The 121,740-nt window shown below is 41.3% G+C and overlaps 1 protein-coding gene across 4 annotated transcripts; it reads left to right on the forward strand.

Moving 5' to 3' along the window:
* The first annotated feature begins 5,014 nt into the window (after positions 1 to 5,014).
* LIN28B (lin-28 homolog B) lies at positions 5,015 to 101,465 on the forward strand. Of its 4 annotated transcripts, none has more exons than XM_032184986.1 (5): positions 5,015 to 5,065; positions 14,364 to 14,412; positions 19,156 to 19,343; positions 58,385 to 58,569; positions 98,422 to 101,465. In XM_032184986.1, exons 2-5 carry the CDS (start codon positions 14,379 to 14,381, stop codon positions 98,789 to 98,791), a joined length of 777 nt encoding a protein of 258 aa, XP_032040877.1. In that variant the 5' UTR covers positions 5,015 to 5,065; positions 14,364 to 14,378; the 3' UTR covers positions 98,792 to 101,465. The 4 variants fall into 4 exon arrangements, with proteins under 4 accessions (XP_032040877.1, XP_032040878.1, XP_032040879.1 ...); XM_032184987.1 differs by having other exon boundaries at positions 19,159 to 19,343; XM_032184988.1 differs by lacking the exons at positions 5,015 to 5,065; positions 14,364 to 14,412 and adding an exon at positions 17,840 to 18,132.
* Positions 101,466 to 121,740: the final 20,275 nt, after the last annotated feature.

The raw sequence follows: 121,740 nt of genomic DNA on the forward strand, positions 1-121,740 counted from the left end.
TTCTCCACCACTGTATACGTTGAAAAATGTTCTGTAATTTTTTCTTACCAGCTAACAATTCAATTTTTTGAGCCTGCGGTTCCCCAAGGAAAGTAGTTCAAACTCCTTAAATCAAGCTGCTGTAAGGATCCAAACAGTTTGAGCTGATGAAAACTGCATACAATGTAATGCAATAAAACTCACAGACCAGTCCTGGTCATAACAAAATAAAATTAATTCCTAATACTGAGCTAACATTTTCTTAGGACTGTTATTCTTAAAGGCTATACATATTGATTTTAAAAGCATTAAAATGTTAATGTTTTGCCAAGTATATATCGGTGAATTCCTAAAAACAGTATTTAAATGTGACTGTGGCCCTTTTAAAGTAATTGTTTAAGTCTGAAAATCCTAGGCACCAACTCAGCTTTCCCATAAATCCCTCATCCTACACCAGGAGGGGCTCTTTGCTATTGCTCTTGCTTTTAATGAGCATTAGATGAAAAGCTGAATACTGATCCTCCTGATCAACCCATCATCAGTTGATGCCTTGGCAAGGTTCTGACATCCCCAACTCAGTTGCTGCACCAACTTCCATAATGAGCATAACCTCAGCTTCCATTCCAATTAGCAGAGCTGAGCCAGAGGGCCAGGAAAAGAAATGATCACTCATTGAAAGAAGGCAAAATTGCTACTGGTTTGGAATTAAATGCAGTCTTGTAAGGGTAGTAAATATTAGAGGCTTAGAAAAAGGTCTGAAGTCAACCGTTGAGACTTGGCAGAGTGCTCTTAGTGTGCCAGTAATAAAGGTTTGACTGAAATGCAATTGACTTGGCTGCAACTAAGTAAATGTACAAAAAAGCATTTGTGATAAAACGTATTTCTCTGATTACCATATTGAATGCTCATGGGCTTAGATATCTCCCTAGATTTGGGAACTGAATGTTCGTGGGGATCTTGTATTAAAATTTAAAGCTTCATAAAATGCTGCTTGATTTTCACAAAGCCACAAAATAAAGCAGAACAGCGTATTTTGGCACAGCTTTTCTAAACTAATAAAAACAAAACAAAACAAAACAACAACAACAACAACAATAACACTTTCTTTAGCCCCACTGGCAAAAGCAAATAAAACAAGAAGAAGACAGAAGAAAAATAGGAAATTTTCTGTTACTAACATTTTCATTGGGTCATTAAAAAATTAGAACAATCTCAAAGGGCAAAGAAGGAGAGTAATGGCTAAAAGGAGAAAAAAGAGAGTTCTGTAACTGCATATAGTCATTGCTAGCCATGACACACAGCCCAGTTTGGACCTTCAGTGAGGCCTGAGCAAGTTCTGGGGGAAGAAAACAGGGAACAGAAAACAAGACCCTCATTGGAGTCCTTCTATAGCATATTTTATATCAGTTTTGCAGTAAAAATGCAGGGAACACTTAACTATAGTAATTTGCCTTTGTTTGAGCTTTACATTACACTTGATGTGTTTATAAAAAAATCAGTGAAAATGGGGTTATATGGAGGATATGGTAACCATGATTTCTCACCAAGCTTGAGACCTTTAGGGTGAATACCTGCTAAATGCCTTTCCAAGCTGAGGGAGCAACCCTGTAAGTTTGTGCTGGTGGGATGTGAAGCCACAAGAAAAGGTCCACACAAGCCCATGGGATGAGGACTGAGGTCAAACGCGTCACCAACCAGGCTCCAGAGCAGCAGGGCCAGGCAATGTTCCTTGTTCTGGTGTTCCTGCTGGGAACAAAGGCTGCAGCCTCCACTTAAAAACAGCTTGTGGAGCAGCAGGCCCTCACTGGGGTTTCTCCTGGCTTGCTCTTTCAAGGTTACCAGCAACACTATTGCTAAGGTGGCCCTAACCTGGGCAGCCAAACCCCTGGGAGGGGATGCTCCCAGGACCCTCCCAGGACACCAGAAACGTACTGGTTCCAGTCAAGTTTTTTCCACGTTTCTGTCCTGCCTCTGTTTACTGCTGCTCCTTAACTAATCTATTTCACTACATTTTTCAGTTCCCATTTTCCAGACAAGCACCTAAACCTTCTTTTCTTTCTCCACTGTGTTCCCAGCCCCTTTTTCTCTTCCTTCTCTCAGCATATCCCAATCTCCCACAAACTTCCCATGCTTCCCTCGTGGTTTTGCAGTCAGTCTCACCCACACACACTCCCCCTGTCCCTGCCCTTACAACCTAGCAGAGGAGATGCTGCTGCTTCCCACAGATGCTGGTAACATCTCTTCCAGCCAACAATAACCCAGTCTTCTGTAACTCATACTTCGCATATTGTAGATTACACAATGCTAGCAAATAAACATGCTAATACGAGGTGAAATGCTCTTGGCCAGTAAGTCTCCAATCTCTAGACTTGGCTTTTTACCTCTTGTGCTATCCCGATCTCAGGAGACCCCTTCTCTTTATATATTTTTTCCTCATCCTGGCCTGGCATTTGTCTTTTTTTCCATTTGACTCAGATAGCTTCATGCTTCCAGGATGCTAGCAGTAAGGGTCACTAAAAGGACAAAGCAAAGAGATCCCTGTTTTCAGTTCCAGCACAAGAACCTATTCAGGAGAAGTATCAGCTAAAAGCATCCATGGAAAGCTTTTTCTGAGATCCTGTAGACCTGGCTATGGTGCAAGGAAGGGGGAGCATGAGAACTGTACCCATTCACTTCAAAAGACCATTGAGGGTTGAAAGTGACTTGGGTATTCTGAGTCACAGCCAGATCTCTGCAGATTGTAGCTGTTCAGAAAGCCTCTCCGCATGTGCAAACTGCAGTTAGGCAAAGGGCTGCAGCTCAGCCAGATCTGGACAGAGCACCCACACAAACAACAGAAGGCATTTTCCTGCCTTAACACCCTTAGGGACGGGACCACTAGATTGTTTTGAAGAAAATAACATCTCAGCATGGACAAAAAAAAAAATTTAAATCTTCCTCCTGCAAATTACTAGGAAAAATGTAAACAGCCTGCAACAGAAGGCATGGAAAAAAATCATACCGAAGAGCTAGCTTGTCGAAGATGTAAGTAACTGGAAAACTGCCATACAATGGGAAATTTTTAGGCAATTTTAGTAATGGCTGACAAAAACACACCCATCTATAAGAAATAACAGTTCATAAAAATATTGTAGATAAAACTATAGGCAGTCTCCAGAAGTGCCTACTCAGACCCCGATTAAGCTGGCATAAAGCACGACTAACGAAGGGGCTGGCAGCTTGGAGATGATACTGTCAGGAAAGAAAATATGGTTTGAGCAAAATATGGTTTGAGTAAAAGACTCTGCAGGATAACATGAGTGCATGCGCTCTGCTCTGGGAGGCAACGGGAATGGAACAGGAGCAGCACTCCACAGTCTACAAGCACTGGCTTTGGACCAGTCTCCAGAAACCCAGGAAGGTCCCAAAAAAAACATTACCTGGAACCTTGGAAATTTCCTCCCCACGATCAGCATCTCAGTTCCTCCTTTTCTAATGTTCAGTGGGAGGCACTGTTAAAAAATAGAAAATAGCACCATATATTCAACTTTTTTTGTTTGTTTGTTTGTTTGTTTTTTTCCCTAAAGTGGGCTTTAGTAATCCTCACTAGAAAAACATATATATATTTAATGATTTTATGACACATTTTCATGTATTATTCCAGTGAATATTTTTGATAGCAGCACAGCACAAATAGGCTAAATATTTTGTTTTACTTTGAGTGGGATATATAGCATGAAAATTAGAAGTGCTTTTTCAAGCATTTTTGTTTTGCAAAGTATCTTCAGTGCTTTTTCACCAGTGGTGGCGGGTCATTAACAGATCACCTTAAGAAAAGACCTCGTACTTCATGAAAATGCATAGATCTGTGTAATCTGCATCAGAAGAAACAGTTTTTCCACCAAGTTCTCAGGGGAAACCCAATGAACAAGCACAATGACTAAAAGCTGAGAAATGGAACGTGGCATAAAAGCATGTGTTTGTGCAGTCCTTCAAGCTATTTGCAGTTCAGTTATTTATTGAAAGAGTTCAATTCTGTTTATTTTTCATACATAATTTGTTTTATACAAGCTTGCTATAAAAGCAGACTATGCCATACAACGAGGGCACAAAAGCAAAGCAGGTAGGTAGGTTTCTTTAACCGAGAAAATGATGGAAAAGAGAACAAAAGATGAAACACCAGGCAAGAACTTTTCCTCATCTATTGGAGATAAAGGTAAAAAATGAGAAATTAAGTTGTGACTGTGGTGGTTTCTTTGTTTGGTTGGTTTTGCTTTGTTTGTTTTGTTGTTGTTTTGGTTTGGTTGGTTGGTTGGTTTTCCAGAAGAGATCACACATCTTCAACCTATTGGCAAACTGTGTCTGGACCTGTGTCAGGGTGATATAGCTATGCATTAAGCTAGATTTATTTTTACATATACACACCTACCCATACAGAGAGCGCACAGTACATTTTAGGTAGCGTAGCCAAGCACTAGGAGCACCAGCAAAACATGGCTACTGAAATTTCACCTGGGAGACACGCACAGAGCAGTTTCCTAGACCTACACCCCAATAAACCTCAACGGCGCTGTGCTCCCCAGCCTCCCCTTGAGGCGTCTCCTCCTCTGGAGACACCCAAACCCCACCTGGACGCCCTCCTGCGTGGCCAGCCCCAGCCGCCCGGATGCCGGCACCCCTCAGGCACCCCCCGACCCCAAGCACCGAGGGGCCGGGCTCAGCCCCTCAGCCCCCACCGGGAGGGCCCTGCCCGGCCCGGCCCCGCCCCGCCCCGCCCCGCCCGCGGGCTCCCGCTGCCCTCGAGCGCCCCCGCGCGCAGCCGCCGGGCGCCCGTGAGGGCGGCGGGCGGGCGGGCAGGTGCGCGGCGGCGGCTGCGGCGTGAGGCAGCGCTGGGGCCGCGGCTGCCCGCCGCCCCTCCCGGCCGGCTGGCTGGCTGGCTCGCTGCGGCTGGCTCCTTCTCCTCCATCCTCCTCATCCTCCTCCTTCTCCTCCTCCTCGTCCTCGTCCTCCCCCAGCGGCTCGGGAAGGCGCCCGTCGGTGGGTGCCCTCCCCCGGCCCCTCCGCCCGCCGCCCCGCCGAGCCCGGCCACCACCATGGCGCGCGGGAGGTAAGCGAGACCCCCCCCCCCCCCCCCCAGCCTTCCTCATCCTCCTCCTCCTCAGCGCCCCGGCACCTGCCGGGCTGGGCTCGGGCTCGGCCCGGCGGGACGCTGCGGCAGCCCGACGCCAGGGGGCGGCCCGCCGCTGACACGGGATGGCGGGGGCCGCCCCGGGGAACCGGGAGAAGAGAGGGGGGGGGACACACACACACACACGGGTGCGAAGCGTGGGGGCCGCCGGGCGGCGCCTTCAGCCCTCGGGGGGCAGCGGGGAGGGGAGGGGCGGAGGTGGAGGGTGAGGGTAAGGAGGGGAGGGGGGGGGCAGCGGTAACCGGCGGCGGGGCCGCGGGGCCGGGGCGGGGCCGTGCGCGGGGTTTAAACGCGAGCGGGGCCGCCATTTTGAATGGCTGGCTCCCTGCCGCTCCGCCACCGGCACCGGCACCGAGGGGCGGCCGGGGAGGGAGAGCGGGGCCGCGGGGGGCCGGGCCGGGCCGGGCTGGGCTGGGGGGGAGCGGGGCCGGTAACGGGATCCGCCGGTGCCGAGCGGGAGGTGGGGACGGCACCGCAGGGGCGGACGCGTGGTGCTGAGGGGGAGAGCGCCCCGGCAGCGCCGGCCCTGCCCCGTGGCCGCCGGCACCGCGGGAGCCGGGCGGAGCCGCCCCCGGGCTGCGGGCGTGGGCGAGGCCGGCGGCTGCCTCCTCCTCCTGCTGCTGGTGCCCGGGAAGCACAATGGTGTTTTCGCCTGCTGCTTGCCTAACGGGGTCTGGCCGCGCTTCCGTGTCGAGCACCGGCGGCCCCGGTGAGATGCAGCGAGCAGGGTGTAGGGGTAAGGCACGCAGCGAGTGGCAGCGGCGGTAGGTGACCTGAAGGGAGGGTTACCTGCAGGGTTAGCTCCGGAGCAGCGCATGGAGGTGAGCTGCCCGAGCTGCTGCGGGGTGAGGTGTGGCCGTCCCCGGAACAGATCTGACAGCTCCAGGTTCATTTCAAATCTCTCTCTGTCTTAACACTGGGGAATTATCCACTCTGAGCTGATAAACATATTACCTAAAGAGATTTGATTCGTTTGCTTGTTTTTCTCTTCCCGGTTGTTAATTTGCTCGCACCTGCTAATAGGCTGTGTGGCATTCTCCCAGTGGTGGGGAAAGAAGACACAGTGATACTCTACCAGTTCGGCTAAAGATTTTACAATTTTCCCTTACGTAAACATCCCGCTTTTCTTTTTAAATAGGCCGTACGCAGGGTTGTTTTTTCCCCACCTCGCAGGCTGTCCTGGAATTTCACATCTTGCTTGCAAGTGCTGTTAATAGTTACAGGTATAGAGAAACACCCTGTCACAAGCAAGGCATCAGTTATTAATAAAACAATTACACTTAAATTTGGTTGTAATTAATTTAAATATCTGGATGCAATATTGCATTAAAGAGCAGTAGTGCTTATTAGATTGATACCTGCAGGCATTGCTTTACAAAACTACAACAGTGATTTATGTTTTAAAACATACAAAAAAACATGGGAAGGAAACTCTAGGGGGGACAATGCTGTCAGGCTTGTTTGGAGAACAGCTGATAAGAGAGGCAACTAAGCCACAGTTCTTTAAGGAATTGCACTGTTTTTTCCCCTCGGTATAGAGTAGTAAGAATCAATACTGAATTAAATTATTACCTTAATTATTAATACACCGGGAAGCCAAGTTTCCTTTGCTGTAGTGAAACAAACCCTGGTAGGCAGCGGCAGAAGTAGTGACCAGGGCTGGTGTTACCCTGTGCAGTAGGAACAGGAGGGGTAAAAATTGTGCCTGTGTTGCTGTGCTGGAAACAAACGGCTGCCTTTTGTGTTGGAAACTCCTTCCGTGAAAGGCACGTGCCTTCAGTTTCAGCAGCGCCTCATTTTTTTAATTTTGACGTGGGAATGCATTACCCGGTGTGCGTTAGCGTTTCAGAAGAGGAAGAGCGCTAAACGCACGAAGGAGAAAAGACCCAGAGCGGTTCCCTCCTAGGCCTGAGCGGCTGCTGCCTGTAGCACCGCCAGGCTGCAGCGCTCAGCCTCGGGCTGCCACAGCGCCGAGGAGCGGCAGGACCCGTGCTCCCCCCCCGCCTGCAGACCCCTCCCGGGGGAGGCTGCACCCAGCGGGCCCGGGGGGGCTGCACCCAGCGGCCGGCCCCGTGCCCGCCCCGTCGGGCTGGGCTGGGCTGGGCTGGGCTCGGCCGGCGGCTGTCGCTGGCCGCAGTGCTGAACGGCGCCCTGCCGCCGGGGGCTGGGCTCGGCTCGGCTTTGCCCGGCTCGGCTCGGCTCGCAGGGGCTGGAAGCCGTGCGCTGCTTTGAGCCGCCGGCTGGGCTCGTGGAGAGGCGCCGGGAAAGGGAACAGGAGAGCAGCGGGTGATCGGCGAGCAGCGGGTAACCGCCGGGACAGCGGTGCGAGAGAACACAGGCAGCCTTAGCAGCGATGCGAGCACAGATGCAGGCTTTCTTTCTCGGAAAAGAGGCGTTGCGTTTCGCAAGGCGTGCAATCTGGAGTCATTTTATTTTCCCGAATTCGCTGTAAGGTGCCTCGGCATCTCCGCTCCACGAAAAAAAAAAATATATATATATATATATATAATAATAAGGTTGGTTTGTTTTTTCCACCGCACAGACAAGTGTTCATTTGCTGTCATTGCACGCTGCGTGTAATGCGGTTGCATAATAAAAACCGAATGCACCCCCCGGTTTGGCGTGTAGACGTCAGAAAAAAGAAAAACAACCCGAGATGTTTCGTACGTGAGGATACAAAATTTAAAAACGTGTGGACTTTTTAACATGCTGCTTCTAAAAATAGAATGAATTGATATCCAGGGTCTTCAAATTAAAGGTCAAAGGTGACAAACCGGGACAAAGGTCACGCAGCTCATTTTCAAGCAATCAGTTTCTAGTTTTTTCACGGTTGAACAAAAGCTTAATTATACAGAAAAGCAAGGACTGTAATATTTAACTAGTCGGTTTTAACAGAGAAATAGAGGTAGTTTTACACAATTCCTTCCTTTCTCGAATGTGGCTTAAGCCTGAATATGTGCCACTGTTATTGACAGATGCAGGTTTGTCTAAATTTAAATATTTACATCAATTTCTTAATCTAACATTTAATAATCTACTGTCTGTATTTAGTGAGAAGAAAAGAGTAGCCATTCTGTGTGTTTTCAGTGATCTTAGCAAAGGAGGTATATTCTAGGGATAGATACTATGATTTCAATGAAGTTACATTGCAGGTATTTACATTTTGGCATTGCTGTGCATACCTATTGTTCACAGCAAAGCACTTCTCTTCCCAAAAATCCAGCTTTGAGTCTGCAGCATTCTCCATGTCAGTGTCCAGTAATTGCACAGACTGTTCACTTAACTAGTATGTACATATGTGATTATTGTTTCATTATAAGCAATGTTGTATTTTTTCGCTACTTAAGATTTGGGATTGTTAACTATTTGAAGGTGTTATTTCAGTATTTCCACTAATAGTATCACATATACCTTAAACCCAGTCTCCCTAATATTCTAAGCATATTTAATAAATATTGTGTAGGTAACATTTGATACATACTTGCACCAGGTGCAATATTGCAACACCTGTGATAATGTCCACAAATTATACTGTTAAAATTTGTATCCTCTCTGGTATTTTTGTGTTGCATAGTAAGTTTTTACTTTTCTTTCAGATACTATCTCTTGCACAAGTTCACTGATGCATGCACTAATTTTTAAAGATTTTAAACTTTGATTTTAGAGATCATGACTTTTTAGTTATATATCACTGATATTCCTGTGTTCTTTTTTCTAATTTGAATTAATAAACTATCTACACTAAAATGTATAAAAAATGACCATTGCATTACTTTATTTGCTTGGTTGTTTTAAACAGTGACTTATAAGGTTTGATATATAGGACTACTCTAAGCTCCAGTTAAAATTAGAAAAATACCATATACCCTGCACAATCCGTGATTAATCCAAAAATTAATGTTGGTGTTTCAAATATAGACACCAATCTATTGTTTCACTTGTATATCCTTTGGTTTGATCATTTTATTATTTGTTAAGTGTCAATATTAATATTAGCTCATTATGAAAAAAATATGCCAAAAGAATCCATATGTAAATCTATTGACATTCTCAAATAATAACTAAGTGATCAAAAATAAAATTCTATGTTTTGTAGGTTAATGGCATGTAAAAATAAAACAAAGATTATGTGCAAGGGAAAGGATACGTCAAAGATTAAGGGGAAATTCCATGAAAACAAATATTTGGTAAATGTAAAAAAATCTCTGAGAGGAGACCATACTAAAGTTATTATAAAAACAAATAAAAGCCTGTAGAATATTTTTTCAAATAAAACTTGTAGTAGTGTAATCACATTCGATGGGATGATAAACTCTTAGTTGCCAAGTGTATTTTTATAACCTAAACAAAAGTTGTAAATTATACATTTTTTTTATAGAACACCTTTAATCCTGGTTAAATAAAGGTTTTGCATTGAGAAAAAGCACATAGAATTCTGGATAAAAAATGTGATATTTCTACACTGAATGTGAGCAATACACATTCAATATGGTGTAACTAGGAACAATGGGAAAGGTTTTTCCTTTAACTAAAAAAATAAAAATTTAATTCATCTTGTTACCATAGTGGGTGTACACGTCTTTCTTTATTTGGCCATTAAAGTATATATGTGCAGGGCTTATATAGTATTGTTTTGTTTGCAAACAGATTTTATTACTTATTTATAAACTTAGAAATTATGTTGTTTTTCACATGCATAAATAACTACAAAATAAGTTAATGATCAAACTATGAAAAATATATTGGTCTATCTATGACTTATAACTTGTGGCATCCAAAGGATTTTTCCATAACAAGTAATTGATTTAAATATTAAAAAAAAAAAAAAAAACACTCTGAAAACAAAATAATAAAATCAGAAGGTAGTTTCTCATAATTTCATTTGCTTAGGAACATACAGAACACATGGTAAATCAATTAGAGACAATTTCAAAATACCCACAGTAACTGTAAATAGGGAACAAAATACTGCAAATACAAACAAAGCAGGAAAAAGAGGTGTTAATTCTTTTAAATAGTCATGCTTTTTTTTTTTTTTTAAAGTCATCTTTGACTCTTACAAAACATTGGTTTCAAGTTACTTATTCCACTTTTTAAAAAATCATTCAGTTGCTTAACCTACATACATCTAAATGCAGAGTGTATTAAATTAGATTATACTAAGTCAAATATGCTTAAGATGAGAACCATGTATCTAATTTCAATTCTGAAGTCAAAATAATCTTGTTCACCATGTTGCTTTAATATGGTATTAAAGTTTTAATCTAAATGAATCCTAAATATTTTTAATGCCAAAATACTGCCCATATATAACAATAGTATTACGTTTTAAAGAAAAACTTTGATCCTATTTATATAGTTGGCAGGGTTTCACTGGCTTTGAATCGGATACAGTGTGATTTATTGTTCCTTTTGTATTGGTCAAAAGAATCAGATTCATAACAGTGCTGGCAGCACATTTTACCTTTCTCTGTTCCTGTCCCCACTGTAGTCAAATGACAATCTTACAGGCAGCTAAAAGTTGCATAACTGTATGTTTCATCTTAAAAAGTGTGTGCTGCCTTTTTTAAAAACTAGGCTATGCTTAGCCTCTTCTTATATCTGGGTAAAGCATACCTCAGCTATTACCAAGTGATTTTATTTACTTCAAACCATATTTACCACTTCAGAGCAGTTACAGAACAGGGTCCAGTTAGAACAGAAAGACCAGATTTTCATTTGCTATTGTTTAATGCATTTTCTTGAACCAGCACTTTCGAAATGTTTCAGCATTGATGCTTGAAATTCTCACATGCACTTGCTTTTATATTCGCTTGTTAATACTGTAATGGACGAAGAAGTGTGGAAGAAAACAAATTTTGACTAGACTAAATGAAATCGTGTTTTTTTTTTTTCTTTCTGTGATTATGTAAGGATACTGACGCACAAGTGTCCAACTTCAGAACCTTTTTTCATTCTATTCTAATTATTTTACTTAATGAAACAAAAGCAGGAGAGTTAAAACTATGAAAACATCTCAGGTGCAAATCCATTATTTAGAACTGTACATTAAAAAAAAAACAAAAAACAAAACAAAACACACATGTAAATATTCTTAAAACAAGTTTAAAAGTTAAATGAAGTTTGAAGTTTTTTGTCTGTTTGGTTTTGACTGTTTCAAAAGATAAACAACAAAGTTTATTAATTATAAAATGTTAATAGAATATAAAAATATGAAGATTATTCTATGCTCTTTCTATGCTAGGGTTCTATATTAAAAGGTTTTCAATTTTTGATATATTTTCCAGCATTCATCATTTTAAGTCTTCACTACTGATGAATTCTACTAAGGAGCTCCCTTACCATTGGCATGTTTCCCCCTGTTCCTTTCCTCTTTATAATGTTGTTGCAACATGAAGCACTGATGTTCTTTTTTTCTCAAATTCTGCACTGTGACAGTTCTTAGAGTATCCATTCTTAAAAAAAATACTGGTGGCTTTACTGCATGGAAGAAATTAGTCTCCCAGCTACCACTGCCTGCAGAAGAAGCAGGTTTAACATCTGAAAAATTATTTTGACTTATTTTTTGAGAAAATCGTGTAACTTATTTAAATATGAATAAGTGTTTGTTTTACCTTCATCCAAGCAATTACGTTTCTAAATCTTTTAGGTAGCAAGCTTGCTTAATCTAGTAAGTTTACGATCTGAAAATCAAAACACTGCTTATCGATTTTTTAAAGCAAAATAGGTATAAACTTACTATTATTTTCCAGTGACCAATAAGATGTTGTCAAAAACTTCTTATTGTCAAAAACGATGTAAGTTGTTAGATAAGTAAGTCGAATTGTACAATGTGCTAACTGTAATGTGGTGGAGGTGCACTACTGTTTTTGTCTGTCAGTTTGTCTTTAACTCCTTTCATTGTGTTTCCTATCCTGCAATAATTCCATATGGTGTTCAGCTGCATTATTTGTTGTGCCTGTTGTCACAGAATCCTTCTGCACACTGTGAATGCAGTTTGGATTGCTTTCAAAGTTACCTTTTCTCTAAAAATGTCTTGCTGTCCAGTACATAATTCCTAAATAGTTGTTTGTTATTTGCAGTTGTAAAGTTAATGTAAATGCCAAGATAGTTTCGGAACTAACATACCAAAATACTTTTTTCCATTTTGTGTAGTACAGGGAGGCATAGGAGAGTTGACCATCAGTCGTTTCATAATCCAAACTTGCTTCCATTTATGTGTGACAGACTTCTTATGACTTTCAGTAGGAAAGTACTGAAAATAAAATACATGCCAATCAGTTTCCCATTTAAACTATCTGGTTCCAACATGAGTTCAGGCTTTTCTATGCTAACATCCCTTGTGGCAAGTTTTGTGTGTCGTATTGGGAAGCAAGTTATTACAACTACTTTATAGTAGTTGTAATCTGTAATGTACATGTAATATGTACATGTAACATGTACATAATGTAATGTAAATTGTAATGTACATTAAAAAATGCCCCCTTCTACTTAATAATAGTAATAATAATAAAGAATTACACCCCCTTCTACTCACATGTTTATGAGTGTTTTCAAATATGCAATGCTTAACGTATATTTTGGAAGAGTGATACTGGAAACAAGAATAACTTATTTGTGCTGTTTTCTGCTACAGTTTTTAAGAACTGTGCTTTACCCCTTCGAGTCCCAACACTACTCCCCTAAATATTTATTTTTAATCCCTTCATAAACTGAAGCAGACTACATGTCAAAGCCAAGAACGGATCCTTTACTCTATGCTTGCATATTTCATTATGTTGCATAAATAATGCAAGTAAATCTGAAAGACACAAAAGCCACATAGCCACAGGTTGGCAGAACAAAGAAGCAGGCACAGAGATTGGGCTTCAGTGCTTGAAGGTGTAAAAGCGGGGTTAGGTTCAATACAAAGCAAAAGTCCACACAATTCTTGTGGAAAACTTAGTTATTAGTAAAGAAGAGGAACAGAATTCACTTGTTACAGTTGTTGCACTGAAAGGAAAGATAGTGCCATCCCATTTTCCAACTTCTGGTGTTTGTAAAGGACTCAGGATAGCTGGCTGTAGGGGAAAAGGAAGTTAGGGAAACTTGATTCTCATTTGTCCTTACCATTCATCTTCAGGCTTTGCCAAGTCCTACTGGGATATCCTATTTTTTTAGGAAAAAGGAAAAAAAAAAAAAAGGCAGAATAACAGTCGGGGCATGCTCTTAAAATGGGAAAAAGATAAATCTCAGATTTCTTAAGGAGATTCAGGCTTACATCAAACAGGAGGATAATGTGTGCTTTGGATGGGTTTTAGTTAAAGTGGATTAATCAAAAGGTAGCAGAGGGAGGGTGATGAGGACAGGCTTGTAGCAGGTGAGTTTGTGCATGCTCCTATCTATTCATCTTTCATTTATTAAACAAACTGGATAGCCGAAGTAACAAGCTGACTTCAAAAATAAGGTCTTTTCCTCCATGCTTCTTACCATCTGTGGCACTTGCTTTCTGTATGATATTTTTACAATTTGATATTTGTACATAATTAGACCGTTCTTAGCTAGAACAAAAGTACACTTTCCATGGAGCTTCAGCAAAGCCAAACATCTGTATTTTATGACTAATTGCTTTTGTTCTCCTGGAGACTTAGCGTGTAGCATTATCACAAATTATGCTCTGCGATTCTATAGCTGATGTAATTGAAAGCATTTTTGTATTGATACTCACAGATTCGCAATGAGTTACAGTTTTGACCATGGAAGAATGCCAAAGAATAATTCTTACTACTTTTTAAATCATATACAGCGTATGACTGAGTGCTTAATTTGTACAATTTAAGCGTAGTAAAGACAAGAGTCGCTAGTTCTTAAGTTACCTATTGCGATTAAATATTGATAAAGGAAAAGAACACCTTCCAATATCCTGCAAATCTGTGTCTCTTCCCTCTGCTGTCATCAGCTGCAGAGCTTTTATAGTAGGACAATGCTTTTAAGGATGCTTTAAAAGAAGAGGGGGAGAGGGAGTCGGCTGGGTTTTATGCCATGTCTCGGTTATCTCTTTGTGGTTCTGATGAGCTAGGTAAGTCTGGCACAGTTAATAAGTTTACAGGTCACTTCACAGAGTCAATGCGCTGGCATTTTATGGCCTTTTAATGAGCCGTTAAACTGGAGCAGGGGTAATTAAATATGGTACTCGGGTACAGCGTACACAGCACTGACTCCGGCTCTCTGATTTTAGGTTCCTCGGCAGACGATGAGGTCATTCAGGAAGGTCTCCTCAGGCTCAGGTCAGTCTCTGCTACAGCTCCTTGCGCGGCTGACTTTGTGAAACCGAGGCACTGCAGCGCTGGCGCCCCGCTGCCTCACGGCGCGCCCCGCGCGATGCGTTTTCCTGGAAGGAAAAGCGAAAAATCAGTAATTTCCATTAATTTCCCCCACGGGCTCGGCAGCTCGGGCTGCACCCTGAGCGTCGTGCGGGACACACGAGCCCCGTGAGGGGTGCGCGGGCGGCGCCCCCCGCCCCGTACCTGCCCCGCGCCCTGACCGAGGGCTCACCGCGGCCCCGGCGCATGCGCGGGGCGGGGGCGCGGAGCTGCCCGCGGCGAGGCGCTGCGTCGCCCCGGGAGGCGGCGGGGCCGTGCCCCGCGGGGGCGGCTCGGGGCGGGCGCCTCGCCTCAGGCTACGCCGCCGCGGCCGGTGGGCGGGCGCTGCCCAGGTGAGGGGCAGCACCGGGAGGCGCCCCCGGGGCTGCCCGCAGCCGCGCCGTCGGGCGGCCCGGCGGCTGAGGGGTGGCCGTAGGGGCGGCTGTCCCGGCGGCGCGCTGGGGAGGCGCGGCTGCAGCCGCAGCTCCGCTTTGCAGTGTAAAGCTCGGCGCACGGACACGCGGGAGGGTGCCCGGGGGGTGCCCGGGGCTGGGGGAGGGATCCGGCTTGGGTTGTGTTGCGAGGGACGGAAGACGTCGGGCTCTGGGCTTTAAAAGCGCTGGGAGGGTGACGGATTGGAAAACCGGCACCGCTCGGTTACAGAGTTTGGAGTGAGCTCTTCCTGTGCGTTTGGAAGGACAAAGATCCAGCCCCGTGCCATTGTCTTTACCGAATTAGCGTCCCATTAGCGAAACTTCAGAATAGAAATAGCTCTCGATAGGTGAACTATTACCATTCAGCCCGTTTTGGCTTGACCTGGCTTGTTCTGTAGGATTTTCCCCCTTTATCCTCTTGCTCCCCCCCAACCTACCTCCCCGGAAAAATGTATGGCTGATTCTTAGTGATTGAATTTGGGGATTTTTGGTAAGATGTTTGTGCTCTTTATTTTTCTTTTTTTTTTTTTTCCTTTTTTTTTCTTTTCCTTCTTTTTTTTTTCTTTCTCTCTCTCTCTCTCTCTTTTTTTTTTTTTTTTCGCGGAGAGTTCCCAGCTGGCAACAGCTCTCTACCTTCCACAAAACTTGAAAGGCTGATGTCCCTTGCAGGAAATGAATGAGTCGATAACATCTGACACCAGTGACCAGTCCAGTGACCCCAACCTTAATTCCACTAATACTGGAGGCCTGGAAATCTCAGTAAAGACCCTTCGCAAATCCCCCCCTCCATTTTACAAAATCTCCATTTATTTTACAGTGCGAGTACATGGTAACAAATATTTTTGCAATCAAATAATTTTGCGATCAGTTTTCTTAGTTTTTCATTTATTCATTGAAGAACGTATCGTGATAAATTTTAATTGAAATGAAACTTGCTAACAAAAGACTTTCTTTCTTTTAAATGTAATGAACTCAAACGGCTTGTTTGTGGCTGTTTAACTAAAATTGGAGCCTCCGAGGTGTTTTTCTACCAAAAGTTGGTGGAAGAAATCCGTCTGAAAAAAACCTGAAGACTCTGAAAACGGGGTTGAGCAGGATGTGCTGCCTCTTTTTGAGGGGGTGCCGGCGAGGGCTCGCCCCGTGGCAGCTTGCCGTCCCGCACGCCCCCAGCAAGCGGTGGGCGCACTTTTATCGCCAGGTAGCCTCGGTTTTGCGTTCACGGCTGGGGTTTCACGCGTGTTAGCGTCTCGTGCGTTTATTATCTATTAGAAACGGTCACGGCCGTAAGACCCGAGCCTATACAATTACTGCTGATTGAATATCGTAAAATAATCGCCGAGGCGAAGGGGGGGGGGGGGAGGGAGGGAGGGAGGCTCCGTGCCCGGAGGAATGGTGTATTGCCGGGCGGGTCAGCGTAGGAAGTCGACCTCCTCTGTTGAAATAACCCGTAGGAAATTTACGGTTGAGGACTGCAGAGGAATGCCAGGATTTAGCGCTGCTGCTCCCCTCGCCCGCCCGCTCCTGCGCCCACGCCGCTGCCCACCCGGGCGTGCCTTGCGCCCGGCGCTGCCGGCCGGGGACAAAGGGCGCAAACGGGACCCGGGGGAGCTGAGGAGGAGGATTTCGGGGGATCCGAGGAGGAGGATTTCGGGGGATCCCGGTGCCCTCCCCGGCCGCGCCGCCCCCCGAACACAGCAAGTGCGCTGCGGGTGGGTGGGGAGCGCAGGGGCGGCTGAGCCGCAGCGCCTCGCGGCTCCCTTCACACCTTGACGGCAGCGAGCGGAAAATAAAGCGGAGCGCGCTGAATTGGTGCTGGAGGTGGTTGGTGGTTTTTGTTTTCCACGCTCCCACAAGACGGCAGGGGCTGGCGGGCTGCGGGTGCCGCGGGGGCGCGCCCCGGGCAGCACCAGGCGGCCGCGCCGGGCTGGGCCCCCCCGCTGGTGGCCCGGCCCCGAGGCAGCACCGCCCGGGCAGCCCTGCGCGTCTTCTCTTTGTCTGCTGCCTCCGGCTTGCTTTTTTTTTTTTTTTTTTTTTTCCGCCTTCCTCCTCTCTAGCAAATCCTTTTCTCTGGTAGCGCCCCCTCCTTCCTCCTCCTCCTCCTCCTCCTCCTCCTCCCCCTCTCCTCCGCGCTCCCGGGGAACAATCGCCGCCGCCTGAGGTTCGCCCCAGCCCTAGGCTCGAAGACCGGGCTCTTATTTAGGAAGTCATTAATCACATCCCCTCCCCCGGAAAGAGATGGCGGAGAAACCTGTGAAGTGCAATTCCTCGCCCCGCTCCCCCTCCCCCCTCCCGAAATGTCCCGAAGCGCGCCCCCGGCCCGGGCCCGGGCCCGGGCCCGGCGGAGGTGATAGCGCGCACCCGCGGCGCGCTCCCGCCCGCACGGGTGGGCACGGCACGGCCGGGGCGCGGGCACGTGGGGGCGGCTCGTCCGCGCGCACCTGGCCCCGCGCGTGCCCGCGCGGCGGGGTCCCGCGGCCCTCGCTAGGGGGGTTGGGGGGCTGGGAGGGGGCGGTGGGGAGCGTGAAGAAGCGAGCGGGTAAAAAGGGAAAGGCAAAAAAAAAAAAAAAAAGGAAAAGGAAGAATAAAAAGGGGAAGGAAAAAAAAGGGGGAAAGGAAAATAAAAAGGGAAAGGAAAAATAAAAAGGGAAAGGAAAAAAATGGGAAAGGAAAAATAAAAAGGGAAAGGAAAAAAAAGGGGGGGGGGAAGGAAGAGAAAGGGGAAATAAAAAAAATAAAAGGGAAAGAAAAAGAGGAAAGACAAAAAAAGAAAACAAAAAAAAAGGAAAAGAAAAAAAAAGGGGAAAGAGGACAAAAAAAAAAAAAAAAAGGAAAAAAAAAGGGGGTAAGGGAAAAAAAAGGAAAGGAGGCGCTGGAAATTCGGCGTTCATTCATAAATTACCGCGGCGTGTCAGCCCGCTTGCAATGGCGATTGGCTGCGCCTGCCTCTCGCCAACCCCTCCAGGATCCGATGCGAAATTAGTAGCAAGAAAGCATGTAATTGACAAAGTCACGTGTGCGCAGGGGGCCAGAAACCGAGCGCGAGAGAAAGGGGAAAATCCAAAGAGGGAACGCACATTAGACCATGCGAGCGAAATTTGGGATCGTTCAAAATCAGGATGTTAGGTTAATGCAGAAGACCGCTTCGAGCCAAAGGGAAAGTTTTCATCTCACGAGTTTGGAGCAGAGGGCCCGTGGGGCAACATGGCCGAAGGTTAATTCTCTCTTTTTTTTTTTTTTTTTTTTTCTATTGTTTTACTCTGATTTTCGCTCGCTGCCTCGCTCGCTCTCCCCCCCTCTCCCTCCCTTCTCCCCCCTCCCCGGCTCCCCCCTCTCGCCGTCCCCCCCCCCCCCTTTTTTTTTTTTTTTTTTTTTTTTTTTTAATCGGCCCGCGCAAGGGGGCTTGCTGCAAACCCATTGTTACGGCTCTCCAAAACTGTTCCGTACCGCCCACTCCGATTCAGGGCTGGAGAAGCTTTCAGGGGGCTATTGTTTGAATTGTTCCTGTTTGATTAAGCGCAGCCGCGGTGGTGGGATGAGAAAACGCTGGTACACCTGTCCCAACTTTAATCGAAAGTTTATTCCGAGGAGGGATGGATGCGCGTTGCAAAATAGTGGTTTCCGCGCGGCGTGTGCAATAAGCCAGTTGTGCAATCGCCCCAATTTGGCTTCTCCTCTCCCTTCCACCCCTCCTGAGCCGGCCTCCCCCCCTCGCCCCCCGCTCCTGCGCCCTGCAACGAGAGACTAATTTGGCTGCGAGTTGCTCTTGAGCTATGGGATCGGTCTTAAAGCAGCAATACTCAAGTAAAGTATCGCCTTCTGCGCTGTAATGTGGCTGAAAGATGGAGTTAAATGGAAAAATACACGTATGTAGCGAAACGTGGGCTGCTGCCCTGTGCAGGGCGAGAGGGAGAGCCTCCGCGCACGGGGTTTCCTCTCCGTAACCTCTGGTGATTTTATTATTATTATTTTAATTATTTTTAACGCGTTTTGGGGAGAAGGTTGTTTATTTTTGAATTTAGGAGAAAAAAAAAAAAAAGCTCTTTTCGCAGTTTGTTTTTGATTGCGTTGTGTTCGCTTTTTTTTTTTTTTTCTTCTGTTTCCTCGGAAGTAACTCCTTTACACAGTGGCCAAAGGATGTTACCAGAATTTAACTCTGCTTTGCATCTTGTCCCCCCCTCTCTCTTTTCTCCCCCCCCCCACACCCCATCCCCCCCCGCCTTTCCCTCTTCCTCAGCAGGGGCGAGTAAAGGTGGAGAGGAGCCCGGGAAGTTGCCGGAGCAGGAAGAAGAGGAGGAATCCCAGGTTTTGCACGGAACCGGCCATTGCAAATGGTTCAATGTGAGAATGGGATTCGGGTTCATCTCCATGAGTAACCGAGAGGGAAGCCCCTTGGAGTCTCCAGTTGATGTCTTTGTACACCAAGTAAGACCCATTTTTGTCTTCCATCTCTGCCTGCCGCTTCTGATTGAGCTCAGTGGGGCTCCGGTTTCACGTGGAGAGAAGTAACCTGTTTTTTCCTAGGCATTTAGGTACATCTGTAATTAAAAAGTCGCCTTAGGTAATTGTTTTGTTGGCAGCACACAATTGGAGTAAATAAGATCGTTAGATTGAGCACAGCCTCTGCGGCCGAAGATTTGTGCAAAAGGATGATGTTGTTTCCTTGTCTCTTACTCCTCAATTTAAAAAATTTCCCGTGTGATTTATTTATTTTTAAATGCTACATTTTTCTTTTTAACCACGTTTATAATTTGTCACCCCACCGGTCGGGAGCAGATACGCTTTTCCTTGGAATCTGCTTGAAACTAAAGTCAGAAAGGGATAAATAAAGATCTTTTCCTTTAGGTAACGTTTGAATGCATTTTAAACACTTTTCTTGTAAACCTCGAATTGTTTTTTAAAAGCTCGTTTGAGATTAGTTAGTGCAATTGAGGCATAATTATAGTGTTATTTTGCAGTAATTCAGGCCTGAGAGTGTCCCCGTGGTGATAAACTGAAACACGCGTGTGGTTTGTTTGGTTGATTTTTAAATATTCCTGCCTAGAAAAAAAAAAATGTAACGATTAAGGAGTCAGACCAAAAGCATGGTCTCTGTAAGGCTGTTAGAGAAGAAGCCCGTGGCCATTGTTTTTATTTTTAAGCATACCAGCATGAACGGTGTTGCTGTTGTGAATGTGGAAGCCTGTATCTGAATGCCTTCAGGTGAAGGAGTTTCAGATGCAGGCGGCTTGTAAAATCGTAAGCTGAAGGGAGCTTTTCCCAAGTTCTGCAGCGTGGTTTGTGGGGAAGGCGTGTGTGTAGACCTCCCCTGGTCCTTGTGTTAGTCTCCAGTTGCAACAGCGCTGTTTTGAATTTCACCGCTCTCCTCTGCGATCAGGGAACAGAGGAGCAGCATCTGATAGGTGAAGAGACCATTTTGGGCTTGGCTAGGGCCATGTTAGGGAGGCAAAAAGGCATCTTAACTTTTTACGTAGTTGTCCATTTTCTATGACGTTTGCAACTCAGGAGGGAGGGTTGTTGCATGACTGCACAGGGAGCCCGTTTTTCTGTTCCATTTGGTGGCCTGGCTTCATTTTGTGCTAGCTTTCACCAGGTTTTTTCGAGCAATGTGCTTTTCATGAATTAATATAAAGGTGACTAAAACTTACAGCGCTTCTGTGGCGTGTGGTCTTGCTCCTTGTGGTGGTGGAATGGATTTCTGACCTCGGCGTGTTAAACATCCCCCATGCCTAAGGGCCTGGCCATCAGTATTTGCTGTTTGCATTTGGAATTACAGACAAAGTGTGGAATTAAGTAGTGAATTTATTGAATTCTTACGCTTCTTGCTTTGTACTGGCATAGAGGTGCCACCCGCCTTTGCTACTACTTTTTTTTCCTTTACGAATTGAATTAAGTAAATACTTACTGAAATAGGATTGTTTGTCCTCCCGTTTCCCCCTCACCGTCTTCCCCTCTTTGTACATTTTTAAGTCACGACATTGCTCTTTATAGTTCTGTAAATTTACTTTATGGTTTATTAAAAAAACAAAACAAAACTATTTTTTCATCTAATTTTACATTAATGCATGTTATTCTTGTTGCTTCTCAAATAATAGAGAACAAGCATTTAAAGTACAGCAGCGTTATTAATAAAAAGATACGTTTGGAAACAATGATATTAGAACTGTGGAAATAGAAAGGTGTTGAACTGCATGATGAGGTGATACATTTAAGTAATATTAGACAAGGTATGGGTGTACCTTGGTGGGCCACAATTGAAAGTAGTCATAGAAAAAAAATTTGGAAAGTCTGTGGTAAATTTGGATTTCTGCTGTGTTGTGCCCACTCCGCTAAAGGATGGAACCTTCTACATGAAGGGAATTTTAGAAGTGTTTGTTAACAATTCAGTAATCTGCAATTTGCCAGTATTTTTAGGTGTCTAAGATATGTCGTGGTGTAAAATGCACTGAAAACCAGCACGTTTTGTTGCACAGGAACTGCGCACCTCAGTCATTCTGAGTGTTTCTTAGAGCTATGTTTTACTGAGCGCATTGATTAATATCCCGTAATGGATTACTCCTAGAACAAAGCAAGTATGTTTCTTGCTTTCTTCTTCCTGATGAAACCTGCAATGTACATAAACTTCACGTTGACATTATCTTCTTTCCATCAGTCCAAAGCAGAATTTTTCTGTTTAAAGAAATGGAGAGAAGCAGCATATATTTTGGTTCCAAGTACGTTTTGGATAATTCATACTGGTATACAGAATGCTTTGTGTTAGCTGGCTACCTGACCGATGGTACCAGTAGCAGCCAGAGCATAAAAATGCCTTTAAATCAGTAATGATATTTAACAGTCGGCTCCTACAACGGAGTAGGCTGCTTGATTGGACCCTATTCTTATTAGTCTCATTTGTTTGAAAAATTTAGTCATGTGAAAGGTTCCTTTCAAGGCAAAGACATTAGTTTATTAATCTGTCGAAACAAAATATTGCTGTTTAAAGCTGCTTTGAAAAGAGTTCATCGTTTAAGTGTGCATGCTTTTCTGCGTGCGATCACCCATTCTGCAATGTTTGTATCTACGAAAATCATTTTGTGGAATCAGGCGGTCTAAGTAGAAGAAAGAAGCTTCCACCTTACTCAGTCCAAGTCTGGTAAAAGCTGGTTTGAACCTAGCGACAATATTTTTATTGCCTTATCTTACCTTTCCTTGGTGAGGTTATGCTCAGTTTATGAGAGCTTGCTGTGAGCAAAAACATCTTGAATGTGGAGTCAAAATTCTTGTAATAGTTTAAGCTCATTATATCTAGTTTTTAAAGCTTGCAGTGAATGATTTTTCTTTCTTCCATCTTGGAGTTCCCCTTGGTTGTGTGCAGATTGTGGTCATATTTTTCTAAAGTCAGTGCTTCACTAATTAAACAATTATATTGATATCTATTTTTAGCAGACAATGCTTGTGTTTAAGCCCCCTCCTTCACTCAGTGAAAATTCTGTTCATGTAACAGCTGCAGTATTGAGTTTTTAACTCTCCCTTTTAAGTCCTTCCTACAGCACTAATCATTTTGATTGATCTACTCTGAACTACCTTTAGGTTGTTGTTACCCTTCTGGTAATGAGGTACCTAGAGTTACAAGCATCATTTCAGGCAGAAACATGTCAGTGATTACATATGTGCATCTGCTGTTTGTGTAACGTAAATAAGGTACACCCATACATTTACACTCCTGTCTTTTATTATTTTTTATTTGCTTTACTCTGATGGTTTGTGTCATTGCCATGTACTGGAGTCATTCAGTATCGTATAACAATTACAAGTTTTTGAGACAACCCATGGCAAATCCAGCAGCGTGCCTAGTCCAGTGTTTCTTCCACAAAAAAAAAAAAAAAAAAAAAAAGTAGCAATGTCAGTCCCTTGTAACTCTTAAATACAAGGACTGTGCACCTTACTTAATTTGGCTCAGTATTGTATTTTGGATTTTTTAATAGGTTAGCATGGAATAGGTAATATAGATTAATTCTCTTTTATGATGTGAATGTTACACATAGTTATGTGTAAACAGCTCTTGATTTTTTTCTTAAATTTAACAAGGGGTGAAACAGACTGGAGAGGTGAAGTGAGCAAAATTTCTTGTGATGCACATGGGGAAAAAAAAAGGTTTTCATTGCTAAGAACTAATAAGAGTTTGAGCTTTAATAAAATCAGGATGTTTGCCTTACTGCATGCTCAAAATTGTACACGCAACTTCTCTACGTTTTTTGAATGCTGGTGGTAAAGTGTAAATGCTCTGGATTCTGTCTTTTGCATATATTTTGCATGGATCATGTCAGAAACCTATACTTTTCTTTGTTAAGCATAAAGCACATACGTTAAAGGTGATACTGAAGGGAAGGGTACCGTGTAAATAGATGCGATTAAATACGTTTGTGAATTTCAAGGGTTATAATTTCATGTTCTGTGTTATATGTTTTTTCAGTGTGAGATGGGTTGATCAGATTAGAAAATGTTTGCTTGGACCTTACTGCAGTCCAAAATTCTTACCGCATTCAGGGATTGATCTAGGATTTCTGAACTGGGACCTTAAAACGTGATCCTTCTTTGGGATGCTCTTTTATGAGATGGGGAGAGGAAGGAAGGGAGGAGCAGCGTGCAGGAGTTGGTGTATTTTGTTTTCTCATTAAAATGAACATGGCTGGTTTGAAATTTCTCACTTTCATCTGAACTTTTACTGTTGCTGCAAGTTACTGTTGTTGCAAGATCTGATAACAATAGAAGAGAGCCTTTTCTTTTTGCTTCTTCTTGCAGTGAGTCTTTCCTGCACTGTTCTGAACTGCACTTTAGTTTGTATATTGTAAATTTTGCTCTTACAGGTACTTGCAGCAATAACATAGAACAAAAGAGAGAGGGAAAATTACTGAGACTGTTGGGGTATGATTATAAGCACAAGAATAAAGGGAAAATTAGACTCCTGAAAAGTCTTTTTTTTCTTTTTTCTTTTTAATTTGGCCAAACATCCTTTTTGATGATGAATCAGGTGCCTGGTCTTTTAGATCCTAATGTTGTAGCTATACTACTTTTTCTAGGATAAGGTTGAGCACGGCATAACACATCGAACACTGTTTCTAATGCTGTGACGTGATTCTGTGCTTTCACAAGGATGAATTCATTCATTCAGCACATCTTTTCCATTTTTGCATTGCTATGGTAGAAGCCTGTAAAAGCTACTTAGTTGTTCAGGAGAACTGGAAGTTCTGGGTGAGCAAGTGAGATCAATATTGCTTCGCTCTTTGTTGTTAAATGGCACATACCAATGCCTGTTTGAAGTACACAAGCCTCCATGCAGCGTGTGTTGTTCCAAACTTGCCTCCCTTGACTTCTGCTGGGGACCAGGCAAACCCGGTCCTAATCAAAACAAAAGTGGCTATCAGGGTTTAGACAGGGAAGCTGAGGAAGGAAGTGAATGTGGAATAACCGTGTCTGCAGTGAGCATGTATATAAGAGATCTGGCAGAGATCAGACCTGTGCTGAAGACGTGGGTGTTGAAGTGCTCGGCAGCCCCACCGCACATAGTCTATGGTGCCGGAGGTCGGGGACAGGCTTTGGCACTCAGCAGCTGTGTTGAGGCATACAGAGAAAGCTGATGTTAAATTATGGGGACTGTGGATTTGTGGTGTACTGCAGAACAGCCTTGTTTGGGATTTTAAAAATTTATTTTAACTACTAAGTAGTCTAAGCCCTACATTTCAAGTCCTACCTGTGGACGCATAGACAGATGGCAAAATACTTCGCTAAGAGTTTGAATATTTAAGACAGTTGACTGAAGAAACTTCTGGTATCTAAGTTATGGAATTGCCATCTGTGAAAATGCCTTCCAGATTTCATCTATTTACATCTAAAACCAACATTACAGTGCATTTTTATCTGTAGATATATGTAGTATTTAAGCGAGAAGTCCCATTAAAGCTAAATGGTATTGATTGGATTTTGCTGAACAAGTTTAAATGTTTACCAGCAAAAATCACGAATGCTGTAAAGACAGAAGCCTGCAATGGGACTATTTTGTTTTAAGGGAGGTCTCCTTCTTTGACAGAGCAAACCCTTCCAGACCATGCTGTCCTTTTCTCCAAGACTGAGGAAGTTGTGCACGGGGGTTGGGATACTGGAAGGAAGAGGATATTTTGTCTGGGGCACAAACAGAAGATACCAAAGCAGATACATGAACCTAAGCTAAAAGGAAATGAATCGTCAAATTGGGAAAAATGTTATCATTGCTTGTCCTGGTTTGCAGCTAGATTATTAGGGTTGTAAGTACATCTAAGCCCGTTCTGAATTTTGTTTCAGATGCTGTACAAATACGCTCTCATCTAAATACTGTTTAATCTGTTAGCCTTACGTAACCCATTTCAGTAAAGGCCTGTTGTCTTTTCCCTACTGATGCCAGTAGAAGCAAGATCAGGCCTGTGAAGTTTCATGGAAGTATATAAAAGAGAATTTAAAGGTTTAATTTAAGATCTTAGAAACCATTTATGATGTTTCTTAAATGAACTCAAATAAGGATATACAGTCTTTCATTCATTTATGTCTTTCATTCCCTGTATGTAAGGGTGTTTTTTCCTTTCTTTAAATCAGCTGAAAGTTATCACTGCGGATACAAAGTTTTTATGACTGATAATTAGCTCTTGTTAAGGGATGGTTGTCCCCTGGACTAGAAGCTTTTGCTTGCTGGTTATCCCTGGTAAAAGCAGTGAATCCTTAAATTGCTTTTACGTGCGCAGAGTATCAGTCATCGCCTCTGTGTGGGGGCTGGGAAGTGCTTCTGCTTGCGCATATTTAGTTGGAGTAATTGGTGTCCAGAGTTTTTCTCAGGTTATGCTGGCTGGTCATGACTTAAAACGAGGGTTAACTCCTTGGGAAGTGGCTAGAGTGAATTCCAGATCCCCACCCCAGCGATGGCTCAGCTGCTTGCAGAGCAGCTGTGGAAACTGCTGCAAGTTTTACAGTCTGCTGTATTAAGGAAAACTGGCACTGATTTTGATTTCTCTTAACATGCAAAGCTGTAATGTGCAGCAGGTCAGCAGCTGCTCTGCAGGCAGCTGAGTTGTCTTTGCAGTAGCAGTGTGGTGAACAGGTGGAGGTTGAACCTCCTACAGCCACCCTTCGTAGTGGGGGTCCTGCAGCCACGGTTTTACATTTGGCAGCAGTGCCGCTGCTTAAATAAGCTTCAAGAGCTTTTATAGCACTCTCGCTGTTGGACTAGCATAAGTGTTTGTGAAGCTGCGCGGTGAACCCAGTTGGGGAAATTTTGTTTTTCCACATCTGAGTTCCATCAGTTGTCCCATCTGAGAAACCACACGGTCCCCACAAATAAGTGTGGGCAGTGCTGGCACTGCGGAAGGGTGGCCAGGATGCAGTCATGCAGCTGTGAGGCTAAGGTGAAGATATAGGAGGAAAGAGAGTTTGAAGCTACCATGGTAGAAACGTGAATGAAACAGATGTAGTAACAGTGCAAGTCTTACTGATTTTCAAGAAAAGGGACACTTTTGGGTAATGGAAGGAGTGCGAGCTTCTGAGCTCACCTTGCAAGTGGAATATTTCAGGAATCGTTTTTGAGCCATACTTCAGCTCTTTTTTTTTTTTTCTTCTTACTGTTTACAATCAAGCTATAGCTTTGAAATGTATTTAATTGTGGTTTTAAACAGCGATATAAAACAAAATGGGGATTCTTCAAATTATGCCAAAAAATATGTGTTTCTTCTGAAGAACAAAAATTAGAATATAGGGCACGTAAATAGAAGTCTGGGTGTATCTTTTTAGCAGATAAGTAAGAGCTGTAGTGAAATCAGTTATGAATTCATTGATACTCTGAAAGGATTAGTGTCCTAATTATCCCATGTGTATAACTTTGAAAATTAACTTTATCAATACTTTGAAAAGTTAATTCTCTGAGAGTACGTAGTATATCCTTGCTCTATTATCAATTTGGTATTCAAAAAAATGAGTTTTTTTTTATTCCAGAAGTCTAATCTAGTGCTAGAATTACATTTTGGGAAGAAGGGAGGGAGGTGGGAGAAGGATTTTTGAAAGGTTTGTTTTGGTTTTGTTAGCATCATAGGCTAGTATTTATCAGATACAACTGTATTTGAGTGCATGTGTAATCAATTTTTGGAGTGTATGAATTTGTCTACAAAATCTGAGTGATGTTCCATGGCTACTACAGAATTTATGATGCTGTATTAAGAAACACTAATGTTGTTATAATTACACTCGTAAGTGTGTACTTCTCATGAACATAGCCAAATAGTGGCTTTCCTACCAGACAAAGATAATCTGTTCTCGGAGAGAGGTCTCATCTAGTTACTCATAGTAATTTACAGGTATGCAGTGTTGAGGATTTTTTTTTTTGTTGTAGATTGCTTTTATTTTAGTGCCTCATGAGGCTACTTTTAATATTTGTTTTATAACTTTCTTTGTTTATGGTTCTATAAACTCATGTACCAAAATAATCCTTGGGCTGAAGCTCAGGGTAAAAAGGATAGTCCTTGTGTTCTTTAAGTAGACTAGAATAAGGAACTTAGTTGTTTGCAAAATGCAGGTGTCTTCAAAATATCTTAGTAGTGTGTCTGTGCTATAATTTTTAAAAACGTTTCATTTCATTTTACAACTGCATTTTTCAAGCTAGTAATCGAAGTCTTGTTTGGTTTTATGAGCTATTAGTAATAATACAATTGTGGTGGAAATACAGGGTTTTTAAAAGCCTCTGCTGACCATGTGTGGTGATTTCTGAATATTCTTAAACTTGTTATTTTGGAAGTGTAAGAAATAGGTACATTTTAAAATCTAGAATGCATCTAAAAGACCCAACCTGGCTTCTTTAGACTTCGGACACTCCACTAACTACTTCCAGTATTTGAGGGATATTGCTACTTTGCATGGATTAACTACCTGATTTAAGACAGACAGATTGCACATTTTGAGAATTAGCCATTTGTTGACAGTGAAGTTGGGTTAAGATCAAAGAATTATTACCAAACCGCTTGCTGTCGCCTCTCCCAGATATTTAATATTATAGTCAGGTGAATGGAAATTCAATAATGATTTCAACAGTAGACAAAAACTCATTCTTAATGTAATCAAGCCAGTATATCCCTTGTTCTCTCATGGGTACTACCATGCTGGTGGGCCAAATTCTACTCAGTCTTCTCATGTGAAGTGGTCCCACTGACCTGTGAAATTCATTCAATAAACAGGACAACATAGAGTGGATTTAAGCCTGTTACATGGATATTGTTACGGGAAGTATTTCATTTACGCTCTTTCTTTTTTTCTCTTTATTTTTTTGTGGGTTTGTTGTATATTTAAGTGCACTAAACTTGCTTTCATGCTTCAAAACTTGAGGGCCATCCTTGTATAGCGCCTAAAATGTACAATAAACTAGGGCTTGGTTCAGTTCTGCTTAATTAAATTATACAACTTAATGTGATGTGTATGCATGAACTTGAAAGTTTTGTAATTTTTATATAATTTTCACGATATGCTTCTCTTTGGTACTGTGAATGTATAGTATTTAATGTCTTACATAGCTAAATTGACTTGAGCAGTGGTCTGCAAAGCTTCTTCAATGCAAAGCTCTTGGACTGGTAATACTTTTTTAAATCTTCCTGTTGAAAAGTTGCTCAGTCCCACGTCATTCCATCAGAGGAGGAAAGGGTGATAGCAGAAATATGTGAAATGCTCCCAGTGTGAAAAAAGAGCCCTTGCCATGTGTGCATGCCTTCTGTTGAAGGGGAATGAAGTTCACTCTTGCATGGAAAGCATCTTGTGATCTTGAACAACTATTCAGAAAAACAGAGAAATTTGAGGCCAACCAAAAATCAGAGGCCCAGGACCTCTGATTAGTTGCAGGGGCTGATAGAATGCAGTAGTAGGTATGGGAAAAACTATGATACCCGTGTTCACAAGGAGAAGGATGGGCACTCTTGGTGCAGACTCCTTCACAATCTTCTTCTGTCCCAGGCCCCCTGTCAAACACACAGACCTCCTGCTGAAGTGTGAGGCTGAGTCCCCTGTTGAAAAAGGAGGGAACGAACTGAACTGTTTACAAATTTAGGGGGATAATATGGTCCTCAAATATTTGTAAATGAATTTAGCCAAAAAGTTTCCATTTCACAAGCATGCTTAATAGTTCTCCACTGCAGCAATTAAATTCTCATTTGGCTGTGCCAAGTGTGTTTTGTTTGTCTGTTTCATTGTTTTTTGTGTTAATTAATGAAAGTATGTAATTTTAATAAATGTTTTATATGCATCAAAATCACGTTTGTTTAATGATTTCATATTGGAAGTTTTGTTACAAAACTGCTTAATGGATAGGGAATATAGGGTAGAAGTTAACCCTAAAAGGTGAGGACTACGAATGCAATATGTACAGTGTTCCTTGTACAGAGGTCTGTGCCTGTAGCATGCACGTTAATTTTAACTAATAGGACATTCAGCATCACATCCTGTTCATTGTGTGTGGTTCTGGTTTTGAAGCTAATGTAACATAGAAACAAACAAAAAAAAAGTAAATTTTTTAAAAGTGTTTTTAACTGACTTGAGGAATTACTGATAATGATTAAAGATAGACGTTAATTGTAAGGTGATTGATCTGGGTTAAAGGCAGATGCATGAACGAACAATATCAGAAATCAAGAGTTTCTTTATATAGATCCTTTATATAGATCCAATGTCTCAATTGACTTTACCAGAACTATGCATGAAGAAAGAATTGTGGGGGATTGGACTGTAGCTGGTAAGAGAGTAACAGATTTCAAAAGGTCTGCTCAAGATGAAACTCGTATTCAAGACTTTCAGACAGAAATATAGTACATTTGAAGATAAAATCTTTGGACTAATTTGAAGAGGTTTTTGTTTGTGTTAACTCATGCTTCTGCTAACACTTAATGCAGCAGTAAATATTACATCTTCCCTCATATATGCATGAGTGCTTAGTTCTCCTGGACTATACATGATAATCTGCACCAAGAAAGTAGACTATCAGATGATTCTCTCAGCAGCTGTGCTGCCTTTTCCTTAAGAATTAAAAAGACTACTAAAGAATCTAAAATGTGTTCTACCAGATTTGAAAATGTTTAAAATTATTTAAATTCAAAACACTCCGGTTGAGAAGGTTCCTTAAATTTGATCTGTTGTCTTCAGTAGAGGTTTTATACAAAGCTGTTTGCTAACAAAAAATGCATTTTATTTTCTATTTAATATGATGTCTTACATTTAATGACTGTGTAACTTTTTTGGAAGACGGCAAATGTTTCTAAAAATCAATCTGATGTATACTTTGAGCAGTAAAATCTCATTATTTTTAATAATGCAATTGGTATATTGTTTTTCCCAAAGAATCTTCACATTCTTCATCAATTTATTTATATTATTTATATATAATTATTCATTAGTTTATATTTAGCAATTATGTGGAGTTTTTTAATGGCAGATCATTTTACTTTTGTAATAGTAGTTTCTTTTTAGCTGAAAACTATCAAAGACTTGCTGGAAAGTGATAGTCCATCCATGTTTTTTGTGGTTTTATTGCTAAACTTTGCACAGATAAATGGTCATCTGAGGAAGAATTAATCTTTACATAAGAACAACTGTAGATGAACCAAGATTAGACTGATAAAATAGCTACAGTTGAAGCACTGTCCTTTTGCAAAGACTAATTGTTCTAGTGTTTGTTGTTGGATAGTATACTCAATGTTTAAAATATTCTAAGATCTACATATTAATAGCTTTTTTGTACATGGATCAGAAATCGTTTATATATAAAACAATATGTTGTTTTTACAGTTACAAGTAGATTTTATGTAATTTAATACTGATTATTTATTAATAGTACGTACCTTGATTAGAAAACAAGGGAGTTAAAACAGATTTGACCACAGTAGGTGCCGTGAAATGTGCTTATACTATATTGCATTCTCTTGAGGAGTATTGAGGTAATTGGCATAAAATAATTGCTTTTGTTTTTAGGATATTTGGTTTTAGGCTGATGAATATAATCTACATAATAAATTGTTAAGAACTGGTAAGCCTTAGTTCAGTTTCTGCTTTCTTCTCCTTCTATTTGAATTGCATTTTAAAATTAATGGTATGTTTTAACTATACTTAATCTCTTTATTTCAGTAACACTTGAATCTTTAAGTGTTAAGCCTGGTGAAATCGGTGGCAAAATGGTCAAGAAAGTTCAATAAGAACATTTTTTGTCAACGATTTTTTATGATGTTTTTATTTGAGAGCTTAGATACTTAGAATAGAAAAGATTGATCAAATAAATACAAATTTTTGTGTGTGTGTATATCAACTATCATTGAGTATATTTGCTTTTACTATGTTTGTTAGTGCTTCAGAATCTTTAAAATGCCTCCAAAGCTAATATGAGTTTATATCATACTGTATATTTGTATTAAAATATACTGTTATTAAAAATATACTGTATTAAATATGAACTTACATGAATGCTCATCTAAATTTCATGTAGCACATTCGGCTGTACATGTACATTTAGAGAAATGTGGCTACTCTTTATTTACATCTTACGTGGCAGAAAATACTCCAGTGGCTTCCTTTGTTCACTTTCACCAGGGTCTCGATTAGCTTAAGTGGAGCTTTGCCGTTTTGTGGACAAGTTTGAAATTCCTGGCATTTCAGGTCTAAAAGAGGAGTAACTTGAAGATAATTATTTACTGACAATATGTAAGAGAATAAAAATGTATGCAGGTGTCTGGGTTTTTCCACATTAGTGTTAGCAAGTAGAAAGTTTAGTATGTCTTTTTTTTCTTTCTTTCTTCTTTTTCCTGTTTTTTTTTTTTTTTTTTTTTTTTTTTTGGGGGGGGGGAGGGTGTAGAGAGATAGGGTAGGGGTTAATTGTTAAACAGTTGGTTTTTAATTTGGAATTAAACTGATTTATTTGAATTTATATGCCTTGCCAGCACATTGTTCTTCTGGGCATACTTGCCCATCATTGCTACATAGTGTAAGATGTGGTACAGAAAATGCAAATTATTTCCTTTCATTTAATCTGTATGGATTAAATGTTAAACGTATGTTTTCAAACAAGGATGCATGCTAAATGTATATGAAATATAATAATCCTTGCTCCTTTAAAAAATCATTTGTTGATAAATACTCTTTACATTATTATAAAATTTTGGCATTTATTATATTTTGACAATATTGTCAAAATTTGCTGGTCAGATCTAGATATGTTCAACTTCCATCATCTGAACAATTTTATAAAGAGATTTCTGGTAATAATGTTGCTATTAAAACATCACTGTTCTGAAGGTACATTCAAGCTTTAAGAAATTAGCTAAATGAGTTTGGATACTATGCAAAAAACAATAAAAATATTCATTGTGAATTAATACAAAATCTCTTTTAAACGAGGCTTGTATGCAAGCATATATCTTTTACAGTGTTTGTGCCTGTTACAAGAAATATTTTTAACAGTGTAGGTCAGTTTGGGTTGTGCTGCATAAAGGAATGGCAGAAACCAATGCTTATTGTCACAGTGGTCTTTAGAGTTGTCAGCTCTCTTCTCAATCAGTGCATTCCAAATCCACACAATGAGAATCTAGAAGGGGCCAAAAATACAGATTGTGGGCCTCAGTTTTTCTGTTGATGAGGTTTGCCAGTCAGCTATTGACTTCTCTGCTGTGCTGCCAGTGGTGTGGATGGAGGAAGAAATCCGTTCGTCTTGCAAAGAGTCATCTGTGGCTTTTCATACTATGGATGTTTTATTGGTAATATTCAGGTAGTGCAGGTTGCTTCTGACAGCATAGAAGTTGTTTGTCTCTGCTGCTTTGGTAATGAAGGGGCTGCAGGGTAAATGAATGGAGACACTGCAAAAGTGAGGGTTTTTTGTTGTTCTTACTCCTGTTTTTATCGGAGATCATCGCTGTGACCTGTAAATAACATCAGACCATTACCAGGTACAGTGTCTAAAACCCTGTCTAAAACCCAAGATGTGAAGGAACAGGCCAGTTGCTGCACAGCCGGGGATGAGCCCTCCACTTCTGCTCCTTTTGGTGCCAATGGCGAAGCAGACCCCAAGGCCGGGGGGAGGGGTGGCGTGTTTGCTTTAACCGACACAACGCGACCCTACAGCCGGTTTTAACGTTTAGCCCACGGAATCCGGCCAGATTAGCGTAGCTAGGCCAAGCAGGGCCGTGCGTGGCCCTTTTGTTGACCATTTTTCACGTTTTTAGCAGGTCCCGCGGCCCAGCTCCCGGCCAGGCCTCCTCCGGCGGCAGCTCCCCGGGGGCCGGGCGGGCAGCGCGGAGGCGCCTCGGTACCGGCCCCCCACCCCCGGTACCGGCTCCCCCCCGGTCCCGGAGGCGGATCGGGGAGGAATTGCTCCCCCATGGCTCGGGTTTTGCGGCCCTCCCGAGCAAACCGGGGCAGGCAGGGCCGGGCCGGTGCCTGGCGCTTCCTTGGCTGGTAGTTAACAGCCTAGCGACTGGCGTGAAGGAGTCCAGGATTTTATTTTTTTTTATAGTCTCTCAACGCGGTTTCAGTGTCTTTTTTTAAAAAATAAGCTGATTTAGCACGTGAGGCAGAGCTGGAAGCGGTGTTTATTGTGTTTGAGGCTGTGCTCGGTGATGGGTGCCGCTGTCTGGCAGCCGGGCCGGGCCGAGGGGCAGCGCCTTCCCTCAGCAGACGGACCCCGGCTTCCCGCCCGCTGCCCTCGCCTTCTGAAGACCAATTTACGGCCGGCCTCGGCGCAAATCAACCCGCGAACGCGAATTAAAGAATTGACGATCAAACACTGCGTTCTTGAGCATTTCTTTATTTTCCCCGAAGGCTTGCCACTCCTCCCGCCGGCGCCTAGCACCATGGCACCACACGTGTTGAGAGGCCACCGGGGAAGGAGCTAGGCTGGCTCCGGGACCGGGACCGGGACCGGGACTGGAGCCGGGCCCCAGCCCCAGCCCAGCCGCCCCGCTGCCGCCCCGTCCCCCCGCCCGGTGTGCCCATGGCGGCGGCGGGGCTGCCCACCAAGATGGCGGCGCCGGGCCGGGCCCCGTGATGGCGACCCCGGGCCCTGCAGGGCGCTGTGCGGCCCGTGCCCAGCTTTGTTCCGCCGGCAGCCGGGGGTCCCCTGCCCCCTTCCTGCGGCAGAAAGGGAAGAAAACGCCGCTTTTTCTTCTCCTCACGTGATTTCCCCTTCGCCACTCACGGGGGCGAAGGTGAAGGGGACCGGGGGCGGCCTGCCGGTAACGCGGGGAGCGGCCCCGGCTCGCCGCTCGCCTCCCTTCCTCCCCCGGCCTCTTCAGGAGCCAGAGGAGGGTGGTGGCCCTCGGTGGCTGGGAGTGGAAGGAGGGGTACTTAGTAAAGGGGGTATGGTAAAGGTTACAAACGCGGCCATTTCCTCACGCCACACAGGTAGAGATTTCCTCTCAACGACCATGCGAAATAACGTACTAAACAGCTCCTCGCGTTGAAGCGGTTGCGTTTACAGAAACACACGAAATTTTAAAACGTGCGTTTTTACCGAGATCCATCATTTTTAAGGAACTTTCCGTTTGTTTCACCTCGCGGCTTAAAATTTCCCTTTAATTTAGCTCCAGAATGTTGTAACATGACAGCACAAAGGCAGGCTTTGCAAAATACCCAGTAGAACTATCTGCTTTTGTTTGCTCTGAAGGAGAACACAGTCCCCCGTGCTAAAAAGTCATTCAAAAAGATTAATGATGGCAGGATTCCGATCTTGCAAACACTTGTTCTTTAAAGTAAGAACTACTCCTGTAAATAAAGATTTCGAGATTAGGACCTTAAATGAGCAACTTTTATAACTTCACCCCTTAAAAATGGTCTTCTGCTTTAGTCTGGCCTTGGGCAACGTTTCACATGGACTCAATGTGGTGTTTCTTCTTCACTGTGCAACAACTATAATTTCACTTTTTTCTTTTTTAAATTGAGGGATTGTTAGTCTAATAGTTTTTTACTTTTAAAAATAAGAGCATGCGTATATGTATCTGTACTTCACATACAATGTATATCTAATGTATGTATTTTACATCAATAGTTTTGCTGGAAATGAAATACAATAAAGCAATCTTTACTAGTATGGGTCTCTGTGTTGGGTTTTCTATCCACGCCCAGGAGTTGTATCAAACTGTTCTGCAAGTTATCTGACTGTAGTTCATGATACATTAATAGAAAAATAGATTTTATTTTATATTTGAAAATCTAAAATGTGCTTTTAGACTTTGAGTGGTGTGTGGTTCGCTGCTCTGGGACAGTCTCCCATGTTTGGTGTAACTCCATTGCTCGCAATAAAATTGTGTCAGTTGCTGCTTCCTCCCCCATCAGCAGAGTACCCAGCTCTCTGTAATCTCATCTTTTCCTTCTGATAATGTTTTTTGCTTGCAAATGATTTCTTTAGATGCATATGCTATCAAGGGAGTTTTTACTGACAGATCCCTAAGGTCATTTTGGTTGTTTCAAAATAAAGTAGTTCAGGGATTAAAGTCTACTTTACTTGTTTTGTTAGATCCAAATAGGTGAAACATGCTGTTTGAAAGTGTTTGTCAAGCAGAAGTATTTCACATTTCAAATACAGATAACTGCCTCTTTTTTTTTTTTTTTTTTGTAGTTTTGATTAACTTACCTGTGCTGTGGATTTTCAGTTAAACATAGGGTTGTTTTACAAAATGCACATTTTTTACTGCACGTGTTGGATAACTGCAATATTTAGATAACGCTTCCTTTGGGGTTGGCAATTTATTTTAACCTTCCTGTGTAAAACTTTTCCTCTATTTTTTTTTAATACTAATGTTAAATGTTGGTTTTACAATCCCCAAGCAGTAGAAAAGCTTTTAAAAAATCGCAAGCTAGTCTCTGAAAGGATGTTAATCATCACTATACTCACCAGTGCTTTGATAACATTTGTAAATTAACTAAGCATCTTCATTAATTTTGAAGAAAAAAAAAATAAATACTTGCCAAGGATGTAATACCATTCTAGGGTTTTGTTCTGTTTTTCTGGGCAAAATCTTTGAGTGTTTTAACCCTGAAGTTTCTTTATTGCCTTAAGCCACCTATCTGTGGCCTTGCACCAGAAGAGGCGATCCCACCCCTTCCTCCACCCTGGCCACATGTGCCCAGCTCCTGCGTCAGCTCCAGCGCCCTGTGCAGCTGCAGGAGGAATTGCAATCCATTGCCGTTTGAGCTGAAAACTAGTCATGCATTTGGCATGTTTAAATTTTGTTTGTATCAGCAAGCTCATAGGACTTTCCTCTTACTACACAAAGATTAGAGCTAACTTGGGGAAAGTGGTGGAAGCTGCAGCTTAAGCAAATGTTAAAACGCTCCATTTGGATTTAGGACAGCATCAGGGTGTGGTTTTCAAGTGATCAAGCCAATATGTGGGAGGTCTTGGAAAAAATTGAAGTTTTTCTGGGTACCTTTCTGGACAAATGAGTTCTCCTCATTCTTTTCTGGAAGAATCTGAGGAATGAAAGTCCTGGGTGAAGGCCAGCAGCAGGGACCAAGCGAGACTGTGGGTGTCAGACAGTGTTGTGCAGCCTGCGCTGATCTGACCGTGATGCTGTACTTTGTGTCAATGCTGTGCATTCGCTTCCTCAGAAAGAGCTGTTAATAGGCCAGTCCTGCAAATAGCAGGTGTGTCTGTTTATATAATTTAAATTATTGTTGTTTTTAAATAGAAATATTTGGGACTGACTTTCCCTTTGCCATTGGCAGCTTTCAATTTGTGAGTGCCCTGCTGGTGTGTAACTAGCAGGGATAACCAAGCAGTCTTGTTTGCCCAGCACGCCATTCGCTTAATATTAGAGAAGAATCAAGTTGCTAAATTCCCTTGAAGAATATACATTATTTAAACTTTTCTTTTAAATGACCAGTACCATATCAAATAAGCCATAAACAGCTTCTCTCCTGGTGCCCAAGCTCCACTTCTCAGTGCCGTAGCAGAACTCACAGCATGTACAATAACTCCTTTAGCATTGCTTACCACTTCTGGAGCCAAGTGCACCTTGGAGCTGTGTAGCTGGGCGGTGTAAATGCACTTAGGAGAGAAACTTTTGTTTCTGTTTTAAGAACACTTGAAAAATATTTTCACAGGAATATACCACTGAAGTGTTATGTATGTTTTTTTAAGATCTGTTTATCTATTGTGTTATAGCTGTGAAGTGGTACGTATGGTCACTGAAGTGACCTGTATGAACTGAGGAGTGTTTTCAAAGAAATATTCTTACATGTGTGTTTTTGTCTGCAATGGTATTTGTTCAGTGCTGCAGAGCACTGATTGTCCGTGCTGTAAGTGCAAAGTTAAGTTGCTTTGACTTTGTTGGACCTGGCTGCTGCTGATGAAGGTGCTGTACTGAGCTCCGTGCAGGAGTCCCTTGTGCAGCAAGGACTCCTAAATTGTCTGAGGGTTATGTAGGGCTGGCTTCTGTCTATGTTGCAATGACGTTTTGATGGGTGCTGCATGTGAATAACATGGTCAGGTGCAGTGGGTGTACTGAAAATTGTAAGATCCTGTTGCTGCTAACGTAACATGAAGTCAGCAGGATACTGTAGTTAAGAAAAAGCAAGAGCAGTGATCTTCAAATCGTTTATTGACTGACCCAAGTTGCACAATTTTGGCTAAGGTGCAGCAGATGCAGATGGTGTTTTGCTGTAGTGTAGGTTAGATTCCACTCCCCCCTCCCAGGGGATCCTTGGTGAGGAGGTAATCCAAACGTATGTGCATTAAAGGAGTTTTAATTTCTAAATTTCGACTGTGCCACCCAGGCAGCAGAGGGGTAGCCTCTGCCCTTCAGGTAGCAAACCAAACCACCTCCAGAGCCTGGTGGGGTGTGCAGAATCGGGGCATAGGAGCTCTGCAGGAGGCACTGCTGTGTGTGGCTGTTCTTAATTGAGGAAAAAACATCCTGAAATTCTGGGGATTGCTTCTCTTTTCTACATGGATTGCTGCTGCTGCTGAGTGGAGCCTATCCTGTGTGTAGCAAAGCTCTGTCTTTGATGGCATTTGGTTAGGATCCTCCTAATAAAATGGTCTTTTGTACATAAAATTATATGTGGCTTGAGTGTGTGATTGCTTTTCTTGTAGGAGCGTCTAAGTATTTATTTTAAAACAAAAAATTGCTATATGCTACTAAAAAGGTTCCATTTAACTGCAACATATAAGTGTAAGGAAACAGTTAAACTTTTCAGTAACCCTTTTTATTGCATAGGCTATTGGTTGATTAAAGTAATTGGGAACTTTTCTCTTGCAAACTGTATTTGTGTGTCTTGTGCACTGATGTTAAGCACCTGCTCTAAGTGGATCACAACTGTAAAGAGCTGCCTTAATATAACACTGACCAAATAGGTATGGCATTTCTGGCAGACAGGTAAGAATGAGGAGGATGCCAGTGTTGGTTATTGTTATAACAAATTGAATTATTTGGCACATTATTCTAGCAAAGGCTGAGTTAAGTGAGCAAAATGCCATTTATCTTTATTTGTAGGCTGTTCTTCAGATCATTATTGATTTCCAAATTTCAAGTTGTTATAATATGTAATCACAGTGACATTAGCAGTGAATGATTTATCCTGGTTTTGTTGGCTGGAAGAAGATGCAATGCAAACAAATTGAAAAATCTAATGTAAGGTGGAACAAGCCACTTACAAGGAAATATTTTTTAAAGGAAGTATTAGCTGTGAAAGTAATGTTTGAAAAATCTATGTAAAATGTACATTTAATTACCATTTAAAAGGTATCTGTGTGGCATGGAGTTTTTCTTATTTTATCAAATGATACAAATTCTACCTTTTCTCAGTAAAAATATATAAATCTCTAATTTCACAAAGAAGAAACTTTATATATTTTCTCTCTATCAGCATTTGTGGGTCAGCATTTCACCACAAGTTCTTGATTTCTTCACAAACAGCATATAATCTGTAGTAAATAAAATATTTTAGAAGTGCCCCTGGAAACCTTGGGAGTGTGACCAAGGAAAACTTTTTTTTCCTTAACACCTTTTTTTTTTTTAAAAAAAAAAAATCTCCACTAGTGATAAGGAAACCCTGCCTCAGTCAAAGCTGAACAAAATGCATGGTATGCAGTAGGCATTTCTGCTGCCTTTCTTTCATCTTCTGGGGGTGCCCCTCCTCCATTTTGTTTTTGTTTTCCACAAGTTTTCTGGTTTTGCTCTCTCCTGACCCCGCGGTGTTAGCTTGTAGCCACACAGGACACTGGTAAGATCAGAGAATGCCACTGTTGCATTAAAGTGTGGTGCAGAAGTCAGGAAAAAGACTGTGAAGTTAGCAGGGTCCATTGTTTTATCTTTAAAATAATACAGTGGTCTTAAGCTAGGGCTTGAGGTTTTGTGCCGATCATTCACCTTTTAATTTTGAAAGATAGCAGGGCTGTTTGTAAAAGATCCCACAACAGTTTTTTTATTTTTATTTTTTAAGATCTATATATCTATTCTGGTTTATTATCACAATTCGGAAAAAAATAAGAATAGGTAAAAGCACTCTGAAAAGGTCAGCAGGCTCTAAATAGAATGATTATTTCAAATTTTCTGAGTGTCAAACAAGTTTCACTAAGATTAACCCTTGAAATGCCTGACACAAATACCGGTATTAATTGGTGCTTTCAAACAATTGTAGAATAATAAATTTCAAATAAATCCCTTTTATTTGTGCCTAAGAACAAACATCTTTTATTTATTCCTTTCTGATCTGTGCACAAACTTGCTTTTTTCATCCAGAAGTTGAACTTAACTTAGTCTTTTGTAATAATGACATTTAAAAACTTTATACAAACATACTTAACCTGTTTCTTGGTATTAGTAATTTGTGGCATTCTGTAGAGCAGTACATTCACTTACAGAATGTAAGTAAAGGATAGTTTATCATGAAAAGTATAATTATACCTGGGCATCTGAGTAGATGGGCAAGGTATTATTTCAAGGTGTTTTAGAGAGAGCTTCAGACAAACAGGAGAAATGTATGTTCCTGTTGTCATTGTGTCGTATTCATCTTTCATTTGGCTTTCATCTTTCCTTTGATAAGATTTCAGCACTACCATTTGTTAACCATGTGGTATACCTGAATGCCAGAGGGTGTTTCTGCACTTCGCATTGAATTTCCATCCTTATCAGTCATGAGTCTCCCTGTACGATGAGAGGAGGCATTTGCAGGTTTTGTAAAGCAGGCACAGTATCTGTGCCTAGAATCTCCTGAAGACTGAGCTGAGTGACTTAAAATAGTCTGTGAAGAGGAAATGAACGTGTTGCATTAGTTTGCTATTTTCTGTACCTATGGATCTGCTTTTTTTTACGTGGCTGACCGCAAATTCAGTTTCTCGGTAACTGCTTGCTGATTACATTTAAAAGTTGTGCAGAGTTCTGATCCAGGGGCCGGGCAGGATCATTGCTGAGCTGTGCTCCCAGCACCAGGGCACAGGTTCTTGCTTAAACGAAGTCATTGAGCAGGCTGAACGTACTTGCTGCAAACACGCACATGGTCAGTACCAGAACGTCTCCCTTATTTCCTGAACCAGTAGGTTCTGCAGGCTTTAAGACCATACCTAGCAATAGATAAGCCACGGTCAGGAGCAGGCTGATGTAGTGGTGTCATCCCTTGTGCTGTATGAGTGGAAGCACGGCGGTGGTCTCTGTCACTTTGCTTTCCCCCAGCCACCGCCACTGCACCTGGTTTTGTTGTGGTGGGCATCTGAGCACTGCTGCTCTGCTCTGGTGTGGTGTGAGCCATGGTGGGAGGATGGCCACGGACAGAATTTCACCCAGTGGGGGCTGCATGGAGCTGTGCCACTTCGCTTTGCAGTCAGGAGTCCGCAAATTGCGGTGTTGTGTTTTTACTATCATTATTTTTCATTTTCTCCTCACCTTTCTGTTTAATAATAAAAGATTGCAAAGATAGCCCTTGGGTATTTTTGTTTCTTCTTCCAAAAGAGTTAGTAAATAGTCGATTTTAAGACATGAGGCCCTACAGTGGATATGTAAACCCATGCAGGGTTAGTTTGTATCTGTCTGTCAGTTCTGCAGTAGATCTACCCCATGCAAATGGGACAGAGGCATATGGGGAGGCAGTCACGACTTTGGCGGCTGTGTGGTTTCATGTTGGCTTGAACCACAGGTGAAAGTGTCCTGAGTTGCAAACTGCTTAATATGATTGAGTGAAGTACTTGTGCAACGTGGGAGGTAACAGCAGTTCCCTAAGTACACGTGCAAACGCCATGTGTGGATGCACTGACTCATGTTAATGTAATTACCTCATTGTAATTGAGTTAAGTACAATTGATTTAACAGTAGTGAAGATGAGCCCACAGTTGCAGCCTAAATATGTGAGCTCTTATTTGATATCAAGGTTACTGGTTCTTGCAGGAGGCTGGAAATTTTCTTTATAAGCTGGTGGATGAAAAACACGCTTAACTTCAGCCACATCCACAGGCCAAGTGGAACTTACCCAGGATGGTGATTTTTCACTTCCTCATGTACGTTTTCCAAATCCTGTGTGAGCTATAGATAATAGGCGTTTTGCAGAGTGGGAGGAAGCAGCACGCTGCATATAGCACCGCTGTGTTTGGTTAGCTGCTCTGGAGGCTGAGTCCCGATACCGATGGAGAAATTAGCTGTTCTTGTCACTTAATTGCTGGGGGGGACGCATCTCGATGCAGTAGTTTTTAAAGACCTGCGCTTCACTGCTCAGTAATCTTGATCTTTTCCTCAGAAATCTTTTTCATTCCTACTTTATATTCATTCCCAGCTCCGAGGAGTCTCAGTTCTTTACCCAGACTTACCTCAGTGGTAGTTAGCATCTCTAATTAGGCGTGTTAGCATTTACAATACCATGATTTTAAGGCACTGGATATATCAACTGCAGTGTGGAGGTAATAAGAGAAAGGGATTTAAAAGAATGAGCATCTTGATTGGCTCATCTGCTAATGAGTAAAGAAATTAGGACAGTTGATCAGATGTGAATTGTGCAGATTTGGTATACTAATACAAACAGATTTACTTTCCAGTGAAGTGTGTTTTTCACTTCGAAAAACTCTTACTTGTTTGTACTAGGCTCTGTAGTTATTGATAGAAAGGTTTTGTCACAAATCCCAGATTTTCCATGAACTGTTCCTTTCTGTCCCTTTGAGTTCTGAACATAGTTTATGGCAATTTCAGTGAAACATCCCACAAATAAAAATGTTTTTAAACAATTGCTAAACGTCATTAGTCCTTTAAAGGTTTAGATGACTGGTACTCTGAGGGTAAGATTTGACATTACAGTTCAGCCCATTTAGGTTAACTGCATCGTAGGAGCAGTCATATGTGCTTTGCTCTTTTTGCACTGACCCAGGTTCTGTCATGAGTCAGTTAGGCAAGCTAAGCCTAGTTAAAAAAGTTATTCATAGAATTAATTTTGAGCTGGGGTAGCTATCTAAGCTAGTAACGGCTCAGATAAATGCCAGAGCATGTACATGGGATGGAGGAAGGAATCTGCATCTGGAGCTGGGAAAAGCAAAATGGGGCTGCTCCTTTTTCCTGAAAACATCATTGTTTAAATTAAAAATGACACTAATGAGATATATGAGTAATTCTAATATTCTGTCTTTATTGTCAGTGTAGAAGTACTCTGTTTCTGAAATTAGAGCACCCTGTATATATCTGCATAGAGATATCTACATCCCTGTCTTTGTCCAGATGGAGTCCTAGGAGTTTAGTAAGATCTTGTAGATTCGAACATGAAAAGCCAGGGATTTTTGTTTAACAAACATTTTTTGTTGTTGTTGTTTATTTTTTTTATTTTTTTTATTTTTTTTTTAAGAATTTAAATGTCATACTTAACAACAAAATTTGCCTGGATACCTTCTCATAATATTAAGTGAAATGGAGCAAAAAACAATAGCAATAAAATCAAAATATTACAAGCAAGTAGATGTTATAGCACAGAAGATAAACCAGTATATGCTATAAATCTCAGCACGCTATTGAGCATGTTGCCATCAGAAATTCCAGTCGAGCCCTGAAGTTGAAGCATGTTAAGGAAGCTAAAAATAACCCCGATAATTAGATATAATATGATTGAGTCAATAGGTTTTTAAGATTTGGAAGCAGGCTGTGTCAAAAACTATGCAGTGTTACTATTTGAGGTAGAAAAAAAAAAAGTACATGAAACAGATGTAACATGTTTATATATGTCACAGATTTTTAATAATGTATTGTGGTAGGTGAGACTTTTTCAGATTTTAGAAGAACATCATTTGATGGCCGTCCATCTAGCAGTAACTGTTTGAACTCTGAGACTTGGTGAGTGAAACTCCTGTCAGCTGGGCAGTGTGTTAGAGAGCACTTTGTTGGGAGAGCTGCCTGACAGCTTTCTTGCTCTGCCCTGGACATATGCTTACTCACTGATCACACATAGCTGCTGCCATGCCCTTTCCACCAGGCACCAAATGATTTTATTACTGGTTTTGACGTTTTATGTGATAGACCTTCATTCTGTGTGGTGTCAGACAAGGAGCAGTGGTAGGACCCTGAAGATGGGGTGAGAGGGAGCTGTGACTTAGGTGTCTGAGCACAGTCACAGTACACGTTTTCTTTGATGGCAAAACCAAGAAACATTTTCCATCTGCACCCTCTCAGAAATGGTGCAAGAGGATTATTAGTTTTTAAAGGCTGCATCTAAGGGACAGCAGCAAACCACAAACATAAATCAGCATAAATACGTGGAAGAGGAAGGCAGCAACAAATAGCAGGGAAGCTGTGAACTTTGTAAAGTAGTTTGCTAGCACAGACAGCATTCATGGAACCACATCTTTTGATTCAGGTAAAACAAAATATCTTGAGATTTTTGACTAAGGACTGACCTGGACAAGTGTCCTTGCCAACCTAAGTGTTTCTTCTGTGATTTTATGATTCTAAATACTGCAGTACAACAATAATGACACAAATCTGTCCCCATTTTTACTCTCTAAGAAAGCTTTTCAGTCAGTTTAGGTTATGTCAATTAAGGCTGAGAAAAACACCATGTAGGCTGTGCAGGAGTATCCATTTGGTAGTTTATACCTGTTTAACTCTCTTCTAAATCTGCAGTTGAACTGAAAACACAAATATTTTACTGATACAAGGCTGATTCTTGCATATGCAGCTGTTGCTAGTTTCAGTCACTTGCAGAGGAGGGAAGCATGAGGTCTTGAGTAGGATCGTGCATCCTGCAGCTCCAAAGCTGCTGTCACAGTGTCTCTTTTCTGCACATTCACACGTCCCAACTTTCTGCCAGGAGCTGTCCCCTGCCTCTCCTTTAAGTTTCTCATCCTTATTGCTAGCCTTGGGGGCTTAATTCTTTGGAAAACATCAGGGTGATTAACCAAGCTGATTTGTGTTCTCCTTAAAAGAAATAAATAAATAGCAGCTTGCTTCAACTTTGTGTAGTCCTGACATGCTATTTTCTTGTTAAACTTTTTAAAATTTCTTACCTCAAAAGTATGTTGCCTGTCTACATAACAGACATTTATGCACCTGGTTAATCTGAAGTTACTTCTGGGATGGCATGTTCCTGTGTCCACAGAACAAAGCTGGCCCATGAGAAATCCCACGTGGAACATGAACTGCAGAAACTTCACGGGTGACTAACTGTGAACGTGGTCCTGTGCTCTCCTTGCATTCTTAACGTATCTATTCACATGGCTCAGTGGTCATGTCTAAGTGGTCTGGGAGGTGCAGAAGTTCTACATAGCTATAAAGAAAAAAGCTGTTTCGTTAATTTGTTCTTGAGATCCAGTGAATTGAAGAAGGTATGTGTTTAAGAAAGTGAGATTGATTATATAGGATTGGTCTCAAAACCATATCTGTTCACCTGACCAGATGTTTGTAAATTTCATGAGTCTTTTTTCCACTACATCACTGCTCTGGTCATGAGCAGAGCAGTCACAGAGCCCGGGTGATGCCCCAGAGCACGTTACGTGTCTTTTCCCTACTGCACAAGACAGTGATCAGCTGCAGGGATGAGGGTGCTTCTTCATGGATACTTCCATTAGCAGTGTGCCTTTTGAGCCTTCAGAACACCAAATACATTTACCAGGTTAAATTTGTCTGCAGAGTGAACAGACAGCAGTATTCTGTGTTTTGTGGAGATGGTTTTTGACTGAGCGAACAAAATCTCACTCAGTTTTAAAAGTGAGTGTGAAAATAAAGCTTGGTATCCACTCTGTTTTCTCACCACCGGTACTTCTATCTGCTCTACTTCTGTGTTACGGTGCTTTTAGGGGTCTAGCTGGGGTGGAGCAGCAATGGCTGTGCAGGTGGGATTGCAGCTTGTGTTGAGAGCAGTCTGCTTCCTACTACTTGCTGCTGTTAAAAATAATTTTGGGAAGTGTTATGGTGTTTTTGGGTGCGCATATCACAGAGGTAACAAACCTCTTTCTGTGTTGCTCCTGAGGATTTACCATGTTCCTACTCAAGGTCTTCGGGTTATTTCAGTTAACAATTCCATCTGCCATCTTCCAAACCCCACTTAGCAAAAGCTGAGTCATTCCCCTGCATAGCTTTTTATCTGTTTTCCCTGGTAAGTTCACTACACTGCATCTCCACAGCAATTCGTTGCTAGAATTGCAAGTTGAAGACTGCACAAATGGATGCTGACCCCTGCTCAGAGGAGAGTGTTGTTAGAGTTCATTTAACCACAGCTTGAGTAATCACCGAGTGGCCTTCCTTCTTCTCTGCCTCTTCTGGTTCTTGTAGCTTCCTCTTTTTTTTTTTTATCAAGCTGCCTTTTGGTGGGCTGAGAGCTACTCTAAGACTCTGCATGGTGGAGCAGGCAAGTGCTCAGAGCTGTGTCAGGGCCTACAGGCCTGTGGGCGCGTGTCTGTGGCCACATATCTGTGCTTCGCCGTTCTTCCCTGGTCCCTAGAGATGCCTCACGTCTGTCCTGAAACGTCCGTGTACAGGGGAGGCCCCTTGAGTGTGTGTAGGGTCTGGGCACACTCATCCAGGCATAGGCAGTGCCTGGATGAAGGAGCCTTGTGGTTACACGCGGCAGCGTACCTGTGCCCCCGCAGCGTCATGGGTGCGAGAGGTACTCGCAGAAATCATTACCGACAAGTAATTTTTTTCTGTCAGCAACAGCTTTATAGCTAACCTTTTATTATACTTTCTAATGTGCACCTTGTGTGGCCTCGTGTTTAGCTTGGCCTCTGTTTGATTAATCTATTTGATCAAGGCAGGTTATGGAGCTGGCTTTATATTACATGCATTTGCATGTGCACACGCATGCGCACAGGCATGTGTATAAACTGTGATAAGGGAAAGCTGAGGTGGTACCGTCAAGGGGAAAAGGCTCAGAGACCCCTGAAACTGAAGTTGCACTTAGAGCTGCAACCCCAACCCCTTTTTATTTATCTCACTTTATATAATAATAATATGATCACCCCCCACATTGCACATCATGCTTTCAACCACAAATGCTTGCGTCTTACCTAGCAGCCAGTAAATAAATGTTGGTGTGCATGTGATTGTAGGATATGTCACTGAAGATAGTGCAAACAATGAAATAATATGCAGAATTTGTTGTGTTTCACAACTAACTCAGTTGTGCTTCTTGCGTCGTAGTTACTATGTGATGCACCTCTGGTTTTAGCCTTTGGAGCTTTCTCTTTCAAACAGTCCAATAAAAAAGGAGCCTGGAATTTGTTTACTTCCAGTATTAAAAGCAAACAGTTTAGGGAGCAGGCAACTTTTATTGGGCCCATAAAGGATAAAGGCATAATATAGATGGTAGAGATTTCAGGCTGGTTTTGTTTCTTTGTTTTCTTACCACAGATTACAGTTTTTTTGGGGTACTGAGCTGTTGTGGGGGGATTGGCAGCACTCACTGATGTTAAGCAGTCTGTGAGAGCAGAGTGTACTAATCCAGTGAGTGGGAAAGACTACTGAAAAAAAACTTCAATATTTATGCAGGTGTTTTTTTTTTTTTTTTTCCCTCATATACTATGTATTACTTTTAGAAGGAAAAATCTCCAGCCAGAACTGAGAAGAATAGTATCCTTAAATAAAGAACTGTTTAATGTTATTATGGATGGATGCAATAGAAATAAACTTAGAAGTTAGGAAAATGTAACTACTGCAAAGCCAGTATTCCTGGTCTTTGTGATACATTGGCCTGAAAAGAGTCTTTAGGAGAGAAGATGCTTGGACATTGTTCTCCCTCTGTTCACAAACAAGAATTTTGTTACTGGAGCAGAATCTGCACTTCTGGTGGTGGAGACCCGCGTGTGCTGCACGTGGAGCCAGTACCCACAAAACAACAGGCTTTTAATATTAGGAAGAATGGGGGAGCGAGCATCTGCAGCTCAAATCATGACATTGAAAGGGTATTACTAGATGATGCAGTTAAACCATTATTTTCCATTTGGAAGGACCTCTGTTTTGTAATATTTGCTTTATAATCACAGCAGAACTATGTCTGCATTTCATAGTGTGATGCATCCATTACGTTTGATGTGTAACAAACTTAGAAAAGCAAACAAATTCAGAGTTAAAAGGCTGATACTTCTGGGTCTCCTCTTCCCCTGTTAGTGTTGATGGGAGCTGTGTTAGCAGATTATGAGAGTTGTCCTTAAGGAATCCCTTTGTGTTTTTGTACTGCCACTGGTCTGACCTTCCTTCAGGAGACCATAGGAAACATTTATGTTCTGTGGATTAGCTTAGTAAAATTGAATCTGTCAATTTTACACCCCAGTATTGGAGTCTTAAATAATATTTAAGTAGTCTTGTGTTGCGTAATTTGAGCAGAAGCCAACCTTACAGTTATTTTGTTAATGTAGTCTGTGTGTGATATTCCAGTTTCACAATTCCTTCTTCACAAAATATAATTATATAGTGATACTACTTTAAAAGGAAATTTTTAAAGCATTTCTGAGTACCTCCGCTGTACCTATGCTAATAAATTTAAACAGTTTATCTTTGATAGTTAAAAATTTTTTGTCCTCTTCAATAAAGAACACTTCAATCTATCTTTCATTGGCCTTAAATGCTGTTTTCTCATTTATATTATAGTAAATTCAGAGGTGCTTTGTTGAATCCTGAGATGTGTCCTCTAAAAGAAAATAGCTTCTGCATTGGTAACAAAAATATCTGTGTGCCAACAACTTCTATCAGCTTTTAAAATGCAACTGTTTAGAGAATTATTTCATAGTAGAGTTACAAAATAAATAGTCTTCAAACTATTAATTTAAAGTCATTGCTAAGTTCATGTAAATCTTCCAGTCATCCACACTATCTTCTTCCACTACTATGTATTTCTAAAATTAATATGGTTTGAAGTTGTCCACTCAGTTTCTGTTAGGTCCAGACAGTTAGATGTTTATTCCTAGCTTCACTGCTTCCTAGTACCTTACCTGTGATGTATTTAGATGATCTACCATTCTCTCCTACAAAAGTTATAAAGGTTGGAAGTGTAAAATAAATTTATGCTCGTACTTCCTCCAAGACAACTGTTCTTGTATTCAAACATCTATCTGAAGGACCCAATCAACATTTGTGTGTCTGATAAAACTGTATCTAGTTAAGAAATACTTGACTAGATCTGTAAGTTGCTAAAACTGATCGAATACTACAGGAAGTACTTGATTAAAAACACGAAAGGTTAGTAAATGTATGATTTGCTTTACAAGAATAGCTGAGGAGGATTAACCATAACAAAAAAAAAAAAAAGGTATACTAGAAAACTTGAATCCAACATCAAGAATTGTTAATACAGTATAAGTGCTGCTGCTTAAGTTTGCTTTTATAACAAATGAAAAAGTACTTTATTTTACAGTATAGGTAATTTGTGAAAGTAACTTTCAAAAACAAAAAACAACCCAACTAAAAAATTCAGCCTATTTATCATCTCCCGGCTTTATGAGCACTTACATTCCAGCCCCACCAGTTTTGTCAGATACTTCTATTACTTTTGTATGTATAAAGTCTTGTTGGTGACTTAGATTTTTAGTAAATAAACATTCTAAACAGTATTTTATTTTTGTTTCATTTGTATATTGGCGTTTTAATTTAATTGAATTAAAAATAAATAGTAAATGTACATTCTGACCTCCAAATATTTTAGCAACATCTTTGTATTGCCCATTGATAAGCCATGCCTGTATAATTTGTGCAAGACCTTGCATGGTGCAGGGTGAGTCCTCGGTGGGTGCCAAGGACATCTGCACTATAAAAGTAAGAACAATGTTTGCCCAAATGCTTGAGAATAGTTTGAGAGAGGTTCCTGTTTACAGGACAATGGATTTTTATCTTTGAATTGCTCAGGGCATAGTTACTCGCAGTTGGCTAAACTGTAATCAGTGTTCACTTACTCCCTGCGTCCCCTACTCACAGTAGCTTTCAAAAGTGGCTTTTTTCTTTCATTTTTTTTTCCACAGTGGCTTTTCACTTTTCACAGTGCCTTTTTTTCTCTCTGAAGTTAGAAGAGGTGATGGGAGGAAGCATGGAGGGGCTTTACGCTAGTGTAGCTGATGGTGGCTTTAAGAAAGCATCCTCCTTGGCAGGGATGTTGGGTTTCTGAGGCGAAGACCACAAGGTTGGCACCACAGCACCATGTGAGGATTGCAGGCTCCATTGCTCAGCACAGGACCCAGGAGCGGTGAGGACGTTTCTGTGATTCTCTGGGCTCCAGCCCAGGGGTAGCTGGGGCTGACTGGAGGAGAAGAAGGCGAAGGAGGAAGTAGCAGGGATGGACTGCTTGCACAGTCCACATCAGGACTGGGCTGTAAACCATCCTCCTGCTTCCAGGACTTGAGCTACTCCTGTGTTTTCACAGCCTGGGAAGAGAGGGCAGTTTGCTCTTCAGCGGCTTTGACACCCTGTAGCCTCTGTAATAGTCAGCCACTTCTTTTTTGAGCTTGAACCTTCAGCCAGGCTGATGCCACAGCTCACTCCTTGTGGGCCATCATCTCTCATCGGGGCCTTGGCCTTCCACCACCCTGTGCCCCTGCCTCTTGACCATATCAATTTGTTGATATGGTCAGCAGTGTAACAGGAATGTGCCAGCACAGTCCAGCCATGTTCTTCTCACTTAGCTCCATCCTTTCCCATGCCCTCCGGCCCACCCCAGCTCGCCATTCAGTGGTAAGACCCTTTCTGCCCAGGGTATGTATTAGCTGGTACCCACCAACGTGACCTAGGCTCTCCTCGCAGCCTGATGTCCCTTGGTTCTTGGAAGCTGCCTGTTAGACCATGCTTCTGGAAGAAGGAGACAAATCAGTATAACCAGGGTATGCTTTGCCAAGAGAACAGGGTGAGCTGAACTGGCGTATCCAGGTTCAGGACTCCCTCTGTGCTAACGTGCCGAACCATTTGTCCGAAATGCCTTTTTGCATATGTCATCCCGTGGCTGCTGTACCTGCCAGCATGCTTCTGTTTGCACTGAGAAGTGAACCACTCAACTTTCTCACGTAACGGTAAGACGCAAAAAGGTGGATTTGTGTTTTCCTGGTATTATTTTTCAATACTGGTATGCATTTTAAAGGTTAAGGACGGCTTCCCAGAGATCGATGTTAGGGGTTTGCAGTAGGAAAACATGGCTCTTTTCCAGGCCACTTCTGTGCAGGAAAAGGGGACGGTGCTTGTGCGGAGAGATATCCTGCTACACCTGAATTAGCAGAGCACAGTCTGGGCCTAATTTTTTTTTAATTATATGTAGTCTCTTGGGATGATCAGAGGTGGTAAGGGAGGTGGATAGGAAAGCTTTATATAGCTAAAACATTTCCTGATGCAGGGATTGTCGTTCCTGTGCATGGGGGGGGGGGGGGGGGGGGGGGGGTGTAGAGAAGCAGAGGTACGAAGGCTGCAGCCATAGTAGGGCAGGCATGGAAAATTGAGGCGCTGCAGTTGCTTCTGAAAACATGGTTAACGACACCAGAAAGGTGTAGTAAATCTGGAGGAAACTGTGGTTTGGTTTTAAGTGAAATAACTCTACCATTGACTGTGCTTTCTACCAGAGTAAATTCTCAGTACGTGGAAAACGCAGCAAATTATGTGGGCTGTAGATTGTACCTTCCCATGCTCTTGTTGTTCCATCTCTGTTTATGGGACTCTATTGAAATCAGCTGATTTTTAGATCTGTTAGGAGACATTGCACTACGTGCAGTGTGTTTTTATAAGTGAGTAGTAGCTGTGTTGTGTGCTATCCCTCACCATTAAACTCACGCGACAGATGCCAAGAGGGAGAAGGCTCAGTTGCCATGCAGGTTTTGGTGCATTTATATCCCTTGTGGAAGAAATGAGAGAACCAAGCTTGGTGTGACACTTCCTTTCTTCTGATAATAGAAATAAAGCTGCAAGAACTGCCTGTCTTGACCTCTCTCTGGAAGGCTTGGGTTTTTAGCAGGAAGAAGGGTTGAAAAATACTCTGCCCCGGTGGTCACTAAAAAAGTATGCAGGTCACCATTGCCATGAGTTTTTTAGATTTTAGGTACAGCGTGCCCACAGACTGGCCATGCTGGCTTTCTCCTAAGTCTGCACTTGACACTTCTCTAAAATTAATTGCGTATCAGGGTGTCTTGGAGAGCTTGCTAATATGGACCTCAGGCCCTTGTTTCATGTGAGAAGTAAAAATCAAAAGACACAAAACCAACCAAAACCTACAAAATCAGAACCTCCTTCTAATGAAAATAAAAAGAGGATGATCTGCCTGGATGGTCATGTTGACTTGTTCCTGATTTTTGTGGAAGGATCCTTTGGGTTTCAGCAGAGCTGCCCTGCAGCAGACAGGGGTGTCAGAAACAAAAAAAATGGGGCAACTCATGTCAGCGAGGAGCAGCTCAGCGGCAAGTCAGTGAAGGGAGCACCAACGGGGCTGGGGGTCTTGTGAGGGTCCCAAAGGTGGCACAGCCAGGCAGCAGTGAGGGCACTGGGATGTGTTCAGCCACTGGGAAAGAGGCAAGAAAAGAGGCTCTTCTCAATGTCCCGGCTTCTAGGATTCATGGCGTGGTTTCAGGGTATATCATGGAGGCAACGTAAGGGACAAGGCGGCAACATAAGTGACAAGATACCACCGAAAGTCTGCTATGTGGGGCAGTCCCTCCTTACCTGCCGTGGCTGCACACTCATGCAGTTTCTTTTGAAGTGTCCTGGTGGCTTTCTGACTCTGCAGAGGTCTGATTCACATGAAACGCAGCAGAAAGCCTTACGCTACCAAGAACAGGTAAACGGTTTTCTTCCCGGGTCAGTGGGCGACTGAGGGTGGGGAGGAGGAGCCGCCCCTTTGAACCGGCTGAACTGCGTCCTAAAACTGTATCTTGTGCCTAGTGTGACTGGTGAGGATATACATACACCAAGAAATGGGAGAGGAGGGTGGCTCAGTTGTCATGCCTGGTGTTAGAGCACAGGGGAAGGAATATGGGGCTAAAGAGAACTGCACACATCCTAGCACAAATGTTCTGAAAGGCAAAAACTAGTAGAAAACTAGTTGTGTGGGTGCTATGCTGTACCAGAAAATTATACTTATTATAGCTAGAGAGCTGGGTGAGGTCAGGGAGAAGCAAATGAGATGTTTATTATCCAGATTCTTTTCATTAGTATACAAAACTAGAACAGCTGGTGCTGAATGTGTAACCAGATATAGAGGCAGCGGAAACACGGTCAAATAGCATTCATGGCCTGAACACAAATACTGAAAATTACGCAGAAAATTAGCAAATTGTCATGAATGAAGTGGCACTGTGGAAAGAAATAAACAATCGTGGATACAATAGAATATGTTTGGTGCAAATCACTTTGGGAAGTAATTATAGCAGACCTGTAGTAGACTTCTGGGTTAGGATTTATATACAGATAGTATAGTAATACTACTATGAGATAGAAATACTAATTGGAATAGTAACATTATAGTTAGGCTGTGTATTAGGCTAGATTAATATTGAAGCACGAGTGGTATTAGAATTATGTTCTGTTTCTGGACATGATAGGCAATGCTTTTCTTCTCCAAACAGTAATTCAGAATAGGAGGCATGTCATTTTGGACTTGCAAAGAATTGATGAAATTATAGTATAACTGATTAAAAAAAAAAAAAAATCAAGATAAAACATAGACTGGGTTAATTTGATTTAAAACTGAAGATAAAAAGTCAACAGCTTAATATTTTAAGGTCTAATTTTTGTTAAACTAGTAGAGCTGGCAAGTGAGCTTAGGTGAGCTGAAGTACTGGAGGCTTAAATGGAGAAAAGATTTAACTTGAATCTCAAGTGAAGAAAAAGGTGGAGAGTTGTGGGAAATCACATAGCTCTTTCTATGTGAAAAGGTACTGTGAAAGGAAGGAAGAATACATAATCAAAAAACACTCACTTCTCAGAGGTCATAGAGGAACAAGAACTGAATGTGTTAAGTGATTTAGAATTTATAAAGTTGTTAAGTTAAAGCTGTTAGTAAAGGTTTATTTAGTAAAGTGTAAGAAAAGGGAGGAAGTAGTTCATCTCTTGTACAGGGAGGGTGGTTTTGAGTCAGAGAGCCTTTTGTTCCAAAGCTAAATAAATACCTTTGCATACTTCACAGTAAGAAGAGTAACAGTACGGGCACAGTGACAGGATGATGAATGGGCATGAGGTTATGAAAATGACTGCAGTTGAGGTGGAAATTCAAGACAGAAACAAATTCCAAGTAAATAGGGATGTGAAATTGCAGTGTACCAGCTGCACTGCAGTACCTGCCTAAGTATCAGTTCTTTCCATACTGTAAACTTGCTTGAATTAGGTTACCCATCTAGTAAATGTTGTATGCATGTAGTATACGTGGCTTTTCAGTGACTAACACCTGGAAGGCAAATCTTTGAGAAATGCAAGGACTTCTTCATAGCTCTATTTTTAGAGTAAGCTTTGAAGTATTCTTTGTAATCAAACTATGAATTACTGTAACTAGTACCACTTTTTTTTTTCTTTTTTTTTTTTTTCTTTCACAAAATACTAAGAAGCACATTCTAATCTCAATAGCTGCAGTTTCCACTATGTGTGCCCTGGAGCTCATTGAACCATTCTGTGAACAGATTTAGCTCACTGGAAAAACAGAAATCTATCCCCATTTCCTCTTCCTCTTACCCTCCCCCTCCCCTCTTTTTTTTTTTTTTTTTTTTTAAACTGAGTTTGTTTCCTGTCAGATTAGTGGGTTAAATTGGCTTATGGGGAGGACTGAGAAGTGCCAGATTTGGTGTAAGATAAGCCTCTAGGAGCAGGAAAAAGCCTTTGAGGTCAGCAGGAGCAAGGGATGGGAGGGAGCAGTGGCGAGAGGTTAGGTTGTCGCATGGGTGCGTGGCCTTTGGTTTCTGTGTAAATGCAGAGCTACACGTTGCTCTTCGAGAGGCTGTCGTTCTGTATAATGGACTTCTTGTTTGTTTTAGCATGCCCTCTGCAAAAATGTATTAACTTCACAAACCTCCTAAAGTGAACTTTTCCGTGTACTCTTGGCAGCAGCCCTTGTATCACGCAGTTTACGTTGTTTCACAGCACTTCCCCTAAGATTTACGTTGTACAGCAATTCTGTTCTTGAGCGAGTGTGGGTGAGAGCACTGGTGTAGGTCCCATGTAAAATGTTTCACCTCTGTCTCGTCTTACTCTGTGCGATAGAAGATTCAGAAGCACTCCAGAGGTTGATGACACTGGGCAAGGATGTTTTGGAGAGAATTTCTTAAAGTCTTTAGCCTGGCGGGGCTTCAGGATATGCTTTTCTTCATGTCTGGATTTAATTGTAGATAATTTTGGAGGGAAAGCCGTTTTCTTACTTTGTGAAACCCAGCGTACTGGTGGCATCTGGTCATTGTACCGAGCAATCAATCAATCACTAGATAAAAAGGGGCAGAAATGAGAGATAGAGAAAATAAATGATCTAAGCCGAAATTCCACTGAATAACACCACCGCTGCCACCCCCCCAAGAATTTCATGCCTACAACAGCAGTTCTTTGCAATCCCAGATCAAAATGACAAAGAAGCACAGAGGAGGTGCTTACTGGGAACCTGTTCTCCCATCCCTCCAGACAGGTTAATAAAAGTAATGCACATGTATCAGAGGAGATCAGACCCCTGTAATGAGCCTTAATTCCAAACTTCCTTTCTTTTGTAGAGCCGGGTGAGTGTTTCAAGCACTCCCTGACACTACTGAGGAAATGGTATTTTTCTTTGGGATGGTCTTGATAATACAGTTCATAATATTTTGGGGTTTGCTTCATACTAAGAAATGCTTTTCAAGAACTTGTCATCATGGGTTTTTCATTCTTATTTTTTTGTTGTTGTTGTTAATACTCTTAAGAAATTGCCAGCTTTCTGGGCCAAGCTGTTGCTTGTGACAATGATGTGTGAGACTTCACATTACAGGCTAAAACATCAAGAAATAATTGGATGGCTTTAAAAAATACAGAGAACTGGCACTGTTATTTTTTATTTATATTTTTTTTTAAGAAAAAAAAAGCTCCTGTCTGAAACCACTGTATTGACTTCTGGTAAAAATAACAGCAAAGTCTGTGACAGTTGAAAGAGAGAAAGGGGGAAAAGCATGGTGCTTTTAAGTTTTTCCCTTTGTTCATTGGCAGTGTGCCCAAACACCCCATTCAGGGCTCTAGAAATGGTTCACTGACTTGAAACTCTGGCTGCTTTTAATTGTGTGTGTTTTATTTGTTTAAATAATGTGAGGAAAATACCGAGTTAGGTCTCCCAACATTAAATTATCAACTTTACAGACATTTTTTTGTCCAACTCTTCAGAAAAGTTGAAAAGAGCTCTTAACTTAAGGGGTCTAGATTTTTTTTTCTTCTGGTTTTCAAACAGCATTTTTTTCATGATGATTTTGAATTGTTATTGCACCCAGAGTATCTCCCCATGAGCAGACTGACAACATAGTATGTGTTTACACAATAAGTCAAAGAACACCAAATCCATCTATTAGCATTGATAAGCTGTTGAGGTGTATTAAAGGAGGGTACTGTGCAAGTCATTTGGACTGTTTTTTTTAACCTTTTCTGTTGAAATATTAATTTATTCATTATTTTGAATATTTTGAATATTCAAAAAAATGTACACTTGCATAATGCATAACTTATGAAAGCACGATGATTGTTCCATAATTTTGGCTTTTAAACATACTTTCCATAAAACCCTCTTGAAAGTATAGTGCTTTGTTTGGAAATGAAAGTTTCGTTGCTAAAAGTGAAATGTGAAAAAAAATAAAAACATTTAAGAAGACTAACACACCTTGTTTTAGTATGAGTTTGGATAAGTTCTTTCTTTTGAAGTAAAATAGAAGACGTAATGTGCATATCAGATGTCAACCTCTTGGTGTTTGTTTTGTAAACTATGAGATTTGGAAAGGAAAAAGCCTTACTGTAGACTTAACTATGTCTTCATTAAGTTGTAATTAAAGAAAAAGACAGAAATATCTATGCCGTATTCTGTATTAGTGAAAAATACAGGATTGTGTTTATCTGCTTGAAATAACTGGGTAAGGAAAAAATAGCCTTGCTCTAACCCGTTGAGCTGTGTTGTTACTTACATTTGACTGCTGGAAAAATTATAAGCAACTGTGTCCCTCTGTCAAGCGAAGCTTCTTAATTTCATATTACGAACAGTTGCTGCTGGGTAGACTGTGAGCTGGTCTGGTACATGGGTTTTTTGAAGTGAAGATGTGTGTGTGCTTTGACGTGGTTTCATTAAAATAAATATTCCCAATTATTTTGTAATATTTAATTAGAAATATTTAATTTAGTCTACTAGTGCTGTGGGAAGTGGACTTTCTAGAGATGTCCCAAGAGGGAAATCTCTTGGGATGGAGAGAAGTTGACACAAGTTCCCCAAGGTAACTGCTGGAGGACGAGGAAGAGAAATCCTGTTTTCCAGCCTTACTGGGTGTAATTCAGCTGCAGGTTAAGACTTCCGAATCACAGAAGAGTCTAGGTTGGAAGGGACCTTTTGAGATAGCCTGTGTAACTTCTGTTCTCAGCCCCTTTTGTCTCTGAGAGACTGCCATGCAGACATCAGGGGCAATGGCCCTGAACATCTGGAATGAGATTTGTAAGGCAGCTTGAGCTCAAACTGCCTCAGAAACCGTGTCATGGTGCTGCAGACCTCCCGTGCCCATAACATGGATACAGGGTGTCCATGTCAGGCATTGCAGCCTGACTTCAAGACATTCCATAGTTGGACTTGGGGGGAGTAGATGTGACTTACACAGTTTAGTGTCACTTGGCTTGTTTTGACGTGTAATTGAATGGGACAGTACCTGCAGTGAAGGCTCCCTCCTTTTCTCCACGATTCAGACGTATGAGTGCTGGAAAGCTGAGTAAGAATCAATCCAGATAAATTTTCTTGCTATTATGAGTTCAAGAGCAAAAGAAGATGACGTGTTTCATAATTCTTGTGCCAAAAAAAAAAAAAAAAAGAAGAAGAAAGTATTTGGAAATGGACAGGGATTTGGCAATATTCTCTGTAAATCCAGTTGATCTCACTCATGTAATGTGTAACTTCTGAACTCACTCATGTAATGTGCAAATTCTGATCTCACTCACGTAATGTGTAACTTCTAAAATAAATGTGTAGTGCATCTAGTGTCTACTGTTCTATCTTTTTCCCATAAAATAAGTTGTCTAACTTAACTTGATGATCATTTTATTTAATTCATCACATGGGTCCTGGAATATAGACTTACTACTATATGTAATTTATAGGAACTGAGGGGAAATTTTTCTTTACATTAAAATCCGTGGTGAGCTCCTGTTGATTACAGCTCGTCCAAGATTTTGCTGCTACAGTATAGTTTCAGAAGATGTATTAGTATTTAATTCACTTGTTCTGGTGACGATGATTTCCTTTTCTGTGAATGAAAATACAAATCTATACCTGTATCGTGATAACTAGGTAAGATTTTTGGGTAGTGAACAGAAATTTAGCAGCTCACTAGGGATATTTGAATTGCCCTTTTCAGTTGGCCAATTTGTTGCCCAGAGTGCCTTTCTCCTGTCTTTGGTGTTCATTGTATATTTGATTTGTTTTCAGATGGGCAGAGCTGTATCACAGATATAAAGAATACGAATGATGATAATTTTTATCATAAAATGAATTATCTCTGAAGTGAACAGTTGCTCCCTTTCCGTTTCATTAAAAGAGCCTATTCACTTACAGCTGCCTTAGGATTTTAAGGATGCAGCATTTTCTCTGCCTTCTTAGCTCAACAACATTCAACACAGAAAAGGAAAATACTATTTCAGTTTTGTTTGTACTGAAAAAAGATTCTTGTTACTTGTTTAGTGCTGAATAGTGTTTTCAGTGTATCTGGGACTATAATTTGCAGTATCATCCACTAGCTCACGTAGAGGAAACTGTTGTTCAACCTGTATGTATTCCAGGATAGTAGGCAGGAGAAAATTTGTCCTGTTGATTATGAATGTAAATATTGTTTTGAAGGCAATGGTAACCAAGAGTATTTTTCCTATTTACAGAGCAAGCTTTACATGGAAGGATTTAGAAGCCTAAAAGAAGGAGAACCAGTGGAATTTACTTTTAAGAAATCTTCCAAAGGCCTTGAATCAATACGGGTAACAGGCCCTGGTGGGAGCCCCTGTTTAGGAAGTGAAAGACGACCCAAAGGGAAGACAGTACAAAAAAGAAAACCAAAGGGAGATAGGTAATTACCTTACTTTGCCTTTTTCTTTTTTCTTTTTTCTTTTTTCTTTTTTCTTTTTTCTTTTTTCTTTTTTCTTTTTTCTTTTTTCTTTTTTCTTTTTTTTTTTTTTATTTGCAAGTTTTTCTTGAAGTTATGTTTTCAGCATTTATTCATTTGTGAAAGGAAGCCCTTCTATGTAAATTTGGCTTTTACATTCAGCCTAGTGATTTGATTAAGGTTATTAAGCTGTACCTATACAGCTACATAAATCACCCACTTGATTGGTTTTCCTTGAGAAGGTTTCATTGAATTAGAGGGAGTCTGCAAAGGAATGTAATGCTGTTTTGAAAATACTGCTATTAGACTGAGAAGACAGGTCAGTCTGAATACAGATGAAGTAATGTCATGTTTAGTTGAGAATTGTGCATGCTAAGGAGACTATTGTGTGTGGTGGGGTTTTAAATTGTGCATCGGTAGTTCTGTAGAGAAAAAAGCATAGGTACTGCAGTTAAGGTTGAAAGTAGTAGTTATGAGGTGTGTGTGTGTTATTTGATGAATTGTTTTTACTCAAAAAAAAAAGGGATATCAAGAGTTTCTGAAAGTCGTAATGGCTGGTAGTCTGAACAAGCGTTGTAATAAAGTTTTACCAGTTACAGTTTAATGACCAGAGATGCACTTATTTACACAAGTGCATCAATCTGACTTTCTGCCCCTGATGGCTTGAAGAAGTTCCATATTCCTTTTCACTGTGAAGTTACCTACTCCTGGTTCCCCAAGGACAGCCTTCCTGCCCCAAAACTCTTGTGTTTCAGTGTATCTCATCTTTACCTGAATCTCTTTTCCTCACAGCATTTCTCAGCCCAATAGCTGTCATGACTGATATCAGGGGGAATACATAGCCTGTGAATATGTAGCCCATGCAGAAGATCCCAACAGCTGAGTTTCCCCTGCAGTGTTGGATTTACAGCATGACTTAGAGGTGGCTCTCTTCCATTGCACATTCAGAAACAAATAATAGCTTGGGAAGGAGAGGGTCACCTGAATTGGAAGCCCAGCCCAATCTCTAGAAACAGGATCAGAAGCCTTTGCTTGATGCAGGTGAACTCCACTTGTACCCACATCTATTAAAAAGCCTGTTTCTCTCTCCCCCATTTTTCTCTTTCCCCCTGATTTATTTATTTATTTATTTTTAATTAAGGGCTGGAAACAACATGATAGTTGTCCTTCTTTCACCTTCTTTGTAAAAGCTAAATACCATGAATAAAATTTATTGCTGTGTAACAGATCAGAGTCCATAACCATAACAAGGGGAGACTTTGTAAGCAGGACAAAGCTTTCTATTTAGTTGGTCACCATATCTGACCTCTCAGCATTGTGTTGCATGCAGTGGCTGTGAAACCTTTTTCTTCTTCTTCTTCGTTTTTTTTTGGTTGTTGTTTTTGAAGATAGGCTTCCAATATTCATAGCATTATCATTATTGATGTTTTGTACCATGGCAGTAAATAAAAGCAGCAGTCATGCAGTCATGATACTGTTGTTCTATTTGTTGCACATGTATATATGAAGGAAGACAATCCCTACTTCAAAAACTGCAAATTTTCAATAGGTTGTAAATAGACCAGGAAAAATAATATGTAGGAGATATTATTAAGGAGAATATATTAAGGAGAGAGGGATTTGAACAAACTGCAGAGGAAGCAATACTTTCAGAATGTAACTCATCCAAGGTAAGCATCTAAAATATATGGGATGAGTCTTGCCTTGTGGTTGTTTCTCTTCATGGATTACAAAAGGATCCTAGCTCCAATGCTGTAGATACTTCCTTTACAAGTCTCTAATGTTAGGGGAGATGAATTCTGCTTTTGGTGACATCTTTTCATAGCTAAAGCATAGACAAAATTGAGCAGATTTTCACCAGAAAACAGCGTAAAGGGGTAATCCATGAGACAATGTACCCTTTCATGTTCATCTGCCCTTAAAGAAGGAAAAAAATAAAAATTACACTGAATGAATTTGAATATGAAAAGAAGGGGAAAAACTCACTTCTGCCTTAAAAGTTTTTATGCTTAAGTTGGTAAGACACCAAAGAAGCCTGAAATTCGAACTCCCTGAGGTAGTGCTGATGTTATCAGCTGATGAGGAGCAGTGTCTTTGCATCAAGGAAAATAATTTTAATTGAATGCCTAGCCAATAACAAAGTGCATCTCCAACGTGTGTAGTGGAAAATTTCTTTAAGATTTCTATTCTGCTATGAAAACCACCTCCGTTTATAAAAAGTTAATTCCGTGTTCTGGTGTTTCTCTCTTTTCCACGTGATCAGTGTAACAACGTGCAGGCCCAGACTGGCTGCATGGTTTGAAGTGGCTCCTATTAAATGGCTCCCATGGTTGTTAATGGTGTGGGCAGGATTTAGGGTAGAAGGCAAGAACAGCAGAAGTGGTTAGAGAAATCAAAGGAGGGAAAAAGAAAGGGAAAAGCAGCAGTGTGTGAAGGGAGGGAATATAAAGCCATGACACTGAGGTTACCAAATACTGCTGGTTGGTAGATTTTGTGGTATTTCCCCAATAGACTCGGTCTCTCTGTAATTTACAGCACGTTGTTGCTGTGGGGACCTAGCTATGTTAATAGTTCCCCCTCAACATTGCTGTTGGCCACATGAAGTTTATAACAAGGCAGGGGAAAGGTCTGTAATTGCTGACAGCTATACAGGCCACTGAGGCATATTTCTCAGCCTGCACGTTGACACGTACCGGGATGGAGAAGGGAAATTCTCTGCGGCCTGCATGAAATGAAACTGTGGCCGTAAGCAGCCTGCTGGCCTCAGGTTCCCAGACCTTACTGTAAGCTTTTGTAATATCCATGTGTCTTCCGTATTGTTTTTTCACGATACCAAGAGTAATCTGGGCTGGAGGGGAAGCACCTGAACAAAACCCAGTTGGGGTTCAAGTCTGGCAAGTGCCAGGTTCAGAGCTCACAGATTGCAGTGTAAATGCAAAGTGGCAGCTCTTGGGGCTTGTCTACCTAAGGCAGCCAGGGGTTGGATGTGCAGCAGTGTGTTAGGACAGGCTGCAGCTCCCTCCCTTCCTAGGAACCCTTAACACATGCTGAACACAGTGCATTTTGCTCGGCTTTGACAGTGAGCTCACTCAAAAGTATTTTGTGCTGCTCTCCAAGAATGAGCGCCGGGAGCTGATGTGAAAAAGATAAAGCACTCTGAATTCACGCCTTAATCAGCTGCTCCGTAACTCATAGACAAGTCCATGAAATCTTGATTTAGAGTAGAATAAATGAAATCAGAACCTAGCCAGCCATCTCACAATAAGGTTTGGAAGAGGGGCAAGTATGGTTTTCTTTTATTATTTTTTTTTTTCAAACACTTCAATGTTTGTATGTGACATAAAACAAAGATTTTTTTACAAATAGCTGGGAAAATATTCCTTACCGTGGTCTGTTTTAAGTAATTTTTATCTGCAGATCTTTGGAACCACATTAAAAGATGAGTGATGTTCACAGGACTAGAAGCTAGGGTTATCTTTGGAACCTGGAGATATTACTGAGTATCTGGAAATATTTCTCATGGAAACTCAGATCTGGATACTTCTTCAGCAGAGTGCCTGTAATGTTGTATCTACTTGGATTGGTACTTAGTTCAAGTGGAACATTTTGGAGACGGAGGAGGATGACAAACTTTTTTCTTGTTTGAATTATTAACAACAAAATGGAAACAAGAAAATCAAGCAAGAAAGGACAAGAAAGCAATAATTAAGGGTGTAGCTCTATCTCCCAGTTTCAGTTATTGAAGTTTCAGTCCTATGCTACCCTCTACTAACATCACACTTGTGGCAGGGATGCTTTCTGGCATGGGTGAACTGTACCAGCAAGTGGTTTGGACATAAACTTGCAGTAAGTTGTATGTTGTGAGATTTTGTTTTTGATGTGAGATATTTCACTGACTTGTTTTACAGCATGGCCCTGCAAGTAAAGTGTGAGGAAAGGAGTTGAGAGCTGTTGGAAATGAGGGAGCTTACTGAAACATTTCCACTGAAAAGACTGTAATGCTGAATTTTGTTCTAGGAATATGGCTAGTGAGGTAGCCACATATTCTAGCTCTGTTGGCTATACAGTAACGAGCACTGCAGCACAGATGCAATGCTTCAAAAACTTTTTCCAATGTAGACGTCTACTAGAGAGAGGCAACAAGAAAATAAGTGGTTTTGTGTTAAGATGTAATAAGTGGTATTTGCCAGTAACTTTTAGACATGACAGAAAGCATATTTTCAAACAGAGAAAAACATACTTCTAAACCTCCAGCTGAAACACAGCCACTTGAGGCAGGGGGCTATAGTCAAATAATAAAATGCTTCCCTGATGAACTGTCACTTAAAATTAGCTTGTGTCTGAGTCAGAAAATGAATTTAATATCTGAAGACATTCTGCAGATGATCTGAAGTTAGATTATAAAAAGATCATAAGTCTTTCTTGCATACCACGACATCTTTAAAAGTTTATAGTCTGCACCGACAGCTGTTAGGGGCCAAGGCGATGTGGTGTGCTGTTGGGAGCATTTAGACTGAAGTTAGCAGGACTAGCAGAGCTAGTGGAAGAACAAAAGTTACATGATACAACGTCACTTCAAACTCCAGATTATATCAAATTCCATCCCCGCTGGATAAATCGTACTCGAGTGTATAATTTAATTTTTGTAGAAAATCCTTTGATGGCTTGAGCTGAGCAGATTTTTGTGATGGATACTTGAATAATCAGGGTGATACAGGCTGTGAAGGAGAGCCCCAACCTGGTAGGAAACTAGAGAAGCTCATAAAACCTGCACTTAGAAGACAGTGGGGCAAAGGAGGATGGGGAGAGCCCTTCAGAAAGGGGCACTTCCACTCCTGCTCTTGTCTGTGCCCCCCTGTGAGCCCCAGCAGACATCTGTCCCACGGGGACCCGCTTCAGACCCTGCTGTAGCATCGAGGGGCACTGGTGTGAAACGGGGCAAAGGAAGTGAGAGAGAGAGCAGCTGTGCGGAGAGGGGGTGAAAAGCTCGGAGAGCTGTTCCCTCCGACAAAATGGTGTCAGCACCCAACTGTCACAGGGCTGAACTTTCCTGCTTCTCTCCTAGGTAGACGGTGTTTACAGTTCTGCCCTTTTCTAAAGAGCAAACTGGCAGGGAAGTCATGCAGAAGTAGCATTGCTTTCATGCACGTTTCTTTAAAATGCAGCCTTGCAAAAGGATCTTACATGAGCGTGGCATTTTGAAGTTTAAATGTGAGCATCTCCTCCTCCCTGTCTTTCACCTAATTTTAGATCATAAGAATTTCTTTCCAGTATATATTATTCCTTCTGCCATTTTTCAAGTGTAGGGTATTTTCTTGGCTGTTTGCTTTTTCCCAGCTTCCCAGAGATTCTGTTGCATGTTTAGTTTCTCTTTCCAGTGCTGTCCGAAACACCTCTTAACTTCAGGGGACTGCAAAGACCACCATGGTTTTTGTTCCCTTATATAAAAATTGTCATGTGAAATGAGGTCCCTGTGACCTAGTATGTTTTTTCCAACAGGAGCAAGTACTTAAGGAGAGACTGCAAGAAATAGGGGAGCCTGGCATTCCATCCCTGGCATTTAGTGTGTTAGGCATTTCTTCACTATCGACAATCTGCAAGAGATGATTAGATGGTACTTTAAGTACCTGAGGAGAGCTGGACGCAACTTCCTCTTAGAGTTTTATACAGTTAAAAATTCACACATTGTCAGACAATGAAGGGGAATAAAGACCAGTCAGAGATGTGCTTTCTAAAATGACCCTCTTTTTCATACTTGCTAACTTTGCTATAACAAACCACCAAACTAATATGAACTGCTCATAACAGGAGCAGCAAGATACTGCTAGATTTTAATAATAATAATAAAGCCTGAGAGTTTTGCACTATTGGTATTTTTATACAGTTTTATGACTTTATTGGACTATAATCATTAGGGACAAAGTTTTCCATATTTGCTCCTTTATTCAGGCTGGACACTCTTTTGGAAGGTTTAGCAGCAGTCCAGGTTTTCACAGGACTAGGGTAAAACCAGAGGGCTTCATTAATGGAGTTAAAAAATAGGAAACTTTCTCAAATAGCTGCCAGTTGGTGTTCTGGAGCAGAGGCTTGAAAGCTGGCATGGAAATGGATCTCTAGGGCAGGGGGATAATCTTTCCTCGTCTTTGTGCAGAGCCATCCAAGTCTAAGTTACAAGCCTCTGAGAAGTGTTACTGAATATATTCATTAGAAAGCCCTCGTTAAAATCTCTAAAGCATCCATCTGTGTTTAAGTGAGCTCAGCAGCCGCAGACTTGCAGCATACCAAATACACAGGAATGCCTTCAGGACTCAGTGTGTCCAACACGATGAGAACAGAATCAGATCTCCAAAACTGGGTATTTTCTTCATCAAAAGACAGGTGGTAGCTTAAAGGAGGAAAGACAAAACAACTGCCACTGACCAGTGCATATAGCACACAGCACCTCTGGACCATACGTTGTAGGGCATGATTTCATCTCCAGCCAAGGGTGCTAGGGTATGCATAAATGTCAGTCTTCTGGAAATGCCAGATGTAGGAGCTGTGGTAGAATAAGTACCCCAGAGCAAGAGAACAAGCCGGAAACCCTCAACTCTCAGAAGCAAGAAAGCCTTCGCTTGCCTCGTTTCTACCCCCAGATCTATCACACAGCATCAGGAGTTGCTTCCTCAAAAGATGATGGCTTTCTCTTCCTGCCTATTTCCGTAGCTCAAGCTGTTGCAAGCCAGGATGTTGAGCCAAAAGATCAATATTCAAATGTTGGGCTAGGTGTAGAAAGGATTACAGTTGTACATGATTATATATGCATTATAACAATAAACCGTGTTGTTTTTCAGAAGACACTTAGGAAATAACATTCCAAATTTCAGATTCAGAGAACCTTATCTAATTTGCAAAGCCCAGTGCCCACAGTTAGATAGAGGCTACAAAAATTGGTTTGGTCCTTTATCAGCTACAATGCCTCTTAAACAAAGGTGAGCTAGAGTTATTTTGGGGTACCCAGGCACACTGCTGCAGTGTGCTGATTGGCAATACAGGCATTTCCTTATTCGTTCAAAGGGCTGTTTTCTTGTGTTACAGCTTTTTAACTACCAAATTCACTACAAGGCAACTCGAAAGCAAGGGCTGTTTCAGATCCTGGGCTGCTCTTGAACTTCCATGAGGGCTTCAGCCTGATCTCTCAGGTGAAGGCAGGAACTGGTCTTTGCAGGTAGACACAGAAATCAACAAAACACACTAAAATACACGCTTCCTTTCCATCCTATGTGCCTTCTGATAAGGCTATTCATGTGCTTCAGGCAAATGCAAATGTCTATGCTGAAGCAAGAGCTGGCAACCTGGTGGTAGGTTTGATCAGTTTTCACCAAGTGATATCTAAACCTAATTTTCTTCATTAGAAGCTTGCAGTAAGAACAGAATAGAGTCTAGATAAAGTTGTCTGTGGTATCTGTTTGTATGAGTGTACAGTTAGGAAGAAATAGGCCCCAAATTTTCCATAGTGTTTGTAATAAGAAATCCAAATTTGATGCTAAAGTAAGTAGATACAATTCCAAAAATGTACAAGGAACAGATGCAGTGAGTAGGATGGTGTCATTTTTACACAGCCTCACGTAGAGTAAGCTGTCCCTGCACAGCAGATGGGTTTCTTAAGTACATACACTGTTTTCAGAATGCAGAATATTTTCTGTAATTGGATGTCTTCTCAGGCCTTGTGTTTTTGTGAGGATTTTACCCACTTTCATCAAGGGATGAGCTGTCTCTCATTTACAGTAAAATACCAGCATATATCCAGGCGTTTGCTGTGGTGTACAGGTACACCTGATGATCACACTGGAGTCTTAACTTCAGGTCTGGGCAAGCAAATCACCACAAAGAGTATTATGGACAGTTAAACTGTTTTAATGTGCCAAGGTGCAAACTACGGTAGGCCTGAGCCTGCTTCATGAATGATGAAGTTGCAACATGTAGGAGAACAAAGGGGGTAACCTTTTTGCCCATCCCAATTTATTTTTTTCTGTTGGTATGGTCAGCTGCTAAGATCCTATTGCAATTGAAGGATTATGATGATATTTCATACCCTGCTCACCTTTTTGGAGCGTAGCACATGCTTGTTCTAATGTTAGTGGGACAAATACATGCATTACTGGTGATGGGTTTCTTTGTTTTGAGGGAATTTTGAGGCAGAGGGGAGAAGCTAACTCACATAACTAATGGGTTGGACACCTTATGCAAGCAGAAGATTTAAAAATGTTTTGGTTTTAGATTTTGTATGTGTTTCAAACAACTTCATAAAAAAATAATCAAAGAACTCATGTTTCTTTCAATAAGAAGACACTTAAGATCTCTCTACTGGAAAACATACTCTTACATACTTCCCTGTCATCTCATGAGAGCTCATCTTGCACGGAGTATAGGGCATAATACTGTTAATTCAAGAAGAAAGGAATGAAGATTTTACAAAACAGATAACAACTGCTTTTCTAGTCCTCTAGTAGTGATTCTCCATATCTCAAGGAATTTGGAAGCAAGAAAGAATTGGAAGAGTTTGGGAATTTTGCTTAACTTAACAGAGATCAGGCATAACTTCCTTAATTCAAATTTCTCCATTTGGTTTCTTACTACTATAGTAACATAAAACTTTAAAGCAGAACAGAACAAAGAAAAAAAGTGTATGCATTTTCAGGGGCCAGTTCAGTAAATACTTGAGCCTGTGCTTTGAAAGGAGTGGGGAAGAGGGTATTATTTGAAAAGATTTTCCTAGTTGTGGAAATTTCTCTTTAAGTTGATGCTGACCCTGACTGTACTGATTTTTGCTCATGTGATCCTCTATAGCTATCAATGAGCTGAGAACAGAACTGCTTCACAGAATCACAGAATTTTCTAGGTTGGAAGAGACCTCAAGGTCATCGAGTCCAACCTCCAACCTAACGCTAACAGCCCTCCACTAAACCATATCCCTAAGCTCTACATCTAAACGTCTTTTGAAGACTTCCAGGGATGGTGACTCCACCACTTCCCTGGGCAGCCTGTTCCAGTGCCTCACAACCCTTTCAGTGAAGAAGTTCTTCCTAACATCTAACCTAAAACTCCCCTGGCTCAACTTAAGCCCATTCCCCCTCGTCCTGTCACCAGGCACGTGGGAGAACAGACCAACCCCCACCTCGCTACAGCCTCCCTTAAGGTACCTGTAGAGAGCGATAAGGTCGCCCCTGAGCCTCCTCTTCTCCAGGCTGAACAAGCCCAGCTCCCTCAGCCGCTCCTCGTAGGACTTGTTCTCCAGGCCCTCACCAGCTTTGTCGCCCTTGCTTGCAGCAGGACAAACTGTCTTCTAAAAGATTCATACAATCTGCTATATTTCACTAGAAAAAAAAAATGTTCAGTGTAAATACTGCAGTCCCAAATTCCTTTTATTTTAGGAAAACGGTTGCATTTCCGTGCTGTTCTGGATGGGTTGCACTGCAGCATCACCTGGTAAACATACTCAAAGCACACAGTTAGTATATAACAAAAGGAAGATTATAATGGTGGTTCCAGGTGATGGGGGAAAAAAAAACATGTATCTTGGCTTGTTTAGTCAGGAACTTAAAAGTTGGAAAAAAATGAATTATAGCCTACCTGCTAAATGAGGTATTCCCAAAATGTTGTCTTTGGTTTACCTCTGTTGATGAATCTGAAGCTCTTCAGAAGGAATAAAAGTTCTGGAGCCCTTTAATTTCAAATTAATAAAGTCTGTGCAGTAATATAATTCAAAATTGCTGCAGCTGTTTCTTTTATTAGCTGTGGCTTCATGTTTCTGTCCTTGACACTTAAAAATCAAACCTACTTAAATATGAATCATGTAAAAATGTGCATTTACTTCAGTATCTTATTTTGTCAAGAAGCTCAGCAGCTCATTATGTAAGATGAATGTGTCACAGAGGTAGTCATCTCGGTAGTGGTGGTGCAGTCACATTGCTGTTATTCCCTCTGTGCCCCCCACCTTTATGAGTGTGCCTACAGTGTGCTGGAGTGCTTCTCAAACAGGTAATAAGGCACATGTCATGAAAAATGAACAAAACACATGGTTTTCAGGGCATATTTACACCAGGAAAGTTAAGCTTATTTTGGCCAAATAAAAGTACCAGGTTAAACAACCCCTGCACAAGTTATGTGGCATTATCCATCCAGAAGTAGCAGGAGTAAATGGGAACTTGCACTTGTATCTTCTGGTTATGGGAAGTTCTTCAGAGAAGAAAGTGGAACTGAAAAAGGGACTCTCCTGTGATGTCTGATCCTTCAAACTGGGTGACTGAGACAAGATGCTGTTGCAAGGACAATGAATAGTGAGGAGATTAGGAAGGAACAGGGACATGAAATCAAAGTTAGACTTGGGGGAGGTCAGTAACGAGAGGAAAAAGAAGAGCTCAAGGAAGAAAGGACAATCTGGGATCCTTGGGTAAGAGGCCAGACCACTGAAAATATTGTCAATATGAGAAATACGGGTTTTCTGAATTTCCAAATTGTCATCTAAAAGATGATAGGGAAATAATCAGGGAGTGCAAACAGGTCTGATTTGAATCAAAGTTTCCTCCCTTTTTGAAAGATTGCTGTAAGTCAATTGCTGTAAGCTCATATGTAAGGAGCTGAAGCTGAGGTGGGAACTGAGCACCTGTTTTGTAGCTGTGTGACAGCTGAGGAGGTTTCAGCATATCTGTGAGTGTTGATCTTAAATGGGACTTCTTGCAGTAGTCTGCTTATTGTGTGTTCCTCATTTACCTGGTAACAAATGTGACGCATCTGGATTTTATTTTGCAGCACCATCAAATACTCCCAGCTGTAAAAGTTGCTTGATTTCAGCTTTGCCCTGTATATAGTGGGTGCTATAAAATAGTGTTCTACAGGCTCTGTAGAACATTATTTTCTGTTTCAATTTGGGCACCTAGAATAAGGCTACACTGGAAAATGGTTTGTTTTTTTTTTCTTGTGCTCCAGAATCCTGTGCATCTCTTTGAGACCAATTAAACCACACAATTTCATAGATGCATTGCAAAATGATTAATATTTGCAATACATGAAAATAGAATCATCTAGGTTGGAAAAGACATTCAGAATCATAAAGCCCAACCATCAACCTGACCTTCGGAGTCACATCACTAAACCATGTCCCTTCATGCCATGTCTACACAGCTTTGAAATCCCTCGAGGGATGGGGACTCCACCGCTTCCCTGGGCAGCCGCTTCCAATGCCTGACCACCCTCTTCATGAGGAAATTCAGCCTAATATCCAGTCCAAACCCTGCTTGTCACAACTTGAGACAGTTTCCTCATACCTCATAATTTGTCATCTGAGGAAAGAGACCTCTTTGCTGCAACCTCCTTTCAGGTAGTTGTAGAGAGCAATGAGGTCTCCCCTCAGCCTCCTCTTCTCCAGACTAAACAGCCCCAATTTCTTCAGTCGCTGCTCATGACTCTTGTTCTCTATTCCCTTCACAGGCTTTTTTGCTCTTCTCTGCAGATGCTCAGAGTGACTCAATATCCTTCTTGTAGTGAGGGGCCCAAAACTGAACACAATATTCAATGTGCAGTCTCACCAGTATCATATACAAGGGACTGATCACTTGCCTAGCCCTGCTGGCCACACCATTTCTGACACAGCCAGGATGCTGTTGGCCTTCTTGGCCAGCAGGGCAGACAGCTGGCTCATGTTCATCTGGCTGCCGACCAGCACCCCCAGGTCCCTTTCTGCCAGGCAGATTTTCAGCAGAATTTCCTCTCTTCCCCAAGCCTATATTGATTCACGGGGTTATGACCCAAGTACAGGACCCAGCGCTTAGCCTTGTTGAATGTCATGCAGTTGGACTGAATAAAGTCAATACTTCTGTATTGTGTTATTTAGGTGGATATAGGTATGAGTCCAGGCATTGAATTAAGTAGGCTAAAGACGAAGTAGTCAATGACCATCTTCCATTTCATGCAGTAAATGAGAAGAGACCATGTAGGAGACCTAGTACATCATCATATAGTTCATAGTTACTACAATATAAAATATTTCTTGCTCTTTCAATGCTGAATTTGTACATAACAGGTAGAAGTTAGCATGAATGCCATTCTGTCTAGCAGCTAGGTTTGGGGATTTGGGCTGGCTTTTCTTTGAAACCATACTGTGGCACTGTAGGAGAAGGCTGAAGGGACTGGTTTCACTGAAGAAATTGCACATATGCACGAAAGAACAAAGGTGTCTGTGGAAGAGCTGGAGAAAGAGCCAGCCGAGGCTGGCAGTATTGATGAAGTATATGGAGCTGGGTTTGCTCAGTAACAGACCCGTGGAATGGTTAAGGAGGAAAGAGTTGTGAAGGGTCACTGTGAAATATGGGAGTGAGCTAAACAATTTCTCTTCTTTGATCTCCATTCATTTATAATCTTACTGGTATTGAGTCTCCTGGCACTATATCTTTTACAATGAATAGTTGAAAGTAAAAAAATTGATTTAAATTGCAGTGGTCTTGTGCTGAATGGCTTTCTTTAGCCCAGAAGTTACTTGGAGTTTTACTCTTTTAGCCGTTGGACAGCTTAAATGCTAAGCATTTAATTTACTTCAGGCAGCTCTGAAAACAATAGCAAACCACAGACTGCTCTTATTTCATTGTCTGCAATTAATGTTGCAACAGCCTTTGCATCAAAGTTTAACCAGAACGCTTTGATTTCCTCAATGATAAATGGATATCTTCTGACCAATATAGAGTTGAAATATTTCAAGTTTCAAATTCAACTTCAGATTTTTTGATGTTGAAAATTAGTGCCTCTGCCTTTTTGTTGTGCTAAACTAATAACACAAAACAAAGAGAATAGTGTGTGTGTCAGTGTGTCTGCATAATGAGATTAATTGTTCTCTAAAATTAGGCAGTTTTGTTTCTTCCCTCAACGGGAGGGAATCATCAGTGGTTGTCAAAAGGATTAGAAATTGTACATAGTTCAGATGTAGAGAAAAATCCTATTTATTTACCTTTTGAAAGGGTTAATTTTATTTACATTATTGTTCCTTAGTTGTCCCAAATCACCTCTCTCTAGGAGTATATGAAAAATCTTTAATTTCTTGTTGATCAGGTTCATTTTTCCAAGTTTTTGTATTATGATGTATTTTGGGGGGAATCATGGTTAGCTGCTTGCATAGTCAGTGCTAGGAATGTGTACCTACATCTTCTATTAAAATATGCTAAGCACTTCAGTTTTTCTAAGTCAAAAAAAAAAAATCCACAGAATTTTAATTTGCTTTTTATTAAGGATTTCAGTGGGATTTAATTTTATTAAATGTGCAAGTATGATTAATCACTTCAGTTTTAGAATTTTTGTCCTCATGTACATTGTGTAACTTACAAATTTAACTTGGAGCTCGGAAATATTTTTATCAAACGGATCGTTCTTGCTACCCTTGTGTTTCTAACTCACTGGAGCCTCCTGAAGTTATTGTTTTTCCCTTACAATCTACACATTTCATTTACACATAGAAAAGAAACGTCTGGCATGTTGGTTTTTTTCCTTTTTTTTTTTTTTTTTTCCTAATGAGAGCTCTATGCTCATTGTCCAAACAAGCAGCAAAGAATCTGTTGTATGGCAAGAAAATGAGGGAGTAGTCTCTCTAATAATCAGTACATTCATATAAACTGGTGCTATTTAATTTTCTCAGTTAGCTATGCTATACTTTCACCCTTACAAGAACACAAATTGTGTTTAAAAATGCCTGCTGTGGAAAAATGTTACTTCAGAATGTTGATTACAACCACTTAAAACATATATCCATGGTTAAAGATGCTGACTCTCAGTTCTCTCCTGTCTAGAGCTTTCCTTTTTTATCTTTGAAGTTAAAATCATTATTCTGTGTTGGTGCCATTGGTTCTGCTTATTTTTTGTATCTCTCAGAAATGAAAGATCCAGTCTTTTTTGGAATAGCTATGAGTGTAACATATCAACAAGTTTATATTTTATACGGCTTGTGGAGCTGGATTTTGGAATTTGCTTTTTTAGTGGTTCTTTTGTGGAAGAGAAATCTTTCAGGCATGAATTGATAGTCCAGATCTTTTGAGGTCTGTCTGTGCTAACCTATGACCTCTGTTCTTACGAGGTCAACATCTGAGGGCAGGAGATTAAGGCAGTTAAAAGATTGGAATGGGAACTGGAATGGAAAAATTAGCCAGCACATTTTGGGTGGAAAACATCAAAGTCATCAAACAATTTGCTTATTTTAAACTCAGTTTAAGGGTAACAAGCTAATTGTACTGTGTTTGTTGATGCAAGCAATTTATATTATTTGAGGAGATTAACACAAGAATTTTTTTTTTATCAGAGAAACATAATGTATGCTCAGTGTAAACGTGCTATGTATTTTGTATTGTAAATGCTTTTGTCCTACATTTTTAGCATAATAATTCAAGATCTGATCCTACAGTCAGTGCACTTAATTAGCTCTATTTCTTATAAGCAGCAACAGTAAGTGTTGCAAAATCTGAATCTTGCTTGTGATCTGCTGAAGACCCCTCACATTCATTACAGAATACAGGTGCTCTCCGTATATGAGAAAGAGTTATTCCCATTTATATATTTCTTGACTCTGATGCTTAAAAAACATTTGCAAGCATCTCTTTTTGTTCTAGCTTTTCAAATGTGAATTCCTTTTCAATGCAAACTTGTCACCGAGGAATGTTCTTTCATAGATTATAAATGGATTTAAAAGAAAATGGTCTGTTTGTTCTTGTCTGTCATAGTTGAAAATTCATTAGTTTGTTTTAAAAGAATGAGGACTTAATCTTTCATTTGTACAATTGCTTTCAAAGATGATATTATCTAGAGAAAGACAACTTTCCACATCTGAAAATTAAGCGAGTTCAAGGATATGTGTAAGCAATCATATTTTTTGTCTTGCTTGTTTGAAGTGCAAATAAAAGTGGTTTCAGTGTCACATGCAAAAAGAAAGACGAGTGGTTCGGTGTGCGGTCCTACCTTGCAGGGGAAAAAAAAAGTCATGGATGTTACAGCTCCGGCTTTGCCTAACAGAGTATGGATTCTGGTATTTCTCTAGTAGTTATGTTATAAGTAAATCAAAGTACTGTAAAATACAGCTAGACTCAAGCCTCAGTCTGTAAGTCTCAGTCTCTCATCTTCACACATTATTATTGTTCTTTTGATAGTAAATAATATGACATACGAGATTTGGGTTTCCATTCTCAAGCTATTAACTTCCCAAATTGTTCCTCTAAAGGCTTAAACCTTCCTTTTGCATTTTTTGCCTCTGACTTGCACCTGAGGGAAATTGAGAAAAAATGCTTGCCATCATCTCTCCCTCCTTGGCGGAAGGAAAAGAAAGGAAGGCAGGAGGAGCTGTTGTGGGCTGCAGCAGCCCTGGGACTGTTCCCACGGACGCAGCCACCCTTTGGTTTCCTTCCTGCCATTTCACTGGGGTGGCTGGAGAAGCTGTGCCAGCTGCAAGAGCTGCCACATCCCTGGGGCATGGGGGAAACAGGGAGTGTTCGAACGGGCAGGACCAATCCCAAAGGCTGCTATATCCCAAGGATCAATTCCCTGGTTCAGTTCTTACGGTAAAATGAGGTAGTTGCTGATCAGCCATTTTGTGACTCTGGTTTGCCAGCCTTCACTGTGGCTAAATAAATAGGCATGATGGATGGATGCGGAGCTAATTCTGTCTTACAGAATGACTTTGCTTACCTGCTTGTGAGAATGTGTAATGAGAAACACCAGGAGTCATTGTGAAGGAAAGAGTTGTTAATGAATAAAGGAGAAAAGTTAAGCAACTATGAAGATAATGTGCGCGACATGACTTAAGATAGCCTTCTTGTTTGCCCAGGCCATTTCTGTACCTTCCTTCTGTTCTGTCTGTTTAGATAGTAAATTCTTCAGCATAGAATTGGTTTCCTTCTTAGTCCATAAAATCACTTAAAATCACTGCTGCTTTTAATTGCAATAATAATTGTCATTTGTGGTCATTTGAATTATTAGAGAGCAGCAAAATATACATTTTTTTTTGAATCTGGAAGACTTGCTTTCCCAGGAGTTTTGTTGAAAGTGTGTATCCCCTTGTAGCAATTCAAACATCCTGTCCATGATCCTGCTTTTCTTAGTTATCTTTTTGACACCGTTTAGAAGTAGTTTATAGATAACTAAGGTCTCTGTAATGAAGAGTGGGGTGCAGGAGGTTTTGCGTCCCTTAATTGTTGTTGCATTAGTTCTAAACATACTAAGAGCAGTCTCCAAGCTTGGTATGCAGTAGCTTGCTGGGCAGAGTAGACTGCTAAGTTTGAGGGAAGGGGAATTCAAAACTTAAAGAAATTATAGTACAATTTTTGAATGACTTAGAGATTGTTCCATGTGAGAAATAGGTAGAGAATATATCCTCAATTCCCTTGCATGTCCTTTCCACAATAAAAATTTGCTGCTTAGCCAGACAAAACTCATCAGAATTACTGCAAATAATATTTTCAGGCTTACGTGCTTGTGGAGGTTGAAATTTCTGCCAGTGCAGCTGCTCCAATAGATTTCTGTCTGCAGTCCCACCGTGCTCTTGGAATCAGTGTTTCCAAATGGACTCTCTAATTTGCCTCAGATGATTCACTTCCTTGCCACGAACTGCCATAAAGAGATAATTTCTTCTGCTTTGCTTTCTGGGATTTAGACTCTACTGCCCCCCTTCTTTTCAAAATAAGAACTCATCAGAAAATGCCTTTTGTAGTAATGCAGTCGTGTTCAGAGGGATTCAGAAATATGGATTATTGGTGATCTTTTAGTTTAGTTTAGGCTATTGTTTTTTTGTGTTCCTTCTCTGTTTCTAGTTGCTAATTTGAATGAAAAGCCAGCAGAGAATCATGTTGCTTTTCTTTGTAATTGGTGGTTGTAATTATTCCTCAACTGGCAAGTGAATTTGAATGTCTGTGAGATGCTTTAGGTCATGGCTGCCCTTAAAATCTTTAGAAGTACATGTTAACATATATATATAAAAGCTGTTATATCTCTTTTCTTAGTGACCCAAATTTCTTCCTTAATTCTTGCATAAAATATGATGTAATCACATTTGAAAGCTTTTGAATTTGGTAGAATAATAATAGTCTTTATTGTTAAGATGTATTTTATAGAAGGTTGACTTTACTTTTGGAAAAGAAAAATCTATTAACATTTATATCTATTATATTTATCCTATATATACATATATTGTATGCTTTCTCGTACTGTATACACATTTATGTACACACAATAGATTCATGAAAGATTGCCTCAGCTGCATTAAAGGAAGTGGGTATGAAAAGGAAGATGACTCGATCAGTTCAGTTAGAATGAGATAAACACATTGATGACCTCATAATTAAAACAACAACAACAAAAACACAAAAACACTAGTCTTAATAGCTGTGAGGAAAAGCTGACAGGAACTGACTGATGCTTCTTTCTTATGCTGGCAGTCATATTCCATTTCTATACCAAATTTTACTAGGTAAACTCGGTACATGTAGTCATGTGATAAAGTGATTCTGTGTAATGTGTTGAATCCTGATTTTGTAACCAGGTTTAGTTTATTGCAGTTGGTGATAGCTAAGATCATGCCTGACTGGCAGCTTCTAAAAGGTGCAGCATGTGCCTCATTAGTAGGACATCTAAACAGCCAACAGTCTCTGATTTGTGCCTGTATAATCAGTGTGGCCATAGTGTGTGCTCCATTCTCCAGTTCTCTCTGCTGGTGTAACCTAGAGTGCATTATTGTACGTTAACCCTGTGTTGCAGTATGTGGTTTTAGGCAAAACGAAGCAATACCAATATATCTGCATTAGCTTACTCTGTTAGGCCAGGTAACACCGTTGTAATGACACGGACTTTTTCCTTCTTGCCTGTGCAAGGTCAGCTGAGAGTTTTCACAAACCTGCAAAAAACTACTTGAACTACCGATTATGGTTTAGACTGTAAGTGAAAAAGTATATGAAATATAAGGTGGTGTTAGTACTGGAAATTACTCACGACACTGTATACACACTAATCACTGTAGTGGAAACATCCAGCTGCTATAATGAGATGCTCTGTTAGGAACAGGATACCACCATGTTCCCTTTCTGTGGTAGCAGGTGGTAAATTTGCTTAAGCTTGCATATTTTGTTACACTGTAGAGGACTACAGTTTGTGTGTGGCATATAAATCCATTTTCCAACTTGGAATTGTTTTTTTTTCTGGTGTTTTGTTTTGTTTTTTAAAGGCACATTCTCATTTAGTTAAGAAAAAACTTCCCCAGGGACTGGTTTATATGTAAAGACTTAAATCTGTTAAAAAAACAACAAAAAAAGGCACTAAAGGATAGTTCAAGTTTGTCTGTTTAAAAATGCTTATTTCCTTGAAGTATCCAGCTGTGACCTCTGCAATGGGTCATGCATATCAGTCTGTAAAAACTAAATGTGATGATTAGGAGCAGAATCTGGATGGAAGTGACGGGGGGGTGGTACTAGGGATGAGGAGGAAATGTGGTAAATGGGATCACTGGATATGAATCAAGTTGCTTGTGCAGTTAGAGCTGACTGGATTACAGAATAGCAGAGGCAATGCTCACCTCTTCATGGCAGGCAATGGAGGCAGGACTGTTTCTGACCTGATGCTTTCATGAACTGATGACTTCAGTGTCTTCCCAGAATCAGGAATGCTGTAGTTCTCACTTCCCTATTGTCTTTTTTTTTTTTTTTTTTTTTTTTTCCCTGAGAAGGTTAAGAATAGTTTGAGAGACTGGTTTAACTTATGTATTTTCTATGATTCAGAAGAAGTAAAACTCCAAATATGGGTTAGCTGTGAGCTGACCAAGAGACGAAGGGTAACCAACCATGGGTTGTCACTGTGTGCTTTGCACTCGTGGTCCTGGGTGCACAACGGGCCAAGGCTCTCCCCAGATGGGACACAGCTCTCTGCCAGGGCAGCCGGGCTTGCCCCGATGCCCCAAGCTTGGTGTTTACTTGGTTATATCTGCCCAGGAACCACAAGCATGCTGCACACATCTGTAGGATGCACAGCGTCTGTGAAAGCCAGTGCAAACGAGCGTGTGTCTGAGAGGGGAATGGCTTTGAGCCCCTGGAGGGGAGCAAGGCCTTCCCGGCTGTGTGCTGACTGCTCAAGGAAGGGGGCCACATGGTGTGGGTTCTGCTGCTGTGGTGTGGGCTGGGATGGGCAAGCCCAGGGGTCCTAGGAGGGCTCTCTGAGGAGAGAGCATTTCTCTCCTGGCATTTCAGACAGCGGTTGTGCTGCTGATTGCTGCCACACGCATATGAGGGCTGGGACTGCCAGCATGGTTGGCCAAGGGGCTCTCCTGAGGACGCTGTAATAGATACAGCCCTGGAGACCTGTTTGGCAGAGTCTGCCAATAACTTAATTCTGTCTGTACTGCAGGCTCTCTCTGCAGAGGAAAAGAGCCCCAGTGGAAGAGAGATGCAGGGCTGCAGCCTGGCCAAGTCAGCATTTGCCTACCAAGTGCAATTAGCTTGCTGTGTACCCCTCAGCAGATGGGGAAGCTGCAGAGATGGCCCTGGCCCTGACCCCAGGCTGTGCCTCTCCTGTCTCAGGGGGAATTCGAGGCAGATTCCTTCAGATTTGGGGGTTAACTTAAAAATTTCCTGTGTCTCTGGGGACACAGAGCTAGTCTTAAAACAACGTCTAATCCAGGCTTGCCACAGCTATCCTGGTGATTTTTCTCAAAACTCTTCAGCCAGAGACTCAACTGCACTTCACAATCCAATTTTTTTTGATTGAAATGATGCCTTTTACTCTAAATTTCAGAAATAGTTTTTGATATAAAGCATACCGTGTATGTTTGTTTGTCTCCACTGTGCTGAATATGCTGAATCATAGAATCATTTAGGTTGGAAAAGACCTCTATGATCACAAAGTCCAGCTGTTAACCTAGCACTGCCAACTGTCACTAAGCCATGTCCCTAAGCACTTCATCTAGTGATCTTCCAAGTACTGGACAGCATTAACAGATTTAATTGCCTTTCATTATTTTTTTCCAGCAAGGGAACTGTGTCTTTAAAAGAAACGGATGCTACCTCTAATTCAGTAGCATACTCCCCACACGGGTACAGTTTCACATGACAGAGAACAGTCCCCTGCAGCCCTAAGTGCAGTGATCTTCTCCCTGCAGGGTGGCTGGTGCTGACCGAATCCTACAGAGAGCCAGCCCCTGGAGCATAACATAAGGAGAAACTAATCCTGTCACAAAAGCATTGAGAAGCACTGAAAACAGGGGGATGCCTCGCAATAGCAGTGTGGCACTTGGTTGGTTTATCTGCAGTGGGGAGACCCTGCGAGTATCAAGGCATGAGGCACGTTGTGCTCCCTGGTTGAGATCTCCCCCACAGCGTGGTGGGGGCTCTGCGGTCCCGTGCTGGCAGTGATACGTATCCTGCCATTGCTGGAGGCAGGGGGTTGGTGAAGGAAAGCAACAGGAGCACAAAACACAACAGGGAGCTGGTTTGGGCCTCCAAAAGGCCGGAGGTGCAAACAAGCACTGGCAACACCTCATGGAGGGTGTGGGGACTGTTCCAGACAAGGCCTGTGCTATTCGAGCTGTCCGTGTCAGACCACCGGCAAACCTGTATAAAAGATCCCATTGCACATGGTTCCCTGCACGAACGATGTGCTGTGTTGTTAGCAGGGCTGCAGCTTGTGGTTTTCCTGATCAGGGAAAGAAAACAGGGTGGGAATCGCAAATCTACCCATTTTAGATGCTTTGGTGCCACCAGACCATTAACTCATCTATTAAACTGCAGCATGAGGTGGGGAGGTGAGGAGAACTGAGGCTCTCAGAAACAGATTGCTTATTTAAGATTAACCAGGAAGTCTGTGCCTGGCTGGGAATGCGAGCAGCATTCCTCAGCCCCGCTTCGGACATCCCTGTCCGTCCAAAGGGGACCCTTCCAACACTGCAGTGATCAGGTTTAATTCACTGCCAACTTGTAGTTGGAGGTTTAGTATGAATGAGCAGCGCATGTGTAATGGTTATTTCTCAGTTCTTTTCCTTCCTTTCAGCAGCTGCTCCTCAAAACTTGCAAAATCTGAGTGGCAGGCTTTGAGGAGTACTGCATATCCTGTTATCACAGCTCTTCCTTTCCTACCAGCTTCCTCTAAGCAATCTGGGTTTTGTTTTGTTTTTTCTGCCTCTGTTGCATTAGTTTGGAGTGCTGTGAATGATGTGAAGACAATTGGAGATAGGTATTAGAAGTAGCATTTCCTGTTGTAATGGTCTGGTGTTTCATATCAATCAGAATATTGTAAGCATGGTACAGTTTCAGCATTCTGTTTTGGAACTTAAATGTACTAAAATCATAACCAGCCTTTGTGACAAGGATAGAGCTGATAAAAAATAAATAAATTTCACATGCTGTAACAGAAATCATACTATTTTCCACTAATTTTTCTATATACATCAATTTCTTGGTACTGTAGAGAGAAGCTCATGGTTCAGGTTTCTTAATGACAGCTCTTCAAAGGTTCTTTTTTTCACTGAGTGAAACAGAAGGATTGTATAAAATCGGGACTTAAAGCTAGTAGTACTGTAATGCTGAAAGGTACACTTAAGTATCAGTAATATATAACTTTTGAAACTCAGTGTGTAATCCATTAAATGCCGTGTTTTCTAGGCTTCCAGGAAAAGGAAGTGATTATTCCCTGATATTTCCAGACATGCACATTTTCTTAGTTTTTACGATGAATCAGTGAATTTTCAAAAAATACTGATAATAACTATGAAAGCATATTAGGAAATACTAATTTGTTAAGTTGAAATATCAAACAACTTTTACTACAAATCTTTCAATTACTCCAGTTACTAGAAAAACAAAATGAGTATTGACAGCTCAAGTCTTGAAGTTTGGATGACCCCCCTTCTTTAAGACACCTTAAGGTTTTCTTGTTGTCATCCTTATCAGAGGAGAGTCACCAGCTGGACTAATTCATGCTGCAAGGCTTCATAGGAAAATAGCTTTGCAGCTATTTTTGTGATACACATGTGATACTAACTCTGTGGGCAAGAGGCAGGACTAGGTACAGAAATGCGAACTGCTGCCTCTGAAAGAAACAAAGCGTTAAGGAAGCTTAACATGCTGAAATCAAGGGGAGTTTATCATCTTCATCCTATAGTATTGAAGTGACAAACAGCACGGGGTTCACAGCAGCTGTTGCACGCGGATGTTATCTTATGGCTAAAGAGAGCTTGTAAAAGGGCATAAAAACTGCAGGCAGCAGCCATCTAGCCAGCCAGATCTCAGAATACGTATTCCAGCCTTGCATCCTACTAATAGAATGGACCTGGAAAAATTGGGAAAAGTGGGTAAAGTGCAGTGGTACCAGTTACAACTTACGCCTTCCCTTCATTATTGTAGCTTACCTAATACTCGTATTTGTCAACTAGTTGGTTTTCTTTTTCCTAGACAACGGAAATGTGCTAATGGTAATTTGTTTGGCCTTCAAAAAGGATCTGTTGTAGTGCATAAGGGATAATTACCAAGTAAAACAAGGTTTAACACATGAATTCTGAAACGGGCAAAATTAGTTTGCTGAGCCCAAGAGCTTTACTTCTCCTTGAACCTCTTCTGCTCCCCTATGAGTTACGATTTGGAATTAGAAATGTTTTTAACAAGATAGTAATTATAAAACTGCTGCACCTTGTGCAGTATATCCCCCTGAGCCACTTGGTAGCATCTCAGCAGAATGTTGTGGCCTTTAAGAACAATCTTACTAAAGAAATGCTCAAGTTAAAAATAATTTGAGTAGGTTGCATCCTGCTATTTATGTAACAGATAAAGGGGGTGAGGGACAGGATTGATGTAAATTGGCCTTCCTGTGGGGAGAAAGGAGAGGTTGCTATGTTCTGCTTTTCCTGCTGATGTATCTTTCCTCAAGTTCCCCGATTCTTCATTATTCCCCATCAGCAGGTAACCTTGATCATCCCAAAACTTCCATGTCAGATTATAGGAACCCCAGGAAGAAGTTTGGCTGGCATTTCTTCTGCTTTTGGGGAGCATGTAGGAAAGGAGAAGCTGCTCCTTCTGATAATATCTGGGTCAGCCTGGGGAAAGAAAAAAATAGAAGTGATCAAGTTAAAGATTGCCTACCCCAGTCCATGCTACAGCAGGCTGAGTTTGCACTGCTAAGCTTTGGGTGCCTCCTGGCTGCTATTGCCAAAGGCACATAGACCAGCTGGGAACAGCAGGAACATAATAGATTTCCTTTGCTTGTGTGCCTCCTACAACAGATGAGGCACTGACCTGAGGATCTGGGGGCGGGGAGGGGTGTCCTTCCTTACGCTGCCAGTGCAAAAGCAAGTAACTTCAAACACATTAGGGAATTTGCTCCGAAGTATTGACCATGGCTGCTCAATCTTTTTAATCATCTAATCAGCCCTGATGTTGCAAAAGCCTCTGTGCAGTTTGCAGCATCCTTCTAAAATCATTCGCAAGTTACGCTGTGTTGTCTTCATGAGCTACTCTGTCAAAGTCCTCTCCCAAAGAGGCAAGCAAATTATCTGGTACTCGGTGGTACAATTCAGACATTTCTGGCTGCAGTCTCCTCTTTGCGTGGTGCAGCTCACTTTTCTGATGGCTGGCCCATTGGAGAGGAAAGGCTTTGTACTTTTCTCACCATGCTCATAGCAGTGTGCACCACATCTGGAGTAAACATGGAGAAAGTTCCTTCCTTCTCCCCACCACTGACCATGTTCCTTCAGTGCTGCTGGAACCTGTTAGAAGGCCAGGTGTAGTCTTGTGGGTTTCTTCACTACCTGCACTGCTGTTTTTCATCAGCAATTGTCTTTATGTTGCTGAATCATTGCTCAAGCAGTGTAAAATGTTAACTTTTACATCACACTGTACAGATAGGTCTTTGCAGGTAACAATTTGCAAGTTTTCCCCTTATTTCTCAGACTGATGAGTTTCTTGTGAGCTGTCGTTACTCAAAACTCTTCCTGTTTCCATTCTTGTCGTAGAGATCCAGTTGGTGAAATTTGACTGAATCTTCAGAAAGCAATGACAAGTAATAAAAATTGTGCAGGCACAGCTTGTCTAGGTTGGGTGGGACAGAAACTGTGGCCTGACTGTTGCTGAAGTCAGTGATTGTTGGTGTGATTCAGATCTGCTGGGGCAGGGTCTGAGGCTGCAAGGAAGGAAGAATCTGAGAATTTTCAAGGAGCGTACAGGGAAGCGAACCTGAGGTAAGATATGATGTGCTTCGTAGGATACGGGGCTTGGTTTCACTCAAGGACTGATAGATCAGGATTTTAAGACGGGCAGGGGGAGAATGGGGTAATAGAATGGACCTGCTGCTGCTGCTAACAACCATTAAAAAATACAAAGCCAGCTGCTCTCGGAGCAGGGCTTGATCCTTTCAGTGCCTTTAACAGCACAGTATATATTCAGAGGAGGGGAATTCATGAGGCCCTATGGACCTACACCATGGCATTACACAAAAATGCAAACCCGAACAATGGGTGGCCTCAGAGGTTCCATCTGGCTCACCATTAACAAGGTTGAAGTAAAGTGGGCTGCCGTGGCTGTGCCACACACAATTTACACTTCAGATGCTTTAACTTTGGACAGGAGGGAGTGCAGTTCTGAGCGCACATGGCAAGGGCCTCATCACGTGTGGCAAAAGTATTTAGCACTGATGGTCTTTGAAAGATACAGGAGTATTATTTAGGTGATTTTAAAGTACTACATACAAAGTGCAGCTCTTTTGAGTAAGTCATTAAATATATAAATATGTATATCATGTCAACAGATTGGAATTACAGTTGAATCTTGTTTGCCCAGGATATTTTAAGGACATAATATTATTAGTGGCTGGATTCAGCCAGCAGCATAGGTTATTAGAGGAAATGCTGCAACCAGCATTTCTGGTATGATAACCTGAAAACTACAAGCCACTTCTAGGCTAAAAGAGATACTGGCACACAGACACGTATTCTGTTGTAAAGCATTGAGTTTTCAGAGCTACCAAAATACTCAGCTGATAGCATAATTAACCATGGCAAATAATGACCTTTTAAAAATGTTAGATAAAATACATTTTCACACTTGAGTAGGTTTTAATAATGCTGATCGTAACTGCAAGCATTAATAAACGTAATTCTATAGGCTGTCCCATTCTTGAATAAAAATTTGCTTAATCTCAGTGAATGAATATTGAAGTTTATAATTCAATTATGAAGCTGCTTTATGATCTGTAAGACAGGCATTGAGCAGTTATCTCTGTGGTAAAGATCTAGTGTAATTTCCAGAGGGAATACATCTCATGTTGCTACAGAGGTGCTCAAGGAAAACCACAGAGAAATGTGTGTTTTGCACTGAATGACAAGTATTGCAAGAAACCTTGCTGTCTTGATTGTCTTTGACCCCAAATGATGAGTTTAACAATTGAGCAGAACTTCATACCCTTCCTCAAGTTAAGCAATTAAAATTGCATACAGTGAAACCAGAAGAAGTTAACTACCAGTTACCCTTGCGATGTCCATAGCCTCACCCAGGAAGGCCTGGAGCAAGCAGCCCAGCATGGTGAGCTTCCTTCATGGCCTGTGCAGTGTCACCATGATGGGGCACCCTTCCTCTCGAGAGCACTGCCAAGAGGCTGGGCTTCAGGATGCACCAGTGGTACAGCACTTGTACGTGTGTAGGCTGGGAGATGCCCAAGCTATACTAGATGTGGGCAGTGGGAGGGCTCACAAAAATAAGAGTTAGTGTTAACCTCAAATAGGTTTGGTTAATTTTATGGGGAATGCATAGAAGAATTGTGAAAGTTCGTATTTACTTAGCGTAGGGTAAATGAGCATCTCTGCACGCTGTATTTAGCTTGTGCTTAACTCAGAGCATGCTTTGCAGTCAGCTCAGCTATTTTTTTGTCAGTTAAGTTCTTTTACATCTCACTATCTCTAATTGAAAGGGAGTTCTGCCACAGCCATCCTGTTTACAAAACCAACTTCAGCATCTGTATCTTGTGTCTGAGCTTCTAATGTGTGATTCTTTCATCCGTCCTTCACATAGCAGATTAGATAAATGAAATATTTTGATTGGCGTATTCACAAACACAGGTAAAAATTTGATGTGAATTTGTGTAAAGACAGATTTCTATAAATAATGTGCACAGTGCCAAGTTTTTAGTGTCTACTCCCCTCTGATTTGACAGTGGAGAAGACTGTGCTTCCTCTAACCTGTCTTTGTGGTTTTGGAAAGCTGTGACCATGGGCATGGCTAGGAGAATACGACTGTAGCTGATTTTGAGGCTGATTTCTGCTGAACATGTTTTGTGACCACTAGGAAGTCCCAGGTGGAGGATGCGGTTTCACACTGCAGTTTCTCTGGCAGCAGTGCTTGAGGATGACGGGAATCTCACTGCTTGGTCTACTCCCTCCCACCTCCTGCCAGCATTTATCACACCCGTGGTTATGCCAGTGCAGTGGCTTTGTGCCTCAAAACTGGAGGTGTGATGTGAACCAAGCTAAACAAATACTAGAAACTGGAAAAAAAAAAAAAGAAAAGATGAATTGTCTGAAAACCTTTGCTGTGGAGAATTGGATGGCAGTTTTAGTTATCAAAGTGGATTCTTCCTAGGAAGTTTTGAAAGCAAATTGTATGTCTTTGGAGGTATTCTTGAAAAGAGGGATATTTTCTCTGTGCTTATCTTTAATTTATTTTCATATTACCAAACCCAAAAACAAACAAACAAACAAAAACCATGAATGAAATGCAAAGTAGTTGAGCTGGAGTCCTGGAAACTGCTTACAGTGCTAGATGGCTAGATGGCTTGTGCAGTACTCAGCCAGGATCCCTGGCAGCTCCCTGCACCCTGCCTGGCGTGGCTTGCTGTTGCTGGCTTGTTTCACAGTACGGAACATGAAAGCAGAAGGGCCCCCCAGGAGCTACCACTGATGCTGCTGAGACAGCAGTGGTGGTACTCTTGCTGTGTGGGAAGCTGGGATGAAAGCTATGCAAAGTAGTTTGTTGAAGGTGTTCTGATTCAGGCTTCTACATTGTGAAGGAAGCGTATACTTTCCTCCACTGATTCCTGGTTTTGTGTTTCCTATCAACACAGATTGAAAAAGACATGTGAAGGGTTTTTCTGCATTTGTGCAAAGTGCAGGTTAGCTCTTGGTAGCCCTCCTTTTCCATTTAACATTTGGGTTGCAGGCGTAAGTGAACTGACTTTTTACAACTTGCTTATAACTTTTCATCCCGGTAGTTGGGCAGCAGTGAAGGTGCCACAATAAAGACGACAAATTCAAAGTCGGGTATTTTCTACGTTGTCCAGAATGTGCCCGGTTCCTGCTCTAGTTCACTGAATTCTGATTAATTTGTGGCCTGGTCCACCATAAGATTGGACAATGTTGTACCACAAATATTTTTTTATTCACCAGATATAATCCAGAGCAGTACAAACCAGTATCCTCAAAGCTACGTGGAGCCTGATTACTTGTGAAGTGGGTGTCATTTAGGCATTTAAATATCTGTAAACATCTGATGGTACATGACAGGGTCACATAGGCCACCTTAACAGAGAAAGAAGCCGCTAGCACGTTCCCAAGTCTGGGACAGGTACCTTAGCCATTGGGCCATTTCTGCTCTTTGGGTGACACTAGGAAGGGGACAGATCCATCTTCTTAGTATTCTGCAAACTGCACCAGCAGTTCAAGAAAAACTCCTACTCAGATTTCCAGCCACTTCAAAAAACCATAAACTTAGTCCTTTGGAAGTCCGTTATGTTTTTCAGGTTTAGTTCCCCAAAGGTTCTTTCTGTATTTTTTCTCTCTGACTTCCATTACTACATTCTTGGTCACCAGTTTCTAAGCCTGGGAAAGATTTAAAAAAACAGATTGTTCCTGGAAGTATCCAGGAATACTGTGGGAAGTGTCAGACTTGTAAAGGTCTTCTAAGGCCAAAGCTGTGTAGGTTTTGCAATTCTCAACCACACAGGAGGCGTTTGGTACCCAGATGAAACATTTGGGTGCTGTCAAGCCCTCAAAAAACTAATTTATGTGCTGCCTATACGTCATTTTTTATCAGCAGGGGTTTCTCCAGGACAGCCAGTCAGTGCTCTAGCTTGCACTGGAGCTCCACAGAATTACCAAGGTGGCTCCTGAGCCCCTTGACTTGTGTGGCCCAAACTAGCGAGCACACTTTAACCTACACAAAAGGCACCCGAGGGGTCACCACATAGCTAGAAGTGCTTACGCTGTGTGTGTCTGAATGCAGGGCTCCCTCTGTCAGGAGTCTGCTGTGCTCTCCAGATGGTGGCTGTTGAGCCTTTTGAAGAAGGATTAACAGATCCTTCATGTGAGATAAGAGACAGGGGTTCCTCTTCTCCGCTGTCTCGGGGGAGCAGGGATGGTTGAGGAGTTCCAGGAGGACTGCACCACGTGGTGGGAGCAGGGACATGAGGTGTGGGGAGACTGGGACTGAGGAGGAGCGGGCAGGGCTGCAGGGTCTGGGCACTGCAGCGTGACAAGTTCAGCTACAAAGCATACAGCAGCTCGTAAGGCTGGTGTCGGGGTTTTTACAGCAGTACAATACTACAGATACCTAATGTTGGCACCTGATGTGATTTGTTGTTGCACAGGTGTGGGTTGTGGTATCCATATGCCACCACTCAGGAGTAACTGAGGAAGGCTCATGCCAGCTGGGGAAACAGCCCGGTGCTGGGAGCATGTCGCTCATCTCCCTCCTCCCTCTAGCTAGTGATGGATGTTCATCCAGGGTGGCAGAAAGATAGATCTAGGTCTCTGTCTACAACTTAAATCCACTGCTCCAGCAGGTTCAGCTGCAGTATGTTAGGGTCTTGTGGGAGGGTACTGGCAATTTTTCCTCTGGAAGATCTATCACTGCAATAATTAACTGTACACTGAATAATAGTAAGAGTTGACTACGTAACCTCACAGCAGTATGGCCAATAATCAGTAAAACGTGAAGAAACTGGATTTCAGTCAGCATTTCCAATAAGGGCTAATGAAATCCCATGGATTCAAGCGGATTTGATGTTATATGTTCCATTTGTAACCACTGCACTATGTCCCTGTCACCTTTCCATGTCTTCTGGCCTGCTCCCAGAGCCTGGGAGTGAAGGAGAGCACACAAGCTGCCAGCATAACTGAGTAATCCTCTATTTTGCTAGAAGTCAGGATTTGCGCTCCAAAATGGAAGAACTCTTTAACTATCCCCCCTTCAGAAATGTGGTATCTTGCTGGCCTGTGCACACATTGCATAAGCAGCTGTAGAAACATAAATATACGTCGTCTTATATCCCCAGCCAGAAGTCATATTCATCACCAGCAACTTCACGGCTTGTATTCAAATTGTGATACTCTTTCTGCCTTGGTGTGCTTTCAGTCTTAATGTATGGTTTTCCTGCCTTGCACAATGAATGCTGCTGGATAACTGGAAGGTTGTTTGTTTTAGAGTGTAGATGAAATGTTAAGGCACAGACGCAATGCTGGCATTAATCGCTGTTCTGCTTTGTGACAGCTTTCAAAATTGTAAATTCGGGGCTTCCATAATGGAAGTTGCAGCTCAGGTATGAATTGCTGATCAGAACTACAGAGAGCTGGTTATGCTGTGCTCAGCAAGCATATCCATTGCATCTTCCTGTTTTTCTAAGTCTAGGCTTCCTATTTTATCTAAATCTTCTGATGCAGAGTTCGTTGGTCATGGTAGGAAAACAGATGCTTTGCCTGTAAATGTCCTTTCTTTTGAAATCATTTAGTCATTTTTTCTTGAAAAAATGACTAAACCTGAACCTTGGCCATAGTTCTTTGGCTTTTATAAAAAATAAGCAAACAAAAACCTTTGTGCTAAATTATGCTTTCAAGGGGTTATATTAACCAGCAAATGCAGATTTAAAGGTGGAACTGGGAGGCTTCCTCATGAGACACACAGAGGGAGAGTTACCAATTTTTTCTGGATTTATACCTGTGTGATTGAGAGCAGAATTAAGACCATTAATATGATTTGTTTCGGGATGATACAATCTTTTCTAAAAAAAACTTTGTTTACCTCATTGTTTGCATTTTACTGTAGTAATATCACTTAACGTACCTAATCATGATGAAGAGGGATAAAGTGATATAATTTACTAGGTATTGTAAAATGCTTTCAGTTATGGTTGATTATTTGTAACCCTCCACAGAATTAACAGATTTCAGAGAAAGAAGTGTTAAACTCAAGCCCATGCATAAGATTTACCATCCTGAGGCTAAGCTAAGAAAATTGAAGCACCATATTTTGAATTAATAATGTTGTTTTTTAAATTTATGTGCACAAATGTGTGTTGTTTTTGTCGGCCTTTTTTTGTTTTGTTTTTGTTTTTATGCACATAACTGTATAGCAAATCAACAACCACGATGGTAGTAGAATAGGTGGTAGAATAGTAAAAAAAAAAAAAAAATAAAAAATGAATTGTTTCGCTTTTAATTCTCAGGCATCAGGCAGACCAGCAGAAATACCTGCCTCAGGTGGGAATTAAAAGCTTTAACATTTGAGGCTTAATCCTGTTGCTGCTGAAATCCTCTTTTCACACTATAATTTTGCTTCTGCATTTTGATGTGAAAAGCTTCAAAATTAACATTTTTCTCTAAGATGTTGAAAGCCTTTAAAAATGTTATAGAAAATAATGACTGCAACCACTCTGTAGTAATGTCAGTGTATGGCACTCATCCGTTTTAAGCGTCTTAAGATGCAGGTTTGGAAAAGTGGATTAGGAACTGACTGCTTTCTTCCTCAGTCAGTAGGGCAGCGTGATACAGATTTCCCTTACAAAAATGTGACTTTGGAGCATCTGAGTGACCTTATTCCTGCTGCAGGTGTTGGACACGTGAACTGACAGGCCCAATGTCAAGGAAAACCAGCCACTACGTTTGTTGGCCTTTTGTTACAGAGCTGGAGAAAGAAGCTCTGCCCGTATTTCAGGTGGCATGAGTTGTTCTATCTGTTCCATGAGCTATGGAAGGAACGCCCACAGAGATAACTGACTTGGCCTCTAACAGTGAATGTGACAGGAACAGTCCCTTTATTTCTGAAGAGTGAAATGAAGATGTGAGGTGCTGGTCACTCCCTGCAGTCTTTAACACTTGAGAAGACTATACTCATGCATGTCATCTAGTTCACTGAATGAATAGAAATTTTTGAGAATCCACTTCAAGGCTGGTGTTTGTCAGTCCATACTCCTGTTGTCAGGTATATCTGAAACTGTGTGTGTGATACTGATTTGTAAGGGAAACTTGAAATTATATGACCCTAAAACTGGTATTTAGGGAAGGAGAATGGGTTATGAAATTCACCAGGAGCTGGAAGACTTGTGATTCAGTTGGCGTTATTTACATTTGTTGTTAATGCTAGTGACAAAGGAAAAAAGGGGAAATGGCAAGTTTATCAATCAGTTACAGTTACCGCCCTTTTTCCTGAAGCCTGGAGTAGCTGACTTGTGGATGTGGAAGCACTGGAAATGGCTCTGTGGAAGGCAGCTGAGGTCAGGCATGCTTCTTAGCTCAGGACCAGCACCTCACTGATCCAGAAAGAGCTGAGCTAGCTTTTCACAGCGCACATCCATACCCACACAGCCACCTCTGAGAAGAGTTTTGGTGTTTCTGAACCATGCTTGTGACAGGGGCACCAAGGAGTGGGCTCAAACACAGCCAGCCAGGGTCTGCCCAGCTCAGCACCCCACTTGCGAAAGGCTTCCCAAATGCGGGTGCACACTGCAAGGATAGCCACAGTAAATCTTTATGGCAGCCTTTCCCCCAGCATGGACTATGGAAAACATTTATTGTTTTAAAAATTGCTGCATATAGAGCTGCTGCGATTTAAAATCTTTGTATCTTTTTTTTAAATTCCCACAAAAATTAAGGCTTACAAATATTCAGAATATTTGTGTGTGTGGTTTCATGATGCAAAAAGATTAACAGCAGTATTGTATTTGAAATCACAGTATAGCATTTCATGTTTGAAATGCGTGATATACGACTGTTTAAACCATAACTTAAACCGTCACTGATCTTGTATCTGCTATATCTGAATGGGTTGGAGCCATTAAAATATACTCATTCTTTCCACACCATATTGATACTATTGGAGCAAACCCATCTTTTGTGTTATTTAGGAAAAAAGACCTTGTTTTGTAAATTGTTATTTCAGGAGTTTCTAACTCTCACTATAAAGAAAACCCTTTTGTTTTAAAAAATGAATAGTATATCCAAAGCATTCCTCCTTGAGGATGCATTTCATACATTTTTTTTTATGTGATGTGAAAAATTATGTAATTTTCCTTCATGCCTCTGAAGAGGGACGAGTGGATAGCACAGATAAGGTTTCATGGAAAGGAAGAAAGAATGGAAATGATATAGTGGAGGTTATTTTTCAGAGCTGATGTCTGCATCGTCCCTTTCATTTTTGTGGAGAAAAAAGACTGCGTTTGGTGTATTTTGAGCCACCTTCCCATTTCATTGTTGGCCTCGGTTCTCAAGAAGGAAAAAAAATAAAAAACACCAAGAAAGCCATCTTCCAGTAAAATCGTATTAGCAGATTTTAAACAAATTTATTTCCTCGTGCACTTCAGCTAAATAGTATCCTGAAAGGCCTGATTTATCGGACAAATGCCCCACGTTGTTTGTCAGCGTCTTTGTTGGGGGGTGAGGGGGAGGGGAAGCCCACGCAACAAAAGACCATAACCTATTGATATTACTTCTGGATGCACGGGGGAAAATAGATTGATTTAGAGCTAACCACAGAAAACTATTCGATCTGATGAGTTTACGATTAAGCATTTTTATTTATTTATTTGTAATGAGAGTAAACATCATCAATATTCTGCCCTGTGTTATTGGAAGCCTTGCAGAAAGTGGCTTTGTGTCAGCGTGCTGGGGCTAGCTGCAAGATGAAAGAAGGCAACCTTAAAAAAATCATGGAGGGACTGTGTTTTTTTTTTTTTTTCATGAAATTGAATGTGTTCAATCTGATACATTATCACAGGTTGTAGGATTTGGCAGAGAAATAGACAAACATTTTTACTTTATTTCATCTTTATTCTTTTAGAAGATTACCTTGGTTTTAGAAGGTGATTTTTTTAATCTCAAAAGCCAGTAAGGCACAGTAAATTTTCAAACCAAATTTTACTGAAGAACAGCAGCCTGCAATTAACTTTCCCAGCATGTCGCCTCTGCACAGCGTTTTGCTTGAGTGAGGGACTCAGGGTAGCACGTAGTCACAGGATCAGGGCAAATCTAAATTCGGTGCCGATGTACCAAATTCTCAATTGATAACACACCATTTTTAAGTGTAGTTGACAGAAAACAATTACAGTTTTATTTTTTTCTTCTCATGGATTAAAAAAAAAAATCAATTGTTGGAAGTTTTCTGCATTTTGCTGGGCACATCGTAAACACTCTGACGAAGAAGCTTGATGCTCAGTTCTCTAGTTTGTTTAACAAGATAATTTCACATGACCTTGAGTGATTTAAAATACAGTCTTTTGAATGCTAATATTTTGTTAGACCATTTTCAGAGTTATCTGTATCCCCACTGCATTCAAAAGCAGCTTAAGAATTACAAGTTAACATACAAAATGGCATAAAAACTAAAATGAATGTGGATGTGAGGAGGAGCGCTCCAGAAATTACCCCTTAGCCTTTGCGGACACCATGCATATGCCCAGGGCATCTTGTGCCCCTGCAGCCATTCCCTCCTTCAGAAAGCAAGAAGCCAGGCTGCCTTAATGCACGCCTGGTGTGGGGGTACACACACAAGGCTCCCTCCTGCTCTGTGATGCTTTAAAAAATGCCAGCCAGTGTTATTTCCCCTGGGATTTAATGCTGCTCGAGGGGGGGGAACAACCTTCTCCCAAAACAATGGCTGCAAGGGAATCCCCTCAAAATGCAGCTGAGGAAGGAGGGAAATGCCTGAGGAGTGCTGGCCACTGCATGGGGTGCCTGGGGTCCCCAACAGCCCCACTGCAACACGCTGCTGCTGCTGCACATGTGATCAGTCCTTTTATAACGCAGTAAGGTATGAGAGGTGCCCTGTCAGCTGCAGCCACTGGTGATGCTGTCAGCCTTGGGAGAGATGATGTGAGAGATTTGCTATCCAGGATTTACTTGGTCCCTGGAATATTCCATTAATCTATTAAAATATATTTGCGCTTCTCTTGAGGAAAATTTCAGTCAGAAACCTCTGCCAGCCCCTCCGGGGTGTTTCTAACCCTGCGTGGCCAGGCACAGGCCGAGCATGCACCTGCGTGAGCTTCCCTGCACCCGCAGCCTGCCTTTCACGGCTGAAGCATCTGAGGCCCTTGAAGAGTAAAACATCCTCGTTTTGTCTAAAACCTCTTAGATTGGGCGTAGCTGAAGCTGCCTTCACGGCAGAAGGGGGTAGATCAAGCAGTCTGCTGCGTGTGCTGTTTGCAAGAACCAGCCTCCCTTTGCGTTGTGGTGAAAGCAGTGACTAAAAGAGACAGCATATTTAGGTACAACTTGAGACATTTCCTTGTAATTATTCTCTGCTTTAGCTGCTGCGTTGGCATTCAGCATGTTGTAAAAACATCACGCTTGCACATGCTGTTAGCAAACCAGGCCATTTTTCAAAGCATTTAAACTGCTGGATGAAGCATTGTTCACCAAGATGTGGGGTTTTGTTCTCCGATAGCATTCAGAAAGGAAAAACAAAAAGGGAGCTGGTGCAGGGCCTATCTTGGTGAATTATTTCTCTGACTACATCCCTTTGCTATCCCTGTCAGATGTTAAAACCACCACCCCCAAGAAAAAGTCAGTCATTAGAGCAATTCTAAAGCTTTTTCTCCCAACGGATAATAGCGTGGAGCCATACAAATGATTCTCTCCTTGTCATATATATTGGATTATCATCCAAATCATATTATGAAGCAGCATGAAGAAGCAAGCAGTTGTCCTTACCCTCCTTACTGCTTAGTTCAGCTGAGCTGTTGCGGGGAATGTGTTTGCGAGACAGTTGTGTCGTCATTTTAAGAGTGCTGGGGCTAGGGAATACTTCCTAACTATGAAACGAGGCGACTGCTGGGACAATAAAAAACAGCTGAAGACTAGAGGGTATTTTATTTTGTGTTTGCATTTGGTTGGGAATTTGAGTACTTGTAATGAATTTCAGCCATCAACTTATTGTAATTACTGCAGCATGGTTTGTGTTGGAATCTGTACGCTTCTTGCTTGTTCATCTATTTCCACTAATACGTCTAGTTCTGTGTAATCATGAATCCATAGTAAAGGAGGATATAGAAGTATTTTTAACCTTGCAGTATACTCTTTCTTTGTTAGTAGGTATTAATGCTACTGTTTTATGGAGTATACTGAAATACAATATTAGGTAAATTGCTCAAGGTATTCCTTCATTTGCATGCTCATCATTTTTATACCAAAAAACAGTCCTGATCCACCTTCCCACCAGTGCCCTAACAAAGAAAGGATTCCCCTTCAGGGTAATTGCCATCTCTTCATTTATTTTGTTGCATTATTTTTTGAGCCTGAAGCTACCCAGTAAATAATGAGAGCCTTCTGTGAGAAGATATTCCTTTTTTAGTAAACCTTTCTTGCTGTTTTGTTTCTCTAAGGGTTACTTATATTATCACTGAACTTTTAAGGGCTTTTTATGTTTTACCCATCTCATGATGTAAATTATCTATGAAGCTTTATGTTGTAAGTGTTTATGTTGTAAACACTTGTACTTAGTATAGTTGTACTCACCTAGAGTTTCTGAAAACGTTATTAAATGAGAATTTGCTAATTTTCTTAGCAGGAGCCAATTTGTGTAGAGTTCTTCATATTAATGTGTATATAGATGTAGCTATATAAACCTGTGTGTGCATATCATGCGTTATCAATTTTCATTATGTTGTAATGTAGGTTTATAGAGCAGAGGCAAGCAAAGAGCTGAAGCCTTTTGGACAAAAGGGTTTAACACCATACCTTAATGTGCGTGGATGCTGCCATGTGGTGTCATTTGTGAGCTCCTGAGGTGGCTGACCAGTTCCATTTTGGTGTAAATCCCTTGAGAGGGAAGGCATTTCAGAGCGGGGTGTGATCTCTTCTCCTGGTAAGAGTGATTGACAAGGAGTGAATAAATAGTTAAAAGAAGCGAGTGAATACCACCCTCCTGTTTAAGTCCAGGCACACCCAGGCTGGCACATATATATTCTAATGAGATACTATAGCCAGATGCTTGGGTTGGTTAGTCACAAGAAACATTCCTGAAAAGCCAAATCATAGTTTAATTACAACTGCTCCTGGTAGAATTTTATTTTTACAGTGACATTTTACAAGTGATTTGAATAAATGCAGGGAATTACAATATTTTGCAAGTAGGATGTATTGATGAATATATATGCAAAAGGTGACGGAGGCCTCTTGAGTGGAAGCAGGGGCTCTGACAGCAGGTTCTTGGTCAATTGGTGAGGTGAAATGGTTCACTGAATTGGATAACACAGTGCATACCATAGTGACTGATTAAATTGATTTGTCCATGGCTACCGCCTCCTCTCCTACTGAAGCCCTTTAACCTATTTTCAAACTTTTTTTTTTTTTTTTTTTTTTAAACGATTCTAAGTAAATGTGTTGTTAGGGAAGGGAGCCAACACAAATGCGTTCACAGCTATAAAATTCTATATTCTGGTTCTGGATTAAGTTAAAATGCACGATTCCCAAAATGTCTGTTCACTCCCATGTGATACTATATTACACCATCTTAGATAAAAAGCCTAGGAATGAGTACACTGCTAGAAACAGATGTGGAAGATACTAATAAACACCATTCTTTAATATAACCTGCATTATAATGAATACCACATTTGTGAAGTCCTAGGTGTATTTATTGGAGGCAGAGAAAGTAAAATACTTCAGGGTTTTTGTTGCTGCTGTTCTTTTTGTTTGTTTGTTTTTCTTTTTTTTCTTCTTTTTTTTCTCCAATAGCAAGTTTTACTTTCTTATTATTTTATCCAAAAGATGTTTAGTAAACTTGTCAGGGAGACATAGCTGAATGCTGCTGTTAAACGGGAGGTCACTAATTTGAAAACACCTGTAATGATATGGAAAAAAAAGTAATCAGATTGACAGCGTTCATTAACTGGAAATTTATCAAGCTTTTTTTTTCCCTAAAATATAATGTTTTGGTCTTAAATCAGGATGTTCATATTTTACAACATACTTAGTATTGCCTTGCTAGGGAGATCATTCTAAAGACAATGAGGCTTGTACGTATTTTCTTTTTCATTCAAGCAGAGCTTTATCTCTTCATGGGTTATTTCATGCTATATGCAGGCAGACTAGTATAGGCATAGTCTTCAAATTCCACTGAAAATCAAATAAAAATTATGTGCACTGATGACATAAAAATGGAACCAGTTCACCTAAAATATATTATTGCAGTTGTCATAAAAAGTGCAGAGTTCAGTGTAATGGCTTTGGTTTCTTGTTTGTTATTAATTTTTAGGGAAGATATGACAATTTAATTATAATGTTTTCTGAAGGGATAATGAAGTTCTGTGTATCATTTAGCTTCTTTAAATTATAAATCAGTCTTGGGGAATATGACAACATGCCATGGGCAACTTATGCTTTCTTTTTTTTCATTCGTCTATTAAAAGAAAGATACGGTTAGTATCTTGCTAATGGAGAAAAAGAAATATTGAGAGGGCGTTTCTCAGGGATTTTTTCTTGGATGGAATTTGCAAATGTTCACAGCCATTTTGTAACCTTTCTATAAACTACACAGGTTTTATCAAGAACATTTTTGTGTAGACAATGTATATTCTGTAATTGAGACTACAGCTATACATATGGCTTTGCATAGGCTAAACATCTGTGTTGTGTGTAGACTAACAGCAATCACATTGTGGTTTAACCCGGCAGGCAGCTAAGCACCACAAGCCAGGAGGGGACAGAGCCAGGACAGATCACTAACTGCTAGCTCAAAACAGGGCTTTGTTGCTTTCCAGGAGCCTGAAAATTTTGATGGGGGCTTGAGCCAAAGCACATTGCATTGTTTTATACATACAGTTGCTTGCACATGTAGTTGTTTTGAGTCCTTCAATCCACTCTACTAGGCATGGTTGTTTGCAACTGTTTTTTTTAATTAGTTCATATAGTTAAGGGGAAGCAAAAACAAATTGTCATTATGGGGTTAGTTCTCTTCAGTAGAATGCTAGATTATAATAGATTTAATCCATACACATTTGGTGCAAATATTTGTAATACAGAGAAACAGAAACCGTAGAAAAATAGCCAAAATAAAAAGTGATGGATATGAGCAGCATAGGATCATCAGGTAATTATTGTTCTGTATCAAGTGTTAGACTGATGTAAGTCAATGATTTAAATTCCTGGTGTGTGTGTTACAAAGTAAAAGTATTCAGTAAAGAATTGTTGGATTTCTCCATGATTCCCCTTGATAATAAGATTAACACAGGAGTGTTTACATTTTGGCCATTTTAAAGACTTGGCGAAAAGGTCTTGCCTGTGGCTGTGGCGCTTGGAAGAGGTGCTCTGCCGTTTGTCTGCTTCTGGGCAGCCCTGCTTTTGAAGATGACACCCAGGGTCACCACCACTTGCATGTGGTTTGAGAATTTCAAGAGAAAACAAACAAACCCTGTTTTATGACTCTTGCTAGGGCTTTACTCATTTTGTTTTGAATTGAAACCATAAAAGCCATTCCTGACCCTCTGAAACATAAGCATTGTAAAAGCTCAGCCCCCACCCTTCCCTTAGCGTGCCTTAACTGAGCCAGAAGAGGCAAAGTTTCTGGGCGAGATCTTTTACGTGCCCAAAGAGCTTTTTGGAGCACTTGAAGACGTGGTAAAGTCCGAGGCAACTTCCTTAGGGAAAGCCAAATCTCTTCTCCCTATGCGTTTCTTTATGGCCTCAACCCAGCGACTCACAGGGTGAAGCCCACCCCTGGGTGAAGAGGTCGGCCCTGGCGGCTACCTCCTCCCCACCCGGCTTTGAAATGTTAGTCCTGCCAGGCATTTGAAATACTAGCGCCCACGGGGGTTTAATGCTATAAATACTTGAGCAAGAAGCGATGCTTGCCAGGGCAGCGGCGTCGGGATCTGTGAATATTTGGTGCCCTCTAGCGGGGCCGAGGCTGGCTGAACCCCAGCATCATCCCTCCTTTGGGGAGAGCCAGCAGGGTAGGGGTGGTTGGGGGTTTTCTGTCTGTCTGAGAGGTTTTATATTGAAAATTTTAGCCTCCTGGCGTTGTGGAATTCGTGGAAATCCCAGTGCAGCGGGGTTTTCTGATGTAGTTGTACGGTGCTGGTGACTGGCGGCTCTTTCAGCGGCGGGACCCTCGCAGCATTGTCCCAATGCTGCACAGGCTCGTCTTACTGCTGAGGGCAGTGAGGCATCCCAAGGCTGTCACGAAAGCGTGGTTAGGCACCTGCCTACATCTGCAAATGCTTCCGATTTAGCTCTTGGCAGTCAGTAGAAAGGTCCCACTGAAAACAAGTGAGGATCTGTTTTAGAGTGGTCTTTACTTTCAAGCAGTACCAAGGGTATCAGTATAGCAAGATACTGATAAGGATGATAGTAACAGAATCTATTCCTAAGTAAGAGGTATTTTTTGGCACCGGTGTGACATAGGGGCACATTCCAAGTGCATTGCTTAAAAAGCAAAACTCAGATACATATTTGTCTGTGGCAATGGGATATTGTCGCAGAAGCTCCTGCTGTCTCACCAACAGACCAAGTGCACAGTCAGCTTCTGACACACAGAAAATCTTACAGTCTGATGCTACATTTTATAACCAGCTGTCTCTTTTCATTTTTAGATGCTACAACTGTGGTGGCCTTGATCACCACGCTAAAGAATGCAGCCTACCTCCACAGCCAAAGAAGTGCCATTACTGTCAGAGCATCATGCACATGGTGGCTAACTGCCCCCATAAAACTGTTTCGCAACAGCCCACTAGTTCTCAGGGAAGACATGAAGCTGAACCACAGCCTTCCACTTCTGCTTTCCTGAGAGAAGGGGGAGGAACATACGGCTATTCGTCTCCATCATATTCTCAGGAGGGAAGGTCAGAGATCTCAGAGCGTTCAGGCAGGTCACCACAAGAAGCTTCTTCAAGTAAGTTATCTGCATCACCTGAAGAACCAAGCAGAAAGGGGCCTTCTGTTCAGAAAAGGAAAAAAACTTAAAGCATTTTTCATAACTTTCCATTTTCTTTATCCTCTCGGGATGTCTACCTCATGCAAGTACAGGGGAAATAATTTCATTATCAGTAGCTGACCTGGAATTTTAACTACTGTTGAGGAACTGTGAATTTTTTTTTCTTTAATAGACAAATCACTCCAAGCAAAATACATTTGAGCAGGGTGCGTTACGTTTTACCTTCTGTATATGTGTGTATGAGTGTGCACGCGCGCGTGTGTCTGCATATCTATGAATATATATTTTTTCCATCAGAACACTCTCCAGATCCCACAATACCTTACTGTGAAGCAATAGACACAGTACCCGTAAATGTTGCTGAACTCATTCCTAGAATCGGTTTTCAAACATGTTCAAAAAAAAACAAAAACAAACAAGAAAACCCAAGAAATCTCACCAAACAGAAACAAAAACACCTGAAAAACCACACACAGAACTGAGATCAAGACTGTTACTTCTCTTGTGAACCAAAGGATACGTTCATATTTTAAAGCTGCCATATGGTACTAAAGATACTAAGACATCCCCCACACCATCAATTTGAGTTATTTTCTTTCCCTCTCTACAAAGCATCACTTCCCCACTTCCCACCCCTCCACCCCCCATGCCTGTGAAGGGCAGTGTCACGACTAAGCATGGCTCTCATCACCACCATCCTTTGTTGGTAAGGAGTTAATAGCTCCAGAAAAGACAATGAATGTGTAGTTTCTGTGCTGGTTTCTCAAAATGTTTTGTTAAATTAATATGGGTGTAACTGTAATTTAGATGACCGTATTGTAGGGGAGACTGTGTAAGTTGTTAAAGAGCAAACAAACCCTTTTGAGTGGTATCAGGATATCATCCTGCTTCACCCTTTGTATTCTGTGAACATTTAGGGGACCTTGGTGGCAGTAGTAGCAGCAGCAGCAGCAGCAACTTCTCTTGGTCCCGAGTAGTGCCCCTGAATTTGAAGGGGCTTCCCCCTCGTTTACTGTTGAAATGACGTGGAGAGAATTCCTTAGGGATTTTTTTGTTGTTGTTGTGGTCGTCTGTTTTGTTTTTAAAGAAAACAAAATGCAAAGCTATTAAGATCCTGGGATAAAAAGTTTCTTGAGAATAAAGGTAGATGGGTACTCGTGGTTGCTCAGCCAGCCTCTCACCCTGATGATACTGCACATGTTCATTAAAGGACAGGTGCCTGCTGCAGATGAGCCTTAGTGAAGGCACCTGCAAGCCTGCCCTGGGCATCATCAGCTTCTTGTGAACGGGAGACTGCTGCTGACCAGCCATGGTCTGGTGTGTGCTGGGACCACACACTTGTGCATTAAAGAGAAAGATTGGTGGCCTCAGAGTGAGACTCCCTGGGCAGCCTTTGCTTGGGGTTAATAGAGTTGGAGCCTAGCAAAACTTCAAGTCGCTTTCCATTTGAAACGTCTACATTACCAAGTCATACGTACGATAACATACTTTGACAAATCCCATTGCAGATGTAAGTTAATTAGAGAAACTTGTATAATCCTTAGCATTGGCAATAAACACAGGCTGTTAAAGCTTGAAGGAGTCAGGTAGGTTTAAGCTCAGATAATCAAACTGGAGAACCAAGCCTGCATGAAAGGCTACGGTGAGCCCAAGCCCTGTCTGCGGTAACTCTCACAGCCGACAGTCACAACAGGTAGGCAGCTGGCTCGTTGCGTGGCCCTCCCCTCCCACTTGTCCTCCCGGTTGAGACTTTTACTGTTGCTGCTGCTGCTGCTTCAGTAAACAGGTTATAATCAAAAGCCTCAGCGAAGGGCACAATTTTCCAGAGCATTATTTTGTGTGAATTCCTTGCCAGTGTTTGCGAGAATCTCGATGGTTTATACTGAAGTTCTCAGTATGCTAATGCAAAGCTTACCTTTGACGATATTGAATGTGATATATCTATAGAGAAGAACTTCCTTGCCTTACGTAAGGATAGTAAACTTATTTAAATTATGTAGACAAATCAAAGTGGCATTGCTTAACCTTCTAGCCGGTGTAAAAACCGGGTTAAACAGCAAAGATGCAAAACTTAGGTCACTTTGAAAAATTTAAACCAAAGTTCCTTATAGAAATAGGCAATTGCGGATTTGAAAACTGGTCATTCCCTGTTTATATGTAAGAAGTTCAGAGCTGAGATGAGAAAATATTTTCAACGTGCAGATTTTTATTGGTGCTGTTTGAAATCAGTGTGCACCAAAGTCAGACTGAACTGCAAAGAGCACATACCAAACCCTATCTTATTGTTGAAAGCTTAAGGTTTTATTTTTATATATTAGAATGTTATCACTATTACATAACATACTCAGGACAAAGAACTTTGCTCAGGGAATATACCATGTGATGTTGTTTTTACTTTACAGAATAGTCTACCGACCTGCTTACTCAGAACAAACCAAATAGACTTAGCCCTTTTTATCTCTATATAAGTATTATGTACTGATATTAGTAACTACCTCTGAGTTGACATAGACCTACATTTGTGATAATCAGATTTCAGCGTTTTGTATTATAAGTTCCTGTGAAATGAAAAAGTGGTATTCTGTACTGGTTGCTTATGTGAGCATACGTGTCTTTACATTCACAGGGTCTGAGTTTTCAGAGATGCTGAGCAACCGCAGCTCCCATTGACTTCCAGTTGGAGTTACTGGTGCTTAGCTTTTCTAGAAGGGGAGGGATGGGGGGTGGAGGGGAAAGAGAAAAAAAAAAAAAAAAAAACACAAAAAAAACACAAAAGCATCAAGCCCACTTTGTTTACATAGGTGACAATAAAATTATTATTCTGTTTACAGCAAAAGGCTACCTCATATTTACTGCATAAACACACCTTTGTGCTGCTCTGGCCTTAAAGGTGGCTGTTGATCTATGGTACATGCTATTTATCTGTACTGAATATGTAACTGATAATTCACCACTGCATAGGTTATGGCAAATACTTGTTTAAGATGAAGCATCCATCTGAAATTATGAGAAGTTTCCAAACATTTCTTTAGAAGTTTTTTATGTTTCTGTCTAAAGGATTATGGGCACTGTTCACAAAAATAAGTACATCTCCGAAACAGACAAAAAATATACATGCCTAAGTTAAACACAGCAGCGCAAGCTGTGGCAGGTAACTACTTAGCACTGAGCTGCAGTAGAAAAAAAAAATAAAAAAATCTAATGATACTCCTTCAATAGGCTGCTCCAAATAAGCAAAGAACACTTTAAAGGAGGAGATGCAGACTTGAGTTCGGGATTCTTCCTTCTTATGCTACAGCATTGGCTCAGCCTTGATTTCCCTTATTCACCAGCCTGTCCTTGCCAGAATGCCTCCCAATACAACTCGCTTGAGCAGAGGTAATTCAAGTATCGGCTCAGAGGGATGTGTTTTTCTCCAAGCAGTACTGGAGATAGGCTTAAACCTGTAACAAGAGAGCTCTCCCTCCCAACCCCTCACTCCAAAAAACTCAATTTGATTTAATCATAAGGGACATTGTGAGATATTTATATTCTTCCCCAAGGAGAGTTAATGGTATTTATTTCCACACTACAAAAAGTGAGCCATGGGGAAGATTGATATTTGGAAGAAGAGCCAAATAACTTTTTTTGCTGTAGCTAATTGTAAGTCTGGCATTATAATACCATCTGCAGTATTTTGCTTTTAGCTAGCTTTCAGGGAGTGCCAAACAACATACCTGACTCCTACCTTTTCCCTTTGTAGGCCACCTTTTCCAGCCCAGTTTTATTCTGCGCCAGTGTTATCCTGAAGTTCCTGCTTAGTCATACATAGTTTTGTGAATAGAGCCCCATAAAAAGTGTTTATAGATCTTGTAACATTCTTTGTAAGAAGAATTATAAAAGAACATGGGAAATCTCATTGAGTCTTAAATTTAATTTAATTAATTTATCTGTAAGAAATGTTTATCATAAAAAAAATATATATGTATTCCCCTGTGCTAGATATAAAAGTAATTGGGAAGATGTGTACATGTGCAGATGCACTGATTTTAATTTTCTAGAAGTCTTAATGAGATTTGAGTATTGTTTTAGAAACAAGCAGAGCCTTGTTAAATGCATCAATCTAATTTTGCTGAGTATATCAACAGCCTCTTCTTTAAGATACGTTGGTTGTGTGTTACCCCTGTTACAACCCTTGAGTAATAACAAGAGGTTGATCTATGAACACACATGTCTTTTTTATGCTAAAACAGAGCTGTAAATTAGCAGCTTTGGTAGTGTTTTTATAAGAATGTTGAAAAGTACCAAGGTATTTGCTACCATTGTCGTTGAACCAAATGTAAGAGCAACCAGCTTTACAAAGGATAATGGTTTTGACTACCTCTTGGATTACTAAGTTAAGCAACAACTGGCTGACAAACATCACCAGACTGGCTTAAACTAGTATGTGTTGCTTGTGGTAATAATAACAATAACCATACTAGAGACCAAAGTGAACACTGATTTCTATATGTCTTTAATACTGTGTCTTATCTAGTGTTTTTAAATTATCTTCTGTAGTATAGATTACCTCATTGTCCATTTTGACTTGTATGTTGTTTACAAGGTGAAATTAAAGAAAAATCACTTGAATTTTATGTTTTAAAAAAAGACAGTGAGTTGAAGTTTTGAAGGTCATTTCACCTGTTTACTGTCTTGAGGGACTAAAGCACTGATTGCCTTTCTACATATCATGTATTTTATATTCTCATTTCATGCCTAATGTCTTTTTTTTTCCTGTCAGTCATGGATATTGTGAGGTTTAAAAGAATTACTTGATTAAAAATAAAACATAACATTGGCATTTACAACAGGCCTTTGAGAGTTTCTTTATTTGCATGATTAAAAAAAAAGCACCATGCAGTCAATGTTCACTTAGTTTTAAGACATTATCTTCAGGAAAGATAAATTGTTATATAAATTGTTGTTGGATGGAGGGGAAAATAAAAGGTTAGTGCATACCTGGATTGTACTAGCAATGCTGCAGAAATTGCACCCCAAACCACATTCAGCTATTGAAATTAAACTGCAAGATTACAGCTTTTGGTACTTAATCTCTGTGAGAATACACTAGTCATTAAAGTTATCAGGCATTTGGGCTAGTCTCTGGGATGGAAAGCATCCGATATTTAAGTTTCATCCTATCTTTATTTATTCTTCCATAATCTGTAAGCTTGCATATATATATTGCATGCTAATTTGAAATGATTTGCAGAGTTGTTTCATTTTTTAGAAAGGAAAGTGCTGTTGTCTACCATTAACTGGAAACTCCATCTCAAAATTACATAAAGTGTATTAGTGGATTCAATAGCATTAGCTCATCAATCTCTATTAAAAGACTTGGAGGCTTGAATATGCTACCTACATGGCCATTGTGTTTCAATACAAGTCTCTCTATACAGGTGATTAATAGCAAAATTGATCAATCTCTGCTAAATACAATGCATTTTTTTTTCTATTTGTATAAACATCTGTGTGAAGGGTTACCATCTCATTCTAGCATTCTCTACTCTTCCAGTTGCATAAAACCTCATTTGCATTTTCTTTTTCTCTCTAATGTGTGGCCTCAGTAAGAATGAGTTATGAACTTGTTCCTCCTCATCCACCTCAACTTGTAGCCTGTTATTCACATTACTTTTTCTGGAAAGGGCAAGATGCGACTCTGAAGCTACAATCTGCTGCCACGATGCTGCTGACCTCCAGGACACCAGCAGGTTGCTCTGCACTTGTTTCTGCAAACGCTGCCAATTGCATGACTGCAGAGTGGCTGCCACTGAGCCTGCACACAGCTGCTGATGCTCTGTTAATATGCAGCTGGTCAATTTTTGCTTTCTGGCTGTACAATATTTAGCCCCAGGTATTATTTGAGCTGTACAGCTCTTAGCCTAGATATTCGGGGCTGGAGCAGCCAAAAGGTTCATAAACCAGATGAACTGGTGTCATTACTGCCATTGTACCAACCAAAAAAAGGTGGACAAGGTGAAAACAGTAACAAGGACTGAGCTTAGATATCCAGCTTTAGGCGCTTACAACCCCTTTTATTTTTTCAACTAAGTAATCAAAAATTCAAGGCCAGGAAGTATCAGTAGTCTGTGCAGTTTGACCTGCTGCATGTCAGACATTAAGTTCAGGGCAGTTACTGTTGTATTGAATTTTAGCACTCAGCTTCAACTGCTGCCTTGCTTGCTTGGCGGTTTTAAGCATATTTACCGGTTGGGCTTCAGATCAGGCCTGAACACTCTTGAGAAAAAAGAAATGCTCCGCTCTGACAGCCTGTTTTAATCACCTCACTGTTAGCAAGTAGTGTCTAATTTCCATTTCCTCTGGCTTCAACTTCCAGCTAGCTGTCTTTTCCCACCAGGGTAGAAAGCCTGCACTACTAAGAAAATGCAAATACTGTTTTATTTTTTTATTTTTATTTTTATAGAGGACAAAAAAGACCCAATATCTTATATATATATATATATATATATATAAAAAAAAAAAAAAGTGGTGTTGCCTCACCCTTATCATCATTTTCAGAAGCTTTCTACTCTCCTCCTCAGCCCTGGCTTTAAAAACAACCAAAATATGGTTAAAATGCTGGGTTACCCAAAGCAGTACCTGGCCAAACTGAATACAGTCCTACTAGCCATGGAGGACAAAAGCAAAGAGCCTGGTCCATAAACCTGGACGTTTTTAGTAGTGAAGCTATGAACCAACAGAACAATCCCCACCAAGGCACAGGGCTGATCAACATGGACTGCAATTTCTTTCCTTTGACTTCTTCAAGACCATCTAAAGGTGGCTGGTTGCTGGAAAAGAATTGATGGACTCATCTTGGTCACTACAAAGTATATCTGTACTGGCAGTATTATGCTGAATTCACATTTTTCAGTCATTCCAGACTTACTACACAAATTTACATGGTGGGTGATTGCACTGACACACTACCAGTCTTTGATATTCTAGAAAATGAGTTCATTTCTTTTTCAGAAATGTGCTAGATTGTCATGTCCTAGGTTGTCTAGTTTAAGGAGCAGAATAAAAGAAACCTTAGTTGGAGCATCCAGAATACTTGAGGCAATTAAACTAACTGAACACTGAGAAATACTGCCCAACAGTTACCAGGGTAGGAAAATAAGTTGAATTTGGGAGTAGTTTTGGAAACTGCCCGTGAAACAAAGCAGAAATGCTCTTTCTTCCCCAAGGTAGCACAGCAAGGGCAGAGGCTTCAAGCGCAGCAAGTTCCCTTCAGTCCAGCCCACATTTTTGTGTATCCTTGACCTATGCTGACAGACGTGACAAAAAGTCACAGTCAAGCCTGCTGAACCAAAACTTCTGGGGAGTTTCAAGCCTGATTGATAGTTTCCAAAAATGTAGTTGCCTCACAAAATGCTGTGCGGAGAGGAGCGGAGGCTCCTGCTACAGAGATCCTCTGTCAGTAAGTAGAGCCACCCCAGCAGTTCCCAAGCCCTAGGATCTGTTTCTGTGTTACAGCAGAGAAAAATTAAAGCAGAAGAACTACAGGAACAAGTGTCTAGTTCCATTCTCTCCCCCACGTGCAATTTCCTTCTCCACTTCCCTGTACCACTTCCAATCACTTCCTTGGGTGCTTGAAAGCTTTTTGTGTCGCACCTACCTTCAAGCACACACTGCAGCTGTTCCCCAGGACACTGTGTGGCTGGGTGTTACTTTGCACCTCTGATGTATGTTTAAAGGTGGATGTATGCAGATAAAGGTGGGCACCCAGGCAGCTGGTAAGCTTCAGGGGCTGGGAAGGGCAGCAGTCTGACCTCTCTCTGATGCTTAAACAGACATTTTTTTTCTACAGGCACCAAAAATTCCTCAAATCAGAGGTACTGAGGGTGCTTCCCAAGGAGCAGGCATCAGGACTGATTTCCAGCTGTCTCCAGAACCAGGATTTTGGAAGCTGCACCCACTCTTGATGCTAGCAGTTCAATAATGCCAGCTAACCTGCCATCTTATCCCTCTTTGCTGTGTTCTTGAGATACCCTAGAAAACAAAATATTGGAGTTTGGATACTGTGAGCCTTACAGTTAGTCAGTATAGGTGTGTTTAAAGAGAGTGGCTTGCTGCACTTCATTTAAATCCTAAATCTAATGCACAGAAAAAAGCCTACCTGCCTCTTTTTACACGGGGAACAGGTGAGCAGGTAGTTGGGGGGCACAACAGCTACAGTGAAGGGAACGGATGGAAATACACTGCTCAGCACAGGCCCTGAGCCCCTGCATAACCTGAGGTACATTTTATTCAGCTAACAGCCACAAGTGGTTACCAGAAGCAACCTTGTGAGTCACATGAGGGCACACTGGGCTGGTTCAAAACAAAAACAAAATCACCCATTTTCTGGCACACCACCACCACCACAAAGAGCCAGCTAGAAAAGTGAAGTGACGGGATACGAGAAGGCCCGGTGGGAGGACAGAGAAGGCTGGGAGCCTCCTCCAGCTGGTTTCCTCTGCCCGCAGAGAGGTGCCGACAGGACATGAGGGCCCTCACAGAGTCCCGAGTCCTGCCACCAGCACCCTCCTCATCCAGCACCTCCAAAGCCTGCACCCAAGCTGCTCTATACGGGTTGGGCACGCTCTGTTGCCCTAAGCTTGGTTTTGCCCCCATTGAGTCAATGTGGGAAGGATTTGGGTCACCGTGAGTTTTTGTCGGAAGGGTTCCCTAAATTAGCTCCTCTGCTTGAGATGAAAGGAAGAAAGAGGTCTGTCTTTGTTCTCCCCCCATAACAACCCTGTCCCATCCCTGTCTCCATTCACCAGCTCGCAGCAAGGCCCTGGCAGCCAGGTCACAGGTCAGCATGGACGGCAAGCCTCTGTGCCCCTAAAAGGGCTGGAAAGCTCTTCATTGCAACTTCAGCAGCCTCCACAAAGCACCCAGCCTTTCCAAAAAATCAGGCTCACAGAGTTGTGCTGCCAGGAGCCCAGAGGCCAGGAGATGTTCTCCTGCATTTCATCCTCAGGACACCGCCTGCGTTGTCCAGGGTCCCTGGAGGACATCTAATGTACCCCTGAATTACTGTGCATTGCCTCATTCCTCCAGATTGCGTAGCAAGGCCTCTGCCACGTGAATTTTCAGATCCACTCATCTGCCTCCTCTATATCTTCAATTGTTTTTAATTTAAAGCATAATTAACACCAACATTCCAGCTGCTCGTTGCCATTTCCAGGCAATGCTCACCCCTGCCCCTCCACCTGCACTGCCTCCAAGCATCAGCTCTAGCAGCTGCCGATGCCCTTCTGGAGACCTAGGATGCCACACAGTCCAACCCCTGGCATGCACATACCTCAGCCAGCATTTTCTGACACTCTGCTGAATTTATTTTACATGATGTTTATCTCCCTGTGCAGGGATGCTCATTTTGGAGGTGTGCCACCCAACAGCAGGATCCCCTGAGCAAAGAATGCCCACGTGCATCAGGCAGCCCATTCAGAAGCTACCTGAAGACACAACACCACAGGGTCACTGCTACAAGCATCATGTAGTGCAGGAGAACAGCCTGAAGGGGCACGCGTTGCTTACACAAGGAATGCTCCCTAAAAAGAAGCAAAACTATGAAAAATGTGAAAATCTTATGATTTTTAGCTCAAGTAGAAGCAGGATCATAGGGGTTATATATAGGTAGGCTGTTGTTTTGCAATTATTTTTAACCACCCCTCCCCAGCCTGTGAGCTGGTCTTATGATTCCCAGGGGCCAAAGTCAGTTTTTGTCCAACAGATAACTTGCCAGTGCCCATCTCCTTAATGCACTCGGCTCTCATCTTGCCAGACAGAAGGAGCTGGCGCCTGATGCACCAAGATCTCTGCTGCTGTTCTTGTTGACAGCTGAAACAAGAAAAGCCCAGATTCCCCAAGGGAGAGATCTGCAAGGAGGAGAAGGGTTTGAGGAGCTTTTCCAGCTACCCTGATGACACAGCATCACTGTGCCAGAAGGGCACAACCACTGTTTTCGGACCCACAGTCCCTGGGGCACAGCAGACCCACGGCTCATGTCCCTGCAGAGTAAGCCTTTGGCTTTCACTTCCACAGTTTACTTGTATGCCAACACAACCAGCTTTCTCTCTGATGGAAATGCAGAAATTGCAGGTGGCATGAAGCTAAAAGGGATGACTGCAGGGTTGGGAGAGAGCACACGGTTTGTGGGGTGGATTTCAGCAGTGCCAAGCAGAGCACAGTGTATTTACAGAGGCCACAGTGCACCTAAAGATCACTTGGCAGCACTGGAAGAAAAATATAAAAACTGTGCTGGAGCAGCTGCTGAATATGTATCGACAACAGGCAACTGTTGCTGAAAGAAGTTTGAGAGTGTATGCCCCGAAACCTCGTATAAGCAAACATTTGAGGGAATTTGCTATTCTGGCATCGCTGCGGAGGAGCCAGCTGGAGTAGCTTTCTAGCTGAAGGTATTACACCAGAAGGTGACAGCTTCTGGTGCGAGTAATAAATGCAAGAAGGATGCCAGCTATAAGGATGGGCTAAAAGAAGCAAATGTGTTTGCCTCTCTTTCAGCAGCCTCCTATTACAAAGAAGGCTGACTCAAAGGGACTAGTGAACAGTCCAAAGACTAGCACCAAATCCAAAGCCAAAGAAAAAAGGGGCCACTAGAAGCTGCTTCTTTCTGCAGCAGTTTTGCACAGGTTAGCTGTATGCAAGCCCAGGACTCCCACCCATCAGTCCTCATATGAACAGGGCATTCCCCAAAAGCCATGCTGCAGATACCAAAGTGCCTTTAGTAACAACTCAGCTGATGTCATCTTTTTCTCTCCACAGCACAACCCAGAGCTGGGCTTGAATATCAGTGTGTTAAAGTTAACGTACACAATATTTGGTTTACAGAGCTGGTAAAGAAAACAGAGTGTAAGAAAGCAGGTAGAGGGCTTGATTTTCAAAACTGACATTTAGCTTAGAGCTGGAGAGTGCCAAATGACAGTGGAAATTCTCCAGAAACATTTCCCTCTCTGGAAAATCTCTGGAAAAGAGAAATCATTTCTCCCCACACTTCACAAGCTGTTAAAATATTTCCTGTACTGTTTACATGCATCATCTTCTTTTTCAGCTCGGCTCTGCTGGGGATTTCCATTACTTTCAGCAGTCAGCACTTTTCGCTGCTTCTAAATGCACCATGCACTGTGATGGATGCGATGTTGGAGGAGAGCAGTGCTCAGACCAACTGCTCCATGACACAAATAGCTCAGTGATCATTCCCTCCAGGACGTGATTAAGTTGCTGACTGCACAATTGATTTTCCTGTGTCTTTCTTCCGTGCACTGTATTGCATTTAACTCAGAGATGGAGAAGGCATCTCTAAGTGGAAGACAGGAATCAGGAAGAGAGATGTGAGATGTAAGCAGTGTTGTCACCCATGGTACACTTGTAGCTTTGTCCATCTTTGATGGGAACAGCCATGTGGTGAAGTTATCGCTGGGATAGCTACAGATCTACCAACATCAGTGTAATTCTGCTTGTTTTTGTAGTTCCTCCTCTTCCCACAAAAGTCCGTGGTCGTAACTACACTTGATACTTACCCAAACCTAAATAAATGTTCCCTCCATCACTTCCTTTGGGCTCTGTGAGGCACACTCTGAGTTCATCTAGCTCATCACCAAGCCTGAAGGCTGCATGCGCTTCCACAGCCTTCCCCAAATCAATGTCTTTCTAATTAACTGGTATTTGTGGTGTCCCCAGTCATACTGACAGCATCTGCAAAAAGCATGCAAGTTTCATCCCCAGCAGAGGCTGCTGTTTATCTGCATTTCCATCTTTTGACGCGAGAAGTTTTTAGATTCCGCCTCTGCTGAGCAAAGCAGCACAGATTTCAGGGAGCCTGCATACACAGCTAGTTTCTGTCAAATAGAGCTCAGCCTTAGTTGTGCCATCAGACTGCACTGGAAGAAATGCATTTGTGCTGGATGAGTGCAGTCTGGAAGCAGTTTAGGGACAGACTTGAACACAATCCCTAACATGAGATGCTGCCTCCAGCTCCACCTTCCTGAGACTGACAAGGTACATGTGGCAGAGTTATTAATTCAGTCCTCTCACTGCCTCCATCTTCAAGGTAACATTTGCAAAGCAGTACATCTTTAGAGATGTTTATGATGAGTGGAGATAAAAACTAAAAGCTCGCAGTGTCCACATTAAGACAGTCAATGCAGAAAAAATAAACTGATCTGAAATTTATATATTGTTAGCAATTTACAGACAAACTGTAATTAGCTCAGATTGACCTATTTAGATGGACAGAAATACAGATAGAAAAAATACAACCAAAAAACCAACCACATATCCATGGATCTAGAAAAAATACAACCAAAACACCAACCACATATCCATAGATCCTCTAGGAAATTAACTAAGTACGTCTGTTCTGTGAGGAAAAAATGTGAAAAACAAGATGGCAAAACAGGGTTCTCATCCTGCTAAGACAAAAGCAAAATTAAAGGCAAGCAAACCTTATTATAACAAGGTTTGCTTACAGACTATGATGCTCTAAGAAGTTTCTTAGGGCTCTTTATTTGTCTGTTTGCTTCTCACCCGCAAAGGCTCAGACCTCCTATTTCTAGAAGGCAGCTGAAGTAGCAGATATTGGCTATGGAGTCTTGAGAAAGTCCTAATTGCACCATGAAACACACATTAGAAATATCTTTTCTTGGTCTTTTACTTCCCTTGCCCTCCTCAAAAAGAGCTTGTAGTACCAGATTTATTGTAATTGAAGGATACTGAAGGCAAACAATAGGGGAATAACTCCTTAAAAAACTTTTTTTTTTTCCTCTAATTGAGTGACATGATTTTTCCCTTTGACATTTAGGCAATTATATGTATTTCTTCCACATTCTGTAGGGCATTTTACAACACACCCTCTGCATGAAAAGAAAAAGGTTTTATGTTCAACACACTAAGTCATCAGAAGCAGTAATTTATTAGATGGATGGCTTTCAAATATATTGCTAGCTGATGTCCACGTGAGTTTTTCCAGGGACTCTGATCAGAGTTGCTGTTGCTAATTATATAGGCTACAAATGAATATATCAAAATCCACAAATAAGCATAAAGTTTCCTTCGATAACTCTCCCTACTGCCAGATTTTGCTGAAAGAAGGAGGAAGGGAAGGGAACAGGAAAGAGACAGCCAGCCAGGCACCCCAACAACATGTGTATGAGCTTCAGAGGGTTTCCAGAAGAGGAACTCAATTTTACAGTCCTCATAACAGAGCTTTTCATTATAGACAAAACTGAATCATTGCAATTCATCCTCACACTTGCAAAAATGAAACACCAGCTAGCACATAGGAGTAAGTCTGGCCTTACAGAATCACTGAATCATTAAGGCTAGAAAGACCTCCAAGATCATTTGATATAACTATCTCCCCACCACCAATGTTACTCACTAAACCACACCCCTAAGCACCAGGTCCAAACTTTCCTTGAACACCCCCAGGGACAGCAACTCCACCACCTCCCTGAGCAACCCGTCCCAGTGCCTGACTGCTCTTTCTGAGAAATGTCTCCTCATTTCCAACCTGAAAATTTCCAGCCTTATTTCTAAGGACAGGACTACATGAATATATAAGCCTCAGGCGATACACAGACCCTTTATGCTGCACTTGGGCTCACCTGCATCTCCACAACCTGCAGATAAGAGCACACAGACAGGCACCACAGCAGTAGCCACGGTTTAAGTACAACTTCACAGGGTTTCCCCAAGCATACAGGGAAGCCACAGGAGATGACACAACTTAACTCTGAGAAGACACACCCACACATTGACTTGCTTTTGCTGTCTCCATTCACTCTTCTCACACCCAGCCAAATGAGTAACCCATCTCCACCTGGGCTTGCCTGTTGCTGCTGGTACTAGTGCAGTCCCTGTGCTGAAGGGAAAAAAAAAAAAAGAACAAAAACCTGTTTTCCCCACCTAACTCTCAGCTTGCTCCCAGCTGTGCCAATGGTTGTGTGCTCCAGGAAAGGGAAATGGTGGTGGAGGTGTGATGGGAAAATATGAACAGAGTGATAATGCTGTGTTTTTAAGACATTTCACTAACAAGAGCTCTTCAGAGCCCTGCCTCTGAGCAGAAGGAAGGAGCAAGTTCCCACCTCACTCCCTTGGAAGTGACTGCATGCATTATGCCCCCACGCTCATGGCAAAGCCTTTAGATATCAGGACAATGCCACGGTCGTGTCCCACTTAGTGAGGAACAGGTGTGATACATGTCCTTTCTAGGTCCAAACCAGCAGCCTAGATGAAGAGCAGCATCACCTGCAGCTTTCCTGAGTACCCCTGTGTGGAATAATTGGAGGTCATCCATTTTTTTTTTTTTTTTTTTTTAAAAAGGTTTAGTTTGTGTTTAGCAACACATATTATAACCGTTTCTCAGCCTTTTCCCATTTATCTGGGCTCCTGCAGTTTATGAACCTTCCCAGTCTGGACAAATGCAATCAGATAGCTGCCTGGGTTTTATTTTATTTCTATCTAGACACATCTGTCACCATAAGTCACCTCCACATGAATGGAATAAGAACAGAAATGTATTTTCATTCTGTTAGAGCATTTAACATACTATCATTTTTGTTTCTTCCCTTCATCGTAAATCATTTTGCCTTCTGCTTGTGAGTTTCACCTCATATGGAGGGAAGTCCACGTATGCTGAACAATAAGAAAAAGCACAAATTGCAGAGGGTGGTGTCATTAGGAAAATTATTTCTAAGAAACTGAAGGAGAGCGTGCTTTCTTCCGCATTTAGGAGTGTAAAAGATTCATAACACTTCACAGCATTTTTGGCAGGCCATGTCTATACCATTATTAAACTCCTCAGTTTTCTGGAACAGAATAAAGCACTGAGTACCAGTGAACAAAACAGTATTGATGCAATAGCATACAAGTGGATGCATTTCGAGAGGCATTGCTTTTGATCTGCTTTTGCTACAAAGGATGATGGGGAATTGTTATCCCAAAAGCACTTTGCACAGGAAACCAGGATGTGGCCATAACAGATATTAATCCCCAAGGAGAAAGTTAAGGAGGAACGCGAGTACGGTAAATTGCAAGGGCTGAGCAGTGTTCATTTGCAGCATCTGATAGCTGAAGTAGGTGGCTGGAGACTGCAGCCCAGCTTACGTCCATCCCTGTGCAAAGCCCTAATTTCTACTCAGGTTATGGCTTGTGGGCCTTAAAGAGGTTTCTGAAAAAGAAAACAGGTGTTCTCAGGCTTCCAGAGTTATTTAGCAAACACATACCCATGCCACGGCTGTGACTTAGATTTGTAACACACATATTTTATATTCATTAAGTGTTAAAATAAGTGTTCTTGTGAACTTAAAATTCAGCTAACTCTTCAGCTTGCTGAAAATGCTTTATTCTAAACGACTTTATCAGCTGAAGTAATCTGTTCTGTTAAACAAGAGCCCATCAGCTTTTGCCACCTTGTTGAGGCAGTCAGTCTGCAGTGCTCTCCTTTTTAGAAGTATACGGATAGGTTTCCAGTCGATACTGAACAATCCTGCAACTTTTGCTTTGGTATTGCCTCTCTGTAATCTCTAATGACCCTCATATTATCATCATCATGCTCTCAGGAAGCTTAAATGTCAGGACTAATTAATTAAGATGGTTTGTCTTCTTTTATTAATCCCATAAGTACTGAGAACCCATTCCCCTTTAATCAGAAGCAGCTGTGACCAGCATTGCACAAGAGACAGAAAAACATTTTATTCAGAGGTACTTCCTATGACCACATTTCTGAAACAATAATTAAAGTAACTGTTGCTGTTATTCCAGTAACAACATTAAAACGTGTCACGATGATTTCACTTCCCAAAACTCCATCAAAATGATTCACCAATCTATCTGTACCAAGCCCAATCTAATCTACATCAAGCCCAATGCTGCTTATGAAATTGCTGCCTTCCACATATGAAGATATGAGACTTTACCTTTGCAATAGGCTCTACCTAGGTGCTAGAAATTTACTGAAGAGCTGAGCCCTTGCCAATGCGTCAGCATTCCCACTCTTCAATATATTTACTGAAGTGCCTATTTTGTAATATTTTTGCTTTATAATGCATCTATCAAATGAACTAGCCCATTTTCCACAAGGAGATTATAACTGATTTGTGCTTATTTCTTAAATGGAAATACTATAGGAAAGAAAATAAGGTATTTAGTACTTTCATACCAGTTCATCACTTTATTTTTAAAGATTAAATATATATATATATATATATATATATAAACTCTACCATAAAACAAATGAAGAACAGGGTTATCTGAACTACTTAGATATTGTTGAAACACTTTTGATCACTAATCATTTTGATCAGTTCTAAGCGTACTATTTCCTGCAAGCACCAGCCATGGACAAGAACCTGGGGGCTGTTTCCCAAGCTGCAGCAATGCAATGTGGGCAGCACGTAGCACCCTTCATTACTGCTCACCAGGCGCTTTGGGCTCTCCAGCTGGAGCACGCTTCCACCTGCCCGTCTACTTTCTGAATCCGCCCTAAAATGCCCAAGGTATCTTTTCCAATCTTTAGACAACTCCTTCAATGCAGATGTATTTGCTGGGGTAGGAGTATGCATGCTCTTACGTGTAGGAGTCACAGCTGAGGAGCTGCTGAGTTAACTCCTCATGAAGTTCATGCCACACAATTTCAGCACAAGACACACAGCACTTGACTGGTGAGAGCAGGACGGGCTCTGAAATGGTTCCTTAAGATGGCTATTGATACAGCTGATGAACACTTCTTGCCCCTGAGGAACACCACATTTAATGTACGTTTTACTACAAGCACCAAAATCCAAGAATTCTCAAAAAAATATAAAAATACATTGTGATGAAGTACTTTTTTTTTTTTCTTTTTCTTTTTTTTTCTCCTTTCTTTCCCCACAGGCATTCTGCTTAGTAAAATGAACTATTCGCCCATATAATTCACATCTGCTGCACAGTGAAAGTTCTGACCAACCCGACATGATGTTATGATTTAAAAGTACACGTTGTTTTATGTTTGATTTACCAGCCACACCTCAGAATGAGCCTGCAATGGGTTTACAGCCTGTCCTCTGCCCATGCACACAAACACACCTTTAAATCTGAATTATTACAGGATGCATTTACTTACCTTCTGCAGCAGCAATGGAAAGGGGTGCCTCATTAAATACAGAAAAGCAGGCTATAGCCTACTTTAACCTCTCTGTTGCCTCGGAAACATCTCCATTTGAAACAACAGGAAGAAAGGTAAATAGACTTCGCAAGTTGTGTACATCAAGCAAGCATTTGCTATTCATTTTACCCCTTCACCGGGAATTTTAAAATATCCAGCCATATATTTTTACGTATATAATGTACTGCTTCCTGTAGTCTAACACCGCTATTTGCCATTATTTGCAGCATTATTGCTGTAGTGTCACTAGCATGTGTGATGCTTTGTAGGCACAGAAATGGCCTGGTTCCTACCCCCAGCTCCTGGTGCTGAGGCCGGGACATGCAGCCTGTGTGCAGAGCCCTGCTCCTGCAGAGCCTCTCTGATCCTTAAAACAAATTCTGCTCTGGAGATGCAATCTCTCCTGGCATTGAATTTGTAACAATACGTAAGAAATGAGTGTGCTGCAGAGGGAAGAAGAGGAAAAGAAGTGATTATTTTTTATATCAGCCAGTCTGGGTTTCCTGCTTATTCGCTTATTAAGCTATATGAGGTCTATTCCAGTAGCTTAATTTCCTCCTTAAAGGAGTTTGAAAACTGGCAGAATTTAGAGAAAATTATACCGGGACAAGGACACGGCTCCGTGCATCTTCTCCCTAGTAAGTAAAATAGTTCCTGTTTTCTCTCTTGCCCTCCCTGTAGCTAAGAGGCAACCTCTTTCTGACCTCTTTCTGAGCCACGCTCTTTCTGACCTTCAACTGATGCTGCACTTGCTTCTTGTGTGTGTAGATCTACTGGTTTTAATCCAGAAAGATGGGATTTGGTTTTTGCTTGTTTGTTCTTTTCATATTTTTACCATGGTCAAATGACCTTGTTATGTGATTTTATTTACGTATTTATGTATTTATTTTTTTATTTATTATTCCTAATCATTAAAAATCATGCATCAACTTCTTCCAACTGGTGTGTGCTATTCATTTGGATTATTTTATCTGGAATGGGAGTAAAACATCCCTTCTTATGCAGAGCTTGAAGCTGGTGCATGGAGCAAAGAAGCATGCCCCTAACCAAGCCATGAATCTCACACCACTTTGTTACTGACACAGCTTTTTAATTGACTACTTGCAAGTAAAACCTGAAAATATATGCAGAATTGTTTTATTTATGAAGTCTGTCTGTGTCGTAATCCAAAGGAACGTAAGTGTTTTAGGCATGCGATACTCACAAGCAGTCAGGTTCCTGTAACAGCACCTGTTGATGGTTTTATCTCCCTCATTCCACCATTTCCACCCACGTTGAATTTGAGCCTGCTTCGGGCAGGAGGCTGGATCAGATGATGTGCAGGGGTCCCAGCCTAACTAACCCGCTCACTCCATTATTCATCCCACAGACTTGTTTTATAATTGCTATTGTTTATATTAAAAGAAATGGGATATCACAAAACTCAAAACAGACCTCCAGCATCTGCTGGAGTTATGAGGACAAGTATTTCTCCTTTACTATGCACTTTATTGTATAGAGAATACTTCATATTTCTTTCTGCTGTATTCAGTTTTCTTGTCTATTGTATGTTTGGTCATGGTATAATTTGTTTCATTGCTAGTATTTAACAGTTAGCCACTAAAAACATGGTACACTTGACTTACTATACTATAAAGATATTTTACATCTATTTACACAAAGTAGTAACCATGTCTCGCCTCAGTGGGTCATTTTTAATAATGTAGAACTGAGCAAGCGACAATACACATTGATGTACTGTTGAACACTGGATTTAAACTCACAGAAACAAGAACATTGACAATGCAGGTCAAATTTCCAGTTGTGTAAGCATGCATTTTGATGCTGCAGGAGTTTTTGGAACAAATGGCTTACATAACTCAGATGCAGGATGATTCAAGGATGCCTTGCCAGGATAAATTTTAGAATTAAAACGAAGTGACAGAAAACAGAGCAGAAACAGACGCTTAACACCTTGGACTGCTTGCAGATATACACTGAACTTCTATTATTGTATCTAGTGGATTTTTGTGCAACATGCTAAATGAAATACTATCTGTATTCTGCTTAGTTAAAATATACTACTTGTTAAACAACAAATTGCAAAGCACAGAATGACAGCTACCATTTATGCATCCCCACTTATTACAGGCAGGGCCGCTACTGCCTCTGACAAAGCCTTCCCAATGCCACCCACTACGACACTGTGCTTCCCTTTACTTGCAGCAGGCTCATTTGGACAGTTGGAGCTGAATTTCCTGCACCAACCATCATCTATACCTCATGTACTGTTGTGTGCAAAGATTAATCCAGAACAAATCAATCATCCTGCAGATAAGACTAAGGAAAAGCGTATATTTTCGCCCATCTTAAAAAAGCAAATCCAGGAAGTCCCTTCCTGGAGAGGCACTAGAACCGACACAGCTTTGTAAAAGAGAGGCATGTTTGGCACAGATGGGCTGATGTGACTTCATTAGACTTTTTTAAACAGACTTTCTTCTGTGAAAAAAAAAAAAGTGGTTGCCCAACTGAGACTTCAGTATTACAATACACTTACCTAAAGAAGAAAAAGTTAAGGTTGGAAACATTACATTTAACATTAAATCTAAGTATTTGGCCAAAAGAAGAAAAAAAAAAAAGAAAAAAAGAAAAAAAGAAGTCATTATTACAACTCTGGAGTCAAGCAGTCAGGTTAGGAAATGCCAGAATTTGAGGCAAATACCTACCAATATAAGCAGAATAGTATGTCTATTGTTTCACTGGAGACTCACAACGATGAGTTAAAAACAACACAGCTTTAGAAACATAATTTTAAAATCTCCCACAGTATTTTTCAGCGCTAAAATACAAGCTTCTAAGAATCTTATGGAAAAAAAACTTTGGATATTCTGCACCAAGTTAGTCTCTAGAAATTTCAGGCTAGTCAGCCACTGTATACTAAATTAATAACAGCAAGAGCCAAAGTAAAAACAAAGCAAATACTCATGTCCAGAAAACAAAAATAAAACCCATATGAGATTGTTTTTATTTTTATTTAGAAGTAAAATAAAAGCATGGCACTTCTGTCTAGAAGCCACTGACATGCTGTGGTAAATTCAATTGTGGGAAGATGTTTTTAGCTTCCAGACTCCTTCCCATTTAAGCTTCTTCCTCTTGCTCTGGAGCTTAGTACAAGCTCTTGCACTTCCGAAGACATATCTGTTTAAGGCAGCCGCTGGACTTCAAGCTTATCAGCTGATGGTGCTTCAAAGACATCATCTTCAACGCTTTCTTCTATTGGCTTCATCTTTGCCGAAGTTCTCAGGTAGGGAGATGTCCGGCCTGGGCCTGCCATAGTTCCAAAGAAATTTTTGATTAATTTCACAATTTACACCTTCTATTTATACCCATTTGTGACAAAGAGTACAGAATCTGATGATCCAATACTAATTCCCTCCTAAGGGGATTTTATTTCTGAAAGTTTCTTTATTATTCAGCTACAGGCATCAGGAAATCCTGACATGCACCAGTAATACCTTCAGGGTTCAAATTCTACAGCCAGTTCAGTCACAGATCTCTCCCCAACTTCAGTGCAAATCCTGAGACTGCATGAGAAGCACACTACTGTGACCTTGACATCTGTTTTCTCATTTGTTAGACTCACCCACGAATTATTCTCCAAAAGGACACTATGACTGGTTACCTTATGAACAGACAGCATGTACATCTGCATACTTGCCTTCACTGGGAAACAACTCTTACATTTACTGGGAAAACCTGAGGTGTGTATGTTATCATAGTCCCAACTGCCTTAAAAACATGATAATGTAAAACTTAAAGAATATACAATATCCCCATAAACAATCATAAAGAGAACAAGACAGATTAGGATATGAAGGCCATACAACGTTTGACTGACAGAGATGTCATTGCTCTAAGACAATCTGCTAGGAAAGCAGCAACTCATAAAGCCTGCCAGAGCAGAGCATGCACAAAAGCCATTGCTGGCAAGACATTAAATGGAGCTTTTGTGCAAGTTGCCACTGCAAACTACATCTGTTTTAGTTAACCTTTCAGCTTGAGCGTTTCACCATAGAACTCCTTTAACATTAGTCTAACAGGTTTATTTCCCATCGTTCAAAGAAATGATATCTGGAGCTGCACAGTTCTTTCTCTGTGAAGAGTTAACCACAAAGGTACAAGGTTGTAAACAGTTAGCATATGATGACCAAAAAGAGCAGGGAAATCTCTGAAACACCACTTCAGAAGAGAAGAGCAAGAGGTAGTGGTTCTGTCTGACAGGTCATCTGTATACAACCTGAAAGTTTTCTTGAAAAAAAAATACTGGTAGCCATCACATACTGCTTCAGGACTATTCTTACTACTTCTTTAAATAAAGTTTGTCAGACACACAGTAAGTGCTCTGCTAAGGAAGCCTTCTTATGAAGAAGGACTCCTTTCTGAGGAGATTGGATATTAGGAGGAAATTTTTTGCTAGAGGCTGGTGAGGTACTGGAACAGGTTGCCCAGAGAAGCTGTGGATTCCCCATCCCTGGAAGTGTTCAAGACCAGGCTGGATGGGGCCCTGGCAAACCTGATCTAGTGGGTGGCACCCCTGCCTATGGCAGGGGGGTTGGAACTAGATAATCTTTAAGGTCCCTTCCAACCCAGGCCATTCCATGATTCTATGATTCTGCTGCGTATTTTACACACAGAGAACAAAACATTTGCTACACGCAAGACCAGCAGGTGTTACATCACTGCACTTTTAAGTCACATTCACACAAACATGGTTTGGAATTAGCTGTTTAGAACTTTTTCTGTTAAAGATGTATTAGTATTTTATTCTAGCATTCAAAAAAAAATTAACTTGTGATAAAGGGACACTCACATGCATTTTTAAACACTGGAAATGTTAAGCACTTCTTTCCACACATGAGCTTTTACAACCTCTGTGAGTGATGACTGCTTTTAATCATCAAAATCCAAGGTTTAGATATAAAACAGACTTTGTTGGAAGACATTAACAAATTACACTCAAAGGTGAAAGGATATCTGAAAATGTTGGATTACAGTTTCATTTTTTTACATTTTTTTTGATTTCTATATTAGAATACTTTGGGTTTAGAATGTTTTTCTTTTGTTTAAATGTGCTTACTCTTCTGTCCAGAAATCTGAAATAAGAATCCATAACTCTGCTGAACAGGATCCAATATTAGGTCTAATACTGTTAAGTTGTTCGGTTCAAAGCCATGCCCTTGTTTCCTCCAAATACAAAAAACTTTTCTATTCATGCCTCCACCCAGCATTGGACAGATGTTTGAGACTCAACCAGGTCTTGAACGCAGGCCTTCCATACACTGCTCTTATATTTTCTTTATGTCCTAAACTAAGATGCCTATTAAAATGGTATTTCCTCTGAAACCCAATCTTTCTGTTACCCACAAGCTGGGTGTAACAGCCAGCACACACAGTGAGATAATGCTGATAAAAGCATTACCAAAACAAAGCCTTTCTACATTCCTGCTTAGCTCAGAAGTTCACAAATTCAGATTCATAGCAAATCTCAGTGATCTAAACCAAGTACCATGGAAAAGACCCGTATCATTAGTAAGTATAACTATCAAGCAATAGAATTATTGAATAGAAATTAATATTGAAATGTTTCTTAAAGGACTTAAAGTTCTGATTGCATTGAACTATTTCTGCTTATCTCATATTTTGGGAAAAGAGATACAAAAATTTCATCTACTAATAAACTACACCTGAATGGATAATGTACATAAAGCACACGTACCACAACACACAAATTCCACTTTATACCTTTTTTGAGGATGCTTGCTG

The sequence above is a fragment of the Aythya fuligula genome, chromosome 3, assembly GCF_009819795.1.
Source record: "Aythya fuligula isolate bAytFul2 chromosome 3, bAytFul2.pri, whole genome shotgun sequence".
Lineage (NCBI taxonomy): Eukaryota > Metazoa > Chordata > Aves > Anseriformes > Anatidae > Aythya > Aythya fuligula.

Excerpts from the sequence above, each read along its gene's own strand:
- LIN28B (XM_032184986.1), top strand. The coding sequence starts at position 14,379 with ATGAGGTCATTCAGGAAGGTCTCCTCAGGCTCAG. Across the intron at positions 19,344-58,384 it reads TTGATGTCTTTGTACACCAA|AGCAAGCTTTACATGGAAGG; the intron begins GTAAGACCCATT and ends TCCTATTTACAG. Across the intron at positions 58,570-98,421 it reads AGAAAACCAAAGGGAGATAG|ATGCTACAACTGTGGTGGCC; the intron begins GTAATTACCTTA and ends TTTCATTTTTAG.